Below are 121,896 nucleotides of genomic sequence, written 5' to 3'. Positions count from 1 at the left end.
ATATGAAAGTGGAATTAGTTTGCTATAGGAGCTTACCTTTGCTGAAGAAATTCTTGAGGACCCTATAAAGATCTTTATTGATGATCTCCTAAACAAATTTATAAAATTGCACTGAAAAGCTTCACATGTCCTAGATAGTAGCTTTAATCTCCTCCGTAGTGACTGCTTCAGTCAATTTTGCCGACCGATCTATGATTATTGAGCTTATTGAGCATGGTGGTGGAAATTGATCTGCTAGAAGTGGGCCAATATCACTTTCTTGAGCAAGCAAATTCTCAAAGAAATTGATCATATGCCTATCTATGTCTGCCTCATTAGCTAACAACTTCCCATTCTGATCTTTCAGAGATATGATCCTATCATTTATTCTTTAAACTACAGTGGATAGATGAAAAAACTTAGTATATTAGAATTCCCATCCTTAAGTCAATTCTGTCTAGACTTCTGTCTTCATATTCTTTCTTCGTGCCCCAAAAGCATTTGAAGCCTCTGGGTACTTTCCTACTCTTATCACATCAGTGCCTCATTCAAAGGATCAACATATAGAGTATCATGCAAAGAAGATAGTTGATGTTTGACTGCTACAATGGATTCATTAACATGACCAAATACTTCCTTATTCCATGTACGCAGATCAGCTCTCAATCTCTTTAGTTTAGTAAGAAATCGGTACATAGTCATGCCTCCAACTCTCGCTTGACATGATGCAAAGATCGTGCTCATGAAGTCAGTGCTTTTTCCACACAAAAAAATGTTAATGGCTTTGGTCCGACTGATTCCTCATCAGAAACTGTTACCAATAGTGGATAGTGATCAGAGTTACCTTTGGGAAAAAGCTCTACCTTAGATTTTGAAAATGCTAGAACCAAATAAGTGGTTACCATTACACGATATAATATTCTTCTTATGCACCTCCTACTGATTTGGCTATTCGACCAAGAAAACCATCCCCTGACTACCCCAAGGGTAGATAAAGCACAATCCGTCATGACTTGGGCAAAAACTCCCGAGTATAACAGTAAAGAACTGGTTCCTCCTATTTTTTCTGAGTTATTCGATAAAGTATTCAAGTGCCCCATAATTAACCAAGGTTCGGAAATAGCAGCCCACATAGTCCTCATATGATTCCACAACTGAGCTCTCTAAGATACTGGATTGAAAGTATAAACCCGCGAAACCACTGACACTCGGCCATTGCCAATTCTAGTGGCTTCCACTATTATCATTTGTTCATTTACATCGAGCACATTGATGGAGTATATCAATGGATTCCAAAGTATCAAAATTCTGGATCTATCATTACTCTCATTTGCAACAAAGTTATTATAAAAACCCAAAATTTTTAGCACACCCGATTCAACTCTGAAGGCAATTTGGTCTCTAAAAGAAATTAAATACCAATATTTTGCTGGTTTTTTAAAGTTACAATATCAGAAAATCTACCTAGGCCTCGAAAGCCCCTTACATTCCAAGCTACGACAGACATAATAATATATTAATTTTTTTATTTCTTCTGTGGACATTGGGACGCGATGTATCTTATGAGAACCCCCCTTCTTGCCACAATAACTACTGCAAGTCCCTTAACTTGAGACCGAGTTCGAGGTTTATTTAACCCCTTACCAGGAGTATGATCTTGAACCTGTTTGCACCTTATGAGCTCCATCCACCAAATGCATACTAGGCTTTAATGCTACTGAGACCGTGGACTCTTTACCCTCATTGTTCTGCTCATTGGCTACCACATTAACTGTGATTGTATCGACTGAATCCATGTTATCTCTTGTGTATAGAATTTGGGAAAAACACTTGGGTAAATAAACCATATTACCTACGGCCTCACCTTCCTGCATACAACTGCACTCACCATCAATAGTTTAGAAAAATTCCTACCTTCATCATTACAATCTAATTCAGGGACTTCCAAAATCTCTCACAAACTGTTATCAATTATAATGGCATTGCCATCACAACCATCAGATTCCAATCCCTCTATTTGAACTTTAGGCAACTCATTAACATCTGTGAGAGACTCTTCGACACATATAGTAACCGAAGCCTCACCATTCAGAGCTACGTCACTTTGTAACAAGCTTGAGTGATCCCTTGCAACCCGATCAGGGGCATCCATGACAATGTCATCTTTTTTCTTCGGCTATGACTTGAAAGATATTGGGAGCAGTTACAACTTCCTCCTTTTTGTAAATCATTTGCATTCTACCCTTGACAACTCTCCATCCCTCCTCCCCGGAGGATAACACAATAGTTGAGCCACTATTATTTTTAACCTTTCTTTTAACACCTTTGACCTTTGATGTAACTCTTGTAGCAAGAGATGTACGGCAATGATCCAACATAGAGCCAAAGCTATTACATTTCGAACAAGTGGTTGGTATAAACTCGTAAACAATATTTTGACAATACTCCTTGCCTAAAATATCAAACTACACCTTCGATAAGCATGGTCTATTCACATCCATTACAACACAGATCCTTAGTTCCGCCCTAGATCACAATTTTGTAGGTTTGTCCATAAAGACGGGCTTTACAACACTTGACGCAATATGAAATAAAATCCCTGACTTCCAGAAGATAAGAGGAAGAACTGACAATTTAATCCAAACTGGAACAGTCTATCGAATGCTTATAGACGGTTGGACTGAGGGGTCCCATTCTAGAAGAACCAAGCACTTTTTGTTTAAAAGCCAAGGGTTACTAGTGCTTGCTATTTCCATTTCCTCCTTTGTTTTGAATCGAAAAATCAAGAACCCATCTCCAAGTGAGAAAATTTCTAAGTCATTTTTCAGCCTCCACATCTTCTGTAACATCCCTTTCATATACATCCATTCCTGTCTACTTCCCAAGGAATAGCTCATGAGATAGTTCTCGCACTTTTTACAGCAAGTTAATTAACTCATGTTCAATCTTCACATAATCCCTTTTTCTCCGGAAATAAGATCCATGGGTTTACTCGAGTCCCAGCAGTTCGAGGTCACTAGTGGCCCCTCCTTATTCTTAGATCCAGACATCAAAGGGGGAAACTCCTCCTTATCTCCATTAATATGGGCATGAACATTAAGAAAAATAAAATTGAAAGACTTAGAATCAAACCCCTTACCTTTTGTCTTTGAAGGATGCACTAGATGTTAGAGGATTATCAATAAGACCATCCTCCCTCACATCCTCCCCAACAGAGCCCTTTGAGGAATATCAACAAGACCATGACCTGGCCTCACATCCTCCCCAACATAGCCCTTTGAAGATTCACCTAAGAACATGATGCGTCGAGAGGCCATATTCACAGAAGAACCTTTAGTAAGCTCATGTAAAGGAACATGAGCACCCTTGCATGACCATGAACCTTCTTACAATTGCTTTGCTCTTCTTTTAATATCAAAACTGATTTGCTCTTTTACATTAATTTATAAACCGCACCATTCTTTTAATATCAAAGCTATTTTGCTCCTTTACATTAATTTATAAACTGCACAATTCTCTTAATATCAAAACTGCTTTGCTCTTTTACATTAATTTATACTCCTTTGGACCTTATGGTCTTGAAGTGGCAAAGATTTTCGGGTAATAGAAATAAATTTGTTTACTGGGACTTTGGACCTTCATATTTCGGAATTTAGTTTTGTCAAAATCATCTTGAATTTTTAAGGTCCTAATTTATCTCTCCTTAATTTTTTAATTGGGACCTTCATGTTCTGAAGTCAAATTTTGTTGAAATTAGTGTTGGAATGTGCCACTCGGCTCAAGTCTGACTAACTTAGCTTGAAGTTGGGCTGAGTTTTGGCAAATTAAAGAAATATTAAAAAATAAAAACAATCCCAAAATATATAAAAAATGTTTAAAATAAAATCACAAAAAAAAAACACCTACATGCGGTTAAGAAAGTAGAGAAAAAATAGATTTTGAAAAAATCAATTTTATGACCAAGGGTATTTTAGAAATAATTAAAAAGAAGAGAAAATGTAACAATAAGTATTTTTTTTTTTTGAAAATGTAACAATAAGTATTCATAGCCAAAACAACTTTGCAATATTTGCTAGAAAGATAGAAAACATAAAAAACATATTGTAAATAAATTTCTTATTTTAAATTTTTTTAGAATTTATTGTAAAATAAATTTATTATTGTTTAGATAGAGTTGGACACCCTACTCGGGGATCGTCGGGTAAGTCCAAGTTGGCTGGCTCGACTACTCAAACATTGGTCGAAATGATTCTCCATCTTGAAGGTCAAAAATCATTTTGACAAGCTTTGACTTTGAACCTTGAAATTTTGAAGTTGACACTTTCTCAATATTCTTTGGAAAATTGTTTCATGCGGGCTGAACCGCATTTCTACATATGCGGTCCACAAAGTGTAAAGCATCCATCTTAAAAATGGATGCAAGTAGGTGTTCCATCTAAAATCAGTGGAAACTAACGGTCCAAATATTTTCTTACCATAATTATTATTTTTAGATTTTGAAATTTATTTATTTATTCATATTCATGTTCTCCATGTTAAATATTACATTTCTTTAAAATTTAAGTCTTAAAATCCATCTCAAAAATAAATTTATTAAGAGGCTCGCATTTCCACATATGTGGGCTTGGCCGCATAGAAACCGGGTCCATATTCTTTTAAAGTTACTCTTTCCTTTTGAGTTTTCAAATCCGAAGCCAAGGACTGTTTTATCACTTCAGAGTTCAGACCTTAAACACTCTGAATTATGGGCATTTTGGGAAAATATAAAAAAAATAGGCATAAATAAAAGTTAAAGCTAAAAAACAAAAAATCTAAAATACTTTACTTTCAGCCATGACCATAAGTTTTTCTATTCGTTAAAACCAACCTTCCTAGGAGTGCAGGACGACAAATGTGTGACAGGTTGTATATGAGTGAGATCAAAGGGCCTTCTTTTTGCGTGTAGGTCTACAACTATGTGACAGGTTTTGTACAACCAGATTCCCAAGCTTTACTCTCTCTCCACATGCATTTTGAAGGGATGGCTTGCAAATAGGGGGGACCTTTCTCTATTGAAATGAGTCTTGGAGGACCTCTTTTCTTTATTTTATGTTATATTCTTTTTTTTTTCCTTTTCCATGTCTCTCTAGCAAAGGCACGAAGCAAACCTAGAGAATCTGCTTATTGATTGCCTTGCATCTGTTCAAAGTGTGATGGAAAGCAAAAACCGAAAAGCATGTCCCCCCACTTGTCTCTCTACACAAAGAGAGTGAGAGAGGAGAAGGGCAAGTAGAGAGACTTTTGAATTGATATATGAAATGGAGAACAATAGTAATGCTTAAAAAAAAGGAAAAAGAAAAAAGATAGATAACCATCTTAAATTTAATAAAGATAAGTTTTTCTTAGGACAGGAGCAGCCTTGAATGCTGTCTCCTTCACCTTAGGGCATTTCCCTTATTAAATAGTTGTTTCCAACGGCGAGTCCCAAATTTTTTTTTAAAGGAGATGCAAATTCAATTTTAGTGGGAGACAAGCTTGGACTTTAAATGTCCAAAATATTTAAAAACAAAGTAGATGTCCAAACCTATACCTTATTTAAAAAACAAAGTGGGTCAGTTTAGATATTAGACATTTGTACCAATTCATGAAAGAGCTAGTTAGGAAAGGTTCTTTTGATTTCAAAATTTGTATTCCACCTAAGAATAATCTTATTCATACGATTATTTTTAGAAAAAAATAATAATAATTATGACTTCTTAGTCTCTTAAATGTCACTTAAGTTAAGCCTCCACATCCCGGAATTTTCATGTCCTAAAAATATTCCAACTTATAATAGTGGATTTGGATATCAAATGTTCGAACCTTATTACTCATGTTTTTTAAGGGGACTACGAGTTTAGAATCCAATATCCCAACCAATCTCCTAATTAAAAAAGAGTTGGGGAGGGTTTATAAATTGAGCGACAAAACTTGCCTCGCACTAAAATGTCCCACTATTCGGACATTAAATGTTTGAACCAGTTTTTAGCTTAACAAAAAAAAAACGGCTATAGTTTGGACATCAATGTTCAAACGGGAACAAGTTTGAGAATGAAAGTAACATGAAAATATGTGATTTTAGCATATATAGAAAATATGCGAGACCTTTATTAGCTTTCCAAGTACGAAAAAGTAGAACAAGTTTTCCAAAAATTTCAATATTACCAAGAACAAGACCATTTTGGACGTTTTGAGAAAACCAAGGGAAAAAATGATTGAGTGCTCTTGAAGCAAAGTGTAAACCATCTTCATAAAACTTAAATATTAAAACTCATAACAAAAGGCTATTTACGGAAAACGATCATCGTAAAACTTACCAACGTAATAGATATGATCAAAACTTAGTAGAATATAAAATGCTAAAAAAACACTGAACAAATAGTACGTAAGGCTAAATTTAAAGTATATAATAATCTATACAGTAAACTGGGAACAAAAAAAAGTAAAAAAAAAATTCATACCCATAGGATGAGTATACCTAGCTTTGCTTCATGGGATAAAATGTTGGACGGTCAAGAAATAACTTATTCATAGGATGAGTATAGCTGAGATGAGGATATTGACATGTATGAGTAGCAAGGTAAGAGAAGATATAAATCAAAATAAACATATTCGAGAGAACTTAGATGTGGCTCCAATATATCATAAGATGAGAGAAGATAGACTTAAGTGAGCTGGTCATATATAACGGAGACCCAGTACAATACTTGTTAAGAAGTGCAAGTTGGTTCCAGTAGAAAGCTCAAAAAAGGCAAGAGCTAAAGCCAAAATGACATAGTTGGTAGTAGTGAGATAAAATATAAAGATTTATGGCCTTACAAGGTGGCCCTTAATAGAGCAAAACGACATTCCGGGATTTGTGTATCCAACTTCAAATAATTGAAAAAATAATGTGATGATAATGCTGACCTTGAAAACTTGAAATTATTATTGACTTCAAATTTTAAATATTCAAAGTTGCATACAAGTCTTAATTAGAATGTAGTTTTGGATATTAAAAAATCGAAGTTAGGAGCGACTGGATTTCCAATGTCAGTGGATTTATTTGAATAAGTTAAAAAAGCACAACTAAAGATATTGAATGTGACTTTGGATGTTTGCATAAAAGTCTTAATTAGAATGTAGTTTTGGATATTAAAAAATCGAAGTCAAGAGTGACTGCATTTTCAATATCAGAAGTGGATTTATTTGAATAAGTTAAAAAAGTACAACTAAAGATAATGAAAGTTCAAAATGTGGCTTTGGATATTCAATTTCCGGCATTAAGGGTCAACTTGAAATAAAAATATCAGACAAAAAAACATGCATGTAGTATATAATTTTTTTTAAAAAAAAAATTATCCAACCATGAATACGGGAATAACTTCTGAAAATTCTCTAACGTGTCTCCCTTGGGAGAAATGCTAATTGCAAAATACAAAGTTAATATTTATTAAAGGGTGTGGTATTTATAAGGTTGCAACTTTAAGCAATCCAATTAAGGCGCACATTCAAATTGCATTATAATATGTAATTTTGGTGTAATTTTTTTTAAAAATTATTTTAAAATCTATTTTTATATTTAATTATAAAATTCTAAACTCAAAATAAGTACATCTATAAGCATATGAAAATTTTGAAAATGGGGCTTCCTTCTTTATCTCAGGGATCATAGCATTTAGAAAAAATTAAAAAGAACTCCCAAAACCACACTTTCTATGCAACTTACCCCAACCTAATTTCTCCTCTCATTTTTTTTTTCCCAAAACCAGTGTTCTATACAAATAAGGGAAAAAGTTCATATCTTTCGATGGAAATGCCATTCCCGTACACAAAAATCATTGTGGACAAATTTGACGTTGGCTTTTGGACTCTAATAGCACATTGCCGGAGCGCACCATCACATTGCTGAAGTGCACAAATACAAGACCACCCTATTCAATTGCCGGACCGCACGTTACACTGTACTGGAGCACTACTGTCGAACCGTACTTCACATAGTACCAGAGCTTTACCGTCGGACCGAGTTTTACACAGTGCGGAGCGCTAGGACCGCACTTACATAGTGGCTGAGCCCCTTATTTCGGTCGGATAGTGGAGAGAGACGTGGGTAAAGTAAAAGTAAAAAAAAGTAGTTACATATTTATAGAGAAAAGAGTGTGAGAAAAAATGATGTTGGGGGGTAATTGCATGTGTAATTTTGGGGTATTTTTCTAAGTAATGTCGCATACAATTTATCACACTCTCTCTAAGAAGGCTCCCCCCTCTCTCTTCCTATATTTAGGCGAAGTGTTCTACTGTCCAATGCTCTCACTCCTCTTGCCATATTTAGGCAAAGAGTACGTCTGAGTTAGTGGGCCAGCAAAACCGGGCCGTAGATCGCCGAGAAAGAAGAGACACGCACGGACACTTGTTGCTGCCTGCAGTTACAAACTTACGATGCACGCCGTTCCCTCCTACCTCCCTCCCTCTGAACCCACCCCTCCCTCTGCATAATACAAACAAATTCAATTCCCACCTCTCTCCGTCTCTCTCTACTTTCTCTCTCTAAAAAAACACACTACCCCCTTCCTCTTTCTCTCCCAAAGCACACCTCTCCCTCTTAAGCGTCTCCATCCCTTCTCTCTCTCTTCAGCAAGCTTCTCTTAATCTCTCTCTAACCTTCCCCACCGGAAAAGTCTTTCGTTTTCCGACTCTCCGTTCTCTCTTAAAGAAAACCGCTCTCTTAGCTTCCTGTCCTCTCTCTCTAACTTTCGTCTCTCTCTCTCTCTGCAATTTCTACTGTGTAGGAAACTTACCTCTCTCTTTATCCATCTCTCTCTCTCTCTCTCTCTCTCTCTCTCTCTATCTTTGAAGTGACCCCCTTTCTCATTTATACGATGACCTGACCGAAAAATTGCAGAAATGAACGGCTCCAAAACCGAAATTCTAGGGCATCAGCCCCTTGCTAGCCCCGCCCCCCCTCTGATGCCTAGTGATGAGCCGGGCACCAACCCTGACCCTCCTGCTTCCTCCAAACATGACCATGGCGACAGGGCCTTAGAGAACTCGGATCTGGAAAATAATGGTGAAATTGGCATAGAGAGATTCGATTCTGAGGCAGTTTTAGAGCAGGAAGGTGCAGTTTCTTGCGTGGACCGAGCAGCTGGTTTGCCTGATTCAGTTAAAGTCCAGAAATTTGCGATTTTTCCCCCTAGTGATACTGAGAGCGATTGTGTTTTGGTGGAGGATTTGAGTAACTCTATGGTAGGACGTGAAACGTGTGGAATTGGAGATGAATTGCAAAAGGAAGGAAGCTCTAGTGAGTCTGGGAAAAATGTTTCTGGTTAGTTTTTTATGTTATTGGCGTGCAAGTTTGAATTAGTTATTCAGTTGAATTGGTTGATTATGAGGCATTCTTTGTGGATTTATTCATTGGCTTGCTTGGTTCATTTATTATTTGCTGGATTTGGTAATGAAAATAATCCTGAATGCTAATTTTTGGTTGTCTTCTAGTTTCCTGTAGCCGCATTTATATTTATTCCCTGAGATTTTCCCTTATTTTTTTTTGCTTTCCGCGAATGAGGTTCCATTGTTTATTAAGTGCTTGTGTTTCTATTGTGTATTGGTTCTGGACCCTTTATGCTTTTCCCTACTGTGTACTTCATATTGGTTCTGGACCCTTATGCTTTCACCTACATATAGTCAGTAGCAAAAAAGAAAAAAAAGAGGTAACTTGATGTCCAAAAGATAAAAAAATGATGAGAAAAATAGTTGATGTATCAACACGGGTCTTAATTTGCGAATGCAAAGAGGCAGACTGCTAAAGTATCCTTTGAATGGATCAGTATACAAAAAAGAAAAATGATTACGGTACTGTTTACGAAACCCACAAGTTAGGTGAACTCATTTTTAAAAATCCTCATTATATAATTAATTAAAAAGAAAAATGCTGCCTGTCATACAGGCCCTTTAAATGAATAAGTTACCATTTCACTAAACTTGAAGTGTTGGCCCATTTTTATGGCTTTCACTAAGGGGGCAATGATATATTCTTGCGGGAATTTGATGTACAGATGTATCTTTATGTGACCCTTATCAGTAATGAACTGACAACAGGCTTTAGTAGTTCAGTAAGTTTGGTGCAATTTTATTAATGAATGAACCAGTTGCTTTTGGGACATCAACTTCGATAAGATCCATTGCTAAATCTCACCTTCGTCTTTTCAATCCATACCATTTTTGTCATTTTTTTATTTATTTATCTTTTATGTTTTGGTAATAACATATTTGGTTGGGGCACGTGAAGTTGCATTAAAAATGACCAAGGAACATTAAAACTATGAGTTGAGGCAAAAGACTAAACAGGGGAGGTTATTACTGGTGAAACTTAACTTACGAGAATTTTGACTAGACAAATGAACAATCCATGCCATGGGAGACTGAATAGGAAAAGAAAGGAGTGTGGGAGCATTGGAAGGAGATTGCTGTGGAGGACCTGCAGAGTCCTGAATCCAGAGAGGGTTCCCATCTGAGTTTATCTACTATCTCATTTGAAATGAAAGAAAACCCTGCACTGTGCTTTGGCACACTGACTTTTGTGAAGAAAAATATTTATCCATTGAAGCCGTGTCTTGTTCCTCTGAGAGTTCCAAGGACGAGGTAACAATCAATGTTCCACCTTCTACATTTATTGCATATGTAAGAGAAGCACTGCAGGCCTGCGCACTGCTTTGGCAGTCGACGTGGACAAAGTTTGTTGCACCCCGCTCTGTGTGAAGTAAGCATGTATTCATAGAAGCCATTGGTCATCCACAAAATAAGACGAGACTCAAGGACAGTGTGGCATAAATATTTAACCATTTATAGAGAGGAGATTTGCATGGTCTACATTATAATATGAATATGCTGTCTAGTAGTGGAAGTGACAACTTTGGCTGTAATTTGCGTGAGGTTTTCTGAAGGCTTATTGTCTTGGTTAAGATGCAAAGTCCATCTCTGTAGTTCGAAGTCTCCATGATTTGTCTTGTTTCCCATTGCTTTGTTAGATGAATGACCATCATGTTAAATGGGTGTTCTGACGTCATCTTCTATGGAAATTTGAAAGAAGTTTAGATGAAACAAATAAAGAGAGTTTACATCCCATCTTTCCTACTATGTGTCGGCTCCATAATACTCTTTTGTGGGCTCAATCAAGCTTTTGCCAGCTTAGCAATAGCATTGCAATGTGATCATTTGGGGTATTATAGGAGTTCTCTCGACTCTGCCCCCGTTTTCTATTGTGTGCCTCTATTAATATGACTCTTTTACTCTGTGGATGATATGATTGTTACTGCCAATGGAATTCGTACCTTAGTAAGAAGCTTCTTCATCATCAATTTAGATGGAAGATCTTTGACATCTTAATTATTTTATTGGTCTGGATCTGTCTTGTAGCCATTAAAGGTTGTTTGCAGCATAAAGCCAATGATTTCTTTATGGCCTCAAATGTTCACCATCCTCCACTCAAACAACCTTGACCCAGTGATTTAGTGAGAATATACATATTTATTATCTGGTCCTTATCTTTATCACCAAATGGGTAGTGATCTACAGTGTTTGACCTTTACTTGTCTGAATCTGCCATTTTTAATGATTCATTTTGAAGTTGGAATACCAATCAATATAACTGATAAAATAAACTGAAACTTAAGGTTATTAACATTTATCTGATATATCTTTTCCTTTATATGTTGCTCACAATATCTTTTTTTTAATATTAGAGCTCAAATATAGTTGGTTTTGTTGCTACTAGCAATCAACCATGGCAGTATAATACATAAAAAGTTCCTTTTCCGAATTTGGAATGTCGCAATTAAAGAAATTTTTAGAGAGAGGAATTCCTGGAGAAAATAATTATGCTCCACACTTCTTGTGGTGGTTCTTTCATTGTCTATATACTGGTAATACAATGATGTGATAGACAATTTTCCTCCATTGTTACATGCAATATACGCCTTCCTATTTTGTTACATTCACCTCTCAAAGGAAAGAGCAATACACTTTCCTATTTTCTTTGAATTTTGTTTCTATTACTCCCCCTCAAACTCGGCTGAGGAGGCATTTGACACCTGAGTCTGAAGCAAAGATCTCGAAAAATAAAAGAAAGCCATGTCAATTATGCAGCAGTGGATGCCATAGGTTGGTATTCCGCTTCAACACTTGAATGAGCCACAGTCGATTGTTTCTTAGCACTCCAAGATATGCAGTTGGAATCAAGATAAGTGCAGAAACCAGTGGTTGAATGGCGAGTGTTTAGATACCCAGCCCAGTCTGCATCAGAGAAAACATATACCTCAAGGGAACTATCAAATGAGATTCTTATACCGCATGACGGTATAACTATAAGATAATATTCTTATACCGCATGACTGTGTACCACTGAGATAACGAAGAATCCACTTCACTGTCTGAAAATGTGCAATTCTAGGGGCATGCATAAACTGACACACTGTATTAACACTATGACAAAGGTCAGGCCATGTTGTGTTATGGTAATGTATTGAAGTGCACCAACAATACTCCGATAAAGGGATGGATCAAGGAATGGATCAAAATTCTCATGAATATTATTCTTCATTGCCATTGGTGTTGAAATAGGTTTGGCACCGAGCATCTGAGCGCGATCAAGAAGATCTTGGGCAAATTTGCTTTGCGATAGAAAAAGTCCGCCTGAAAAATAAGATACCCCTATGCTAAGAAAGTAGCGAAGAGGTCCAAGATCTTTCATAGCAAAGTCCCTTCCAAGTTGGGAAATGAACCATTATAAAAGATCTGAATTATCACCAGTAACAATAATACCATCAACATAAAGGAGAAGGATAATAGTGTCTTGAGTAGTGCGATAAACAAATCGATATGAATCGGCTATGCTACAATAAAACCCCAATGATAATAATTAGGCACTAAATCGATCAAACCAGGCTTGTGGTGCTTGCTTGAGACAATATAAAACTCTTTTTAATTTGCAGACATGATTTGGATATTTTTAGCTTACAAATCCTGGAGTTTGTTCCATAAATACAGGTTCCTTAAGAAAGCCATGCAGGGAAACATTTTTCACATCAAGCTGTTTGATAGGCCAGTGGCGCACAATAGCTATGCTGAGCACAATCCGAATACTAGCAGGCTTAATAACAGGACTGAATGTTTCAGAGAAATTAATTCCAACAACCTGATTGTATCCTTTTAGCAACTAGTATGGCCTTAAGACTCTCTAGACTACCATTAGACTTTAATTTAGTCTTATAGACCCAATGACAACCAACAATATTCGTACCTAGAAGAGGTGGAACTAGCTCCCAAGTTGAGTTAACATGTAGGGCTTCAATTTTCTCTTCCATTGCATGATGCCAACCTGGATGACCCAAGGCAGACTTAATGGTTTTAGGTTCAGAACGGATAGCTTCAAAAGTATGAGCACTTGAGATTACTGCCATGGATGGGAGAACCTGAACCCGAGGTCTTTGAGTACCATCTTGAGATCTTGTGACCATGTGATGGTGAGGATGCTTAGAGGCTGGTAAAAAATTAGATTGGTTGGTTTCTTGAATGGCAACATTTTCATCACCATGATTGTGTGTTGCTTCATCCTGGACATCTTGGATTGGTTTTGCAGTGGTGACATCTTCCTCTATAAGAGAAGTTAGAGAGCTATCATCGGTGATAAGCAAAGAAGGACCGGAGGGACCAAATACATCAAGGGCGTCCTGTATGGGTGGTTCATGTGGAGGTGATGAATCAGAAGAGGAAGGACTCAGTATGTCTGGCTGATAACACATTGACCATTCTATATATGTGGACAGCTCCCCCTGAACTTGAGTACTATCAAACAAAGAGTTGGGGTTAGTCTAAGGATATATATTTTCATCAAATACAACATGTCTAGAGATATAGACTTGTTCTGTGGGTGGATGTAGACATATGTAGCTCTTATGCTGGATACTATAGCCGCAGAATACACATGGAAGCGAATGGGTACTAAATTTGTTTGTAGCATAGTCAAGATATTGAAAACACCGACTACTAAATACTCGAAGTGAGGAGTAGTCTAGTAAGCGTCCAAACAATAATGAGTATGGGGAATCCATTTTCAAATTGGAGGGAATTCTATTGATCACAAATACTGCAGTATGAAAGGCTTCAACCCAAACACTTTTAGGAATTCCATGAAACATCATTGTAAGGCCCAATTCTACAATATTTTTATGTTTCCTTTCAGCTATTCCTTTTTGCTCAAGGGTTCCTGGACATGAAAGTTGTCTCATGATTCTATTGTCACTGAGATGAGTAATAAATTCTTTTTTAGCAAATTCACCACCTCCATCACATTGAAAAACTCAAATTCTTTTATCAAACCTCCTTTCAACCATACGATGACATTTCATATATGCAGCGAACAATTCAGATTTTCCGTTTCAAAGGATAAATCTAAGTAAAACAAGTATAATCATCAATAACTATCGCATAAAATCGATAACTCTAATTAGACAAAATTGGAGCAGGGCTCCATAAATTTGAATGAATCTTAAATAGAGGTTCAGTAGAGGTTTCATTAACACCACTGAAAGGAAGCTTACAACATTTTTCCATCTAAAAACTAGCACAAAAAGAATGAGATTTTTTCCATGCATCAATATTAATCAACTGTTTAGATTCTAAGTAACGAATAACTTTATTTTGAGGATGTCCAAGACGTTGATGCCACACTTCTTTCGATGTTCTTTTATTCCTATTAAAAAATAAAGGTTGTTTCACTTCCTAAAGTACATATAGTCTTCCCTTTCTACTTCCGCTGGCCAGAGTTCTTCCTATGCTCATTTCCTTAATCAGAAAACTATTTGATGAGAACTCAAAAATACAAGGAAAATCTGTCGTAAATTGACTAACAAATAAATTTCTTTTTCATTTTAGGCACCAAAAGAACATTAGAAACATTGAATTTTCTAAGCTCAATGGCAATATTTGTATCATTGACATGTGAAATAATTAATTGTTCACCATTCCCAACCATAACTCTATCTGTGCCTCTATAGGGACGAAGATTTTGCAACTTACCTGGATCTCCTGTCATATGAGTCGAGGCACCTGTGTCTGGGAACCATTATGAGTCTGGTAAATCAGCTATAGTCATTGCAGCAAGGGCCTGAGGAATATCTTTTGCTTGGTATGTGTGGTTGAATCGATGCCGGCACTTCAATGCAGTATGTCTAAGTTTCCCTCAAATTTGACAATTTTTTCGAGGTGTTTGAGCTGGCTGTTGTATTTGGAAATCTTGTTGGAAGCCTTGATCCATGTATCGCATAGAAAGTGTACTACCACTTTCTTGATTTTTCTGGGGTACCCTACAACCCACATTACTGATCTGGCTAGTGTGAGCAAATCCACGTCCTCGAGAATTGAAGAAATGTCAACCACCAAAGTTGTTCATCCCTCTACCTCTGTAATTTGGGTTACCTCTTTGGGGTCCAAAAATTTTTTGTTGTCCAATAAAGGCCATATTTTGATTTGGATCTGAGTGTTCTTCACAGACATAGGGTTGATTTCTAATCTCATGGCTTTGAAGAAGAGGTATGATTTCAGAATATGAAGGAATCAGAGGCTTAAACCTAATGGTAGAAAAACTCGTATTTTGAACCAAGTCCATTAAGGAGCCAAAAAACCTTACTTTCATATGGTACAGGTTTTCCAATAGCCGCCAAATCATCACAAATACTTTTGAATTTGTGTATGTATTTTGATAGGGTTGAATTCCCTTTCTTGCAGAGTTGGAGTTGCTGGGTAAGTTGGAACTCCCTAGCTTGAGAAATACCTACATAGGCATTCTTCAGGCATTTCCAATTATTTGTAAAAGTCTTAAGGCCAATAACAAGGCTGAGACATTCTTCTGCCAATGTTTTTGTGATCCAGGCTTTAAGAAGCCGGTCAGACTTTAGCTATGATTTGTAATCTGGGTTTTTGATGTCACTCTTACCATCAGGAGAGCAAATGTTTTGAGTTGGTGTAGGGCAAACACCATTAATGAATCCAAAAAGTTCCTAACTCTCAATGAGAGAGAGCATTTGAGTTTCCCATAATAAATAGTTGTTCTGTGTCAACTTAATAGACACAAAGTTTCCCACATTAAGAGTGGAGGGATATGGATACTTGGATATTGTGGATGAGATATCCATTTGAGCAAAGGTGGAATCCGGAGATATATGGATGGTTTTTTTTTTTTTGAGAGAGAGAGAGTGTGCTTGAACGGAAGAAGATGCGAGGGCTTGATTACTTGTCGAAGAGGACGTGAGGGTTAAATGATTGAAAATAGTGGGAGGTCATGAGATGGAGGACGGCTAGGGGATAATGCTTTGCAAAAGAGAGAAACATAGAAAGACTTTGCAAGAGGTTTGGAGGAGTCCGTATAGCTGTGTGGGGGTTGTTAAGATAGAGTAAAGGAAAAACTTAGGTGATGGGTATTAAGATGGAGTTTTAGGAAGGTTTAAGGAAAGATGGATTTAATAAGGAGAAATTGGGGCGTGAGAGGAAAAGGCTTAGCAAACAACACCAAAAAAGAAAGAAAGAAAGAAAAGGTGATGAGTTTGAATTAAATAAGAGAGTATGGGTTAGATATTAGGGGTTTGGATGGGATGGATGGCATGAGATGGTATGAGTGGAATGGATTAGTAATTGAGAGACTTGAAGACACAAGCTAGGTGAGAGCAGCGACTAACCTTTAGAGATGAAGGCACAATGTGATTGTTTCAATCAATATCCCTTTGAATTTATCCTCAATAGACTGTGCTTTATGGATTGCATCCCAAGCAGCAATGGCTTAAGGGTAGAGGAACGGCCTCAAGGTGGAGGGTTGAGAAGATAGATATTTTCTCTGATGCCATATAGAAATTTTTAGAGAGAGAGAGAAACTATTTGAGAAAATAATTATGCCCCACACTTCTTGTGGTGGTTATTTCATTGTATATATAATGGTAATACAATGATGTAATATACACTTTCTTGTTTTCTTTGAATTTTGTTTCTATTAGCGATGAATGAACGATCTGGTGTTGTCGAGCATTACTTAGTCATATATAAAAGTTTTCAAGAACAAGTTGACTTACATTTTCGCATTACATGGTTTAAGTAAGCATTGTACTTTTCCTGTTTTGAATGTCAGACTGCAGTTTGTTGAGAGCAAAAACTATGCTTGGTGAGTCAACATCTGGTGCACAGGCTGAGTTGCCTGAGGAGCAGACAAGATCTAAGAGTGAGAGACGGAGACATTGTACTGCTTGTGGTGATCAAAACGCTCAAATATTTGATCCAAAGATCCCTGCAAAAAAGCAGGTTTGTAATTCTTCTGTGCTCTTGTATGCTATTTGTTCTGTTATGTAATGCTTTTCCAATTTACATTTCTTGTTACATGCTTTATGTCATTTTCCACCTTTCTCATGAAGCCTTTGTATTTACTGAACTTCTTTTAACATTTGCTTATGCTGAGTTCTGGTTAGGACACCATGATGCTTTCTGGTAGAACGAATTTGAACCACTAAGTGGTGTATGTGTAGGTGGTAAATGTTTTCCTCCAGAAAGTAACAAACTGATGGATGATGCGTTAGTTGACATTCATGTGGGAAATTTTTAATAAATTCTGCAGTTAAGTTTCTAGAACCTAGATATATTTCCTCGTAGCCTAGAATCTCACTTTGATACAACATAGTAAATATTCTGCATATGGAGCCCAATGTGAAGCCAATTGGAGAGAATGATAAGAAATTCAATGTCATAGTTTTCATGTGCTAATTGCATGCACTTGCTGAAATCTATTATAGTATAAAAGCTCACTACTATGTTCAGATCATAGTTGGAAAACCATTTTTTTGGATTAAGGTCATGGTTTTAGGACGTTTGTGTGGGTTTAAACTCTGCCATGTAGGAGACAAGGTCATGTGGTTTTTGTGGATTCTTGTTTTTAGGACTCCACCATGACCTTTCCGTTTGAAACCTTGGGATAAATGTAAACCAAGATCTCAAAGTATAGATCATCCAATGAAAAGCGTAGCATTGGGGATATGGTTTATTGTTGTTCTTTGCAAAAGAGCTGCCTACTTAAGGAAATTCCATGCAGGAACTTGAATGTGTGTACACGTGCGCGCTTGTGTTTTTGTGTAACCTGCTATGCCTTCTACCTCGTCCCTGCTATGCCTTCTACCTCGTCCCCGATGTCAAGTAGTCCTGTCAGCTAGGCTGACTGGTGTCTGTATAGCACGCGCCTACTCGCCTAGCCTCAGCCCTGGTTCAGGTGGGAGGGACCTAGCTTGAGAGATGGAGAAAGAGAACCACGATCGAGCTTTTGTTGAGTCGAGTGAGACGGCACGAGAGTGCCTCGCACATATGTTTGTACGTTAGTGTTAAAAAATTCAGAGGCGGGTTTCTAGGTGGCTAGGGATCCTTTTACATGTAATATTGGAAAAACTTATGATCTAGCAACGGTGGGTGTCCAGACAACAACTTATGATCTAGTATGTAGCTAGAGTTATGATCTAGTGCGTACATGGAGAAAAACAAAGAACCAAAAGTCTCGGGGTGTTAACGGATCAACTTCTGCTATAGTATGTAACACCTACAAAGATACTTTCTTTGAGCCCACTATTAGCTATTGAGTCTGTGCCCTCATTAGCCTCACTAAGGACATGTACATTTTTTGAATGTGAAGGACATGTACATTTTTTGAATGTGAAGGACATGTACATTGTGCATTCCCTTGAATGCATAAATGTTAAGTATCTCAACAAAGATCAAATGGCGAGGGACTGATGCTTCATTTTGAGCCCATCTAATAACATTAGAACATTGATAGGTAGAACCAACTCAGACAGACATATTCCTAGCCATCAATAGTGTTGTAGCCTATGCCATATGAAATCAAAGAAAATCAGGTTTCGTCATGGACTGCGAGACTTGGACCGTGTCTTTGATGTGTTGAACTTGTGAAGGTGGGTTGCTTAGAATCTCCATTTGCAGAAAATCTGGATGATAGATTTTAGTGTCTGTCATGATATATAAGGGAGCCCCTTGTTTTTGCGACATTTGTCCTTCTTAATTCTGATTTTGTCCCCCTAATTTTCAATATATAATTTTTGTTTCCCTTTCTCAAAAGACAACCACCATATAATTCTAGGAGTCACAATAGTGACTCTTCACTAATGACTTATGGGATACACCCTTTTATTCATATCTATTTTGACTCTTCACTAATTAATTATTAGTACATATGGGTACACCCTTTATATATGGTGACTCTTCACTTACATATGGGCTACAACCGTTTATCAGGAGTGACTTTTTATATCTATTGTGACTCTAAGAGGCAAAATGTGAGGGTATACATTTTCAATCGTGCTCCCCCATACTTTATTAATGATTGTTTAGATCGTTATAATTAATTTTTTTTATTATAATTATTATTGGTATTAGTAATTATTATAAAATTAAAAATCATGGGTGAAAAATACTATTAATGACACTAAATATTGTAACAACTGCGCAAATAAGTATAATCCTAATTAAATATTATAATTACGTTATATAACTATGAATTCATAATTATATGATGATGATGATAATGATGATAATAATAATGATAACAATTACACAACAATAATGAATATTATACAAAATTATAATTATAACAGTTATCTCAATAATATTATCTTGATGTTAATTTGTTATATAAAATTTTATTTGTTAAATTGTAAATATCATATAAAGAATTTACTCATTTCGCTAAGTCTAATATATAATCGCATAGTCTAAAGAGAGATATAGTCATATTTTCATTCTTTGCTATCAATTTCATGATATTTGTATAACGTTTTAATGGGACCTGTGAAGCAAGTGCATATTACTTGTAATCAGATATGTCGAATTGGTAGAGGGTTGAGCCATGAGCTGAAGAGTGACATAGAGAAGCAGTTTGATAGTTAAAACCCCACCAAAAAACACAAAAAAAAACGAAAGAAAAAAAGAAAAGGAAAACAAAGTTAAAAAAAACAAAAAGAGGGCAAGAAGAAAAAAACAAGAAAAAGAAACACATATCATCAATATCACTCTTTAATCCTTCCTGATACAGGAGATGGTGGAACCAAAGCTTGTCAAAGTTGATTCTGGGAGCAAAGGTCAATGAATTATAACCTAAAGTCAGTGGATTGGCATTCAGGAATTATAACCTAAAGTCACCACATTCTTGAGAAAACAGGGAAACATGACAAAAAATAAAAAATAAAATAAATAAATTCAAATTATAGATAAATATCTGTTTTAGCTTTATTTTACCTTGTTTATGGCTACAAGTATTGTTGTATAGTGTTTTGTTTACTGTGCAGATGCATAAGTTCTTGAACCACCTGTACAGATCTTAAAAAGGCAAAAGTAAGGCGCTTTAACGACCCTTATGAGACTTCCTACTGTCATAACTATTGCTCATGTAGCCCTCTTCCTTTACATGATGATCACTACCAATTTGCTGTTATTAGTAATCATCTAGCCTTTTGAACTATATCTTGTACTATCTATACCCTTGGATTTTTCTTCATTATCTTCAGTCGTCAACTCCCTTTGCTGAAATGGAAAGTAAACTATTAACAATGAGTAATCATAATCTGTTACCGATCTGTTAGCTAGTAGAAGCAAAACTTAAAAGAAAAAACTCCCATAAATCTCACTTAGTTCCCTTTCTTGTCTTCTTTCGGTGTTTAGCGGAGCGTTGGAGTTGGGGCAGCTGCACGGTTTCCTTCAACATCTTCAATACCTTCCACCATTGGCTTAATGGTAGAATGATAAAAAACAACCATATGTAGTCTTTGAGTTATATTGGAGCCTATTGATTGGCTATTCACTTGTTGCTCAGGTCCATGATATTGAAGCCATTTTGATTCTGTTGTGTCTTTCTCTCAATATACCTCTCTTTGAAATGCATGTGGTTCATTATAAAGGATAGAAGATCTAATTAGTTTGCTTTCTTAACTCAATTTCTATCTTTTTATTAAGGTCCTTATGTGAAATTCTTATATTTCCTGAAAACATAAGGTGAACTTAAAGTTGAAATTCCACATTTAGAAATTTCAGTGCAAAATATGTGAATGCGAAAACCACAGCTAAAGATTTATGTTATTTGTACTACTGAAAAATGAAATGCTAGATTAAATAATTTTCTAATGAACTATTTGTCGGATTCATGACAAATATTCCGTGTTTACTATTCTTAAGCTTATTTCCAGACTCACGAAGTGGCTATATGAATTTTTTTCTGTTTGGAAATTCAAAATAAACCTAGATGGTGGATCTACTCTTTTTTAGTTTGAGTAAGGCCTGTCCTACTTTTTAATGCATTATACACTAAAATTCGACACACAAGGAATGCATAAATAGCACATGGGGCTCTCATGGTCCTTGGTCCATTCTATGTCTTTACAGGCATGCATTATGTGCATAATCAACCGTTTCTTGATATCTATTCAGTTGTTCACATCAGTAACTATACTATCAATGGTAATGTTCTATTCTTAGTTCAGTTGTGATATCATTATTGTAATTGCACTGCAGTTTTAAATAATGTCCAGTTGCATTTACTGGATGGTGCAGATGCATTCTCAGCATTTATAATTGATATGCCCATGACCCTACATATGTTATTCATGCTCTTACTCAAAAAATATTAGTTTCATTTTCTCCATAGGGTCATTCCTATATTGCCTAAGTATGCTTTCCATCAAACTACAAGTGTCAGACTGTACAGTTTTACACCAATGGCACAGTCCTTGATATGGCAAAGGGCACTAATGCCCAGATGTTTCTATTTTTCAAAACCATTCATTGTCATTTCTCTCTATTGATGAGTGGCCTATTGTTAAGACTTGAGCATCGACTTAAATGCCATCATTTGTAACACTCCACGAGGTTAAAAAGTGCTCGGAAATTTGCTTTGTTCGAGCGTGCTACTCTTTGTTTGGAAAAAAAAAAAAGTGCTATCGCCTGCAAATGTTATAATTATGATTTTTTATTTTTTGTTTGTGATTCTTTTGTTTTATTTGCGGCATTGCATGTGTCTTACCATGGGAGAGAAAAGTATAAAAAGTACCCCCCAAAAAAAAGGCACTGTGGTCAGGATAGTCAACATGCACGGAGCTAAGTGCTAAACATTCTTGGGACGTTTATCGGTCAAATAGCTTCCACTTTTTCAGATATGACAGAACATTTTTTGTTTTGGAAAAAAAAAATATGATGCAACATTTAATAAAGTTGGCTTAAAAACAATTATTTTCCTTCATATCAGCAAGGTGTGGCATCTCATTATAAGTAACAACAAAGAAATCTGTAGTTGCTTGTTTGTTGTTCTCATCCGTAGTGCATTACTAGCCGTTTGCTACCTTGCTGTAATAGCTGAAATTAACAGCCTGCAACCTCCCCCCTCCCAAAAAAAAAGAAAAAAAGAAAAAAAGAAAAGAAAAAAAGAAAAGAAAAAATTCCATTTTCCCGAGAAGTTTGATTTGCCTTCGTATTTTGATTTATTTTGATTATATTGCATGTTATTTTTTAAGTTCATGTTTGGTTGTTTTCTTGAGTAAGCAATATGTTAGTTTTCAATTGCATTGGAAAGAATAAGAGTCCTATTAGTTTTTTAGGAAGAAAGTTTTAATCTATGGTTTGATAAAAGATAGATTGTAATTTGCATATGCTTTTCTATGTGTACTTGTGCATGCAACTCAGTGTTCTGAACTTGACATTCACAGCTTAAAATGTTGGCCAGAATGGCAACTGTGAAAAATGACGGCACTGTAGAATTTGAAGTTACCGAAAATCTTCCACATGATGATGTTGATCATGGATCTGAAGCTCATACTGGAGCTGTGGATGAAGAAACTGATGAGTTGATCGACCTGCAAGATATCCAGCCATTGCAGATTGTGATGCTTATTGTTGGTACCCAAGGAGATGTACAACCATTCGTTGCTATTGGTAAACGCTTGCAGGTTATTAGCCTAAGACATTGAATTTCCTCTATGATTTATTTGTTCTTCAACTCAGGAAACATTGCTCTGATATATCGGGTATTTATGGCAACAGTAAATAAGGCTAATAAAAATGGAAAACTTATTGTGTTTGTCAGGATGGCCTTGACCAATGATCCTTTTGTCCTAATTATTTGCATATGGTGACGAGCATTTTCCATCAACTGATTTGAAGTAATATGAATATTGGGCATATGGTGACGAGCATTGTGTATTGTTGTTGCAGTATGTAATTTTTTTGTGCTTATATACTGTAGAATGAACACCACATGATGTTCTCTCATCAGCTCCCTTGTATTTGGGATAGAGAATCAAATAAACAAGAAATCATACGGTAAACTGGAACCATTCTAAATAGCTCTTTATGCTGCTTTGTCTTCATAGTATGTGTTTACATGCAAATATGACGTGGAAATCGACTCGAGGTCTATCCATCTCGATTTGTGTCCAAACTCGTTATTTTAAAATATTAATTGAGAGTGGGTTCCGTCAAATTATGATCTATGAAGAAATCAGTCCTGGAATACCTATTCTTCACAAAGCGTTTGAGAGGGCCAGCTTAGATATGTGTAAAACTGATAGAAACCTTTGGAAATGAGGGGAAAGCAAGAGGAATGATCATTTATAAGGGTTTTAGAAATGGAGGAAGCAAATAACAAATTAAACAAATAAACAACAGAATAAAAGAAATAAAATACCTGGAAGCGGCACCCAGAGTTGAGGCCTGTATTAGACAAAGATGTGAGTCTTTTCCTCATTCACCTTGATATTTGCAGGTCCATAAGTTTTCATGAACTCCAGGGAAGAGTTGTGCCCAGGAATTTACATCTAGGGCTTTGATTGGCTAGAAAAGATGCTTTCTTCTCTAGGGTCTACTGTGTTTTCAAAGGCTAGGGTTTGAAGTCTCCTAGGGTTTGTGATTGACAAGCTAGGGTTTTGGGGAAGGTAGTAGGGTTTTTAGTCTCAAAAGATCCCCCAAAATGAACGGGAAGTGGTCCTTTAATAAGGAAAAGGGAAGTTTATCGAGATACACATTAGAGAGGAACAATTTAACATTATAGCCAAATCTTTTTATTTAATTTCAAACTACCCATCAAAAGACTCATGATCATGAGTTGGAATAGTTGCATTTGGGCAAAATGCTAAATAGTTCATCTTATGAGTATCTGGATAAATTTCTCTAAGGCAAATATAGCTCTATAGCAAAAACAGGAAAGGCACCAATCCGGATTAAAACTGGACCATTTTAACGGCAGTGATGAGGGTCGCGTCGCTGGGCCTAGTGACACGGTCCGTGTCGTTGGGCTGTTTTACACCATTTTCTATAATTTGTTCTGTACTTCTATTTTTGTGGTATTTTCTATTAAATTCTGCTCAGTACATTCTAGGTTCGGTCGATTTGAAATATTTTCTATTTTGGGTGTTGGTCTCCTAAAATAGGTTCTGTCATATATTCGTGGAATATTTTGAAGTCTTGACTATGGTTCAGTGTTGACTACAGTTTATTGCATCCTATGGGCTTGTGTGCTAGTGTGCTTAACGGTTCAAGGACTCTGGAATAAATCTAATTTCGGAAGGAATGTGTGCATTATGATTTCTTTAGTGGCTTATGTTGCATCTCTATTGAGTATTAAATATTTGTGAACAACACTTGTTGCTTCAAGATGAAACCATGAGATGTTATGTCAGAATAGTTTGCAGATTGTGTTAACACATTTACTTTCGCAGGTTTATGGGCATCGTGTTAGACTGGCGACTCATTCAAATTTTGAGGAATTTGTTTTGACTGCTGGCTTGGAGTTCTATCCTTTAGGTGGAGATCCAAAAGTTCTTGCGGGTTGTAAGTGCTTTTGCTGATCCTTTCATTTTAGTGAAAGTAAGGTATGCACATGAAAGTGTCTGATGGCTGAATGATATTGTTTTGTTTTTGTTGAAAATTTTTGGCCTCGTCAGTGTTACTAAAAAACATTTTAATCAAGAACTCAGCAATAAGTTATATCAAACTATTAGTAATATAATCTGAATTTGGAAAGGTGTCATTATTAAATTAAAATGTAAGGAGGTGCAGGCAAGTGTTGTTAAGACCTTTTACGATGGTGAGTCTCTTCAAAATGCTTCTCCATTCCCCAATTATTCAATAGAGCGCCATACTCAACACATCAGGTTTCCTAAAATGGTGTGCTGGCAAACTTAGCCTTAACATTATCAAGCCGTAAAAATGCTCCCTGATTGTAAGAAGGCTCCAAGAATGAATATGGATGGTATAGTTAAAGGCAAAAAAAATTTATAAATTAAAAAATCATAAATTAAGTTGCGCTGATGAATGAAGACTATATGGGTGATGTGCTGCATACAGTATGCAAACTTTGGAGTCTTCAAGGACCAATAGAGGGACCTTCGTTTCTCTTGGCATCCCACGTCCTGCGGTCTACATCCAACGCCTGCATGCTATCTCTAGCCTTTTAATTATCTCCTTTTCCAGAGTCACTACTCCCCTTTGATGCAATATTGTGCTCAACCTTCTCAAGTTGAAAGCTGACAAAGTGCAGGAGGGTAATCCACACTTGTCTGTTTTCATTGCTATTCTTGCCATGGAATATAGGAAAATGATTTCATTGACATTCTTGCCATGGAATATAGGAAAATGACAAACTTATAGGTTACAAATAAGCAGAAAATGGAAAGTGTGAAAATGCTTTCACAGGGCTTGGTGTGTGACAAAGAACCAGCCCTCAGGTACCCTCATGTATGGCAGTGGAATCGTGGATTACAGGACTCTTTAGCTGTAAAATGATCACAAAAAAAGGAAGGCTTTTTTTATTTCAAAATTATGGAGGAAGCTTCGTTCGTTTCTTTGGCTTTGGTGCTCATATTTTCATGCTATTTGATAGGATCATCTTGTTTTACCCCTTTTCTGTGCAGGCAGCTGCTAAATTTGGAGTTATATTTCGAGTAATCTGTGAAATTAATGAAATCAGGAGATATTAATGGTTTCTACAAAAAATTGTTTTCTGGATTGGTCTTTTTTTTTTTTTTAATGTTTTTAATGTTAAAATGAACTTTGCAGTTATTATTCAAATGAAATTATAATAGCTTAACCTTCTCCTTTAGGTTGATTTTTGAGTGCATGTGCGTGCACACGCATGTGTGTGTCCGTGTGCATGCGTGTACGTGTGCATGGGAGAAAGTTTAGGTTAGGTAACCTAAGGAGACCACATAGAGAGAGTTAAAGCTGGTGTAGGTTTTCGAGGTAGGACATGTGGAATTCAACTAGAAGACGATGTTATAGACGGAAAGTTCAGGGTAGGTTCACCTAGGGAGACCACAAAGTGAGGGTTCAAGATAGCCTAGGTTTTCAAGGATTATATATAGGCTAGACTGAGAGATATTGCAAAATTGTTGGCAACATATATTTTTAGTCAATTCTACAATATTCTAATAATCTCTAGAAAATCTCAGACCAAATCTCTAAGAATCATAATCCAATTCAACTCTCTCTCTCTCTCTCTCTCTCAACCTTGGTCTTCCCTTGTTCTCTCTCTCTCTGAAAACTAAAATTGACTAAATATCGAATCTCTATTCCTCTATTCTATCTAGATCATGTAATCTCTCTCCTTCTTTCCCCAATCGTACCACACATCTCTCTCACAACCTCCTAAAGAGGTATTTTATCTGGTCCTATATTCTCTTCATCTCTGAAGGTTACAAATATTTTAAATGCAATCTCTCTAATTTACTAAATATAAAATCTGTCTTCCTCTATTCTATCTAGATCATGTGATCTCTGTTCCTCTTTCCCCAATCTTACCACACCTCTCCCTCACAACCTCCTAAAGAGATATTTTTATCTGGTCCTATATTCTCTTTATCTCTTAAGGTTACAGATACTTTAAATGCAATACTTCAACTGAAGATCTGCATCTCATGGAAAGAGGGAAAAATTGTTTACTGTATCAGCATTACACATTTTACATGTTTAAGTAGTCATTGGTCTAGGACCTGACTCAGCTAATTTCTTTGGGATTCGAACTGGGTGCATCTGGGGGGTGTGTTTTTTTTTTTCATTACCAGGGGCGGGTTATAGTGTCATTAATTACCCCGTCTGCCAACTTATTGAAAAAAGAGAATATTCTCTTGTTCACTATGAGTGAGAAATGGATAATCCAATTAAGTATGCTGCAAAATTGATTACTTGTTATAGTAGCATCACTTTACCTCTCTCATGGCCCCTCTTCCCTATGATGTAGATGTCCCTGTTTTTGACCCATTCTCAATGAAATAATAATTTAAAAAAAGAAAAAAAAAGATAAAAAAAAGATAAAAAAAAGTGATTGTCCTGCTACTTTCATCACAATTTTCCCACAATTACAATTGTGAAAGGCAGGTGAGTGATTTTTTTTTCCTTCCCCTCTCTCCAATATTTGGGTGTGTGTGTGTGTGCACTCGCTCGTGGGCGCGTGTTTAGATCTAGCTGACATGACACGTTCTTTTTTACATGTGCAGACATGGTCAAGAATAAGGGGTTCTTGCCTTCTGGAGCTTCTGAGATACCTATCCAAAGAAAACAAATAAAGGAAATCATAAATTCTTTGTTACCAGCATGCAGAGAGCCGTATGGGAGTTCTGGTGTTCCTTTTAAGGCAGACGCAATAATTTCCAATCCTCCAGCCTATGGTTAGTTTTTTTTTTTAATGATTAGACAATAACTGCCTTCTCTATTTTCTTTCAATGTCTCAAATTTGAAGACTCTAATTTTCTTCAATTTTCATGGACTTTCCCTGTTTTCAAGGGTCTCATAACTTATAACTACCTACTAGATTCAGTTATCAGAGCAAACCATTTTGACTAAAAGTCTCGACCTCCAATATCCAGTTATAAACTGCCAGCCTGATGGTGATAATATTGGCAAATATAGAGGTTGTGCTTATTTTTGATATTTGACCTCAGTCATTGAATGATATTTTTTTACATGAGATGTGTGTCATATAGTTACTTCGCAATATGTTGAGTTTCTCTTCTGGAGTTCTACATTTTGTTCGCCAGCAGATGGGCAGTTAGCAGACTCTCTCTCTCTCTCTCTCTCTCTCTCTCTCTCTCAATGTCAGAGTCTTTTTTGGATTACATTGTGTGTTTTTCTAGTGCTACACTGATACTAAACTGATGCAAATTTCCAAGAATTGTGCAAATTTCACTTTTCAATGAGGTGCTGGGCTTGTGGTTGCATTACTTCTTACAACTTTCAAGTTAGAAATTGTGGAGGAACAGTGAAAGCAGAACATAGTAGGATTCCCCAAATATTCATAAAAGTTGCAATGATTTGGGACAGTTGATCTCCTGATTGCTTTACATCTCTGTGGTTCGGGGTTGGTAATGAAATAGTTAAGGCACTTCATATGGCTCTGATGGTGAAACTAGCTGGACCAGAATGATTGGTATCATTTTCCTTGAATTGAAAAACCTCAAAACATGCAAGGATGCACTGAGTCCTGTGGGGACTTGCCAAGTTCTCTTTCCCTTCTTTTTTTCACAAATGGGGCTCAAGACTAGCCTCTGCTGAGTTGAATCATTTGACACCTACATGTGATCATCGGTAACCTAAAGCATTATGTGAAACCAGTTTGCTTGAAGTTAATTTTTTTTCCAAATGATTTCAAATTGTTTGAAAAAAATCAGATGTCTTTGTACATGTTTTTTTCAAATTGGGAAAAAACCATTGCTGATCTTTACTGAGAACCTGATTAATTTGTTTGAAAACAATTGCTTTTGTTCTTTAAATTGTTTCTTGATCTCAGGAATGATCTTTTTAAATGAGTTTTTAAAAGATAAATATTAGCAAAATTACATTCTATGTGTTTTGGTTACTCTATCATGTGTGTGTTTTGGTTACTCTTCATACTTCTTCTTTATCTTTATGAACTGTGATCAATGGTTTTGTCTTCTTCTAGAGGTTCCTTCTCCAAGCCATTAGAGTCATGCAAGGAGATTTGATTTTCTCTTCAAGCCTGTAAATCATCCTGGGTCGTAGTGAGCTTTGGGAAATCTACTCATTGTAATGTTAAGACGAGTTTACTCTCATGTCCCCTCAAAATGACATTATTATAAAATTCTCCCTAATTCTTTGTTCTGTATGTTCATACCTTTTTTTCACGTTTTACCAAAATGGCCTACTTTGGACCTTTAAGTTCCGAAGTGAGAAGACATTGCCGTGGATCTTGAAGTTTTGAAAGTAAGACTCAAAGTGATGACTTTGGATGTTCAAGATCCAAGGCTAATGTTGACTTCAGACTTTCAAGGTCTGAAGTCAACTTATTGGAATGACTTCGGACCTTGAAGATCCTATCATTTTGGCAGAACTTGACTTTGGATTGTGAAAGTCTGAAGTCGGGAAAGAAAACTCTTGACTTCCGACCATGAAGTTTCAAACCCAGTGAAAAAAGAGTTGACTTTGGAACAAAAATGTTCGAAGTTTTGTTAAAAAATATTCGGGAGTTGGGTATGAAGTCATATCAACATCTGAAGTGGGGTCATTTTGGGAATAAAAATGGCAAAAATGTATGAATGTAAAATTAAAAAAAAAAGATAAAAGAAAAACATGAGCATAAATTTCTCTAAGTGTAACTTGTAGAGAGTGAGAGGTATAATATGTAAAATGTGTGGGATTCCTATAGTAACAGATATTGAGGGGGACATGAGCATGAATTTCTCTGATTGAGAGAGAGAGAGAGAGAGAGAGAGAGAGAGAGAGAGAGAGAGAGAGAGAGAGAGAGAGATGTATCAAAATGATCTTGTAGGTCAATGAAGAAGATTGTAATCTGGATTTTTCTGGGAGAAAGGACTAAATCCAGTGAGAAATGGATCAAATGGTGAAAATAGGCGGAAAAGTGGGAGAAACAGCCAAAATCCAGTGGAAAAATCACCTAAGTTTTTGAAAAATTGGACAATTCCCAGTTCTAGTAAATTAATCGCCTAGTTTGCTACAGAAAAAAGGGTGGACTTCTGGTAGATCTCCTGATTTGGGTTTGAAAATGGATCGTTACCCCCCACATTCAGATCGGACTCAGTCAATTCTGAGTCAGATCACTGGTTCTTTTAAGTCTAAAAACACAGAACTGGCTTTGGAGCTGGGCAGTGCCCGGGTCAGGTGACTTGTGTCTTCTTGAAAAACAAACACATTTTTTAAAAGAACACCGGCTGTATTTTTTGAAGACTTGGGTAAACTCGAGCTAAACTCAAGGTATACAAGGTTAAGACTTGTATTATCCAGAACTGGCAGTGTGCTGGTTCCGAGAAACTTGGGCAAGTCCAATTTAGATATTCTTATAGATTATACAAGTTTGGTATTCTGGATTGCTATATAACATTGAAATGTACCCCAGTTTGGCCTTTTATCTTCTTGAAGAATTTTGTAGATGATATGCTCTTCTTTCTCTTTCATCTGGATGAAGTTCAAAATGGTAATGGCTTCTGTAAGCCTAAATGACATTATTTTTCCCTCTGTTCCTTTTGAGTTTTCTGTTATGCATTCATTTGTGTTGAAGCTTCTGCAAATTTCAGATTAACTTAATTTCTTGCATCTTTATAATCTAATATTGGATGTAATTTGCCAAAACTTAGTTAATGTATGGATAGACAGATTATATATATTGAAGCGAATTATTAGTTCCATATATGTTCCTTGGAATTAATGACACCCTGTGAATATAACATGATTTTCAATTTATTGAATGGGTGTCTTTTCCATGTCTATTGATAAGCAATATGTGGGTTTTGATTCTTTTCCTTTGTGAGTTCATATGTTTAGTGTTATATGCATAGGGCTGGTAGTCAGGTCAGGTGGTTGTTCAACCTGTCCGTGTTCAGGTTGAATTTCTGGACCTGGCAGTTCAGGTACTGGTCCAGAAGTATTGGATCCTACAGCCATGTCCAGGTCTAGACCCTACTTAACCAGGCTGACCCGACTGATATATATGTATAATAAACCCGACAGCCCTGTCCAGGTCTAGCCCCTAATTAACCAGCCGGCACAACTTGGTGTTATATGTATATATATTATGCTTCATATATATAATTTTTATTTGTTTATGTTTTGATCCAGACCTGACTTGATTCGGCCCTGTCCAGGGTCCACCCACCCTTGGTCCTTGTCGTGCATTTATGATCCTATATTGGCACCAGAACATATGTGGAAGTTTCTTGATTCAACTGCTGACCTTTTTTTTTCTTTTTGAATGTTAACGTGGGACCTAGTGGGAATGGAACCTTAAATGTCATGTTGTGGCACCTGCCGCCCTAATAACTCTGCCTAGAACCTGTTTCCAAGTTCTAACATTTCTAATTTTTTGTTCAGGTCATACCCATGTTGCTGAGGCTCTGAAAGTACCACTACACATTTTTTTCACTATGCCATGGACGTAAGTTGAATTACTAGCTTACTGATTTTTTACGCTCCCCAAACTAGTGCTTACAGCTGTTTTCATGTTTTTTTTTTCTTTTTTTTTGACAGATTTTGTTGAGTTCTTATTATGTTGGTACTGAGAACTTTAATTAGTATCTTTTAGATGGTGAGATTATTCTTAATTTTTAAATATTCAAAATGAGGACATGATCTGCATGTTTTGGAACTTTGGATCTGATGTATGTGCTAATCAAAATAAAAAATCGATATTTGATTTGGTGCCTTTTCTGTAACTATAGGCCTACAAGTGAATTTCCTCATCCTCTTTCACGTGTCAAGCAACCTGCTGGATATAGAGTGAGCTAATTTAATGCTTAAAAACTTCCTATTTCTCAGATTTTCTGCTTCTGATTGCTTAAAACTTACTAGTTCTGTTTTGTCACTTCAGATTCTGAATCATTTTCTTCATGTCCTTCATAATGGGTTTCTTTTGCAGCTCTCATATCAAATTGTTGACTCATTAATTTGGTTGGGTATCCGTGATATGATAAATGATTTCCGGAAGAAGAAGCTTAAGTTACGGCCAGTCACATATCTTAGTGGTGCCCAAGGATGTACTTCAGATATACCTACTGGGTATATCTGGAGTCCTCACCTTGTCCCCAAACCAAAAGGTCAGTATTTAGATTCCTCATCATGCACATTTGATATGATCTAATTTTCAGTTTTTAATGGACTTATTTTTTAGTAGTTAACATTTGTTCTGCTTCTATGAAATACCTTGTATTTGTGCTGACAAATTTAGTGGAATCACTTGCAGACTGGGGACCCAAGGTTGATTGCGTTGGATTTTGCTTCCTCGATCTAGCTACAAATTATAAACCTCCAGAGTCACTTGAGAAATTTATTGGGGACCCTGGAGATAAGAAACCCATATATATTGGGTTTGGCAGCCTTGTGAGTTCTTTTTTCCTAAATTTTGCGGTTAGAACTTCAAATAGTTTCCAGAGGAATGCGGTGTAAATCATTGGATATGCATCCTCTGGAAACTATTTGAAGGTTTAAACTTTCATATTCACATGCGCGATTGCTGCTACTTTTGTCTTTCCTTGTCTTATCCTTTTGGTGTATTTTCCTGAAGATATAGGAATTGGTCATTATGTCCTATCCTTTTGGTGTATTTCCCTGAAGATATAGGAATTGGTCATTATGCATCTTTTAAATCATCCAAGTGTCTTCTAAATATGAAGCTGATTGGAGTGCCTGCCAGTTGAAGATGCCACCACCATGAAGATGCCACCTCCACCAACACACACACACTCGCACACACAAAAAAGGGGAAAAAAAAGAAAAGAAAACAAAAATTGTAGTTTTTAAATGCTCCAAATCTCAAAGAAAAAACCCCACTTCTTTCCAAAATCCACGATTCGCCACAGTATTTTCAACTTGATATTCCTGGGCCTTTGACTTTCTTTCTAATTCTTGTGATTATTTTTGATGTGTGACACTGAAAAGCCTGTTCAAGAGCCAGAAAAGATGACACAAATAATTGTGGAGGCACTAGAAATTACTGAGCAAAGAGGCATCATCAATAAGGGATGGGGTGGGCTAGGGAATTGTGAGTTTTTTCTTATTCTTTCAGCACTATCAATTTTTGGGAATTTTGTTTATGTTGTTATTCTGCTGGAAATCAACTATATAATTGAATCTCTTTGACAGCGGCAGAAAAAAAGGAATTTGTATATTTGCTGGATAATTGTCCTCACGACTGGCTATTCTTGCATTGTGCTGCTGTGGTAAGAATGCGACCTTCCTCTTTCAGAAGCATGGTTGCGAAAATTTGGATGCTGGTAACTTAGGTTTACAATTGAAGGATATGTAATTAAATTAGCACATTCTCAAGGCAAAAAGCTCTTGCTATGCATCACTTGAAAGAGAAACCTTCATGTTTATGCCTCCAAATTATGTTTCTGCCATACTTTTTGCTGAATTCACATTATTATTTAACCATGCAATGGTATCAGAGTTCAGTACGACATATTGAATGGTAGAGGCCCTACCCTAATTGTATCAAGAATAACAAGATGAAGGTTAAATAACCAAGATGCGCTTTTTTCAAGCAAGATGCACAGCACAAAAGGAAAGCTCTAAAATTACAAGCAATAGTTTCTTTGGAAGCTCTTACAGGTGCTGTGTATGTGGGTTCCATACAGATGCATCTGGGTGCTGGGTAGACAGGACTTTAGTGCATACTTTTATTCTTTCATTTTTCCTTGTTTTATGTTTGTTCTCCATAAATCTTTTGATGTGTCTCAGTTCATTTATGAGGCAATTTATCAACAAAATTTCAAATAAAATGGTTTTTCCCGTTGTTTATGCTTCTTAGGTGCATCATGGTGGTGCAGGAACAACAGCTGCTGGCCTCAAAGCTGCAGTAAGTCTCTCTCTCTCTCTCTCTCTCCCCCAACTGGGGATCCCTCCTCCCATTTCACTCTCTTGGTGCAAATTCTGGTCGCATATCGTGCTCTAAGCCATAAATAACTCTGGTGCTTTTGGAAATTTCTAGTGCCCAACAACAGTTGTACCCTTCTTTGGGGACCAACCTTTTTGGGGTGAACGTGTCCATGCTAGAGGTGTAGGCCCCCCTCCAATCCCTGTCGATCAATTTTCTTGTCCGAAGTTGGTTGATGCTATACGCTTCATGCTTGATCCCAAGGTAACTACACTTTTTTCTTTTTTTTTTCTGATTAGTAGCATTTTCATAGATTCTTTCATCATTAAGGAATCGAGTGTAGGCCCTTGATTTGGGGCAATACAAAATTCAAGTACAAAATTAAGTGATATCTGCTGAGTTTCAAAATTTGTGTTGTGGAGATGGTTTGGGTTGATCATGGTTGTTGGAAACATGTCTGAAGCACTGTTTAATTTAGTTGCATTCTTCCCAAATTCCTCTCTTAGATTTGGCCTGTTTGGGCCATATACTGCCGTGAAGGGTGCATATGATCTTGACGAAGAATTCGTTTCCCTGGATTCTGATTGTGTGAGATGTGTTGGGTCCCAAATGGTCCGTATATCCCCAGAGAAGCCTTCTGCTGGAGCAGCGGTCCAAGCAGCCGTTCTTCTCCAAATTTCTTGGAAGTTTGCTAGGTTTGGAGGTTCCTGTTTTGTTTATGAGATCATTTTCATGATCGACCCATTCTCCTTTTATTCCATGCTACTGTCCTCATCTGATATGGGGTTTTCAAAGGTTGAAGTGCAGGGTCATCTAAGGCTTCAAGCTGTTGAGGAGGGGAAATGGTCAGTGTTTTGATCATGGTTGTTTCTTATAGGTGATGTTGCAAGCCAGGTTCTTGAGTTCTGTGCAGTTTTTCCTTTTTTTGGTAATTTTATCTTGAATTGCATGATCTTTAATGGCATTTGCTTGGAATGCATTATTGATCTCCCTGGTGGGACCTTCACATGAGAGCCCCATAACTTGCAATATTTGTTCAATGTTGCTGTCCACCCTTGAGATTCTTTCAATTTCTTCAGGACAACAAATAGGTAGAATTTGATATTAAATATGTTGATTCTGAGTCTGAAAAATCTTTTTTTTGGGCTTCTTGTCTGGATTTTTTTGGTCATTGGGGACTTCCCAGGAGCAAGATAAATAATTTTTTTTGGGGGTGTTCTATTTTTTTTTTTAATTTTTTTTTGGGGGTGCTATATCCGGGTTTGAGGGGCCTGGGTTACTAGGGGATGACCAATAGCGCTATCGAGGGAGTTTGGTCAGGTGGGTGTGGGAAGTAGGGCTTGATGACACCTTTGGGACCCACAAGGATGGACTTGGGTTAGGGGCTCGGGGCTTTAAGTTGGGTTTTTTGTGCATAGTCTTGATGGGTTTGGGTTTGTTAAGGTTTGGAGTGGTTGGGATATGCCTATGGTACTTGTTGCCTTAGTGGGGCTATCATCCAGACAGTAATGGGTGAAAGAAGGGCAATGCAGTACAATGGCCGTCGAAGAGTGGGTGTTGGAGTTTTTGGGGGTGGTTTAGGATATGGCAAGAAAGGTGGTTTTCAATCTTCAAAAAAGCGCGGGCGGGCGCCTAGGCATTTTGGGGGCTTGGCCGCCTAGGGAAACCCCCCACCCTTCCCCAAACAAAATGAACAAAGGGAGTTTTCAGGGCAGAGTTTTAGGCCTTAGGGAGTTTTTAGGACAATTTTGGAGCCCCAAACCCCTCGTGAAAAAGAGCAACATAATATTATAGTTGTAGAACAGATTTACATATACAAAGACTCAAAGAGATTGTAAGACATCAAAATGCTTAGGCAACAAGACAATGCTTAGGCAACAAGACGAAAAGCCAAAAACCAAAAAACCAAATACATGTGACATGTCACCACCCCAATTATCTAATGTCAACCAAACAACTCTATGGCATCACCACACGGGGTGTTCAAGTGGATCCAAAGGAGCATCTGATGATGATGATGATGCCACACCTTCATTATTAGAGACATCGCCCTCCTCAACGTATTGCGTGTCATCCCTCGTCTCTTCTGAATCTGCTTCTTCGTCTCTTCTGAATCTGCTTCTTCCTCTTCATCCTCCTCTCTTGATCTCATCACCCTATTCTTATCAAGGGGATTTGGACAAGATCCATACTTCCAACCTTGATCATTTGACCTACATGATCCACTAGAAGTCATTGTCACAGAGACACAATAATTGATTGGAGTATCAATGTGAATCAAAATCACTTGATCAACAAACCTGTAAGATACACAAGATTAAAGGATTAACTATAAAGAAAAAACTCTTAAAAAAGAAAAAAAAAAGAAAAAATCATATAATGTTATAATCATATAAAATAATATGAAAGAAAATAAAATAAAATAATATGAAACAAAAATCACATAATATGAGACAATACGTATATGATATCAATCTAAAAAAAAAAATCATATATAACTTCACATAAGAATTAAGATATAAGTATATAATGTAATTATTAATTTATCAAAAAAGTAAAACAAAAATAATAGAATATCAATTCTCTCAAAAAAAAAAAAAAAAAAAGAATATCAAAACATGACACATTGTACAAAATTGACCTTGGCCGAGGGCATTTTCTGCCCTCGGCAAGTTGCCTCGAGGCGGTGCCTAGGCAGCTGCCTTGACTATACCACTAAGGCGGGCAATACGCCGCCTCGGAGGGTGCTAAGATGCAAGCTGCCTAGGTGCCCCACCTAGATTTTGCCTAGGCGTTTTGACCACTCCGATTAGGCGGCCGGGTGGACGATTTTTCGGATATTAGTGGTTTTTTAAGAGTGTTAGGGTTTACCATTTGAGGCAGTGAGTACTTTGTGGAGGAGGATATAGGTGGTTGACATGGGCTGATGATCACCATGCATAGTTGACCAGGGGGTGCATTTGGTTGAACCTCGTTAGCTTTAAAAGAACAAAACTTTGAATAAGAAATGTAGTTTAATGAACTCAAATTTTGAGTTTTGAGTTTCATCATCATTAGCTACAAGTCCATCACTATGACCACCATTAAATTAACCTAAATCTGATGATGATGCTAACCATCATCATCAGAGTAGGGCTGGCAATGAACCCAGACCTGACCTGGGACCCGCCGGTTATACCCAACACGGGCCTGGGTATGGGTCCAAAAATTGTACCCGCAGGTAGGTTCCGGGTCCTTCTTAATGGACCTGAACATTTTCGGGTATGGGTCTGGGTACTAGTGGACCCGCCCCATACCCGACCCGGGACCCAAAGTTTCTCTCTTCTTTAGAAACTTACCCCTCATTCTATAACAAACCCCATCACAATATCTTTCTAAATCCTTGGATGTGGGACTAAAAGTTCTTTTCAAGCCACAAAGCAACCACGATTTTCTTTCTCTCTTTAACCCCACTCATGTATGACCCAAAAAAAAAAAAATCGTGGGGTGGTTTTCAAAAAATGGAATCTTTGGGGAAGGGGTAGGCAGGCTTGACAAAAAAAGAGAGCTCTAGCTATTGGATCCACGTGTACGGGCATAGGGCATTGCCTATGCAAAAGACCAAAAGTGGACCTTTTCCATCCAACAAGTATAAAAAGCGAGAGGCTGTCTATAACGTAGTCCCACCTCGATGCGAATACAAGGAAATGAGTAAGTTGAGATCTATAAAAGCAAAGGCAATGGGTGCTTGAGGCAATGGCACAACCTATTTTTAAATTGTTTTACTGGCTAGTGTCGGGTACGGGTCCGGGTCTTGGGTCCAAAATTACCCGTCGGGTACGGGTACGGGTACGGGTATGTTTAATTTAAACCCATCGGGTACAGGTACTGGTCCGGGTCCGGGTACGGGTACGGGTAAATATATAATATTCGGGTCCAGGTTCAACTAAATCCGACCCATACCCGACCTGTTGCCACCACCACATCAGAGTCATCCCATTCATATTCTTCTTCTTCCCTTGTCTCGTCTAAGTCTACCTTCTCCGCCTCCTCTCTCACTCTCTTCAGCCTCTTTTCCTTCCCCTTCCTTTTGACTATGATCCAGTAGTCTGCACAGAGCTCGATGCAGTTTCTTCCACCTCATGAACTTGGCTCCATTTCAAGTTCTCTCCTGTGAATATTTGTTCATCCCCAGTATCATACTCACTCATTTTGTCTGTATCTTCCAAATAATGGGGTCAATTTCATTACATTCGATGACGTCCCCTTCGTTTATGATTATACTGAACAGGAACAAGGTCTGCTCATGCTTATTTCTATTCTTATATGTATGTGTTGGATAATGCATGAAAGCAATATTATTTATTTACGACTGGAAAATATATGATGCAAGTTAGGGGTAGTAGGAGACAAGGGCAAATAGTAAATTGACAAATGAGTCAGTTAAGAAACTACCATCTCCAATTGTTGAAGTTGGGCTTGTAACTCGACGAGGTACGAGTCAAGTTCAAAATCCATTAAGATCTACAAGTAATTGGCACTTTTTCAATGATTGGCCCACATCAAGTTAGAACTTAGAAGTTAAAAGAGTACTAGTTATTTAATAACAAATATACATCAATAATTAAATTTCAAACTTATATCTTATATAGATACATTTTCATCCTTTGCCTTATTGCTCTCTGTCCCAAGGATCCCCATTGAGTATCGATACTTCTCGAGGTCTCATGACGCTTGCTCTTGGACATCCACATCAGAACTGATATTCCCATTGTACTGGTACTTGCTTTTACGAAACAACCTGTAAACTTAATCCTTGTCAGTATAGTAACAAACAGGGTTAAGATAATACCCGTCCAGGTAAAGGGACCTCTCCAGCTGTGGATTCCATTTATCTTTTACAATATTCAAAATAGCGGTATATCAACTTTATTCTTTCCTCAACTTCCTCTTCATCTCTTCTTTTTACAACATCCACTGCCTCGTACATATGTCCTATTGCTGGTTCCTTCTCATTATCTAAAAGGTGCAATACTTTCAACAAGTGGCTTAAAAAGATAGCGGCAGTAGCGAACCCCCCAAAAATCGGGATTTTAGTATAATGTCACACATCTTTTTCTCATTTGTATCCTTGGACCATTTGCTTTGGTTCCAATCTATTTTTGGTCCAAAATAGATTTTAGAGACAAATGTGGAGTAGGAAACCTTTCTACCCTTGACCTTACCAACTCTCTATTTTGTGTGTACATGGCTAAGACATTGGTGCCGCTGTATTTGAAAACCGTCACTTTTCTTTCTTTTTTCAGTATTCCCTCCACACTCATCTCTTGAAGTCTCAGGTCAACGTATGGCCTCTTCACAGCAACATTCTAGCAGCCGCCATATTGGCCTTAGCCATGTTAGTAAATACTTGGGCCCCTTATGCCTCCCTCACCTTCTCAACACACTGATCTATTATACCAAAAATGAAGTTCACAGCATGATTCTTATGTATGTCAATGGACCTCAAAGATATTGTCCCTATAAGATAATTCACCACTTAAGTCCATAATTTTCTAGTCGTCTTATCAGTATGTATCTGTCATTATGGTGACCTCACTCTTGCCCCTTGTATCGAAATGGGTCTTAAGATACTCATTTGTGAGCCCCACCTCTCTCAGTAAGGGCCCCTTGAGCTCATAAGCTGTAGAGACTTTATACCCAGGCCTAAACTGCTCAACTGCTTCCAACATAACATGGAAGCTCTTCAAGTTAGTGGTATTGAATAACAGACTCATTTGGTAATATCATCTAAGACACCCTATCCCTGTCATCCTGCTTATAACGGGTCTCAATGGTAGTATGCATCTTTTCTCAAGTTAGCGGGTCTCAATGGTGGTTTGCATCTTTTCTTGAACTGTAACCTTAGGATTGAAGGGGGGGCAGGGGGAATAAGAATCCATAGGCCCTTTTCTTTCGAGGCCTCTTATTCCCAAACAGCCTTTGCCTAGAACTACAGCCCCCTTGCTTATCATATATACATCATCTTCTTCACCTCCAATGGTATATATAAATCTTGCGATAACTTCATGTTCTTTCCTTGCCTTTTTTCTTCTTTTGGCCCCTCTGTAAATGATCCAACATCTCTCTCCTAACATCCCCGAGCACTTAGAGTGCATAGGGCTATATCCCCTTTAATGCTGGCCGCATATTTCTTCAATCGATTAATGTCAGCATCCTCATTTTGAGAATACTTAATGCGCCCCTTATTCTTGTTATTAGGAATGGGACGAAATCCATTTTTCCAACCTGGATCAACTTGAACTAGAAGAAGACATTGTCACCTACTGATTCAATTGTCATCGAAACCTGACAATTGCACAGAACCTCTAAAACCTATCTTGAATGCATAAACCGTAAGTCTAGGATGCAACAAATTAAACTCAAGTATCGAATAGAATTACCCATGCTGGACTTGACCCTTTCAGCTCCTTTTATGGGAGAAAATGACTACTTTTGCACTTGGCAGAGGGCCATTATCCACCCTCGGCCAAGAGCTCCATCGGCCCTAGTAGACATCCGAATAGGACCCCGCATAGTTCCTTGCCCGCTTTGGTGGCCAGTTGGGTTCGTTCACTGCTCAGGAGTGTCGAAGGCGGTGGATGGATTCTAGTTTTTGTTTTGTGAAGTACCTCCCATTGGAAATTTCCACAAGCATTTCCTGTCTTTGATGATTTAGTAGTTTCATTAATGTAGTGGGATGTCATGGGGGCCTTTTGTTTGTAACTACCTCAAGGGACCAAGGTTTTACATGCAGCAGGGCTGTTGAAAGAATGAATTCCTGAATGGAGGGTTTGTCATGCTTTTTCTTGGGATGCTAGGGAAATAAAATTTCATCATCCTGAATAAACTTACAAGAGGCTGGCAGGATGGTGTTCCATGTCTTTGTGACTCATACTTTCATCTCTCAAAGATCATGTCATGGGGGTCTAAAACTTCCAACCAACGCAAGATCTGGGAGCTCCTATTCTGTCTAGGACGAGGGAATCTTAGTGATAATGGAAGTTAAGCCATGTGAAAGAGATTACTTTTGTGAGAGGCTAAGCTGTGTTTTCTTTTTTGGGTTGGTGAGCTGGGTGTGTAGATCTGGACTTAGGGGTTAGTTGGTAATAGGTTGAGTTGTATGCAGCGTGGCAGTGTATGCTTGTGAGGTTTGTTTGTTTCGAAAGGGATTTGGGCTCTAGTGTTGTTTGTGGGACATAATGAGGTTCAGGAAAGTGTCGTTAGAAGTTATTGGTATATGCAGGACCTTACTGGTTTGGCCCAAGCTTTTATTCAGCCATGTAGCTGGTTTGGTGAAGTTGAGAGTACCGATGGAATGGTGTGAGCTGGTTTTTGTATTCAATTGATATGTATGGTTCTCGACGTGACTTTGGGTAGTCTTCCACAATGTTTGGTGGTATATACTCCTTCGCGGAATGTTGATTCTGTTCATTCTGGCAGCTTTAAGGTGATATTGGTTGTCATGGTGGCCAGGTGGGTTCATGGCTTTTACATGCTTTGGCCATGGTTGATCCTTCAGAAATATCAGCCTTGGTGTCCTTGGATAAATCTACCTCTCGAGACGAAGAACCTGGATGTTTTAGGCTCTTGGATTAGAGAAACCATGGTGGTTTATTTTTAGTTTAATCTGGTGTGCGATGGGTGAGGCCCACCCATCCTCCAAATTTCAGCTCAAAACAGGTTTGAAAAAAAATAAAACTAAAAATTCAAAGACCAAAATATACTCCCAAATGTCTGATTAAAATCAGATGGTTGATGGCCTTTAGGCCCATGAGCAATATCAGTGTGGTATTATATATGGGAAATATACAAAGAGACGATTTACTTTTGGTACAAGAATTGCATTCACTCTTGTTTGTCAAATTTCAAATTGAGTGGTTCTAGTATATATATATATATGGGTGTGGTTTCTATAAGGTTGCAACCTTAAACATTCCAAATTTCTTAGGATTATCTCAAAATCTATTTCCATATCTACTTATAAAATTTTAAACTCCAAAAATGGTTAAAATCAAGTAGATCTATAAACATGAAAATCTTGAAAATGGATGGTCTAGATAATGTATTGCAAGATGTACTATTTCTGGGATTGAAAAAAAAAAAAAAAAAAAAAAAAAAAAAATATATATATATATATATATATATATGTATATATATATATATATAGTGTTTGAAAACTCGACAAGTCCTATTCGTCCGGTTCGACTCGAGAATCATCTGCTACCGAGCCGGTTCCACGAAAAAACCGAGAATCGCCCGTGTCCAGAGAGAACCGGACGAGTGGTCGCCTCAAAGGAGTGACACGTGGGCGTTTCACGGGAGCAACACGTGGCAACTTACCTCACGTCTGGCCCCTCACTTTCCTACGCGCGCAATGCGCAATGGAGTGTCTATTACACATGACTTTATAGAGAACCAAGCAACACTCATCCTTCAATGTGGGATAATTCCCACAAAAAATCATTAAAGCAAGATGATTGAATATATATTATTATAGGAGCTAACAGACTTGAGTTCCAACCCCTTAGCGCACGACAAAATTTTTTTTGAGTTCAAACCCCTTAGCGCACAACAGAAAAATACAAAAAAATTTTTGTTGTCAAAAAAATAAACCGCACAGCAGAAAAATATAAAAAAAATTTTGTTGTCAAAAAAATAAACAAAGGCAAAAAATACTGTTGTAAAAAAATAGAAAAAGAATAAAATAAAAGGCTTTTCAAGATAAAGATAAAAAAGATAATACAACATTTTTTTATTTTTCTTATAAAAAAATACAATTTGTTGTCAAAAAAATAAACAAAGGTAGAAAATACTGTTGTAAAAAAATATAAAATAAAAGGCTTTTCAAGATAAAGATAAAAAACATAATACAACATTTTTTTATTTTTCTTGTAAAAAAAAGATAAAAAACATAATACAACTTTTTTTTATTTTTCTTGTAAAAAAAATACAAGGTAATATAACAAGTATTTCTTGCAAAAAAATAAAACAAAAGGCATAAAAAAATAAAATGTACTTTGGCAGCATCATTTTTTTATTTTTCTTGTAAAAAAAAATAAAAAGTAATACAACAAGCAAAAAAAAATGTAGTATAACATCTTCTTCTTTTGTAAAAAAAAAAAACAAAGATGATCAACAAGTATCATATTTTTCTATAAAAAAAAAAAAAGATAACACGATAAGTATTTCTTGTTAAAAAAATAAAAGTTATTGCTTCAAACAACTTAGGAATAAATGATCTAATTATATTTTTTATTTTTATAGAATGATGGTCTTTGACATAAATTTAGTAATATTTTTTTAAAGATAGGATTCATACAATGAGGCCATTTGAAATCCCTCTCTTTCTACTAACAATCTCGTTCACTAATTTATTCTAGAAACCTAAAAAATTAAAGAAAATTGGTACGCATTCTACTAATTTTTACCTTGATTACCAAATCTTTTATTTTATTTATTAATTTTTGTATTATAAATCGTGTAGTGTATTATTTTTCTTACAGTTGTCAATAATACATTGTAAATTAGATGATATTATAAAATATTTTGGATTTGTTATTATTTATATAATAAAATAATTATAATATATTGTTGGTATATAATATTATAGTTAGTTAGGTTGTAATAATATGGATTTTTTTAGCGGATTAGGGTTTCCGCCAATTCGAGATTTTAGTGGCCAATTTTTCATTGATTTAGTCAATTTTTTATTGTAGTCTATATATGATTATATACTTAATCCACGATATTTCTATGATTTTTTTTGTGTGATGTAAATTTAATGGTCAACATAAGTTCATACAGGGAAAGAACGTCTCAATATTCATAAATTGATGAAAACAATGAAAGTTAATAATGTAGTACCCCCATTTCTTATTGGATTCCTAAAAAACAACATTTATAATGAATTTTAATAATTTTTTTGAATTTTTTCAAGGTTTAATCCGAGCGATTCGGATCGATTCCTGATCCGGATTGTCGATTCATCGATCCGAATCAGTTTCTGGGATGGCCGATCTGGGTCACCGATCTGTTTTTTAAACCAATATATATATATATATATATATATATATATATATATATATATATATATATATATATATATATATATATATATATATATATATATATATATATATATATATAGGAAAAAGCTTCGGTGCGTCATGGGCTCACATAAAAAAATGAGTCTAATGGTCCAGATTGAATCTGGGTTGATCTAACGATCACTGATGTCCGATAGTGTTTGAATTTTAATTTTTTTTCTACAAATCGAAATCACTTGAAATTTAAGACGTATGTTGATAAAAAATAGGTGAATATTCGAAAAATATTAAAAAAATATTTTACATGAAACAAAATGACCAAAATACCCCGTAAATTTTCGGGGGTATTTTGGTCATTTTTAATTTTACGGATTATTTTTTTTATATTTTTATTAGGTGCGACTTGATGAGAATAACAATCACCTAAAATTTCAAGTGATTTGGATTTATAGAAAAAAAAAACTAAAATTCAAACACTCTCGGTCGTCAGATCGGCCCAGATTCAATCTGGGCCATTGGGCTTATACTATTCTGTGAGCTTGTGGGCTCACCCTAGCATCTTCCATATATATATATAGGTAAAATATGGGATTAGCCCACTAGTTCATATGAACATATGAGCCCAACGTCCCAGATTGATTCTGGGCTGATCTAACGATCACGGGTGTCCGGTAGTGTTTGAATTTTAGATATTTTCTACAAATCCAAATTACTCGAAATTTTTAAGCGTGTGTTCATGAAAAATAGGTGAATCCTTGAAGAATATCAAAAAACTATTTTACATGAAATAAATTGACCAAAATACCTTCGAAAAGTTTCGGTGGTATTTTGGTCATTTTATTTTTTTCGAATAATTTTTTTTATATTTTTATTAGATGTGCTTTGATGAGAAGAGCACACACTTAAAATTTCAAGTGATTTGGATCTATAAAAATAAAATAAAATTCAAGTACTACTGAACATCCGTGATCGTCAGATCGGTCCAGATTCAATCTGAGCCGTTGGGCTCATATGTTCATATGAACTAGTGGGCTAATCCCATCTTTTCCATATATATATATATATATATATATATATATATATATATAGAGAGAGAGAGAGAGAGAGAGAGAGATTGTGTTTATGTAACAATATTAACCTATGATTGGGTAGGTGAAGGAAAGGGCAGAGGAATTGGCAAGGGTAATGGCATCAGAGGATGGAGTTGCAGGTGCAGTGAAGGCTTTTCACAAGCACCTCCCTAGAAACATGCCGCAGCCTCAGCCTCAGCCTCAGCCTCCAACTGCACCCCCTGGGTTTTTCGATCGTTGCCTTGGTAATGTAAGGAAGTGTTTTGGTTGTTCCTGATCTCTCTCTCTCTTTCTGTTGTATTTTGGGTTCTTGATTTGCTTCCAAGAGATCCCATGCCGGAGAAAGACTGATATTTTATGCAATTGACTGATTTTTTGAATGATGCCCGTTTGTGATCAAAGTGATGTAAGCGGGTGATCAGCATTTCTGAAGTGTGAAGGCTTGTCATTTCTCTTATTTTTACTTAATCAATGGCGTCATAAGTTTTCTTCTTGTCCCATCGATTTATCCAAGTTCGTTTAATTCATTTTGTGTCACCTGTCTATTATGCAATGGATTATATCTTAGTACGCTCGTTTTCAACTTGTTGGTAGATCCATTAATTTTTGAAAAAACAATACAAGTGACACATTCATTCTTAAGAATCTCAACATGAATGAGTCTTTCAATTTGTTGGTATGTTCGTTGTGAAATCGATTCCATTTCAAGTGGTAGTGACAATTGTTCTGACAGTTATGTTTATAGTGAGGGGGGTAAGTAATAGTGATATTATCATTCATCAAAACCTGATCTCAAATATTTAGGGTTGGCTATACAAATAATTTTGGAAATTATTATCTTCTAGGTGTCTGTTTGCTTAGACATTTTAGGTCACACATGAGGCAAAATTTGTGACCTGGAGTCTGGGCAAATGCCCAGAGAGAGAGTCGAGGCTGTCCTCTACACGCCACTCAATGGCACATGTAGAGTCTGGTTTTACCGTCTTTAGATCACTTTTAGATCACCTCCTTTGTACCTTGACTTTAACCTCCTCAAAGATTGCTTACGCCAAAATGGGCTTATCCTTTCCTTTGGGATTGCGATGTTGTTGGTTTCTTAGGCTTCTAAGTTTTCTCTTGTGCATGAAATGCCCTTGTATCAGGTCATTAGAGGTTAACGCCTTGGGCCTTTTTGAGGCCATGTTGCGGAGGTTTTGCTCTCTTTAGGTTTTCCTTTTTTTAGGAGGTGTTTCACGAATGATTACTCTTATTTATCACTTTGCCTTATTAGGTCTTGATTTCCCCCTTTTTTGGTTTCTCTTCCCACCCTCGTCTACCTTGCCTTCTCGGACTTATTGTGAAGGGATGAAGTTTATGTGTGGTGGTGAGTAGTCGGGGATAGGGAATAGGAGTTAGAGGAAACTTAAACCCTTGCTGCTGTAAGTGGTTAATTGGGATCTAAGCTTCTTGTTAGTGTATGGCATTCAAGGTTTAGAGTTAAGCCATAGTTGGTGGGTTTTTGGTTGGTCTTTAGTGGAAGTAGCGATTCTTTCTCTACTCCTTCGTCTTTGTAAGTGTACTTCAGAGGTTTTGCCTCCTTATTAATGAAATTTTACTGTTAGAAAAAGAATAAAAGAACAGCTCCTTTGTGCTGCTTCATCATCAGCGAAAGTTTTGTGGCGTCTGCACATTTCTGCTACAACCCGACACCTTTTTTCTGCTATATCGTGGAGCCAGGAAAGAGAGGGTATTCACAAAACTCGAGGATGAAAATCTCAAACTACTTATCTCCATGAAAGAACAAATAGTACTGTAGGCTATCTTTTTTAATGTTAATAACAAGAGTAAGCATACGGGAATATGGATCTGTCAATAGAGCAAGCTGCTCATTCTCACATTGGCTTTGCTTTTTGTATAGAACGAACGATAAAAGTAATAGATCCCCAACATTTACTGTACTCCTTTAAAAACCATTTTTAGGTCTAAAGAACAAAAGGATACATAACATTTTTTTTTTTAAAAAAAAAGAATAAAAAAAGAAACAAGGGTGTTGGTATTTCGTCCGCATATGCTCTGAACACCTTTTTAATGGTTCAAATTGAACCATCCTCATCCAAGGGCAAAAAATGATTTTTTTTTATTTTTATTTTTTATTTTAAATTTTTAGTTTTTTTTTTTTTTTATATTGGTTTGAAATTTAGGATTTTGCCTTATTTTTATTTTATAATTAAATTAAAATAATATTTTTTTTATTTAACATAATTCTTAATCACTTTTATATTTAGTCCTATTTATAAAAATAAACCTACACCTTGAAATTCAAATCAATATTTGATTAAGAAATAGAAAATCAAATATATCAAGTTTATCTAATCATGTGAAATCTTAAACCAGTGTACGGGAATACTTTTTCATAAAGATATTCTTCTTTTATTATTATTTTTTTTCTTTTTTTGTGGTAAATGGAAATGGGCAAAAATAAGCACTTACGTAAAGAGAAAACGAGGGCTTTGTATAAGGTTTGCGCCTTAAAGGATCAACTGGAGGGTTTAGATTTCTTTCGGTGAGTTTTTGAGGTGCGACTTTTATAGTATAAAGTAAGGTCATCAAGGAAAAAGAGGAAAATTTAAAAAAAAAAACTAGACACCTAATACAAACTCTTTTCAAGAAAAAAAGAAAAAGGAAAAGGAAAAGAGTATGTAAACCTTGCCCGTCGCTCATTCCTTTCTGTTAAAGGTTATGCCCGAGGGATGCCGCTCGGTCTTCTAGAGTTATGTGATGAGTTTCTTTAAAAATAAAAGAAACATATAGAATTATACTATTTTATTTTTAATACAAGGATGTCAAAATCATTATTGACCACTAGATTTGAAAATGGGTGGCTGAGGATGTGTTTAAAAATAAAAGGAAACTTATAGAATCGTATTATTTTACTTTTAAAACAAAGAGGTCACAATCATTATTGACCATTACATTTGAAAATAAGTGGTTGAGGATGTGTCATTGTGTGGGTTTATTTTTAAAACAAGGAGGTCACAATCATTATTGGCTATTAGATTTTGAAAATAGGTGGTTGAGGATATGTCATTGTGTGGGCACAAAGTCTAAAATACAATTTCTTTAATGTTGTGATACACATCAAATCGATGGATTTGAAAATCTATTTTTATCCTTATTGAATTTAAAATAATAAAATAGTACATATCAATTAGATTTATAATTACTTGAAAATCTTAAAAATAGACAGTCGATATAACTTGTTACTAGATGTATTATTTTTAGGTTCTGAAATTCTTTTTTTCTTCATGTCTATACATCTCTAGGTCAAGATGATTAATTGGGCCATCCTCTTACTCAGACCCAAATAATTGGCATAAGACTCTAATGATGATCATGATACATAGTTTGTTTATAAAATGCATCAACGGTTAATGTTGGAATAATTTATGATGGATGCATTTACTAAAATGTCATTACTTTTTGGTAAAAAAATTATTTTCTTATAATGAAATCATTGCTCATAATTTTCAAGTTAACAAAGTACTGAATGCTTGAAAGTGCGTTTTAATTTGATTATTTAGAGGCTCGCCCTTATATGAACTTTTTTCTTCTAATATCAACCTTTTAATCTCCCAGGTTTATGAATTATAGATCATCATATACTTACAAACGCATAAAATAAGATCATCTACCTTTGGTACAAAAAGACCACAATGACCCTTAGCCGTTGTATCTGAAATTCAATTGAACTTTTTGTATCAAATGTGAATGGTCTTGTGGCATACAATCCCTATATAAAATGTTAATCATAGAAAATAGTATGAATTTTTTTTTACTCAAAAAAATAGTATGATTTTATACGTTGCAAAATGGAATGATTTTCCAGTACTACGAGATATTAACTTGCTTCAAGATTCATTTAGTATATAAATGATTTTAAGCTCTTCTGATTTTTGTAGCAATGATATTTTCATATTTAAAAGTACTAACTTTATGTAAATAGATTATTTTGGAAAATAACATTTAGATTATCTATTGGAACTAATTTTATGGGACTTTGTAAAATTGCTTACTAAACTTTTTTTTTTTTTTATTTCAACAGGGAGTGGAGAAACAAATGAACAACACTCAACTAGGTATTCGGCTAGGTAGCGATGAGCAAATCTCAATTTTTAGTTAAAAATTGTAATTCCTATTTTATCGACAATATAGTGTATTTTATAGAAATTGAGATAAGTTTGGTTGTAAAGTAAATAAATTACATCGTCGATAAAATAGGAATTGGAATTTTTTTGTTAGTTAAGAAATTAGATAAGTTTGTTTGTGATAGAAATATAGCTCAAAAGAACATTAGTCAAACTTTTAGATTTATTGGTTTGCATATTTACAGTTACATAATATATAGAAAGTTTGGCTTATTTCAGATTTATTGGTTTGAATATTTAGATTTATTGATTTGCAGATTTATAATTACATAATAGCTAGAAATTTTTGTTTATTTCAGATTTATTGGTTTGCAGATTAATGGTTACATAATAGATAGAAATTTTGGCTTATTTCATTAAAAAATGCAATTTAGTTCCGAGATAAAATCACTTATAATAGTAATTTTGGCTTATTTCATAAAAAAATGCAATTTAGTTCCGAGATAAAATCACTTGCCAGGTGAAATATGAAATCATAAAGTTTTTTTGTAATAGGAAACAGCTGAGAAAGTATTTTTATTTCGTTTAAAAAATTTTCTAATGAAAAGTTTTGATGATATGTAACATAATAGATAGAGAGTTTTGCTTATTTCAAAAAAAAAAATGCAATGTAAGGTAAAATTACTGATAATATAAAATCACAAGTTTTTTGTAATGGGAAATAGCTGAGAAATTTTTAATTTCTCATATCAATTATTTTTTTTCATTTAAAATTTTTCTGATGAGATAAAATGAAAAGTTTTGCTGATATGTAACATAATAGATACAAAGTTTTGCTAATTTCAGAAAAATTCAAGGTAAAAATCCTGGTAGAGCTTACCTTTTTTATAAAAACTTGTCATTTTTTTTTTTACCATAGAAGCTTTATAAAAAATAGCGACACGTATTTTGGTGTTAAAAAACACTTCGCACTAAATATACAGATTATATGTTTTTCTTCATTTTTTTTTTTTTTTAAATGCACTAGACTTCTGTGAGTTACTCGGACTCGCTTGAGTAAATCGCCTTGGCCAGGGCCGAGTACCTTGGTGGAGTCAGTTTTTTAAACACTCATATAAAATAACAAGTTTTTTTATGATTGGAAATAGCTGGGAAATTTTCAATTTCTCATATCAATTATTGTTATTTCGTTTAAATTTTTTTCAATGAAATAAAATGAAAGGTTTTGCTGATATGTAAAATTTCTCGCTTTGGTTGAGTTGAGAAAGCTAGAAATCAGGACCAAACTTTGCAAATTTATCTGGTAAAACTTTTAGAATTAGCAGTTTATAGATTTTAACTTTTGGCTTATTTAAAAAAAATGCAATTTGGTTGTAATATGAAATCACACGTTTTAGATTTCCATTCAAATTGATAAATATTCATTGATTCATGGAAAAGAAACAAAAATTAGAGAGAGATTAGATTAGTTTCTTCACATTCTTTTAAAAGAAAATTGATCTCTCTCCACTTTCATTTAGTGGAAGCTCGTGAATATTGAGTTCTCCGACTAGGTTTTATTTTTATTTTTTTATTTTTTTATTTTTTTGACCTTTTTCATCAGTTTGATACACCTTCCCTAAATAGAAATTCTTAGCTCGATTCAAGTTAAGACAAGAATTTTCAAGTTATTCTTCAATAAATCTTAATAAAATTAAGTTCTAGTAAATCTTCCCATCCAAATATGAATTTCCAAAAAACAGCTCAATAACTTTATCTCACAAAATATATACCTAACAAGGGAAATGAAAATAGAAAATAAGTAACAAAATTAAAAATTTGGTAGTACGTAAGAATCAGAGAGATATCTAAATAAATACTTGAAGGTAAATTTAAGAGAAATTATCACAAATATACTTTAATTTAAGCTTAATTGAAAAAAAACCCCAAACTTTTTTTATCTTGTCAGTACCTTTTTTTCTCATTTTTTTTTTTACAAAAATATCCTTCACGGTGGTCGTATCACCATAATACTTAAAGAATTTCATACGGTACTAAAGTACGGTAATACTGAGGGCATTTTATACGGTACTTAAAGTACTGTAAACTTAACTAACCCTTATACGGCATTTTAAGTACCCTAAATACTAACCCAAGTTATACGACACTTAAAATGCGGTAAACCATTTTCTCATTATGTTTATCCTTTTCATCTCTAATTTTTTTTATTTATCTATTCTTTCTCTATTTAATTCTTTTTAATAATTATCTTTTCTTTATCTTATTTCTCTCTACAATCTCATCATTATTTCCTTAGATAGAGTAATTAAACGCTGATTTCGGCTATGCAAAATAGAGAACATGATCTATCCAAGGAAATGATGATGAGATTGTAGAGAGAGAAAGAATTGATAAAAAAATTAGGGAGAGAAAAAGAGATAAATATTAAAAAGAATTAGAGAGAGAAAATGAGATAAATATTAAAAAGAATTAGAGAGAAAAAAATAGATAAGTATTAAAAAGAATTAGAGAGAAAAATTAGAGATGAAAGAAATAAATATAAACATGATGAGGACATAATTTACAACATTTTAAGTGCAGTATAAGATGGGTTAATTTTTATGGTACTGCCGTTTAATGGGTTTTAGTTTTTTTGGTACTTGAAGTATCGCAATTGACTTCAGAGTGTTATGGTACTTAAAGTAGCATAATATTATTTGAAGTTACTATAGTATTTTAAATACCATATAAAATGAAATGTATTATGGTAGTAAGACTACCGTAAATGTCATTTTGGTTCAAAAAAGCAAAAAATGAGGAAAAAGGGTGTAGATGAGATAAACAAAAGTTTGGGTTTTTTTTTCAATTAATCTTAAATTAAAGTATATTTGCGATAATTTCCCTAAATTTAACTATTATTTCTTGAGATAAGATATATATGTGTAAGATTTGTACAAGGTGCCCACCTCATATTTTTTATTTTATTTTTATGTTAATTTTGCAAATTTTTTAGTCTAATTTTATTCCATATCGATGTTGCAAACATGAGACTACATTTTATTCTCTTTTTATTTTATTTTTGTGATTCATAGTGGAGTTTGATACTCTAGATATCTGAACAATGGGCAGCCCCCTATCGAAATTTTTGTAGCATATGCACCGATTTGATATTGTCAGCATTCAAGAGTATTTAATATTAACAAACATACAAATATCATCTAGCCCTTATTTCTTTTTTGGGAAATTATTATCAATATACCTTAATTTTAATGAAATTGAAAAAAAAACCCTAAATATCCCAAAACCTCACGCACACCTTTTTTCCCAATTTTGGCAATTTTTTGGACAAAAATGCCATTTACGGTAATCTTGCTATAGTAAAGGCATTGATATAATTACGATACTTCGAATACCATAATACCTTGAAAATATAAGTATCATAATACCGTAATACTTTAATAGGTATCGTTTTATGTGGTAGTTTAATAACTTAAATGTAAGTACTATAATACCGTAATACTTTAATATATATCATTTTATGCGGTATTTTAATAACTTCAATTAGCATTAAAGTACCGTAAAAACTAAATCCCATTTTACTGTTGTAAAAACTAACCCGTGAAATGCCGTAAAATTTTTTCTCTTTATTATATTTATCTCTGTCATCTCTATTGTTTTTTATGTTTATCTCTTATTTCTCTCTCTTATTCTATTTAATATTTATCTCTTCTTTCTTTGTAATTTTTTTTTATCTCTTTTTTTTCTCTCTAAATCTTATCTTTCCCTGGGATATTTGGTCGTGTCCAAATTGGCTCGTAGAGTAAGATTGTAGAGAGAGAAAGAAGTGATAAAAAAGAATGAGAGAGAAAGAATAGATAAATATGAAAAAGAATTAGAAAGAGATAGAATTGATAAGAATTAGAGATGAAATAGATAAAGTATAAACACAATGAGAAAAGCCTTTACGGCATTTTAAATAGCATAAACCATTTTTATATTTATCTATTCCATCCCTAATTTTTTTTATGTTGATCTATTATTTCTATCTCTATTCTCTAATTTCTTTTAGGTCGATCTATTCTTTCTATCTCTATGTTATAGAGCATTTAAAAGGCTGTAAACCCTTTTTTTATAGTGATAAAAAAATAGATAAACCTAAAAGAAATTAGAGGTGAAATAGATAAATAGAAAAGTGTAGCGATAAAAAGAATAGATCAACATAAAAGAAATTAGAGATGAAATAGATAAATAGAAAAAATGTTTACTTCATTTAAAATGCCGTCCTTTTCTCATTCTGTTTATATTATCTATTTCATCTCTAATTCTTTTTATGTTTATCAATTCTTTTTCTTTTTAATTCTTTTTCATATTTATCTTTTCTTTCTCTCATATTATTTCTTGTCTCTTATTTCTTTCTACAATCTTTGAACACGACCAAGTATCCTGTTAGGAGAGAAAAGATTTAGAGAGAAAGAAGATATAAAGAAAAATTAGGGAGAAATAAGAAATAAATATTAAAAAAATGAGAGAGAAATAAGAGATAAACATAAAAAAATAGAGATGAAAAAGATAAATATAACAAAGAGAAAAAAGTTGCCTTATAACGTGGGTTAGTTTTTAGGGTAGTAAAATGAGTTTTGGTTTTTATTGTACTTAAAAGTATCGTAATTGGCTTCCATAATTGGCTTTCATAGTTGGCTTCCATAGTTTTACTGTACTTAAAGTGCTATAATGCTAATTGAAGTTATTGGTATTACGGTACTATAAGTAGCGTAATATATTTTCAAGGTATTTCTTCAAAGTTTCGTAATTCTATCAATGCCTTTACAATACAAAGACTACGGTAAAAGGTATTTTCGTCAAAAAATCGCAAAAATTGAAAAAAAAAAAAAGGCGTGGGTGTCATTTTGAAAAATTTGAGGTTTTTTTCCAATTTGGTTAAAATTAAGATATATTAGTGATAATTTCTACGATGAGGGTTATATAGTGCCATGTTGTTGATCCCTCCTTAATGGATTGAATTATGTGTCCAATGACAAAGATAACGGACTAGCTAATTTTTTTTAACATATTTTAAACATGGTTCAGTGTTGGAAACACTATACCTGTCTATACAAAATGAAAAATGCAAAGTATAGGCAGTCTGATGATTCCAATACTCGACGGCTCAAAATTCGATCGGTCTGATATCTAAGTTATTGAACCTCCCAAAAAATCAGAATAATAATAAAATAAAAATTACAATACGTTGTTAGTAACATCGGACTGATGGCAAAGCTAAAAAAAAAGTGAGAAAAAGATGGACCTTGGTATAAAATAAGCGGAAAAGTTTTCCTTTTCATGCATGGATTTTCCTTTTTTTTCTATTTTTTTATTTGATAATATAACTCCCAATCTCTATCACCGTCCATTATGTGTTGATGAGCTATGATGTCATCTGTTTGGAGAATGCAACATTTCTACTGTTATTACTAATTGTATAGGATTTTGGATAAAAACAAAAAGCTTTGTTAAACTTTGATCCTCGAGCCCGGGTTAATAGCCATCCTTAGACACCTGTAGTGGATGTGATGATGTGTTTTTTAATTTCATTTAGCATTTGCGTCATTTTTAGAATAATGGAGTATTTGTGAGCCTCATCTGATTTTAAAACCTTATAATGGCATATTGGCATTAATGGAAGGGAAATACATTTTTATTAAACGTTGACTTGTTCTCTTATAAAGTTTCATTTCACTTAACTACGTATTATTGGATAAATACGCTCTTATAAAGTTTGATTTCACTTAACTACGAATTATTGGATAAATACGGATAAATACAGTTGTCTCACAGTTGACCTATTATTATGGGATAAACACAACGTAAATACACTCTTAATATCCTTAGTGAAGCTTGTGTTTTTGCTGCTACCTGACCTTCTTCTGACCCTTCTAACCCTTCTTCTACTGCTGATGATGGACCTTGCTACCCGACCTTCTTCTAACCCTTCTTCTACAGGCGATTACTTGACAGAGTCCTATATTTGAACCTTGCTACCTGACCTTCTTCTGACCCTTCTTCTACCTGACCTTCTTCTGACCCAGGCGATTAGTTGACAGAGTTCTATATTTGACATGCCTACCTGACCTTCTTCTGACCCTCTTCTACAGGCGATTAGTTGACAGAGTTCTTCTATATTTGACATGCGGTTAGTCAGCAGAGACTTCTCTATTTGAGATTCTATAGGCGATTAGTTGACAGAGTTCTATATTTGACATGCGGTTTGTTGGCAGACTTCTCTATTTGCATATACTTCTCTATTGAGATTCTGTAGGCGATTAGTTGACAGAGTTCTATATTTGATAACTTCTCTATTTGCAGAGACTTCTCTATTTGAGATTCTATAGGCGATTAGTTGACAGAGTTCTATATTTGACATGCGGTTAGTTGGCAGACTTCTTATTTTCCGTACCAAATATATCTTAGGCTATATTTTAGATTTTCCAGACGCTGTAACACTCTCAATTAATGAGAAACCCGTTACCATCCTGTGTTCGCTACCTCAAATCATCTTTGGGAAACTACTTTTACTCTCCAGTACTAACACACTTCACCTGCACCTTACTGACGACTTTTACTCTCTAGTACCAGCACACTTCACCTTACGCCTACTACCTCGGATTCTGATTGGGCTTGTTGTTCATTAACCCGGCGATCTGTTACATGTTACTTCACAATGTTGGTTTTCTCCTTTATTAAGAATAAAGGAAGCACCCTACCGTTTCTCGATCGTTTCTCGATTCGATCATAAGCATAAGTGGAAGTCGAATATGACGCTCTTGAAAGACCTGGATATTCCTCATCCCGATTATACTGTGACAATCAAGCTGCACTCCACATTACCATGAACACACCAAGTACATCGGTTATCATCTTGGAATTCAATCAGTCATTTCATATATTTCTAACATCATATATTTCTTCTTCTCATGATCAGAAAACCAATATTTTCACCAAACTACTTGGTCGAGACCAATTCTATCATTTATCATCCAATTTGGGTTATCATCCAAATTGGGTATTGCGATCTCCATACTCCAACTTGAAGGAGAGTATTCTGGGATAAATACAGCCGTACTTGAAGGAGAGTATTATGAGATAAATATAGCCGTTTCACGGTTGATCTATTGTTTATCCCAACGGCTGATCTATTACCGTTTCACGTTGACTTATTATTATTATTATGGAATAAACACAGGTGTTGACTTATTATTATTATTATGGAATAAACACAGGCGTTTCACTGTCTACTTATTCATTATTTAGTACTCTCCTCCCTGATTTAAGGGATTTACTTTGCAAACTATATATATTATTCTTCCATTGAATGAAAAAATACACAATGGACCATAGATTTTTCCAGTACGTTCGCAAAAATTTCTCAAAATGACAAATAATGAAGGTCTATTCCTCAAAATGACGAATAGTGAAGGTCTTGGTTTGAGAACCCAAAACAAGCATGGCACCTTCGAATACTCTTGCTTGTTCCGCGTTATGATTCCAACAAATGTTTTTTACACTAAAAATCTCTTGTCCAAGGTTCCTAATATGACACATTCATGGTATCTATGTCATTTCGTCTAGGACAAGGCAGCATGAGCCAAATGATTAATGCGCCCCCTTGGTTTCAGTTTTAGGAATCTAGAATATATTTTTTTCATTGCATATGCTTGTCCCAAGTTGCTAGCTCTAAAGAGTAATTTCATGCAAGGAGCAATCCGTTATCGTGCTCAAACTAAGGGGTTCGAGAAATTGATGCTTATACCCCTAAATAATTTAGGGTTTAGGAAAGGGAACCTCGATTGAATTAGAAATTGGGCTTGGCCATGATTGATGCTCAGATTAAACATGGCCACAGTCGACAACCACAAAAGAGTATTATATTTTATATTTATATGTTATTTTAAAATTATGTTTATATGAAATTTAGTTTATAAATGTATTTTTGCATCATAAACCAAATCTTTTTCCAATTATTTGGAGTAGGCTACATGAATTTTGATCCTCCATTATGCTTTGTCCATGACCATACCTTCAGTGAGCCATAAGTTTCCATAGCTTTTTTAATTACGTCCAACAATGTCTTTTTGGGTTTATCTTTTGTTTTTTTTGAACCTTCCACTTGAACTAACTCGCACCTCCTGACAAGTGTGTGTTGGACTGGGTCTGCCCATGGCTAGCCCACCTAAGTCCAATTTATGTCATCTTATCACCTATTAGTACGACACCTAAAACTAATAAAAATATGTTGAACAAAAAAAATTGATCAAAATTCCTTTTAAATGTTTAGGGGTATTTTAGTCAACTATTTTGTTCAAAGCATTTTTTATTTTTATTTTATATGCCATATAAAAATCTATTTACACCATAAAGTTAGATAAATATGGTGCAGTTTCCTTGCATAATGTTCCACCCTCTATTCTCACCATAAACGTATCAAAAAATAATAAAAAAATAATAATATCTATGAATATGGAGAAAAATAATTAAGAAAATAATTGCCAAAACATTCCACTCTTATTTTAGAGCTTCAAAACATGTTACTATTATTGAATATGCAAATTTTTTTCACTGATAATGTGCATATGCACATGAAATTACATAATCCCCCAGAAAGGCACCCTCTTTGGCCTTCTCTTGGTACTAAGCTCTCCCATGCAGTCCCTGACTTCCCTTTAAGAATGATATGCTTCTTAGTATTATCTAGCTTAAAAGTATAATTGCTCATTGTCTAATGAAGCATTGATTACTCATTTTAAGGTCTAAAGGCCAAAACATGAAAGATCATTTTGAACCTCCAAGCCCAAGTGTAAGGAAGCCGCACATTGTGGTGAAAAGCAGCCATTTTCTTTCTTTCCAGTGGTCCATTAAATCAGTTTGGTTCTACATAATATATGCATATAACCACCATCTCTCTTACATGTCTCACTCTGTGGCATCATGGCTGTCCAAGATGAGTTTTTTTGGTGCATTGTTAGAAAAATCGGGCGATCTAATCGCTAATCACCCAGTTAGATCGGAACCGGCTAGTGGCTGGTTTCGGTTTTGGGCGATTTTGGTGATCGACTGGTATTTAAAAAAAAAATTCAAAAAAATGTATATAAATTCTAAAAAATAGAGAATTTGGTTTGTAATGTATTTTTTAATATTCTTTATATCATGGTAAAGTTTAAAATTGTTTTTGTCATTAATCCTCATTTTAATTCAAAAATCAATTCGTTAAAATTTATTTTTTCACTAAGTTTCAACTTTATTTGAATGTGTTTTGTTTTAATCATTTTTTATATGCTTTTCATATTTTAGTAGATTATTTTTTTGTATCTTTTTTATTTTTTCAACACTTTTTTGACCGCTCGAGACTTGTCTGGTTAGAATGGTTGAATCGGCCGGTTTACCGGTTAGGCTGGTTAAACCGCTTTCGAGCCTATGTCTGATTAACGTTCCAGTTCGATTTCGTGAACATTGGGTTAGTGTGAAGAAAGATGAATTTCACAGCCATTTTGGATCAAATGTCATTGTCCCATAGGGAACTTTTGTTTTTGTTTTTTATTTTTACCCTTGTGCTAGCATCTCATAGCATACATTTGGGGCTATTAATCATTAAAACTCAAGCTTAGCGTAAGGAATCATACATCACTTTGGTGTGATTGTTTTATTTTAACTTCGACTGGCCTCACATGTGGTATTTTTAAGTAGAGTTGATCCCTCAATGTATGCATACACACATATGGTTGGCTTATTGTGTAATGGCCATGACAAGAGGCATCTAAATATGCAGATGCACTTTTTAGAGTTCTTGGACCATAAGTTGTTGGCACGTGTGCGACCATCGTCGAGTCTCTTAAGTGTAGAGAGATTTTTAAAGAAAAATATATTTATACAAATTTAGTTTGTCGACCACAACTCCAAGGTTTTATGAAAGGCCACCTTCTCAGAGATTTCAAGAGCATCCAAATATTAGTAAACTCTCTGTAAAACATAGTTACTTGAGTCATGAAAACATCATTAAAGGTTGCTTGAAAAGTTCTAGCACGGCCTAGTTCTACGTGATACACAGTCCTGCGACATGCCTAGTTCTCTGTGATACATAGTCCCGCGACATTTCTTAATAGTTTTTCGAGTTTTATTCCTACCCAATCTCTTGCCACTGCATTGCTAAAAATGTGCGGAATACACATTATTTACGATTATATTATTCGGAGCAAAATACATCATGATCACCATCATAGTTTTTTTTCAATTAATTAAGGTCGGCTACAAGAATTTTGGTTCTGTCATTCTGATCTATTAAAAGTTATATCCTCAGTGAGGCCATAAATCCCCATATTTTGAAGCAAAATACATAATGTACCAATTTTATTATTATTTATAATGTTAGCAAAATATATAGTGTACTAAGTGTTAAATTCTGCATGGATTGAGACTCGAGCAATTATCTGAACCGTTGGTACCTATATCCAATATCATTGATTGTACATATACATATGGTTAATGTTTGTTCATGTGAATATGCTGCCGACCTAGTTACAAACACAAACACACCATGTGTTAGCCACTTTCCCAAATCTTACATGAGGTGCTTCTTCACATTAATATGACTTCATTGCAAGAATAGAGCTCACCCTAGGCTTATAAAAGAAGTCATTGGATGTCCCACCCTGTCTTATAGCTTTTTGAGTTGTCAATCCACCACATGGGTTTTATATAGATTACACCAAAGTAAGTAATTTTGGAGTGCCACTGGCCTCAATGATGGAGCTTCATTATATTTGCCCCACTTTTGACTTCATCCTTTGGCCTGAATGTTTTTTCTAAGCATTCATTTCATCCAACGCTGCTTTTCTCTTCAACTTATCTTTAGGCATGTGACTGGTTGGTTTGATTCACACTATCTTCCCAAAAATTCCATTGTGCCCTCTTTTCAGTATTTCATGTTAGGGTTTGTCCCCTAAAGGTTATAAGGTCCTCTCTGGCTTAATATTTATATAGAAAGGGAACTCAATAATTCCACAAATTCAGTGCATATCTCCCCTCTGCCATTGGTTGGCATGAATGATGAAAGGGTGACGATTGTATAAGGTGTCAACTTTATACTATTGAAGTAAGGTACACCTCAAGGCCGTACTGAAAATGCAGTTTCAACACTGTAAACTCTTGTCGTGATATGGAAATTTATTGCTGCCCCCAATTATGAAATTTATAGTTCGATATAGTGTGTTAGAAGATGAAATTTTTTAAGACTAAAAATCTTTTTTTTTTTTCATATTTATGAATCTCAAGATTGAGATGATCGATTTGAGGGTTTTACAGCACACAAAAATTTCTCTATTGGAATTTTTTTGGTGTACCTTACTTGTATAGTATAAAGTTGACACCTTATATAAACTTTTTTATAAAAACCTCATTTATTTAACCTGAGGAGTTGCTACATTTAACAAATCTCTCTCTCTATGACCAGCCAAGACAAGGAGTGTTACAACATACAAAGCACCATCAACAATGTTTGTTGGCTGGCCCAAAATGGCCACATGTGATCTTGGTTTCAATTGGCCCTCATTCTTTTTTCTGTGCTTTAAAATATTTAGATAAGCATATACTATTTAGTGGCACGTGCAATGCCTAGAAACATAAGACCAGGTGATTCCTTCATGCTTTTGTCACTTTTTGTTGTACAAAAGCAAACATAAAGCAATATTTTAGAATTGAGAGGTGTTTGTCTATTACCAATATAATATGAGTGAGGTTTCTATAAGGTGGCAACCTTAAACAATCGAATTAAGGTGCACCCCCAAATTATATTATAACATGTACTTTTGTCGTAAAAGATTCTTAGGATTATCTAAAAATTTATTTTCATATTCAATTATAAACTTTTAAACTCAAAAAATAGTTAAAATCAAGTAGATCTATAAACATATGAAATTCTTTAAAATTGACAATCTAGATAATGTATTGCAAGATGCTTGCATTATTTTTGGGACTTAAAACTTTTTTTATATATATTTATACATCTCGATGTCGAGATGATCAATTAGAGGGTCTCTCAACATTAAAAGAACTTTTTTCGATGGATTTTTGAGGTGCATCTGTAATCCTATATTTTAAGGTTACAACCTTATATAAACTTTTCCCATATAATATATACCCACCACTCATCCAACTAATTATCTATTAATAAGGCAAGCTATAGGATCTATGCTTAGATTTGCCTTTAGGAATCCTAGGACGCCTTATTCCCATAGTGGGGCCATCATGTCTAACTTATTGTTTGAAGCACGTGTACTATGATCCTTCAGGAGCATAGTTTACTTATTCTATTCCTTTTGTTAGAGGACCTAACGTGGGAGGTTTTTTTTATTTTTTCATCCAAAATTTTTGGGACCATATAAGAATTACTGGTCGACTATTCTCAAAGAAATTTTTTAGCATTTTGAGATCTCACCATTCTCTGTTTCAATTTTTAAGACATTATATGTTTTCAAGTGTGAAGATGGTACAATTGGGAAATGTTTTTATTGAGGTTAATCTATGGGTTGAAGAGGTTACAACCCCTAAATTTGAAGTCCTAAAATTGATTCTTAGTAGGGCTTTATCCGAGGAAGTAAATGAACATTCTACTCCAGGAGGTGTAGAATATCGTTTGGCATGATAGATATCTTATCTTATTTTGCGTTGAAAATATTTTGGTCCCAACATTTTGATAGTACTTTATTAAATTTCAAAACCTAGGTCCAATCTGAGAATACAAGATAACATGACACATGTTTTGTTCCACCAGAGGTTTTAAGGAAAGAACTTATATAAGGTTTCAACCTTATACTGCTGAAGTAAGGTGCATCTCAAAAATCCTACGGCGTAGAGTGTTCTAGCTTAGGAGAACCCTCCAACTCATCATCTCGACCTTGAGATAAATGGACATGAAGAAAAAAAAGAATTTCAAGTCCAAAAAATAGTACTTCCTGGACTGTCTACTTTCAAGATTTTCAAGTGTTTCTTGATCTGTATCATTTTTCAAATTTTAAATTTTATAACTGAGGATAAAACGGGATTTTGATCCCACAATACGACTTTTGACACCGAAACGACATCTCTAAGTAAAATTTATAGGCGCGCAGTACTGGTACAGTATAAAGAGGCAACTTTATACAAACCTCACCCTATTTTTAATATCTGCACGACCATTGATGCTTTAATAATGTTTACTTAAACAAAATGTTCAACATTCCTTTTTATTAGTTAACTTTCCAGCCTAAAGACTTAAGAAAAAGAGCTATTATTGACAAGACATTAAAATTTGAATATTTCACCAGATCCGCTGATGCAATTGGCCACCGGTTGTGACGCCCAGATCGACAATCTCCATTGGTGGGAGTTCGGAAAAAAAATGGAAAAATAAAAATAGGTGGGAATCGACTTATTTCAACGTCTACAAACCAATGTTATTATGATAGGACTGGTTACTAAACAGTTGAGGGATTTGGGCAAGTAAACGTGGTTGAACGGCAGGCTCGAATCGATTGGATATGATTTTCGAAATTCAAAAAAAAAATATGAATAATAGTTTTAGAAAAGAAAATTTGAGGATTCTTGATCTGGATTGGAAATTGTTTGGGATCGAAGCTTTTTTATAATGGTATCGGTCCCAACCCTATTCCCATTAAAATTCCCTTTTCATTTTTATTTTATATTTTTTAAAGCTTTTTTAGTTTTGGGCCTCCTTTAATCCCCATCCTATAAACCCTATTTTAATTTTATATTTAATATTTATCTGGATCAACAATTTGGACGATCACCAATCCAGTGAACCAACACAGATCTCCAGGGTGAACAATCCACTGTACTTGTTCGAGTTTCAGAATACTAATTTGATTGGTTTGACCGGTCAAAATCAGTCAATCCAATTGGCTAAAACCAATCGAAGTTTTGATTGATGTTCTACCAAACCCAATTAAAGCAAAGGCACTAATCATCGATCCAACCAATGGTGTTGTTCGGTCCCGATAAATATACCATATACCTTGATACCCCACCCAACCATCCAGAGTTACACTTGGAGATAACGGTTTCACCCGCCCCATTTGACCCGGAGATTCAAAACCGTTGATTCGATAATGATGTTAGCGTGAAATATTTCGCTCAGGCTTATGCATGCTCTAGGATTCTTGTGGTTTGTTGGACAGGAGGGACGTAGGGTATATCTAACGGGTGTGATTTGCATAAGATTGGAACTTTAAACCATCAAGTCAAGGGCACCTCCAAATTTTGTCATGAGATGCAATCTTAATATTGAAAATTCTCAAGATGGCTCGATAATCTGTATTCATCTCTAATTATAAAATTTTAAATTCTAAAAATAGATCAAATAAAGTAGATCCATAAATGGATGAAATATTGAAAATAGATAGTCTAGAAAATGTATTGCAAGATGTATTATTTTTAAAATTTAAAATCTTTTTTTTTTTTTATATCCTCGATATCGAGATAATCAATTAGGTAGTTTTTCAACATCAAAATAGCCCTTTTTTTTTTTTTTTTTTTTTTTTTTTTTTTTTTTTTTTTTTTTTTTATGGATTTTTGAGGTGCTCCTTATAAATTGTCAATCTTATATAAACTTTCTTCATATCTAAATTTGGTGGCTCAACTTTTAATGATTTGAGTTTGCGAGACCGGCTGGTCTAACCGGCGACTCGTTAGGGAACATAAGAAACTCTTAGTGGCCACTTGCCCCCAAATACTTTGAGGGTTTCCTTGAAGTTTGAAATTTGGGCTTTAATGTCCCCCCATATCCTTCTTCATTTTCTATTATTAGGCTTTGTGAGGGGGACGGCTTTAGCTTTTGTTTCTTTTTATTTCTTTAGGAAGTATTCTAGGGCTTCTTTCTATAGGAAATATTTCTTTGCTTATTTCAATGTTCGAAAAGTCGTCTCGGGCTGATTGTTTGGCCGATGCCTAAGCCAAATACTCGCCCGAGTCCAAGTAACTTGGCCTGCGTAGGGCTGAGTATTGTAGCAGCTGAAAATTATTAAACAATTACAAAATAAAAAAAATCTCAAAAACTAGGAAAATATTTTGAAGCAAAAAAACATTTGTGGTTAAAAACGTGGTGAAAAAATAGATTTTAGAAAAATGAATCCGTGACTGGGGACATTTGTAAAATTTTCCAAAAAAGATGGAAAAAATGTAAAAATAAGTATTATGGACAAAATATTTTTCCAATCTTTATGAAAAAGATAGAAAACATAAATAAATATGTGAAAACTATATTTTTATAAGTTTTTTTAAGAATCCTTAGTTGGACTTCCAACTCGAACAGGGCTCAAGAAGGGCCCGAGCCTGAGTAACTCGGCCGAGTCGAAACTACTCAGACGACTTTGGAACATAGTTTATCTTGAGGCTTCTTTTAATTGGTGTAGGGGCTTTTGAGTTATTACATTGGGTTCCTTTTTTTTGGAACAGGTTATTTATTACATTGGATTCGTTTCTAGGATTCAAAGGTTTAGGTCTTTCTAAGCCTTGCCTGCCTTATGTCGCTTCTATGATAGGGGTGGCAACCGATTAGGTTGGGTCTGGTCCGGGTTGACCCTCCACTTAGACCCAGACCTGAACTGGACCTAGGTTGGGTCCAGGCAATTTGGATCCGAACACGACTTGGACCCAGGTCTAGGAATTTATAAAAAATAAAAATTTATTTTATATATTATTTAGTATATCATTTTATATTTACATAGTTTATGACGGGTAGGGGGTTGGGTCGATCCTGACCCAATCAACCTAAAAGGGTCCATGCCAGCCCGAATCCCAACCCGGGTTGGTCCAAGTCATTTGGACCTGGTTCAGGACCCGCCCGGTCGCAACCGATTGCTACCTCTAGTTCTATTTACTAGAAAAAAGAATACCTCATATGGCTTCTATCCTTCTAGCCTACTTGCATTACCCATCTCATTTTTCTAAAAATAATAAATGGTTTTAGTGGTTTCTAAGGAATCTACAACTGCCTCTTTAGCTTATCTCATGGCATTCTAAACTTCTTTTGAAGGTGTTGGACATTTCAAGGGTTTTTTTAGTGTTTTAAAAATGTGTATATTTAGGGGCTTTTACTTGGGAGTTTGGAATTGTGATAGTAATGCATACGAATGCAGTGGTTTGGAGTCGTGATAGTAATGCATGCAGTGGAATGCATGGAGCGATTTACTACTTTTTTACTATGTATTAAAGTAATTAAGAGCAGAGGAAGACCCATGACTCTCAGGTAATGGAACAATTAAGGTAGAGAGAGATGCATGATAGAACATTGTTAGAAAGTGTGACTCGGACCGAGTAATCGGTCCTAGCCCGAGCTGATTACTCGGGCAGAGTTCGAGTAACTCGGCCCTAGTCTTAGTAAATCAGCCCGAGTAGTGTTGAGTATTGCAGCAACAAAACAACAGTTAAAAAAAATAAAAAATTTCAAAAAAATAAGAAATGCATATTTAAAGTAAGATTAAGCATAACATATTAAAATGAGGTTAAACAAGTAATAAAAAAAATAGTTTTTAAAAAATAACTTGACTAGGGGTATTTTTGAAATAATTAAAAATATAAAAATAAGTATTTATGATGAAAACACTTTCATGTCAGAAAAAAATATCACAGAAAATATATAAAAAATCTCCTTTTTATTTTTCATAATTTTTATAACATCCAACAGCTATTGAAGACAGCCCGAGCCCGAGCCCGAGCCCGAGCCCGAGCCCGAGCCCGAGGCTGAATAAGCCACTCCGATTTGCGGACACTGGATGGGCAAGAAAGTGAAAAGACCACCAAGTGAGAAAGAGGCAGGGAGGGGAGTGAGAAGACCAACAGGGCAGATAAGACAAGATAAAAAGGCCCATAACTCAAGAAAAGAGCCCACCTTACAGAGATAGAGAGAGAGAGAGAGAGAAGAGATAACACATGGTGCATGCGTTGATAGATATAGAGAGAGAGAGAGAGAGAGAGAGAGGCCCATAACTCATGCCTGCATGCATGGGCACGCAGAGCTCCAAGTGGGCCTTCCCTGCTGCCCATAAACATTCAAGCTGATGCATTGTCTTGCCTGTCACCCCATCACTCAGTAACCCCCAAAACGTCTCTCTCTCTCTCTCTCTCTCTACTTTCTCTCTCTATCTTCTCTCTCTGCTTTTTCTCTCTCTTGAAAGTTGAAACCACACCATTAAATTGTCAGGAACCCACCCAGTCAAAACCCCAAAACTATACTTTTGACTCTTTGCATGCCAACTGTTTCATAAAATAACCCCACATTCGATGCTCCTTCCCTCCTCCAATCTATGTTTAACTCCCCTCTTCTCTCTGTTCATATTCATTCCTGTCTGCTTTTTCTAAAGCAAGAGCAACACCTTCTAAAAAATATGGGCTTTTCATCTGTTTCTCTCTCTACTTCCAGTATGTTGCCCCACCCATGAGAGAGAAAGGAAAAAAACCATAAAATCTCACACCCCAACTTCATAAAATGGCCGAGGACGAGAAACCTAATGGCCCCATTGAAGTTGCAGAGAGCTCGAGGTCCTCTAATGGCGAAAACAGGGTGTTCCCCTGCCTCTTTTGCACAAGAAAGTTTTTCAGTTCTCAAGCTCTAGGTGGCCATCAAAATGCTCACAAGAAGGAGAGAACGGCCGCTAGAAAAGCTCAGAGAGCGAACGATTACAGGCTTTGTGCGTTGGGTTCTTCTCAGCCGTTAGCCATGGCTCCGAACTTGGGTTTTTATGGACCTCCACTATACATAAGTGCTCACTCTGCTAGCCATGTTGGATCACAAAACGCGCAGTTTTGTGGTCATGGGTTCGGCTCTAATGGAGCCCCAAGGTTCAATCCGAGGTTCTCTGGTCCATGCAGGGTACCATTGTTTGGATCAGAGGAAGAGGAGAATGGGTTTGTGAATTTTCAGAGGGGTTTCAGGATGAGAGAGAGAGTGTTTTTCGATGAACCTGAGGGGTCTTTGCCGAAGGAAAACCACAGGCTGGAGAATGAGGCTTCCGGTTCCGATACGGATCAGAAGCTGGATCTCTCTCTGCATTTGTAGTCATGGAAAGGATCAAAACACCGGGTCTTGGAGTCTCACAAAGTAAACTTCTCTCTCTAAAGCTCTTCCTCTCTCTCTCTACACCCATGTGTAATAAAGGAAAGGAAAGTTCGTCCATGGTTTGCCTGTAAGATGGTTTTTGAGTGGATTTTCCCCTTTACTCTCCAGTCTTTTGTGGTTTCTTTGAGTTGTGGTTGTTTTAGTGATTTCAGTTTCAGATTTTAGGGTATGAAGAAACCATGTTCTGAATTTTGAATTGCAGTGAAAGACTGATATGAAAACAATTGCAGTGAAAAATGTGAACTCTACCTGCAAGAATGGAGTATATTTTGGAAAAGTATAGTCCATTGATTTGAAAACCGATAAAACTAACTAGAAAATTGATGTGTTCGTGGACTCACCCATCTTTATGAGATAGCTAATGATTTTGATTATAATACTTTTCCTTTAAATTTTTCGTGTTTTTTTGTTTGAGTGAATTTACGGACACAAAAAAATACTATGTGATGAGTCAATTTTGGGTTAAAGTTACAGGAAGGACAATCAACTTGAGGTTTTGTGTTTTTTCTAAAATTGCCCCTTGGTTCACCTCTTTCTCTTTCTTGTCTTTTCTTTTTTTTTCTCTCTTTTTTTTCATTATTATTATTAAATTTTTTTCTCTAAAATTGCTACTGGTGCTCGTCAAGGAGGTTGACATCCTCGCACCGCAATAACTCATTTATTTGCTAAGAAATAAGGCGGTACGAAGATGCCAACCTTAGACTGCCTTCTACATTGGGCCGGGGCCTCACATTAGGCACCGGCCTAGTAATGAAAAAACTAAAAGAAAAAATTAAAAAATGCAAGATGGCAAAAAATACAAAACGTAGGTTGTCCAATTTTCCTTTCACTCAAAATTGGCGCATTTCTTTTTCTTTTTTTTTTGGTAAATTACTCTTTTTTAAAAAAATTATTTGAATTTAGTAGAGAGAGGGACAAAGTGTGAGGGTTACTTGCGAGAATGAAGTATTTATTGGAAAATATAGTCCAGTTATTTCAAAACCAAGGAAACTAATGAGAAATCTACTTTGTTCGTAATCTTTGTGACCTTTATAAATTGGGTGCAGTTTGCATACGGATCCATCCATAGGTGTAGAGGTAAAGTGGACTTTTAAATTTTATCGTAGTATATAATTTTAATGTAAAATGTTCTTATGATTATTTCAAAATCTATTTTTATATCTAATTATAAAATTTTAAATTTCACAAATGGTTAAAATCAAGTATCTATAAACATATGAAAATCTTGAAAATGGACAGTATAGATAATATGTTGTAAAATGCACTATTTTTTAGACTTAAAATCTTTTTATTTTTCGTGGACATACATCTTGAGATGATTAATCAAAGGGTTTTTTAACATTAAAACTATCTTTTTCGATAGATTTTTTAGGTGCATCTGTATCTGTAGTTCTACATTATAAGGTAGCATACTTATATAAACTTTTTCCTAATAAATTCTACAGGGTTTTTGCAATTAATTGAGTTTGAGAGAGAGAGAGCGACGCTTTTAAGTCTCTTCATACGCGTTTCTTTCTATAGGTTGATTATTTGTGGAAGTATAATTCCTTCTTTCCTAAGTTTCTTCAAAGTTATTTGAGCTTTCTTGTTAGAGTTAGCTCTCATCATATTCATGCCTCCTTACAAAACATCTTGAGGGTTGTAATGCCTGTCAAAAAAATCATTGAGAGAGTCAAAATATCTTAATTAATATTTTTTAGAGATTGAATACAATGAGATTATTTACCTTTGGTATAAAGTGACAATTGCTTACAACTATTCGATATTAAAATCTAATAGCTCGGGTGTGCATGAACATCAAGAAAATCTGATAGCTTGGACATGTTATGAAGTTCGAGAAATTGTTTTATGAACTTTGAATTTGGTCAATGAAATGAATGCAACTACCCAATTTCACATCTAATAATCAAGATTAATTGTGACCACCTTGTATAAGGGTAAACGGTCTCATTATATAATTTTTACAATTTTTATTTTTATTTCACTGGGGTACTTGCAAAAAAATATATTTTAAAAATCTTTTGAATTGCCTCTCTTTAGAGTTGAGAACTAAATAAGTAGGGGTATTTCAATAATTTGACTCACCAAAGAAGGCGCAAGTGATATGAGAATTTTAAAAATAAACCCTCTAGTGTAAATTGGGATGTTATGAGCTCTTTAATGGCTTTGTTAGGAATTTTGACCTTTAAATGATGTTTTCAAGAGAAGCAAGAATGAAGAGAGATAGAGTAGGGGTGGAAATGGGTCGGGTATGAGTCGGGTCCAGTTGGATCTGGATCCAGTCTGGTTCAGGTTTTGGACCCGGACCCGACCCATTGGGTCCAAAAATTGGACCCATACCCATACCCATGGGGTCTACTTGGGTCTTAGGTTCATTGTAACCCTCACTGTGGGCTTCTTTTCTTTTTTTATTTTTCTCCCTTTTTTTTACTATCATATACCCGTTAGATTTCAAGCCATGTGATTTGTCGTTTAATAGCTAAAGATGACTACTAATTCTAATTATATACGATCTTTAATACACCCAAATGACTAGGGCTTAATGTAAAGTATTTTGTCTCTAATTATTTATGGGTACGGGTCGGATCCAGCTAGACCCAGACCTAAACCCATATAGTGTTTGAGTCAAAGTTTTGGACCCAGACCCGATCCGACCCTCCGGGTCCAAATGCTAGACCCATACCTAACTTATGTCACGGGTGGGTCCCAGTTCCGGTCAGGGTCTATTGCCACCTGAGTGAGAGAGAGAGAGAGAGAGAGAGAGAGAGAGAGAGAGAGAGAGAGGGGGAGTGAAGCCGATCTACAAGAGGAATATGGTAAGCCAAAAGGATATTATGCTCTCGCAGCTTCTTACCAAAAAATTATGCTCTAGTATGCTATTCATTTATACCCTTGGGTAAAATCCCATCTAGGGTTAATTTTAGGACCTCATATTTTTGGTATGTAACCTCTACAACCATAAATTGACCTTTGTATAAAATCTCCTAATTGCCCTCTTTATGTACTTGAAAAAAAAATGATATCTCAAGATTGAATAGAGACCATCTAATTTCTAAATGAGACCAAAGGGTTAGAAAACTCAAAATTCATTTTTCTTTAAAGAATAATCATCTAATGGTTGTTAGGTTGTACCCAAATTTTATATTGTAAAAACCCCCCCGAGTAGGTCTTCAGACGAAGGGAATAGATAAACAGAATGCTCTTGTGGGACTGTAGTATCCGTACCCATTTTTCTTCATATCATTAGAGAAAGCGAGAGGCGCTCTAACTAAAAAAGGCCACATTTCACTTTCGATTAAACAATTAAAGCACCTACAAAACCTTTAAATGAGACTAATATACGAGACCATTTACCTTTTATACAAGCTGGTCACAATTTCTTACAATCATCTAATCTGAAATTTGATAACTTGGATATATCACAGAATTCGAAATTTTTTTTTTTTTGAAGTTTGAGCTTGGTCAATGGAATAATTGCAGCCACCCAAAATTTCATATCCAATGGTCAAGATTAATGTGACCACCTTCTACCAATGGTAAATGGTCTCATTCTATACATTCCCAATGTAAATATATAAGGATTATATATTATGAGACCATTTACAAGGAGGACACTCTTACTTATAACCATCTGATATAAAATCTAATAGCTTAGGTGCGTCGTAAAGTTCAATAATTTTTTTTAAACAAACTTTGAGCTTGGTTAATAGAATAAATGTAGCCACCCAATTTAACATCTAATTGTCAAGATTAATTGTGACCACCTAGTACCAAAGATAAATGGTCTCATTGCATACTTTGAGAATTGCCTGGGACCTTGGCGGTAGTATTGTCGAGCCCTATGGGGAGTTCTCGGACTCTATTCTTACCAAAAGGTAAGGGCCCAAATCTCCACTGATATACCACTATTTTTTGAGAATGGCCTGGGGCCTAGGCGGTAATATTGCCAAGCTTCATGGTGAGGTCTCTGATTTCATTCTCACCAAAGAGTAAGGGGTCAAATCCCCACTGACTTACCAATTTTTGGAATGCTTTGGATAGAGCACTATCCTTCACAAGTTGTTGAGAATGGGTTGGGGATTTGACGGTAGTACCAACGAGCTCTATGATGAAGTCTTTTGATTTCATTCTAACCAAAGAGTAAGGGCCCAAATCGCCACTTATATTTTATTTATTTATTATTATTAAGAAAAAGCTTATGTAAGGTTACAACTATATACTATAGAAAAAAGTTCACCTAAAAAATCCAGTAGAAAAGAGTCTTTCGAAAATCAAAACCTTTTAATTGATCATCTTGACTTTAAGATACATGGATATAAAAAAATATAAAATTTCAAGTAAAAAAATAATGCATCTTATAAGATTTAAAAGTTTTTATAGATCTGCCTGACCTTCACTGTTTTTGGAATTTGAGTTTTCATAATTAGGATTGAACATATATTTTCGAGCTATAATAAGATTTCTGACATATGAACTACATCTTTTGGTAAATTTAGAGGCGTGCATCACTTGTATAGTATATCGTGCACCTCGAAAACGGGCTCCGGTCGTGGTGGTAGGACCCCATACCTTAGTCATCACGTTGTGGTTTCTACTCCAGTTGACACCACCCCACTAACACCTTCAAAAAACTACCCACTAACACCTTAAAAAACTTACGCCTAAACTATTTAAAAAAAAGAAAAAAATTATATTAGGTTGCAACCTTACCTCTATAGCTATAGATGCACCTAAAAAATCCATCCGAAAAGATAGTTTTAATGTTGAAAAACCCTTTGATTGATCATCTCGACATTGAGATGTATGACCATAAAAAATAAAAAGATTGAAAGTCTAAAAAATAGTGCATTTTATAACATATTATCTACACCGTCCATTTTCATGATTTTCATATGTTTATAGGTCTACTTGATTTTAACTATTTTTTAAATTTAAAATGTTATAATTAGATATACAAATAGATTTTGAGATAATCCCAAGAACATTTTACATCAAAATTATATAATATGATAAAATTTGAAGGTGCACCTTACCTCTACAGCTACAGATGCATCCGTATGCCAAATGTACCCTTAAAAAAATGGGGAGGGGTCTGTCCTCCCCACTGAATTATTCGAAAAAAAAAAAAAAAAAAAATGCGCACCTTCTACAAATCGTACTATAATACTATTTACCCTTTATATAGGCAGGTCATTGTCTTTTAAATCGTAAGGTTGAGAGAATTGCAATTGACCAGGTCCAAAGTTCAGAAAAATAGAATAAAATATTCAAACTTTATAATATACCCTAATCTATTCAATCTGATATTTGATGGTGAAGATTAGTTGTGACCTTCTAATTCTAAAGAGATAGTCTTATAGTATAAATCCCAATAAATACTAACCTCTCATCATGTCCGTCCTTAGCCAACAGAGGAATATCAAAACTCTCCCTCTCCCTCGCTCTCTTTATAAGGAAAAACTATCTATTTTATAAGAGGGAAAAAGTTTATACAGAGCAACAATTAAATTAGAACCCATCTCAAAAATTTCAGTAGAAAAGAGAAGATTGGATCACATCATGCATTGTGATCGTCATCACTTCAATAAATTGAGCAGCATATGCTGCAAGTGCAAGGATATTCAAACCCCCATGTGGCCACCACTTGAGCTCATGCTATCATCATCATCTTTACATGAAGAATAATAATAAGGGATATTTGTCAAAATACATTTATGAACTATTTGGAAACTTTTTTTTCAATTTTTTTGGATGGCTTTACTATTATTAGATGAACAATGTTAAAAAAGAAAAAATGATTTTGACTTTATAAAAGCTAAGATCTTGAAATTTACAAAATGAATGGTCTAGATTTGTTTTTGGAGGGGACTCATTTTGACCATATTTAAAGTTCAAATTGAACTTTTTTTTTAAAGGGGGGATTGATTATTGAGATGAAAAGAGTGTGTATGCAAAATTTGAGGACATACAAATACCACAAATATAGTTTTCTAGAACTGTCGTTGCATTATACTATGATACAACTGTTGCATTGGATCATTGTTCAATTGTAATTGATTGGTGATAGATTGAACTGATGGAAGACATCATTGAATTTGCTAGATCCTTTGCTACCTTCTCCTTGGCAACAAAATTGAGCACGTATATTATGCTCCCATGGGAGCATTCTATATACCTGCTCCCTCAATTAGAATACCAATTTTGAAAAGATGTTTTTGATCACAAATTTTTGGACCTGCTTAAAAATCATCAGACTATTTTTCTCTAAAGAAAAATCCAAATTTTGAGTTTTTTAACCGTTATATTTTTCCCTCTTAAAAGTAGATGGTCTTTGTTCAATTTTGAGACATTATTTTTCAAATACATGCAATTTGGAAACTTCTTTGTTGAGGTTAGTTTATAGTGGGGTCCTAATTATTTATAGATTGAGTTTTATGGGAGGGAGTTTAGATAGTACTCTCCCGCGGGAGAATACAATATTTTGGCGAGAAATTTCCTTGATATCGAAGTGATCACAATGTAAAGGAATCAAACTCATATAGTGGATAAAGTACCAAACTAAATTAAGTTTTCAAATAAAAAGATAAAAACACCCTCACAATGAGAACTTCAAATGAATACTAGTTTGCCTCTGAAAAGACATTGTACAACTGTTCTTGAAGGACCAAAATGTAAAAATCAGTCTCCAGAAAATCACAAGGAAAATAACAATTAGGTACCCCTCGACAATGTATCCGTATGAATCTCATATTTCTCATAAAAAAAAAGGAATATGACATGATATATGTGAGACATTCTTACATTGAAAGCTGAGAAGTGCTCACAGGCATCCACAATTCTTGTGATCAACATGTAATTGGTATCAATGATTAGGAGCTCCCCTTGGCCAAGGGACCCGGCCCATGTGGCCAAGGCGACTTACTCGGCTCGGTCCGAGTGGACTCGGCAGAGTCCTATATGGGGCCAAAAGCCCTAGATAAGTTAAAAAAGGAAAAAATTGAAAAATAAAATGAAGCTAATAAAAGTTAAATAAAACAAAAAAACATCCTTGAAAACTCCTAAGCTTAACAAAGTATAGAAATAAATGCTTTAAAACTATTGATTTCTAACTGGAGTTACTTTTTAAAAAAGAAAATCCAAAAAAAGAAGATATAAAAATTGGGATTGTGCCAAAAAAATCATCAATCTTTCCCAAAAACATCCAAATTATACATAAATTATAAAACGACACCATATTTTTTATAATTTTTTGGAAATGTTTTATTTCTTTTATGTAACGGAGTTAACGTCTATTCAGGCTTCGTAAAACGTTGTAGCAAAGTTTTACGCTGGCTGCCTACCCAACACGACCATCTTCCTTTACTTGGGCTTGGGATCGAAATTGACCACCATGGGCTAGCCAAGGTGGAGTTAAGATTGATGGCCAAAAATACCTGCAAGTGTCGGCGAAGATATCGAAAATACTCTCTTTTAGGTATTTATTGGCCATCAAACTTAGCTAAACGAGGAAGTATATAAGATTGATGGCCAAGAAATACCTAAATGAGATTATTTTCGATATCTTTGTTAAATAATTCACTAAAATGAAGAAATTGAGGGAGGTGTTGCATATGGAATTAAAGCTGGGTGAACCAAGTGGAGATGTGTAACTGGAGTTTTATATAACCGCCACATATACCAATAAAGCTGAAGGACAATCGTAAGATCTGCTTTGCCTAATTGGAAAGAATGTTGGACAGTTAAAAAATAACATACATATAAGACAAAATGTTAAGAAGTGTGATTTGGTTTAATATGGAAGGCTCTAAAAAGGCAAGGGGAATGCCCAAAATGGTATATATGATAGTAAGAAAAGATATGGGACTTATAGTCTCAGTAAGAGTATGGCTCTTGATAGAGAAGAGTGGCAGAGTATGATTCGTGTAACTGACCCTAAAGAATTGGGATAAAGCATTGATGATAATGCTAATGATGTACCAATTGTTACATCTACGTTTTGGAAAACCATTGAGTAACCAGTAGTTTTGGACAAGGTGATTATCCCGCCCGTAGTGAGTACAGCTTCTTCCTTACTGTTGTTGCTGTGTTGAAGAAGGTTGAGGGGTAGGACTGCTCTTGTGAGTAGCAGCCATGACAGATCTCTCAACCGATGTTTTTTGTTGAACATACAGATTGCGCTGCCTTTCCTCCTGCAACAATAGATTGTAAGCTTTGTTTGCTGGCTGTAAAGGATTCATGAGAAGGATTTGGCTACGAATCGAGCTGTATGAGTCGTTAAGACCCATAAAAAATTGCATCAACAGTTATTGGTACTCAAAAGAAGTGGTAGATTTGGAGGCACCACAGGAACATGGTGGAATAACCGAGATAGAAGAAAACTCATCCCATTAGGATTTGAGCTTACTAGAGTATGTGAGAATTGAAGAATTGTCTTATTGCAGTGTGGCAATGCAACGACTCAATTCAAAAATTCTCGGTGCTTGGCTCCGGGAGAATCGTTCTCGCAGTTCAACCCAAACATCATGTGCTGCAACACCATTGTTGATGCTGTTAGAAATGCCTCCAGAGACAATATTAAGTAACCAAGACGTGACCGTATCATTGACCCTATCCCATTGGTTGAACATAGAAAAATCCACAGTAGATCGAGGGATAGAACCATCTATAAAACCCAATTTGTTTTTGGCATTCAAAGCCATACGCATAGCATGTAACCGGTTGTAATAGTTGTCGCCAGTAAGAACTTTAGAGACAGAAATAGTCCCAAGATTATCTGAATGGTGAATGTAATAAGGGAAAGATGAATAAGAACATTAGCCCTGTCTCAAAAGAACCCAATGGGAGAGTGGGTTCTGTCATGGCAGTTGAAGATGAAGGAGAGTAGAGAGATTCAGTTTTTTTAGAGACAGAAAAAAGAAATTTGGTTTTAGAGAGAAAGAGAATGGATTTTTTTTTAGAATAAAATATTGGAATTTTTAGTGAGAGAATAGGTTTTAGACAAAAAGAATTTGGGTTTTTGGGGAGAGATAATGGTTTTTTTAGAGAGCGAAAGGGGTATCAAGTTTAGAGAGAGAAATGTTGGCTCTGATGCCGTGATAAGAAATATTTGTTTTGAGAAGAAGGAATGTATTTTCTACGTATCAATTGAAAGAAAATACATAAATTTATGCAGAGAAGTAACATGATTTTCTCCATGAATTTGAGAGATAAATCTATAGAGATAAAATACACTACTTTCTACATAAATTTGGGAGGCAAATCTGGAGAGAAAAAATTGACTTTTGACTGAGTGTTAACTCAATCTTGCTCATATTACCAAAAAAAAAAAAAAAGGGCCTTACTCTGGTACTCGGGCGTGGCCCAAGAACACTTATCACTATGCGGACTCTATGTATTGAACTTTATAGATAATCAGTTTGTTTTGTTAACGCTACAAACTACTCTTCTACCTAACTTTGTTGATCAGTCTCTCTGTATCTATATAGCACAAAAATGTTTTTGGACCAGAGCTAACCTCTCCCGGGGCCGGCGTAGGCATTACCACCACCCGGTTACGGCCCTTTCTAGATTCATCATTCATTCCCGGGTTACGGCCTTTTTATTGAAGCTTCAAATCTCCTAGATTCATCATTCATTAAATAAATGAATGGACGGATGTTGTAGATATCATTTCAAGTTATAGTGAATGTGAACCATTTTTAGACCTCTATGTTTTTGGGAAATTCATGCTAACATCCTCTGTTTCTTTTTGGAATTAGAACTCTATCCCGCATAAGCTATAACATTCATCTCCCTATTAAATTTTTTTTTTCAATTCCCTAAATGCTATCGATTCAAGCTTTCAATACCCAAACCAAAATTACTTACTGATATAAATGCCGAAAGCGGTTCGGATTTCAAAATCTGAACTGCCTTAGTTTTGTTTAGGATGTTAAAAGTCTGAACCGATGGAATTTTGAAAAAAACATAACAAAAAATTGAAATCAAAGATCAGTGTTTCCGAACTCGCCCTATGGCCGAGCCTGAGTAGCCTAAGTTGTGCGTACAGCTTGGGGCTCATAAAAAAAATTCAAAAAAATTTGAAATTGTAGAAATGTTGTATAATTTTTTTATATATGATTTTGACGTTTTTAACAAAGATTGGTGAGTGGGTTGTGTCATAATCCTTATTTTTATATTTTCCATTTTTTAAAATTTTTTTTCAAAAGATCCCGAACTATAAATCAATTTTTTCTTAAATCTTTTTTTCTTTATTTTTTAAAATTTTTATTTTATTTTACTTTCTTTACTTTTTTATATTTTTAGATTTTTAATTTTTTATATATATTTTTAGGGCCTTTTGACCCGGTGTAGGACTCAGGCGGCCGAGCCCTTTGTCGAGCTGAGTTTCGGAACCCTGATAGAGATCTAAGCTTGGATTACAACATAAGGAGGAGAGATTTTTAATTCTAATAAATTGGGGATATGGGTATATATTTTCCCTTCCTAAAAAGTTCTACATTTTGTGGAAGCAGGGAGACCATTTGGGCGTGATTGGTTGGCTGCAATCTTTCCAATTTCGTAAAAGATCTGAGTTTGACACACTAACTTTTTTTTTCTTTTTTTTTTTTTTTCCTGAGGATATCTTTCAATAAAGTTTGTATTTTTTTTATTAAAACGTAAAAGTTGGAGCTCTAAAGATAAGTTACGAACTTAGTCTTTCATAAAGTGATTCATCTTTACATGTGAATGCCATTCATAAGCATAGTAGTACTCCATGGAGGTTACATATGGCTGCAACTTATTGTCGAAGCAAACTCTCCACTCATCTATGGTCAATTTCCTATATTTTTAGTGAGGCCAGCATGACAGCTGATGTCCTTATTAAGAAAGCTTCTTTTAGTTTTGGATATACTGTTTCGCTCTCTTCACCGTCAGATTTTATTTTCCTACTTTTACTTCATGATCTAACGCAATTGCCCTATTATAGCATTGCAAAATAATGAGCTGCTACTTCCTTATTTTATATTAATGAAAAAAAAAGGTAAGGGCCCTCTCCCCCACTGACTTACCAAAAAAGAAAAAAAACATAATATATTATATAATAGTTTATTTATCTATTAAATAATATATTTGATATATAAAGTATATTTCAATAATATATAAATTAACAAATAAATAATAATTTATATAAATACAATAATATTTTATATTATACTATATTATTTAATATTAGAAAATATATGCATGATATAAATATATAATATTACTATAACATAATATTATATAGTATAATATCATTAATATTATATTATATTATATATTATATATTTATAATTATATTTATATTTATTTATGAATGTAATTTTTACTATATAGCATATTGATTATATATAATATATAATATATATTATATTAAATGTATATTATATATAATATTTATAAAATATATTATATAATATAATATAATATAATAATATTATATTATATATTATATATTATATATTTATATTTATATTTATATTGTTCATATATATTTGTTATCAAACACATTATTCATAACTTTCTTAACATTTCAGCAGGTCATCAAACACAATACTTAGAACTTATTTAGACCTCTTTTTTTTGGGTAACTCAGGGGGAGAAGGCCCCCTACCAGAATTTTTATTAATAGGAAAAAGAAGACACATTAATTTACAGCCCTATAATAGGGCAGTTGCGCAAAGCCATGTAATAATAAAAGAGAAAGAAACTTTGACGGTTACCAACGCTACATAGTTGCATCTGCATTGGTCAATGATCTTTTAGCAAGAGCATCTGTCACAATGTTCGCCTCACGAAAGACATGAGTAATAAACCATATATGGGGCGAGAACCTTGAACAACAGTCGTCAACTAACGTCTGTAATATCCATGGGGCACTGCAACGATCCTGAATAACATCTACTAGCATAGATGAATCGCTTTCTATTTATATCGGGAAGCAGTCCATCTGAATAACAAACATAATACTATCCTTAAGAGCCTGGAATTCTGCATAATTATTAGATGCAACTCTAAAGTATTTAGCAAACGCTGCCACAAAGCCACCATTGCTATCTCTTATGACTCCACCGCATCCTACCAAACCAGAATTGTGCAAGGACGCACCATCAATGTTCAACTTATAATACTGAGCCTCAAGAAATGACGATGCAACTGAGATTGAAGATTTTGGCTGCCGATGGCAATAATTAATCTGTAAAGTTTCAATAACCGCCTTTTCTGACAAATGGAATGCCCATTTTTTAACTTCTGCTAGAGCCTTGATATGTGAAGTAGTACAAATTATAACCTGCTCCCTCCTTAGGGCGATAGATCTAAAGATTTGTTTGTTCCACTCCTCCCATAGATACAAGATTGTTGTGAAAAAGATAGTCATCTAGATGTCGAGTAAACCATGTGATTTGAATTTGAAGGCTAGTCACCGACAAAGAATATCCAGGGTCATAGTACAAGGCACAAATCTCTTGCCACGCCGCCAATCTAAAGATCACCAAACAGTCAGCGAAAAAAAACAGTGAAACAAGTACTTATTTAAGCAATCCAGAACAAAATATTCCAGTTCCAAAAAAAGTTGAAAAGTTTTTCTTTCTAAAAGATATCTTTCGACCAAACAAATGGACCCTTAGGGAACTCTTTTTGTGACCCTTGCATAATATAAAAACAATTTTCAGGAAAAGGACCAATAGGTGTATCCTTCGTATGCCCTCACCACATACTCTCTTTTTTTTGGGTAAATCAATAGGGGAGACGGCCTCCTACTTGTATTTCATTAATAAAAAATAAAGTAGAAATAGTTAATTATTTTACAACCCTATAATAGGGCAGCTGCGTTAGATCGTGAAGTTAAAAGTAGAGAAATAAAATCTGGTGGTCGAAATCGCTAAATAGTAGCTCCAGGGCTAAAAGAAGTTGGCCTCACGAAATATGGAAAATTGACCATGTATAAGTGGAAAGCTTACTCGAACAATTAGTTGCAATCTATGTAACCTTCATAGGGTACGACAACGATCATGAATGACATTATTAGAGGTTGTGCCGAATAGGGCACTTTATCTTGTAGAGGAAAGCAATTCTTCTGAATAACCAAATGAAGTCTTTCTTCAAGAGCAAGAGACTCTACATAATTATTAGAGGTTGTGCCGAATGGCTTAGCAAAGGCAGCCGCCACACAAAAAAAAAACAAAACAGAAGAAGAAGATATAACCCTTTAGACATTATAAAACCTATGTGGAAGGAGTAAGTTCCTCACCACAAACTTCCAGTTATTAGAAATAAGAATCAATCCAAATCAGGCTAAAATTTTACCAGATTTGCCAAGCCTAGTTTAAATTCATCGAGCCCTATTCTCCAGGCCCTTTTTTCTAATCCTCAGATAATGCATGACGAGTAGGTGACCTAGCCCGTGTGGTACAGGCAGCATGGTGTATGTAGTGTAGGTGCAGGCAGGCTGGTACGAGTGATGCAGGCGGCCTGGTGCATGGGTGTAGGACGAATGGTGTGGTGTGGTGCCTATGGCGCAGGCCAAGTAGTGTGTGGGTGAGTCAAGGGCATGAATGAGGAAACGCCTTACAACTGGCACATATGTTACTTTTGTGGGATTAGTTGTCATTCATAGGATTTTATTTCTTTACATCGACAACTATATATGTCAGAGGTATGTACTTGTCTCCTTTGATCATGCGAGAGGTCAAGATATGCGGCATTAGGTGCATGGTGCACGCATAGACGGTTGATGATTAAAGACCCTTGGTATGAGACCTTGGGTCAAATGATATGGGTTGATGGCTAAGACATGTTCAGATGGCTCGACCTGATGAGGCATGAGCATGGACTATGCGTAAGAGGTGAGCCATACACCTTGTGGGGAAGTTATAGTTCGATGCGGTTATGATAGGTTCAAATGTATGTAACTATCCACATATTGGCTTATGTAATAGTCATGAGCCATGCGTGACTGGTAGAGCATATTTGACCCATTAGAACTTAATCGTTAGTGCCTGGCTAGTCCAGAGGTTGGGTTGTTATGCTCATGCCTAGCTAGTAACCAGGTAGCGGACCTAGATGTGTGGTGGCCATGTAGCCTCTATGCTGGTCATAATTGGTGGCGTGACTAACACGTTCATAGAATTTCAAATCCTAACTTGGGGTTATAAGAACCCTAGATGACTTGGCAAAAAAAGCTGCAACCGACTCTGAGGTCACAGTTTGGCAATCCCGGCCTATGTTAAAAAATAAAATAAAATAAAAAAACGGCAATTTAAAATATAGAATATAATACATAAAAAGTTTTCAATTTTGTTTATTTGGTCTAACATGTTCAAATCACATTGTCTAACTAGCTATAAATGGTTTAAACATTAATTTCAATTTTTTTTTTTACTAAACTCAGCTTTTTCTTTGGATCCAAGCAACCAAAGCATTTTCTCGCAATCTGATCAGTTAGACCAACCAATATAATCCGATGATGATGATACACAGTACCAAAATAGTCATGTCTTTGTTTATGCTATTTTCACCATGCTAACATATCTTTTTTTCTTAGGCCTGCAGAACATGCTTGGATCTGCAAGTTGCACCCATTTTCATTAAATAAAAAACCTCATCTGAATATATGTTGACATTGATCAGATTTTGGACCACAATAATGCCACGCACCGAGAAGCACGACGGGCCCCTTTATCCGGATAAAGGGGCCCAATCGTGCTTTTTAACACTTTTCTTTTTCGTTTTCCATTATTTCCGTGAAATCATTTTATCTTTGCTTTTCAGGTAAACCACAGGCAACAGTTGTGCATAAAACTTGATAATTGAATATGGAAAAAGTTTATATAAGTGCGAGGCTCTAAACAATCAAATTAGAGCACATCTCAAAAATTTCACATGAAGAGAATGCTTTGATGCCCAAATATCCTAAAATTGATCATATTGACCTCAAGGTACATAGACATGAGAAAAAAATGGATTTCAAGTTTTTAATATAGTGCATCTTGTAATACAATTTTGGACCGTCAGTTTGTAAGATTTTCTAGTTTTCATAGATCTACTCGATATATACTAGTTTTGAAGCTTTACATTTTATAATTAAAGATAAAAATATATTTTAAACCTATCACAAAAATTTCTAGTATTGAAACCACATTTCTTAATACCATATGAAGGTGTGTTTTACTTTAATTGTTTAGAGGCTCGGCTTTATACAAACCACACAGGGCATCAAATGTTACCATCTATCGTAGTCAGTGCCCTTAGAGGCCCAAAGCCATTTAAAATGTATGATATAAAAGCTTAAGATAAGGGCGGCAATTGCCTTATTTCCTTAAACATCAACAAGAAAGCTATGTTATGAGGAAAACATGCGATACGTCATACGGCATTGAGGTTATCCTTCATTCCCCACACCGTAATGGGGAGCTATAACCTAAATGAAGTGGACACCCTAGACTGAAGTGACCCTAAAGTACAAAAGTGTAGGATATACCTCCAAGAACATTTGTTTCATGCGGGCTGGACACATTTCTACAAATAGGTGGTCCATCTAAAAACAATTGTAACTAATAGTCCAAATGTTTTTTTAATATTTTTATTATATTTAATTTTCAAAGTTTATTTATTTTTCATATTCATGATCTCCATGTTAGAGATTATCTATACTCTACAAATTAGAATCAAATTATATTTAAAATATATATTTATTGCCAAGCCTACATTTCTACAATATGCGGGCTGGCCGCATGCTAACCGCATCCTATCTCGAATGTGATAATCTTGGTTGGTTCATGTATAATCATAACATTAGGATTGTCTACAAAGAGACCATTTATATTTTATATATGGTGGTCACAATCAATTTTATCCTTTAAATTTCAAAATGGGTGCTTGTAAGAGTATCATTGAATAGACACAAAGTTCTAAACAAGAAATTTATCAGACTTTGTGACTCACATCAATCCATCCAATATGACATCTAATGAGTACGAATGATTGTGACCTCGTGTATAAAAAATAAATAGTTTCTTTGTAGACAATCCCAAAGAAATAAATCCTCAAACCCCTACCATGAAGAGTCAATGCCAAACAGTTCATTGAAAACTAGACTAGAAGGTGAAGCTCAAAGAAAAATGTGATTTATTACACCCAAAACCTTTGGAGATCAATTAGCTTAAATCCTAGAAACATTTTTGGTAATTGGAATCGAAAGATTCTCAGGAACCTGGAAACTCTAGTTCTTCATAAGCTGGAGCTATTGATATCCGAAAATTCTAGAATATAAGTTAGTAATGACTCGACGAAACAAATAAATAACCCCTCACGTACGAAATTATAGAGGATCTCCTTTAAGATCAAACAATTCAATCGAATTGAGTAACTCGATCATCAGATTATAAGTTCATTCCATACTGGACTAGGCAAGAAGGAATAGGATTATGTACATTCTCGTTATGAGAAAGGTCGAATATATGTAAATAGATACTATGGATCTCTAAGTCGTTACATTCCATTTAGGTTAAGAATAGACGTAACCAGACTTGCTTATTACATATCTATCATTTCGGGTACTATATTCACTTTGTTTGGGCTTCTATTGAATAACTTATTTAAAAGTACTCAAACACAAAGATTAATCAAAAGCTTCACAGAGATTACACTTCACAACTTCAAAGAGAGAGAGAGAGAGCCATTAGAGAGATAAGACTTAAAAAGAAATAAATGACACTGTTAGAAAGAGAAAGGAGTTCGAGAGATTATATTTAGAGAGATCAATTAGAGAGAGAAGGAAGAGAGAGAAAATCGCATAGTTAGGGAGAATGAAGTTCGAGATAGAAAAGGAACGATTTAATAGAGGACTTAGAGAGATAAAAAGGACACCGTCAAAGAGAAAAAAGGAGTTAGAGAGACAAGGCACACTATTAGGGATATGTTAGAAAGAGAAAAAGCATGATTGAGGAGAGAAATGAGTAAGAGAGAGAAAGAGAGAATATATGGTTAGCGAAACAGGATTTAGAGAGAGGAAGGACATGTTGGAGAGAATTAGAAAAACAGATGGAGTGGTTAGAGATACAGGAGTCTGAGAGAGAAACGTGTTAGAGAGATAAAATGGATATTTAGGGCATATTTGATAACTGGAAGCTAGAATTTCGAATGAAGTTATGAAAGGAAGTTTTGAATGTATATGTTTTGATAACTTACTGGGATGTTAAAAAAGTTCTAAGTATTTGTGTTCGACAATCAGCTGAAATATAAAGTCATGTTTATTTAAATATTATTGAAATATATAATAAATATTATTTTTATATTAGACATAAAATAATATATAAAAGATATTGTATTATAAATGTCTATTATATACATAAAATATATTATATTTTATACATATTAAATTAATAAATATATATATATGGTAATAATTTAAATATAAATATATGATATAAAACATACTATAATATATAATATAGTGTATTTTATATTTATTTTATTATATAATATATATATTAATAACTTAAATATAAATATATAATATATATTATAATATATATATATATATATAACATTATAATGTACTTTACATTTATTTTATTATATAATAATAAAATAAATATAAAGTACATAAAGGATAAAGTTTATATAGAGCCGAGGCTCTAAACAATCAAATTGGAACCTTCCAGAAAAATTTCACTGGAAGAAGTTGTTTTGATACCCAATATCTTCAAATTGATCATCTTGACACAAAGATGTATGGACCTGAGAAAAAAATGGATTTCAAATTTTGGAAATAGGGTATTTTGTAACACATTTTTGGATAGTCAATTTTCAAGATTTTCAAGTTTTTATAGATCTATCGATCTACACTATGTTTTAAGCTTTAAACTTTATAAATAAAAATAAAAATATATTTTAAGGCTATCACCAAGATTTCCAATATTGAAACCATATTTCTCGATACTATTTGAAGGTAGGCTATAATTTGATTGTTTAGAGCCTAAGCTCTGTACAAACCGCACCCTTATATAAATATATATATACTATATAATCGAAATATATTAATAATTTAAGTATAAATTTGTAATATATATATATATATATATATATATATATATATATATATATATATTATTGTATTTTATATTTATTTTATTTATATTTATTTGTATTATATATATAATATATAATATAATAAATTATTTTATTAATATTTATTAGTGTTAATACAATATCATACAAATACAAATATAAATTAATGATATAAATATAAATATAAAGAGGGAGGCATAATAGAGTTTGAGAAACCAAGTTTCTATTTTAAATTCCATCATTTTATATGGAATTTTTTTTCTTTAGCATAAAGAAATAAGTTCTAGGTGGAATTTTTTTACTGTATAAGTTCTATGCATCAAACACGAAATTTGTACGGTTATGAGGAAGTTCCTTCTTCCTCCCCTAACTTCTTGTTATCAAACACGCCCCCCTAACTTCTTGTTATCAAACACGCCCTTGGAGAAAAAAGGCATGGTTTGTAAGGATTCGGAGAGATGATTAAAGAGAGAAATGATGAAGCGAAAAAAGACGGGAGGCAAGCTTCATGGAAAACGGGGAAGCAAATCCATGTAGGGGGATAGAAGCTGCGTGTTCTCATTTTTTGAGAACTCGAAACTTCCTAAAGCCATTTATTTAGACAACTTCTAGAAGTGTAATAAATTGGACTTACAACTTATGGAGCTAGAAGTTCTAGTTGTCAAATGTACGTTAAAATGACCAAAGTAAACTGTGATCGAAAAGAGCAGGGATTTGGGCTCTTGGCATCAGGCCGGTGTAATGGCCCCAACCAATGATATGAATTAAGGTGTGATTCGATTCCCAAAAACAAGGGATGGTAACGGGGTTAGGTCGGGTCTAATTTACCCCAAAACGGACCTGACCCGAGATCTAAGTTAGACCTAGACCCGGGTTGGGTTCAAGTTAATTAGACCCAAACTAGAACTCGAGCCATCGGTTCTGGTTGGGTCCTGGTCAATAAATAAAAAATAGAAAAACCTAATTCATATATTTTATAGTTAATATTATTTTTATATATTTTACACTAAAATATACATGGATGGTTTCAGATTGACCTCAAACCACACCTGACCCAATTTGATAGGATGCAAGTTGGAGCTGGACCGAGCCCCTTGGTCCGGGTCAAGGCCAAGTGGACCCAGATTTGACGTGTCGACCTAGACCCGACTTGCGAAATCCATTGTCTGGGTCCAGACTAGTAGCTGGTTGGGTCAAGCAACCTATATTCCAACCCAACCTGCCTCCCTCCCTCCGTCGATTACTCGAATCTCTCTTTTTTAAAAAAAGAGAAAATTTCCCCTCGACCCTAGGTAGTACTCGAATCAAAATCTCTTGCCCCGATTCGACTCCGATGATTCCAAGTCAGATCGCAGTAGCTTACCAATCCAGAAATAGAAAATGGCAAAACTAAGAAAAAGACCTCTACATAAATCCTAGCTTATCCATCCAAAATAAAAATGCCAAGGTGAGAAAAGGACCTTAAACCGCTATAGACCCATGTGGAGGACCACCTGGGTCATAACCATGGTCCATGCCCTAAAATAAGAAGAGCAACCCTCGAATTGGACTCCAAAAGTAAAGCAACCAAACAAACTAGTACCTTATCTTCAATCCAGTGTTTTAAAAAACGCCGAGTCGAACTGGACTCGCCCGGTTCGACTCGGAAATCGTGAAAAAGGGACCGGATCGCCTAAAAAATCGGAAATCGTCCGGTTCTAGAGAGAACCGGACGATTCTGTACAGTGAATCACCGATTCACTGTACGGAAATCGGAGAGTCCGAACAATGAATCGGCGAGTCCCCTACGGAGCTTTTTTTTTTTTTTTTTTTTTTTTTTTTGTTGTAATCGATGATAGATTTTTTTGTAATACTTGATCGATTTTTTTGTAATCCATGATCGAATTGTTTTTGTTTTTTGTAATCCATGATCGAATTTTTTGGTTTTTTGTAACCCATAATAGAATTTTTTGTAATCCATGATTGAAATGTTTGTTTTCTTTCTTGTAATCCATGATCGATTTTTTTGTTTTTTGTTTTTTTTTTGGTAACCCATGATAGAATTTTTTGTAATCCATGAACGAATGTTTTGTAATACATGATCGAAATGTTTGTTTTTTTTTTGTAATCCATGATCGAAATGTTTGTTTTTTTTTTTGTAATCCATGATTGAATTTTTTGTTTTTTGCTTTTTTTGTAACCCATGATAGAGTTTTTTGTAATCCATGATTGAATTTTTTGTAATCCATGATCGAACTGTTTTTTTCTTTTTTTGTAATCCACGATTGAATTTTTTGTTTTTTTTTGTTTGTTTTTTTTTGTAATCCATGATCAAATTTTATGTAATCCATGATCGAATTTTATGTAATCCATGATTGAATTTTTTGAAAATTTGTGATTTTTTTTTTTTAATCCATGATCGAATTTTTTTTTGTAATCCATGATAGAATTTTTTGAAAATTTGCGATTTTTTTTTTAATCCATGATCTATTTTTTTGAAAATTTGTTTTTTTTTTTTTTTTAATCCATATTATTCAAAGAGAAAATGAGAGAGATGATGATTCTGAGGCCACCTTATCCCAGCCATATTATTTACATATCGAGTCCCAACAGCAACAGTGTAGGGATGAGCACGAAATACTGTAAATTAAATGCTGAATGGCGGTTCAGGCAGGGAAAGAACATATCAATATTCGCATATTCATTCAAAAACATGAAAATTCTTAATAGAGTACCCTCATTTTTTATTGAATTCCTAAAAAACAATACTTAAAATGAATTTTAATAATTTTTTCGAATTATTTTAAGCTTTATTCTGACCGATTCACTCGATTCCTGATTCGAATCGCCGATTCGTCGATCCGAATCGGTTTTTTGGAAACCCGATCAGGGTCACCGATCCGTTTTTTAAACCATTGCTTCAATCTATTAAAGAACGACAACAAAAACAAAATATAGTGGTTTGTAGGTTGGTCGGTCGGTGCACCTACTAGGGGAACCCTACATTCGGAACACCAAAAATGAAAAATGACAAGGAATAAAGTTTTGAGATTGATTGTGAAATTTCTTCGGTAAGATGACTTGGACTGCATAAAGCGATCTGACATGTCCACTTTGTTATACGTTCAGTCGGTGGTCATACATGTCTTGCCACGTGTAAAAGTGTCCCATAAACAGAAGGTAGGTCGGTCTTTAAGAGCGAGACGTGTAAAAGTGACCCATAAACAAAAGGAGGTAAGTCTTTAAGAGCCTCTTAGCTTATAATCTTCTTCGGATCAGTGAAGGAAAAACCGAACAATTTTTAATCGGGCAATTTTTAGACAGTCAAAAAATTATTGAAAAAAATATAAAATATAAAAAAATAATAAAATATATTTAAAGCATTGTTAAATAAAACACATCCAAATAAAAATAAAATTAATGAAAAAATAGATTTTAAAGAATCGATTTGTGCTTAAAAATATTTTTGAAATTTTTCAAAAAATTATAAAACTAATTATTATTGACCAAAACAATTTCCAATATTTTCCAAAATGATGAAAAGCATTCGAAAAATGAAAATTGTTTCATGCGGGCTGGACCATATTTCTACATCTGCGGTCCATAATAAAAAAATTTAAATCTCAAAATCCATCTCAAAAATAAATTTATTAAGAGGCCCGCATTTCTATAATACGGGCTTGGTCGCATAGAAACCGGGTCTTTCATAAAATGCATTACAAATAAAATTCCCGAATTTTTGGGATTTTATACATATTTTTTTATTCTTTTTAAAATAGCTAGCAGGTTCCAATCCAACTGGGCGGTTTCGATTTGAACCACAGGATTTTTCCTACACTACACCGCTTGGAGTTGGGACAACTTGTAAACGCATCACAGGAAATATAAAAAAGAAATTCTACCTTCTACACGTTACTTCGTGATGCATGTAGTTTGCAAAAACACTGAATTACTTATCATCAAGGTTTAAAAAATGTCTATTTGGATTGGAATTAGCCTGTTCAGATAAAAAATCGTCGGCACCAAACTAACTCCAAAAAAAATTTCATGAATTGGCTAGTTCTTAGTTAGGGTCGGTTCTCTGACATAACCAAGCCCACTTTTTTTTCTATTATTTTTCAATTTTTTATTTTATAACACGTTCAGTAAATTGGATCGCATATCCACCAAACTGGATCAAGAATCTGAATGGGCGATCCAGGTCACCGATCCATCTTTTTAAACCTTGCTTATGACATGTCATGGTTGAGATGAGTCCTTTCTTAACAATGAACGGTTGAGATACCGTTCCGCTGCTTGGACTCTTCAATTGTTCTTTTACAACAATGGACAGGGGATATGTACTACGAAACCGTTAGATACCGTTCCGCTGCTTGGACTCTTCAATTGTTCTTTTAGAACAATGGACAGGTGATATGCACTATGAAACCGTTTCCTCTTTTTTTCTTTTTTTCTTTTTTGGGGTAAAATGTTGTTCGGCAGTTTATTGTTTGTAAATTACAATGCATTGTCATATTGTTTTAAAAATCAGCCTGGTGTCCAACTGGTCACCCACTATTTATGAGATGAACGGGCCGAATTAACGACTCGGCCACATTAAAAATAAATAAATAAATAAATAAAATAAAAATAAAAGCTTTAAAAATTTAAACGAGGTTGGAGAAATTCAAATCATTCTAAAAGCATTGGTTTTATAATCGATAACTTATTCTTAATGTTATTTCCTAGCCCTTATGTCCGAATCTCTATTTAGGTAAGGAATCGGGCCCTGTGGTCGTCGGTCCTTGTTCGACTCCGGTGGTCCTAACTCCAACTAGTGATTTTTGGAGCCATGCTATATACAATTTTTTAAATTTAAATATTAACATAATATAGAAAAGGGATTGTTTACAAAGAAACCATTTATCTGTTGAACACAGAGGTCACAATCATTCTATACCCTTAAAATTCAAATTGGGTGGTTGCAAGAGTGTCATTGAATGGGCACAAAGTTCTCAAAAAACAATTTCGTGGACTTCGTGACTCACCCAAAACCATTTAATTTGACATCTAATGATTGTGACTTTCGTGTACAAAAGGTAAAAGACACAGTTTCTATGCAGCCAGCCCGCGTATTGTAGAAATACTGACTTGGCAATAAATATATTTTTTAAAATATAATTTAATCCTAATTTTCAGAGAATATATAATTTTAACATGGAGAAGATGAATATGAAAGAAAAAATTGAAAATTAAAAGTAATAATTATATTAAAAAAACATTCAAACGTAAGTTACACTTGTTTTTAAATGGACCACCTATTTGTATCCATCTTTACGACATATGTTTTATACCTCTGAACCGCATATTGTAAAAATACCGCCCAGCTTGCATGAAACACTCTGTGCAAACTAACAATTGTGATTGAAATCCTATGCGAATGAATGTTAGACAAATTCAGCGAAATGAGTGAATTATTTAGGCGATATTTAGAGCTGAGGTTATAAACACTATTTTTAAACATTTAAATTTTATAAGTAAATACGAAAACATATTTTAAGGCTACCACAAATATTTTCAGTATTAAAACCATATTTCTCAATCCTATTTGAAGGTGCCCTTCACTTGATTGTTTAGAGCCTAAGCTCTGTACAAACTGCACCCGAATAAGAATGCTTAGATTCTAAGATGAAATGAATTGTACGATATACAGTAGTATCAGGGGAGAATATGTTATCAAGCTTTGAAGGGAAAGCAAAAAGAAATCCGAGAGAGAAAACCCTGAGGCCACACAAAGCGCAAAGGCAGGGTCCCCATCTCGGATCGGACGGTCAGCGTAGCCCCTCAATGGGAAGGGGCGAAGCCGATTTGTTCACGCGTAGCGCGCTGTGATGCATGTGCTGTTGCTGACGCCGTACCGTATTCCCCGTCACCACCTCTACTACATTGACTAATTCCATCTGGAGATGCCATTCTAAATAAACAAGAGAGAGGAAAGAAGGAAAGCGAAAAATTTGCCTAATTTTCACGGCTCTCACTTTTACTTTCATTTTTTTGTTTAGTTGAGATATGAAGAAATGGTTAGGCCGCATGAAATTCCTCGAATTTAACAAAGACCAATTGAAGCTCAATGAGTTTTTTATATTTTTCATGCTATTTTTTGAAGCAAGTTGGTTCCAATAGTTGGTTTGGTAGGTTTCTTATTTTGTGAGCTTTTTAAACATTTAATTATACTTTCTCGTTAAAAAAAATGATTATAGATATTTGGAGGACGAAACTATTGATTGTTTTATGGGAAAAGTTCATACTGAGCCAAGGCTCTAAACGATTAAATTAGAGCCTACATCAAAAATTTCACTAGAAGTGGTCGTTTTGATGCTCAAATATCCTCAAATTGATCATCTCGACATCAAGATGCAAGAACATGAGAAACAAATGAATTTCAAGTTTTGGAAATAGTGTATTTTATAACGTAATTTTGGACCGTCAATTTTCAAGTTTTCATAGATATGCCAATCTACACTATTTTTGAAACCTTAAACTTTATAAATAAAGATGAAAATATATTTTAAGGCTATCGTAAAAATTTCCTGTATTGAAATCACATTTCTCGATACTATTTGAAGGTAGGCTCTAATTTGATTGTTTAGAACCTATGCTCTATACAAACGGCGCCCTTGTTTTATTGTTGAACGGTAAAACTACTATTATAAACATTATTTTTAAAAATTTTGTGGGCTTTTTAAACATTCGGTGAGTACTTTTTGGTTAAAAAATTGATTCTAGATACCTCAAATACTTTTTGGTTAAAATATTGATTCTATACCTCAAATACTTTTTGGTTAAAATACTGATTCTAGACACTTCGAGGGCTAAACTATGGGTGCGGTTTCTATAAGGTTGCAACATTAAACAATCCAATTAAGGCGCACCACAAATTTTTATCATAACATGTTATTTTAGTGTAAAAAGTTCTTATGATTATCTGAAAATGTATTTTCATATTTAATTACAAAATTTTAAACTCCAAAAATAACTAAAATCAAGTAGATTTATAAACATATAAAAATCCTAAAAATGGACGGTCTAGATAATTTGTTGTAAGAAGCACTACTTTTGATAATCAATTAGAGGACTGAAAACATGAAAACAACCTTTTTCGATGTATTTTTTAGGTGCATTTTGTAATTCTACATTTTAAATGTTGCAACCCTGTATAAACTTTTTCCCTAAACTAATTGATTGTTTTATGGAAAATTGTATCATGTGGGTTGAACAACATTTATACACATGTGGTCCAAAAGTGTAAAACAACAAGTAGGTGGTTCATCTAAAGACAATGAAAAATAATGGTTTAAATATTTTCTTAATAGAAATATCATTTCTAGTTTTTAAAATTTATTTATTTTTCATATTCGTGATCTTCATGTTAGAGATTACATATCTTTAAAAATTAAGTCAAAAAATCCATCTCAAAAATAGATTTTTAAGAGGTGCCGCATTTCTACATGTGCAGGATTGGCCTGCATGTTAACTATGTCTTTGTTTAATTGTTGAATGGTAAAACTATAATTATAAATAGATTAATTATCCTATGATAACCTCACACATCCATGTGTGTAGGATCGCCATCAAGTTTGACACAGATTTTTAAAAAAAAGTTATCACATGAATGTGGGACTTGATTTTTTTAGAGATTTGTGCCAAATGTAATTGTGATTTTTAAAAATATTATCCAAAAAAGTAAAAAAGTCTCACAAAGTCATTTCTCTTATAAATAGATAAATATTATTTGTAAGAATAGAGAGGGAAAGCGTCTCATATTTGAAATAGTTTAAAAGTTAGTTTTTTCAAAACATTAATTGAAGTGATAGTTGGGAATGAAAACCAGATATCACTTTAAAAAGCTCTCCAGGGTTGCTTCCTAGGAAAATGAATGTACTTGCGGCTCAAGTAGACCACTTACAATCAAAAGTTATAATTTTAGGAAATTTTGATCCCAAAATAAAATTAAGAAGGTTTACTGCTGAAAGGTATCACCATTCAACGGAATGAGGGAGATTCCCAAGGTAGAGTCAAAGAAATCGGAAATGAAATAAATAAATAAAAACTTAACGAGAAGTTTTATATTTATGGAAAGAGAGTCGACGGACGTGTGCCGACACTCGTCATTTGTCGTACGCTGCCAGGTGGAACGCTCAATATTTTCGAGTATTATAGTCCTGCAGGAGCATGTACCGTTTACTTACTTCCTCGAGTAGAAGTCTGTCGAAAAATAGTCACCTCAAAACGCTCCGAAAATAGTTCTAGTAAATTTCGCACTTTGGGTTTTAGAGTCAATATGTCTATTATTTCGGTGATTAGTAAGGTTGGCAATGGAACCAACTGGATTTAGGATTAGGTGGGTATACTCGACCTTGGGTATGGATTCAAAAGTGAATGATAGTAAAAAAGAAGCCAAAAAAAAAAAAAAAAACTCATAATTATAAGGTGATAATGGATCAGACTAAACCCAAACTCGATTGATAGACATGGGATCCGATGGGTTTGGATACATATTCAAATTTTGGATCTGGATACTGTTTCGATCGAGGTCCGAGTCCAATCGGACCCTGCACCGCCTATTGCCACATGGGCCGTTAGAGGTAGCTTAGTGTTGTTTTAGGGGGAAATTTGATTATCATTTTTCTGAAAGGTAAAATTTGAATTAAGTTAGTTTTTAAAAACAGAAAATATCTACGGCCGCCAGGTGTACGGTTACCAACCAACGTGATTTTAAGGCACGTGGTCATTCCCAGTACACGTATCGAAAGAACAGGCTTCTTTCTTACATTAAAAACAACCAAAGACAAAAGAGGCCCAAAATAGGAGAGATAAAAAGAGACAAAAGAGGCCCAAAATAGGAGAGAGAAGGATAAAGAGTATACAGTATAGACAAAAGGAGCACAAATTAACGGAGAAAATAAGTACGGAGATATGTACAAAAAATATGAGGGAGAGAGGGAGAGAGAAAAGCCCCAAATTATGAAGGAGGCAGAGGGAAAAGGGCTTAAAATAAGGGATAGGAAAAAGACAGTCTAGGATCGCAACGGGCCGGGCCAGTCTAAACCCCTGACCTGGACCGCTCCTCATCTGTATAAGGCCGATTTGGGCTCCACCCCGGGTTAAAATAAATTAAAAATTAATAAAAGGAAAAAAAAGAGGGCTTGGTCTAAACCAGAATAACACTGACCTTGGGCTATAGTTTGACCTATTTTTTGTACAACTGGATGGGCCGGGTTGGTCCCGCCCAAGGATGAGCAGGCCAGGCCGGGCACGCGAGCGAGAGGTATGTGAAATGGCGGAAGGGAATGGAAGGCATGTCAGGGAGATTCACATGCATGAGGCCGTCGCCATTTGTTTGCCCTCCAATGGCAACCTCTCGCACCACGCATTGCCCATGTGAACCTTCCCTCAATCTTAACGCCGCCCCACCCTCACCACCCCTCTATATATACAACCCTCTTCCGTATCCATCTTCAAACAAACAACCTCTCTCTCTCTCTCTCTCTCTCTCTATCTCTCTCTCTCTACAAACACTTGTTTCTCTCTCTATACGCCTTAACCTCTCTCTCTTTCTAACCCATTCTCCCGAGAAATCACCACCTACTACTTAACTCATTCTCACGAGAAACCACCGCTCTCTCTCTCTCTCTCTACTTTGCCATCCTAACTTCATCTCCTCAAGGCTCAAGTGACCATCTCTCGTACAAACTCCCAATTTCTCTCCTCTAAAATGGCTCAATCTCAAAACATATTCTCGCCCCCTCTCACCGGAATCCGCAACTCCGGCAAGAGCTCTTGCGTCCGCTCCGCCCGTCTCAGCCTCATTGCACCTCCCCCCATTCTCCCCAAAGAAGTTGAGACGCCCGCAGCCCCTCTCCCCAAGCCCTGCCCCACCCCTTCGCCTCCACCCCAACCCCTCACACCGATAACGCCTCACTTGTGCGAGCTCAACCCCCTCCAGAGGCTGGCGGCGAGCATCATTGACACTGTTGAGGCCACCATAGTTGAGGGCCTTGAGCGCCGCCACCCCCTTCCGCCCTCAGCCAACCCCTCAATTCAACTCTCTGGAAATTTTGCTCCTGTCGTTGAATCCCCCGCCTGCCACAAACTTGTTGTCGAAGGCGAAATCCCTAGCTCTCTTGACGGCGTCTACGTCCGAAATGGTGCGAACCCGATGTTCGAGCCCTCTGGAGGCCACCACCTCTTCGACGGGGACGGCATGCTCCATGCCGTTAAGCTCTGTCCTGAGTCCAACACTGCGAGCTACGCATGCCGGTACACACGGACGCACCGCCTCTCCCTGGAGGCGGAGTATGGGCGCGCTCTATTCCCGAAGGCTATTGGGGAGCTTCATGGCCACTCGGGGATTGCTCGACTCCTACTGTTCCAGGCTAGAGCCGCATTCGGGTTGCTCGATGGTGGTTGCGGCGTCGGGGTCGCAAACGCGGGACTCGTCTACTTCAACGGGCGGTTTCTCGCCATGTCGGAGGACGATCTGCCATACCATGTCCGCCTGACCGACTCCGGGGATCTCGAGACCGTGGGTCGGTACGATTTCGGGGGCCAGCTCAAGTCGAGCATGATTGCTCACCCGAAGCTCGACCCCGATACTGGAGAGCTCTTCGCATTGAGCTACGATGTTGTGCGCAAGCCCTACCTCCGATACTTCGTGTTCGAATCCAACAGCCGAAAGCGCCTCGACATCCCGATCACACTCGGCGAACCGACCATGATGCACGATTTCGCCATCACAAGGACCAAGGTCGTGATCCCTGACCAGCAAGTCGTGTTCAAGCTCGGCGAGATGGTGCACGGTGGCTCGCCCGTGGTTCATGACCCGAACAAGATGTCTCGGTTCGGGGTGCTCTCGAGATACGCCACCGACGAGTCTGGAATTCAGTGGGTCGACGTCCCCGACTGCTTCTGCTTCCACTTATGGAATGCGTGGGACGCTGCCGGGGATGACGAAATCGTCGTGATCGGCTCCTGCATGTCGCCTCCTGATGCCATCTTCTCCGACCAAACCAATCACAAATTGAAGAGTGCATTGACGGAAATTCGATTAAACCTGCGAACCGGCCAGTCAAGTACTCGCGAGCTTGCTTGCGGGCTCGACCTGGAGGCAGGGCAAGTGAACAGGAACCTACTGGGCCGGGCCACGCGATACGCGTACCTGGCAATCGTCGAGCCATGGCCCAAATGCAGGGGCTTTGCCAAAGTGGATCTCGAGACTGGTACAGCACATGAGTTCACATATGGAGAAGGGAGGTTCGGGGGCGAGCCATGCTTTGTTCCGGCGGAGCGTAAGGGTGGTCGAGAAGACGCAGGCCATGTCGTGACGTTCGTCTGCAATGAGAACACCGGGCAGTCGGAGTTGCTGATTGTCGACGCATCGAGTTTGCGAATCACCGCCACGGTGAGGCTGCCGAGCAGGGTGCCGTATGGTTTTCATGGCACCTTCGTGAGCGCAGAGGGCCTTATGGGGCAATGGCGGTAGCTCGTGGCTTCTTCGTTGCCGGAGTAGAGAGAGGAACTGTAAATAACACTTGAAGAGTATTATCATTTTCCGTAACAAGAGAGAAAAAACTGGCATAGATTTTCAAGGAAAGCCCGTCTTATCAGCTGACCTGAATGTAGGTGGCTGGAAATCACAAATTTCATCGATATTTTGGGTTTTCCGTGATCTGACACCACCATTTTGGCCGGATATTTGGATTCTCGGGGCTGGAAATCACAATTCTGGCCCAACTGACTCCAACTATAGGAGATTGCGAATTCGAGCCGGAATTTTGAATAACGGCGCCCGAAAAAATTCTAACGAGTCAAAATCACCCACTGGGCCCATATGGAGGGGGCGAGGGACACGTGGCTGATGGCAGTTCCATTATCCGACAGGGATTTATTCGAGCTAAAATTTAAATGGGAACTTTCGGACACGTGGCGGGTAGTGGGTGGTTAAGATCAACGTGGAGTGTGGGGACCAGGAGGTGACCGCAGGGGACGTAAGGGACGGCGTCAGTGGAATATTATAATGGTGGTGCAGAGGAAACGTGTTGTGCCGGCGCCCGGAGATCCAGGGGGACGTGATATGCGACGTCAGCAAAATAGAGTCTTGTGGTTTTTGCTGAGAAAGAGAGAGAACGGAAAGTAGAGAAAATATGGTTGGAAGCGGGCCGGAGCTGGGCCAGTCCTGCTCGGGCCTTTGTCTAGTACTTGTCTCTGGGTTTTGGATTGATCCGGCCTTGGCTTTTGTCTAGTACTTGTCTCTACAGTTCAAATAAGATGAGGCAACGTCGGTTTGAATTAAATCCGCTCTAATCGTGATTTTATCTTTAAGCATTTTGTAATTTAGGCTCGACTGTTTTTTTTTTTCTAATTATTTATTTATTTTTATTTTATATCTTCAAAGATGGCCCCTGCGGATTGAGATGGATACAATGCCTCTAAGTGAGGTTCAGCAGCATTGCAGCCTAAAGTGGAAGGGAGTTTGTCAGCACTTGAAAATCTACGACGTCTAAATGAATGTTGTTTAATCTCTTTTTGCAAGGAGGTGATCCCAGTTTTGTATATTTCCCTTTGTAGTAAATAACTATAGGATAAAGCATACCGACCGAAACCATTTGATATTTTGTACATTTCCTCATATAGTGATGTAAAGTTTTTTTAAGCTTATCAAAACACACAAATTCATACAATATAGAGAGTACTTGTATAATAGGAAGCTTAGATCCATAACCCCACCCTTCCCTCTCTCTAATAATAGCAAGCTGACTTAAATGGCTTAGGACCACTAGATGCGAATCTCACCTAATTCCCTTCACCCTTATTCAGAAACAATAACATTTCAATGCACATTAATCAGCAGTTACAACATTAATCAGCAATTACAACATATGTGAGTCAAAGGACCCTTACATGAATGAAAAAATAAAAGGAAAAATCATCTAAAACAAATCAAATGTTTAAAAATGTAAATGGGATTATTATAGGATCAGGGTGTCTAAATGTCTAAAAATATTGAGCATTTTAAGGGTTTATGCCGCAAATGATGTAGCGTAACAAAGCTAGTATTCCAAAACTCAAACAGGTAGGGTGGATTTAACCAAACTCAGACAGGTAGGGTTTATTAGAATTTTTTTTATTTGAGAAACAGTAACATTTCATTGCACATTAATAAGCAGTTACAACATTAATCAGCAGTTACACAGATGTGAGTCAAAGGACTCTTACATGATTGAAAAACAAAAAGAAAAACCATCTAAAACAATTCAAACAATAATAAGAGTATCAACGGAAACTCCCAACTTTGCCAATCTATCAGCCCTCATATTGCATTCCCTAATTAATTCAGCGTTCCTTATATATATGGTTAAATTCACTACCATACTACTACATTCCTCAATTGCTTCTCTAATTAATTCGTGTTAAGACCAAGGATAATCCATTTCCTTCTTTAACCATTTTATAACGTTCACTAAATCTCCCTCCACTGTTAATGGTTTTTTAAACCTCTTGCCAAATTAACTCCTTGCAAGGCAGACTTTAACTCTGCCTCATTTGCCATAATCCTTGTTGTTGGTCCATAGTATTTGAGCATTGCCCAAACAGTCTCTTACAATATCACCTACCCCAGCAAGTCAGAGTTCCCTATTGAACTGCCATCAAAATTTAGTTTAATCCATCCATTCTTTAGACACTGCGAAATACCCACCCTAATTTCCTTCCCGCTTTTCTCCTTAAATAAAACATGGAGAATATCCATCATATCCAGTCAAGACACCCCCCCACTATTCATCTTCGATAGCTAACCAAGCTGTGATTCTAATTTTTTCAATTAATTCAACCCCTGTTTTAGCACTATCTTGAAAACAATGCCTATTTCTTTCTTTTCAAAATCTCCCATAGAACAACTGCTCCAACAACTTTCAAAATGAGTTTTCCTTTTATACCAATCCCTTCTATTCCCAACCCACACAATAACTTCTCAACTTGCAATGGAATATCCTCTTGTTTTCCCAGCCATGTAAGACACCACTGCCAAACAAAGCGAGCATAACCACAGTTAACAAACAAATGATCAACAGTTTCCTTTGCATATTTACAAAGGATACATATATTGGGTAATATTTTCCCACGCTTCCTCAACAAATCCACATTGAGCAGTCTCTTTAGTTTCATCAACCATAGAAATGCTCAAACTTTTAAAGGAATAGGCCATTTCTAGATTTTCGCTAAATCAACATCTTTCCATTGAATACGATCCTCAATTAACAATTTACGATTTAACAGAGAAAGCCTCATTTTTACTTATTTCCCACACACACTTGTCCTTCTCCTCAGGACAGTAGAAGTATTGTTGCAACAATCAATCAATCTCTCTCTCTCTCTCTCTCTCTCTCTCAATAGAAAAAATAGCATTGGTTCAAATGTAAAGGAAGTTCTTAAGCTTCTTTGAAGAAGTTAGCTTTTTAAATTGGTCTTGTATGACTTATAAACGTAGTTACCTCTCGAATTAATTGGAAAGTGTATAAACAGACTATTTACATATGATATAAAGAGGTTGCAATCACTCTTGTCCGTTAGATCTCAAATTGAGAGGATGTAAGAGTGTCATTGTCTAGACTCAAAGATCAGAAGAAGAAAAATTCCAAATCATCCAACTCGATATCTAATGACTAAAAGGACATGTAACCTTCTTGTAACAATAATAAATAGTCCCACAGTATATAATCCCAATTTAATAGACAAAGATTTACGGGTTAAAGTTACCCATCACAAATGCCACATTCTTAGTGTCTATAGGCCACTATTCTATTATTTTTATTAATATCCTACATGGATTGGGTTTTGCAACGAGTTACAACTTTTCTGCCACTATTGGGATTTTGTGTGTATTAATTATAGTTAGATACAAAACATATTAATTTATAAGGAAAATAACTCTATATCCCTTAATTTTAGGTTTTATTCTTGATAAACCCAAAGTTTCAAAAGATATCTTCTAACCTTCTTGCCACTCTAAATCTATTTTTTAACCTAAACAAACATGAGATTGACATGCTTTTTTTAAACCCAATTATTTCTCTTTCTTCACTTATATACCTCAAACTTCTCTCTTTCTCTCTATTCTTGTGTATTTCACTCTCTCTCTTCCTTTGTTTATCCAAACACCTCTCTCTCTCCCGATAACCTCTTACCTCTATGAAGCCGTTCTCTCTCTCTAGAAGTTTGGGAGGATGACTTTAGAAAAGGCATAACTTTTTAAATTTGTTTGGCCTAAAAAACAAGTTTAAATTAGAGGATTAGAAGATATAAAATCTATAATTTTTATGCCCGAAGATATCTTTTAAAACCTTGGATCTATTGTGAAATGAAACTTAAAAATAAGGGGTATGGAGATGTTTTTTCAAATTTATATTTAGATACAAAACACTATACGAAATGCCTCACTATGAGCTTCTCTCTATCCTTCTATTTACGCAATGACCTCACGACATTTATTCAGTTAATTGAGGATTTGTATTTTCTTTCATAAATGACTCTCTCCTGTCATATGGCCAAGATTAAAGTGTGGAGAAAAACATTCAAATATTTTTTAGTAACTTATTTTTTAACTTCTTTTGAAATCAATTTGTTAAGGGGTTTCGGATGTTTGAACCAGGAATATCCGTATGATCACTTTCCTAATCTCACTCACAAAACGAACTGTGTATATAGGTATTTCTCATATGGCTTCAAGGCAAATCACCTTTAATGTGCATAAAAAAGTTAGCCAAAGAGGCGGTTTCTAAAGGTGAAGTAATGGTATGGCATACTCGCCACCCGATTTTTTCTTAGTGCCTTTTATTTTATATGATGTTGCTGATGTTCCCTTCTCGAGGGTTGTAATAGAATTATCCTAGTAATTTTTTCTTATTTCTTTCAATAAAAAAAGGTAAGGACCCTACATCCCTATCCACCAAAAAAAAAGTCGGTCACAATGGTTAGGATTTAAGTGATCTCCCTGTTCCGAATGTAGCAAGACCTTTTAGACCCCTCAATTTTATATTGCTGGGGATGACCTAAATATATCCCAAAAAGTAAATTATCGAGGAGAAATTAAGAGATCACAGTTGATCTCTTTATGAGAGGAATATGATGTTAGGATAGGGATATCGCGGGTTCATATTGATATACATCATTATGGATGTATTGGTATATATCTCTTGATAAGATTATTTATTTAAATTATAAAAAGAGACCAAGTCAAAATTACTTGATTATAAAGTTAGTTTGGTGATAAAGCATCATACTATTTACCTATATCTCTAATAACCATATCATATTTACTCCAAAAATCATATCATATTTATCTCCTGTAATTGTATGATTGTCTTTTATATATGAAAGTACTTATTGATGTAAACATTCATCCAAAACAGTAAAGATTTAGCCGATTGGAGCTTTAGATCCGTGAACATAAAGCTTCGGCCTGAACCATGTAAATGTTGTATTTTTCCTTCTTCTATCTCCATTCTCCATTCAATGTCTGTGCATATATGTTCCCACGAATTCCAGCATGGTATCATAGCATGGTTTCTCTTTTTATCGTGGTCCATATGGATTCGCCCCCGTAAATGTTGTAGAACGAGTTGAAGATGTTCCTTTATTGCATCGATCATCTCTCTCGTTCTTGGCTTTACTTCGTGAGCTCCATTGATCCTAACTATGCTGATTTGTGAAGAAACCCTCTTTCCCATATTCATATTACAATATTCCCCTAAAAGCAGATATGGGTTTTGCTTCTCGGAATACAGAGGGCAAACAGGGCGGCCAACCTTCTCGACCGCAGTGAGAACTGATAACTTCCCTTGGTTTTTAGTTCAAAGTAACGAGAAACTATCCCCCCATTCTCTTTCAATATGTAATTGTTCCTCATTGACGTCAATAAAACCCTACCATTCCTTTCTCTCTCTTCAATCTCCTTTTCATCCCTCTTCCTCATAGCGGCCTTCACCTATTTGCCCAAGCTTCTCCAATCAGCTGCATATCCCCACTTCTCAGGTTCACCAATCGTTGCAGGCCAGGCAGGAAAACCCTTGACCTTTGCAAGAACGAGATCTCAAGGCTTCCATTGATGCTTAGCTGCCTTAAGAGACTTGCCCGCCCCTTTCCTCCCACCAGGAGCCATTATAAAACCCTAGTGAGAGAAACATACACAAAACTAGGTCAAAAGGCTTTTTGCAACCCTAGTTAGAGAAAATCAGCTTGCCGGAAACTGTCCATGGTGCCCTTACCCAGTAAGAATCTAGCCGAACATCAAGAGATCAGATACTCTTTCCGGCCATAATTGCCGGCAAACAGCTATTTTGTTTTTTCAGAAAACGCCTCTGAAGCCTGAAGAGGGTATTGATGCACATAGAGGGTCTTCTAATTAAGAACATTTTGTTGGTGGGTTTGATTTCAAATCAAGGTTTTCGGATTTTCATACATGAATTGAGATCATTTTCGAAGATGGCGTCAAAGAAAAAAAAAAACCCCCCGTAATGGAGTAAAAAAAAAAAGAAGATCGAGTTGGGATCATCGAAAGATCGAAAGTTTTTGAGATATTATTTTGATGTTGTGAAAATAGATTTAGATATTATTTTGATGTTGTGAAGATAGGTTTTTGCCTCCGATGATTTTGGGTTTTGTTATGGACTTTTGGGCAAAATTTGAAAGTGGGTTTTGTTTTTGGGCAGAATTTGAAAGTGGGTCTTGAATGTCGATCAATTTTGCAATGGACTCGAGAGAAGTTAGTGGCTCTATTTGAAATAATATTGGATATGGTTTTGGTAGAGAGATTGATTCAGTGCACCATGATCTTGGGGTTTTTCTCTCTAATAGAAAGAGGGGGAGGAGAGAGAAAGAGAGATTAGAGAGAGAAAAAGAAAAGAGAGAAAAAGAAGAGAGAGAAAGAAAAGAGAAGTAAAGAGTAAGAGAGAAAATAAATTAGAGAGCCTACAAGTTTGTAGGATTCTTCATATTGTTGCCTGTTGCGTGATTACCTCCTATTGGGATCTCAGTAGAGAGAGAGAGAGTTGCAACGCCCCAAAGATCGTCATATAGAGAGAGTTCCAAGTGCATCATGTTCGATGATCGAATCTTTTGATCCTGGTTAATGATCAAGTTTTTCGTTACTTGATGATGTTTGATGATGGAGTTTTTAGTTACTCCATCCTATGTGACGATCAAGTTTCTCGATCCTGGTTGATGATCAAGTCTGTTACTTGATCTTGTTTGATGATGGAGTTTTTCGTTACTCCATCCTATATGATGATCGAGTTTACTCGATCATGTCTGTTTCAAATGCCTACTTCAGATGCCTATGTTTAATGATTGAGTTTTCCGTTATTCAATCATGTTGGATAACAGAGTTTTCTGTTACTCCATCATGTGAGATGATCAAATTTATTTCAGTTATTCGATCATGTCTGATGATCGACTTTTTCGTTACTCGATCCCGTTTGTTCCTAAGGCTTGGATATTCTTGAAGTTTGTTCCTAAGGCTTGGATGTTTTTGAAGCCGTCTATTCTTGTGAAGCTACTCGTGAGGCAGTTTGTTCCTAAGATCTGTCGCTTCTTGTGCTTGTTGTTCAAACAATTTGAAGATCACTATTCATTTTTGGCACCTTAGTATTGTTCGCAGTTACTTTGTGTCAAAGCATCTTGAGTTTGAGGGGGAGTGTTAGAATATGGATATCTCGGGTTCATATTGATATACATCATTATAGATATATGGGTATATATCTCTCGATAAGATTAGGTATCTAGAAGATAAGAAGAGATACTTGGTCATCAAGTTAGTTTGGTGATAAGGCCTCATACTATTTATCTCTATATCCAAAAATCATACCATATTTAACTCATGTAATTGTATGATTGTTCTTTATATATAGAGATACTTATTGATGTAAATATTCATCCAAAATAATGAAGATGTAGCCAGTTGAGGCTTTAGATCCGTAGACGTAAGGCTTCGGCCTAAACCACATAAATGTTGTATTCTCTCTTCTTCTATCTCCATTCTCCATTCAATGTCTATGCATGTATACTCCACGAATTCTAACATATGAGTCTCACCCTTGTTGTAGCCAATTGAGGCTTTAGATCCGTAGACGTAAGGCTTCGGCTTAAACCACATACATGTTGTATTCTCTCTTCTTCTATCTCCATTCTCCATTCAATATCTGTGCATGTATACTGCACGAATTCTAACATATGAGTCTCACCCTTGTTGCCGTCAAAGATATGAGCTTGAGTGTGGGACTCTACCCTTCACTTCTCGCTATCCAAGACGCTTTGTGGAGTGCGCTTTCGTCCTAAGAATTGTAGTTATTTGGGCTACAAAGGAGATTGCGTTGTTATCATTCGGATTGGGGTAGGCTAAGGTTTGGTTTCTCTCTTTATGGTTCAAGAATTAGACCTCAAGCTTTCTCTCTCCCTCACCTTGGCCTGACCCGATGAAATATATGGGACTTGGACCCAAATCAAGACCCGGCCCAAAAAAAATAAAATAAATAAATATAAATATATTTAAAGGGTAAGTTAAATGTATACATGTATTATTTAAATATTATAACTAAAAATATATAGTTATATTTATTTAAATATTATTAAAATATTAAATATTATTTATATAATAACACGATTCGAGTCGGTTGCAAATGGATCCAGACCCGATCCACTGGCCCATTGGGTCGAATTTTGGGACCCATATCCGGACGCGAGCCAAGTCCGGGTCCATTTCCACCCCTACCCTTGCCAATCTCTGTAAGCTAACCGAGACTCTCTAACTTCTCCCCTTAGAACAATTAAAGCTTGGGTATTTATAAATCTTATATCGAATATGGGTGGGGGTATCAAAACGTTAGCTCATACATGGGTGGAAAACCAATTTTTGTTTTGTTTTTATTCAAACAATGTGTTAGTTGTAGGTCTTTTGGGAGAAATATCCCAATGATTTGCTCTTGCAATTTTTGCTACTTTATATGCATTAATTAATATTAATTTAGAATGTAATTTGGCAAGATTTTGATGGATTTATGGTCATTTTCTCTCCACAAATGTTGTTAGGCCCAGATTGCTACAGTGTAGTCCACTTTCATACCCCATATCTAACATGACTAGCTTGACATGATATTTGATGATCTGAAACCGAAATATACCCAAACAAACTCATTCTTTTTTATTCATAACTTTCAAACTTTTTATCGAAATGAGATGAATCTTGAGGTATTTAATGGAATTTATTAGGAATTGATAAATAATAGAGCTAACTTCTTCTTCTTTTTTTGTCCCTTAAGCTTGGCTTATACATAGAGCTAATATTTTTATTTTGTAAAAATCATGAAATTCACTAAGTCAAATGTGGTGAATGTGGTGTCTACATCTGCCTCTCTTCAACATTGATAATGCTTATCTGAAGCAGGATAAGTATTTAAAGAAGATACGCCTATAGAAAATAAATGAAAACAAAAAGGAAAATGAATGTTGAAAATGAACTACTCAAAAAACAACACGATTGGTTGGTCCCTATCATCTATGATAAAAAAACACTATCTTATTTTTAGGGCACCTAGGAACAATAAACAAGAACAATTAACATTTTTGCATGATCACTGATCCAGTTCTTCTCGTATATGCTGGCATGTGCTCTGGTTTCATGGAATTCTCGCAACTAAATTGGAGTCGCAATTGAGTTGGAATTGGAAATGAAAGTAGAACGGGAGCGACACTTGAAACCAGATCTCGAAATGGAAAATGACTTATTAAGTTACTTCGATTGCCCTTACTCATAGGGTTTCTCCAAGGTTCATTTTATTGGAATTGCTCTAAACAGAAGGTTTATGAATGAATGAAAATAAGGGAGAATTTCATGAAATAGAGTAGGAGAATAAACATTGTCATATTTTTTACAATATTTTAAAAAAAATTTGGAAACACATAGAAAGCAGTTGAGAAATTACATTTTCAATAATGAGATGTTAAATTTAACTCTTGAATTTGAACTCATACTTAAAATTGATCCTGAAATTGAACTAGATATTTAATTTCTAGTTTGATTTGAACTTGAGCTTAAATTTGAAAAAATTGAGCTTAAACTTGAAACCAATTTTGTCTTAACTTTGAAGTTGAGCTTGAATTCAGATCTAAAATTGATCACGAACTGGAAACTGGGATTTATTTTGAACTTGGAGGTAATCTTGAATTGAAACTTACTTGGAAATGAAATAGCATTTTGAAATTTAAATTGAACTTGAACTTAAAATTAATCCTATGTGAAATTAAAGACATGCTTGAAATTGTAATCTGAAATCCAAATTGAAATTGAAGTTGCAAAGTTTAAAAACGCATAACTATGGAATGCCGATCTAGTTTCTCGATAGATAATAGGCTCAGGAGCTTAGCTTTATGTTCGGCTCTTTGCTGTTGAGGCCAGAATAAAGAAGCAATTCTATCTTCACGTACTTGTGGAAGAGATCCTCGAAACATGAAAATATTCAAAACCTTTTGAAAACTCTTGAAGCCATGAGTAATGACAAATCTTCTAAATTTCTCGATTTAAGGATAGTCCTTACCATTGTTCGTAAAATCACCCGATCTAACGGCTAACGGCCTCATTAGATTGGAAACGGCAGGTGGCCGGTTTCAGTTTTAGGCGGTTAGGGTGATCAACTGGTATATATATATATATATATATATATATATATATATATATAAATATTCTCAAAAATAAAGAATTTGATTTATAATGTATTTTTAAATATTATTTACATTATGGTAAAGATTAAAAATTGTTTTGGCTATTAATACTCACATTTATATTTTTCCCATCTTTTTTTAGAAAATTTTAAAAATAGCCCTTGAAAAACATAAAATGGGTTAAAATCCATTTTTTTCATTAATTTTCAACTTCATTTGAATGTGTTTTGTTTTAATCATTCTTTATATGCTTTTCATATTTTAGTATTTTTTTATTTTTTTTATTTTTTTTCAACACTTTTTTTGACCGCCCGGGACTTGTCTGTTAGAGTGGTTGAATCGGCCAGTTTACCAGTTAGGCCGGTTAAACCGCTTCCAAACCCATGTCCGGTTAACCGTTCTGGTTCGATTTTGCGAACACTGGCCCTTACAATTTATCCACCTATGATGCCTTTGGTGGTGATATCAATTTATTTATCTAATGAAGGTCTAACCTACCCAAACTTAATTGTGGAGCTAATGTTCAACATTTTTTTACTTTTTTATTTCCTAAAATCTTACCAATAGACCCCCCCTTTGATTTTCATTATTTCTTTTTTATAAGAAACCTGTAGAATTTGCAATAAAAGAAATAGAGAAGAAAGAGATAGAAGAAGAATCAACCAGACATATACGTGGTCATCAATGATGCCTACATCCACAGAGGGTAAACCAGTATCTCATTTATTGAGATATAGAGTTACAAATCTTGCCTTTTAAGAAATAAATCCCATTACAATTGTAATTTCACAAAATAGGAAACTCAATATAGAATACTTAATATACACAAGATTGGAAGCTCAATATCTGCTTCCTATAATTGTCAACAAAACCTTTACAGATTAGAAATTCTTGAAGTACATGGCATTGGTGGGTTCATTTAACTCTTATGCCCTATTGGTTTATAATCTCATACATAATTCATGGATGTACCTCTCCAACTACAGAGGGACCTTCCCAAACTGATCTATATTTCCTAAGGGGGTGAGAATTGGTAACTAACAACGAGGTCTTCTTAAGAACTATGTTCTCATATTTAGATTGTTCGGAGTTGTTGTCAACTTTCTTTTGATATGCTCATCAACTTCGTTGCGACAGACTCTCATGATATTAACTACTCGAAGTCGCCGTTCATCAAGTGTACCGAGTGGAGCTAATTGAGCCCTAGTACTTCACTTCTCTTTTTTGAAAAAGTAAATTCCGCAATCCAAATTAGAATCGCCTGATCCAAATCGAAAATCATCCTAAACGATTGGGCAACCCAAGTTCCCGCAATATATCGGGAACCAGCCATAATTCACTTCTTACTTGATTCATTATGAGCATGTGTTCAAAGAGAATGTATTTCAACCTCAACTAGCATTACTACGTCTATGCCATACACTGGTGCCACCTGCAATTCTTATGAGAAGTTTGATAATCCTATAATGCATCAGGAAAATCCTTTCATCCCATTGTCCCCTTATTTTATAATTCTCTCATTATCTTTTTTCATGCTTTAGGCACTATTTGTTTTAATTTATTTGAAATGTTGTGTTTTCGGTTTGTAATTCACCAAGTATATAATCAAAGCAAACAAATTTGTAATTTCTTACTTATATAAGAAAGGAGGAACGATCGGCACAACTAAAATGCAAAAAGCCATTAGATCCATCAACTTGTGCTGATGAGAGTGAAATTATTGGTTGTGGGTGAAACTAGGGCTACAAAATTCAGTTTATTGGATATAAATTCATGATAGATATCCCTGCTTTCAGGGCAATATTGCGTGCCATCTCATGACATTATTTGGGTCTACTACTAATAACCGATGTGTGTTAAAGTTTTCTAAGAAAATTTGTCCATGTCATACCTAAAATTAGAGGATGAAACATCTATCTTTCCTATTCAATGCACAAGAGCAACAAGATCTCTAAGTATCATATTACATTTATTTTAGATAGAGAAAGTTATAGAAGAAGAGATAGTGCATAAGTGATAGTTTGGAAGTGAAAATCGAATTCCACTTATAAAGAGAGTGAAAGTTCTTTTTCAAGACCTGGGTCGTAATTGTTCGAATCCTTGTGACAATTCATTTTGGGCTATTTGAAGCATCACTCATTTTCACTATTTAACAACCATCAACTATTAATCAGCTATATATATATATATATATATATATATATATATATATATATATATATATATATATATATATATATATATATATATATATATGGCTCCATTTATTCCATTGACCAAGCTCATACTTCAAAAGAAATTTTTTCGATCTTTGTAACACACCCAAGCAATTAGATTTCACATTGAAAGAATGTAAGTAACTATGACCTTTATGTATAAAAGGTAAATGGTCATATTGTATAAAAAACATTAAAATTCAAATACGAAATGAGGTCATGACCGTCAAATCAGGCCAGATTCAATCTGGCCCATTGGGCTCATATGAACTCATATGTTCATATAAACTAGTGGACTAATCTTAGAATTTTTCATATATATAAAAAGCTTGGGTGAGCCTACTAGCTCATGGAATAGTGTAAGCTCAACAGCCCAGATTGAATTTGGGCCGATCTAAGAAACATAGATATTTGGTAGTATTTGAATTTTAATATTTTTTCTAAAAATTCAAATCACTTGAAAATTTAGGCGTGTATTCTTCTCATCAAGCTGCACCTAATAAAAATATATAAAAAAAAATTCCAGAAATAACATTGACAAAAATACCCCTGAAACTTTTCAAGGGTATTTTAGTCAATTTATTTTATGTAAAATATTTATTTTATATTTTTTAAAGATTCACCTATTTTTTATGTATACACACTCCAAATTTCAAGTGATTTAAATTTGTATAAAAAAAATTAAAATTCAAACACTACTAGATATCCATGATCGTCAAATCTGCCCAAATTCAATCTGGACTGTTGAGTTTATTTTTTCCTGTGAGCTAGTGGGCTCACCCTAGCATCTTCCATATATATATATATATATATATATATATATATATATATATATATATATATAACACTACACAACACCTATAAATGAAAATAAACAGTGATTTCACCTACCCCCATCACCGTCTGAAGTTCATCGCGCTGTAACGATTGTCCGGTAGTATTTCATTTTTCTTTTTTTTTTTTACGAATCATATTGACTTGAAATTTGAAGCTTATATTCATCAAAAATAGGGGAATCTTTGAAAAATATATAAATAAATATTTTTACACAAAAAAATTGACCAAAATACCCCTGAAACTTTTCGGGGGTATTTTGATCAATTTTTTTTACAGATAATTTTTTTTAATATTTTTATTAGATGCACCTCAGTAAGATTTACATACCTTCTAAATTTCAAGTCATTCCGATTTATAAAAAAATAAAAAATAAAATACTACCGAATAATCGTGACCGTGCGATGAAACTTGGACGATGATGAAGATAAGCGAAATCACTATTCACATCCACCCATAGACGTTAGGAATACTTTTTTCTTCTATATATACACCCCTAATGCCTTGGTTAGAAAAGGGAGATGCGCCTTTGGCCTAAGCAAAATGGATAAAAATAGATGGTGTAAGTTGGAAACTTCAAAGAGAGAAAACCTTATACGTTTTCATTGAAATAGTAAGCCCCTGGGAGAGTCGCCTAACATGTGAAAAAGGATATCTATGGATATGGCAAAGCAAACCCATTTTTTTTCTCTCTTACATGAAACACCCATGTCATATCTCTCTCTACGGAAATGGCAGAGCAAACCCATCTCTCTCCTTACAGGAAACAGCCACATTTCTGTCTAAGATAAAGCCATCTTTCTCTCTCTCTCTCTCTCTACGAAACAGCCATCTCTCTCTACACTATTTTGCCGAAGCCTTCTCTCTCTCCTCATAGCATAGCCCTCGTTCTCTCTCCATTTCTCGTCACACCACAACCTCTCTCTCTTTATGATACAGCTATCTCTCTCTCTTTCTACAGAACAGCCATCTCTCTCTCTCCACCATTTTTCTAGTTTTCGAAAAATTGGCCTAGAAAAATATACTCACCCAAATCCTCATGGGACCTTAAGCATCCTTGAAGCGTGTTTATCATTGTGTACAGTAAAAAGGAGCATTGTTTTGAATGATACAATACAATAAATGATACAATACGGAAGGGAATATTATTAAACTTCTGTTGGCGTTCAATTGGAGGAAGTTCAGTTAATTTTTAATCAGTGGAAAAGCCCATTTGCAGGTTTCAGCTTCTAGTGATCGAAAATAGTCCCTTGAAGATCATAATAACATTGATTTAATTGAGGAACGTGCATCATCCTGCTTACAGAAAAGCTTATCAATCTCGTAAACAAAAAAAGTTCCCATTTCGGGTTTCTACCTTCAAATTACAGTTTTTTGTACTGTAGAGAGAGATGGCTATATCATAGAGAGAAAGAGATGCCTGTTTGGGTAATTCAGTGGTAAAGACACGTCCCTACCTGTTTTTTTAATAGATCAAGAGTGTCAGCGGTAGAAATGGCTACCACGATGTGGTAACTAAGGAAGGGATGCTACCACCCCGACTTGGCCCTTTTTCTTAAAAAAGAGACAGACGAGTTTGTTCCGAGATTTCCATAGAGATTCTAACATATGAGATTCTTTGTATATATTTTTGTGATTTTATATACAAATTTTAATAACATTAACAACATCAACAACAATAACATATTAATTGTTCAATAGTCTACCTCTTATAAGTATTTTGATCAATTTCTTTAATAAATAAATAAATAATAATAAACCATTAATAATAATAATAATAATAATAATAATCTTGATTAATATTTTGTAGGTTCATATTGATGTAATTATAAAATAGGTCATAATATTAAAAAAATATATTCTTTTCTCTTTAAGTCTAGATTTGTAGGGTGGGGTCCTTCGAAGGTAAGATTGGTTTTCGGCAATGGAAGAAAAAGGGGAGGGAGCTGACTAATGGATCGGGTTTGATATTTTGTAAAATACAATGATTAAATTTGTAAAAAAAAAAAAAAACAAAGAAAAACATAATTGGGAGGCTAACCATCCCAAAGTTTTAAATTTTAGGAGATGCAAGGGATTTCGGTAGTCTAACAGGGATGAAAATTACGGAGAAGGGGCTATAAGTCATTTTTCTTAATAATAATCATTATTTGATAATTATAAAAATATAATATTCAATTAGAATAAAGATATTAAATATAGTTTGATTAGTCATAATAAAACAATTATATTGTACTATGAGAATTTTAACTACATAATATTGATCCTTTTTTTGGCTAGTTCATGTTAGTCTATTTTAATAAGATAAAAACAAGTACATGATACTAATTTTTTTTTTTAAAGTAATAAATATTCCTATAGCTGAATTAATAATCATAACAATATCCTCTCTATATTACTTAACTTGATATATTGAAAATTTGTATTATTCACTCATTTCATTGTTTGTCTAAGATCATATAGTATTTCAATTACTGCTAGTTGCAAAGAGTATTTCATCTCTCTTTCTCGCTGTGTGAAATTCTTATTTTTATTTAATTAAAAATTATTATTTTTTATTTCAATTTATATTTTCTTTTTAGTTTGTAAATTTATTTTGCTTACAAAATTATCATTAATGAAAATATTACATGCGGAACATTTGAATAACACCTACAACTACTAGTAGGATTTGAGCGCTGCCCCTTGAGAAAAGTAGGATTCCCTAAAGAAAATATCATCAAAGGCCTTCAATTAACCAACAAAATCATTACCAACTTGAGGACTCTCACTTCTTACATTTTAAGTTTCATTCCATAAAGTTTATTACAATTTATATTTCATCAATAAAAGCACCCCAAAGTTATTCTAAATTTTCCAAATTATCTTCAAAGTTGAAATTCCTAAACACTAAAAGGTAATTTAGTAATTTCACACATGCTCCAACCAAATCTAAAGGCATTTTAGCCATTAACCCAAGCTTTAAACAAATCGGGAAATTGCCTCTTGTTGTTCACAGTTAATAAATGAGACTAACATATAACCAGAATACCAAAGTAAACAATATAAAACCAAAGCTATTCTTATAATCTAATAGTTCCACGTTCGAAACCTTGAATAATCAGAAGTAATTTTGTAAATTTCTCATGTCACTAAAGTAAGCCAATAACCAAAATACTCTGGAATGGTTAAGAAATCACAATCAAAACAAGGTAATTTGAAAATTTTCAAAAAAAAAAAAAAACTACTATTTTTATGAGTGTCTTTATGACAAGAAACTTAAAAGGGTAAATGGGTTCTCTTGACCCTTTAATTTTGCGAGACAATTTAAGCCCTTTATTGCCAAAGTCTATCACAAACCAAAGGAATACATGCACAAATGCACAGAATCACAGTGCCTCTTGACTGGTTATGACTTTCAAACAGAACTAAAATCATGTGAGAACCCAAAACATACTATTTTCCCAACAGTACAAGAACCCAAATCATACAAAAGGAAACCAATCATTCACCAGATTTGAACAAAGAACAAATACAAAGAAGAAAACCGTCCCGAATGAATGTGGAAAACAGGAATTTCAAAGGCCTCTGGGATGAAAATGCCAAATGATCACATTGCCCGCAACCATCATCAAAACAACAAACTCGAACTTCAAATGCCTCATTGAATGAGAATGCCAGATGCCACGACTGCGTGTGGCTTGATGCCGATCCTTGAGTTACCTATAGGAATCAATACGCTTGGGTTTGCTTTGAACAGCTGCCTCAATCTTCTCCAGCACATCAGGCGTCAACAACGGGATGACATCAATAGCTTTCATGTTCTCTTGAATCTGCACAAAGGGGAAGTTCTTGCAATAAGAATATACCTCAATCCAGACTCGTTATTTGAACAAGAAAACCAAAGAATAGCACCATCTCAACCAACGATATGATATATTTCGTGGAAAATCAGCTATAAGGATTTTCCCAGATCACAAAAAAAAACAAGGAAACTTTGGTATAAGAATTTGACTAAATTTATTTAGTTTTTAAAGCCTGTCATCTCGATGGGGATGACACAGATGTTTATCAAATGGATTGGATGAAACTATTGTAGAATGCATTTCATCTAATTTGTATGTCAATGATGAGCTGCATAACCAAACGCAAACTCAATGGCAGATCAGTTGGCAAATATAGGCGAATAATTAAAGATGGGCAGGGTCTATCTGCCTCAGTTTATGTAAACCTCAGGGATTCAATGCTTTCCTTACAAATGAGGACGGAAAAAAATCGTCACTCTTCAATCAGCCACATATAAAATCAGCGACATATAAGATGGGATTTTCTCAATGTAACAGTTGCCTTCATGTTTATTATATTTGACTAGTGTTGGACAGAAAAGATTTTCTTGGTATGGGATATATGGGAATACCAAGGTAACATATTCTTAGTAAGAACAACTAGGACTGCAACCTTGGAATGTCCACTCTCATATAACATCTTTACATTTCCATTTTTTGTTGCCAACAAATGACATTTCAAGTCCAACAACTCATCAAAAACAAAGAAAAACTGAAGTTTAGCTTACCTGGCTCTCCTTTGTAGCACCCGTAAGGACAGAAGAGACATTGGGATTCGACGCACACCAAGCAATTGCAAGTTGAGATAGTGGCACACCTAATTCACTTGCAATGGGTTTTAACCCATTAACCTTTCTCAACACGTCATCAACCAATGATCTGCTAGCAAGATTCTACAAAGCCAATCCCAATAGTCAAAGATGCTATAGGCCTCACTATTTAAGTAAAATTATATCCATAAGAAAATAAGTGAAGTAGACTTTACAAAACTGAATCGAATGGAAGGTGTCAAACTCAAAAGCATACACAGAAACTTGTTGCCATCTATTTTGACTTGGCATCATCAAAAACAAACTCTCATCCATACAGAAGTGTCAAAGATAACAATTAATTGGTGAGCATATAAAATAAATGTCAGCCATGAAAATTAAGAAATTTGTATATGATAAGTATGGTCCAAATTCAAGTTACCCACAGAAAATCTTCCCACAATTTTCCTTCCCCCATTTTGTGAAACTAGTCCCAAAAGGATACATACTTTGCACAAATGGGACATTTTATTTTTGTCCATTTGTTGGTTTGCTCAAGTCTATTGAATGTCGGGAGGGCAAGCTTCTCTCTAATTAAATTAAAATCAATACAAGCTAATTTTCCAGAAAATGCATCTTTTTTTTGTTTGGAGAAGAGCTAACTATAATTGTATTAATGATGTCAAAATGTATATTTACCAAAAGAAAAAGATATCAACATGTATAGAAATACATCTATTTACATCAAGAGAATAACTATTGATAGTCATGTAAATATCCGCACAAACATTTCCTGCCATGAGGCATGTGGCCAACCTGCATTCAGTGATTAACTCACACATTTAATATATGCCTATATTGAAGACATTTTTTTATATGCAAGAGATTGATTGTACGATTTCTAAGCCAACACCCATAGATTCCCAGGTATGCATCACTGAATAGCTCATGGAGCATTTTTTAATAGGAATCAAACTTCAAATGCATGTCCTATGACACTATGACCAATGCACCAATCAATTTTAGGTTCCAGTGACTAAGTGCATAAATAGCTATCAAACTAAAACTCAAATGCGTTAAGCCAATGTTTGAATAAGAAAACTCATGTAGTGAAAAAGATAAACGAGTGACATCAGAGGCAAATACGCCAGAACTAAAAGCAATCAGTTATAGTTTAGGAAAATGTCTCGCAAATCCTCGTTCAGAACATAACCAGAAAACAATATGCTGTATGCCATTGTCAGAACATGGAAATACAAGAATGAAGTAACATCAAAAGATCATTTGAGAAACTAGCATTCCACAACTTTGCCATCATAACTAGAACAATTTAGAACAGAAATTTAAGGGCATCTATCACAAAAACAAAGATGGAGAGATTAACTGTATGAGCATCAATCCTGACCTTGTAATTTTCTAAAGCAAAACGACTGTCTGGAGGAATTTCTCCTTTGCTGTATTTTCCAGTGAGCACTCCTGATGCTAGAGGACTCCATGTTGTGAGACCCATTCCATGGTTGCTGTAAAGTGGTAAATACTCAACTTCCACCTGAAACAATAGATGGAAAAAGAAACACAAATTAGAAAAACTACGGGTTCTGATTTAAAAGAAATTCATATATTTTCAATGTGAAACAATTTTTACTGATACTACTTTGTTCTAGAGCTAGGTTTACAGACAGCAACTGTAGCCAATGAAAGTTGATAATTTAGGTTCTATCCAAAAGTTCCATGAAAGCTCCAATTACTTTCATTACAAGATAACCTGCCAAGTAGATTTGATTTTGTAAATAAAAAGAAAGAGAATGAAATCCGAGCAATTGGTGCGTCCCATTTCATCCTAGAAACAATAATAGGATGTTTCACATAAAGAAATACAATTCCATTTGGAAATGGAATTTTTTCTCACCTAGAAATCAACAAACACAAGTCACTCCGAGAAATTTTTTACAGATTTATCTCAAGGGAAAAACTACTCGATTGGTGGCATAATACTCGAATGCAAATCAGAAACCAAACAAAAGGCCATTCAATTATTTTCTTCAAGACCCAGTTCAAGAACCAAATCAAGTTGTAACAAAGAAATCAGAACACAATCTAAGTGCCCTAAGGAAATAACTGAACAAATAGAAAGAAATAAAAAAGAAGCAGGAAAACAACAAAGAAAACAAGCTAGCAATTGCAAAATCCAAAGGCCCATCCCAAGACCAAAGTAAAAATGAGCAGGTGAGCTGCAAAGTTTGGAACAGATAAAGACGTTGGCTTGTATTAGGTGCAAACTTTGAATTGGATTCAGGAAGAAAGGAATAGATAAATTGCAGCAAAATTTTTATTATGTTGGTTTGTACGAGGTACACTTCGAGCCCTGACTTACACCATGCCACTGAATGGAAGTCCACAAGACCAAGTACAGTGGAACACATTTGATGTATCACCAAAAGGCCATTACCAGAACCACATCAAACATGCACCAAAGAGCCAAAAAAATTGAAACCAATCAAATCGGATAGTAAAATATAAGAAAAGATAACCAGGAATATTTTCCAGATGACTAAATCCAATGCCATATCAAATTCCTAAAACATAAAGCCTAACTGTACAAAAAAGTGGGTTTACATTTTTTTTTTTTTGGGTTAATTTTTTAGGGGTTGCAATATATGGTTAATCTCCAACACTTGATTTCTATTTTTTTTAATTTTCTTTTTTTACTATGCACTGGTTACTATTCATGGGTGTCGTTCATGGGTTACTCACGGGAGTATTTCCGAAATGTTGGTATTGTTTTGGGGTGTTCTAGAATCTTAAATTATTCACTTGGATCTTAAGTTAATTTTAGGCTTCATATGCGTATAAATGGTTGGACATCATTACATCATGTTATGGGATGCTTATGTTATTGGAATGAATTTTACTTTATGAAAGAAGAAAGTTCTTCTCTTGGGTTGATTTACAACCCTGCTTTTCCTCCATTATTGTTGATTTTGCTTGTTTGAGGTTCAAAAAAAAGGTGGATCTTTTGCTTTTTTTTTATAATGTTAACCTTAAATTAAGTACAAGGATGAGTACAAGAGACCTAGGAGATCCACAAGGGCAGATGCTCTAGGGAAGCAAGTAAAAAACCAAAAAAGAAATCCAAAAGCCTCTTTTTTTAAGGTTACAATATTCAAGAAAATGGAGAACTTGACAGAGAAATTTACAAAGTGGTGCACAAGTGAAGCCAACAACAAGGTTTGCCTTAAACAAAAAAGAATCTACAAGGATAGATCCAAATCGTGAGGGTTTTATGTTGATTAGCACGAATCAATGTCCGAGTTTAAGTGGGAATGGACTGATGATGTATCAAGTTACGTAGATGGGTTTGACCAGTGATGGCATCGATGGAAGCATAATCTTGAAGGAGAATAACAAGGATCCAATCTTCAATTGGATTCAATATTCTTTTAATACGTAGATGGTCCAATCTTTGATAGTGTTGTTGTCGTTGATAGCGAACCTATTTTTTATAAAGAAACAGGTGATCCTAGGGCTTCATGAAACCCCAACTTGCAATGCCACATATTTCTGCAATGCCCAGAAATATTTCAAAACTGATTATCGAGATCACTGCAAAAAAAATTTGTTAGAGTCCTTGGTCCCCACCTAATGTAGTTGGGTACACGACTAGAAATTAAAATTTTTTGTTCTAAAGCAAATTCTGAAACTTCTCGCTTAAAGATTAGTCCGAAGCTCTGAAGGAGCAAAATCTTATAATATTCCAAAATTTTGAAAGTTTCACAGAAGGAGGTCATTCAAGCCGTACAAATTTTATTCCAAGAACATAGGTATAAGAATGAAAAGTCAATGACCATATCTCGCTTGTAAAGAAGATATCTTGTTGCCTAGTGTTCCCAAAATAGATAAGAGCCCAATTTACAACCAGAAATTCGAGAAGATTGGTCGATGATCGAGACTCTAGAAGAATAGAAAAGGCCTATGAAGAAAATATCTTCATAATGGAAGTGTTTATTTTATTTTTCCTCACTTTATGTAAAGAAAAATCAGGCTTTTTTTTTTCTGTTTAGCCCATGGTTTTAACCCATGGTTAGTAATTTGCTTTTAGCTCATGGTTTTGGCCCGTGTTTTTGTAAATCACTTAAAGCAATGCATAAGTGGTATTGGGCACTTTTTGATGTAGATAAATATGCTATTCCTCATTTGGAAAAGCAAGTGGGTATTCCATACTCAAAGCTACATTCATACCTGACACTTCTTAAGTGAAGTTGCCTAACCTCGTCTCAGTGCATCAATGTGGGTGACGATCATCTATTTGATTTTGAATATAACATACGAAAGTGTTTTATCTACTTTCCGAAAGCTGATAGCATAGGAAGGATGAATAAACCTTAAAAGGTCATCTTGATAGCCGTGAACACTTTCTCAAAGTCCTCGCCTATTTCGTCATATATAAGTCAGCTATCCCCCCAGCATAACTCCTTTCCAAGTGACTCTACATCCTCTCAACTCCTACTCTTTTATCTCTCCCTTTGACATCTTGTGGTTCTCCCTTCTTCTGTTATATCAAAAATCACAAAAGGAAGTCCCTCTCCCTCTTTTCTTCCTCTTTTGGTTCTCTACTTCTATTCAGTGTTCTCTCTCCTCCTTTAGAAAAGGAAAGAGAATATAAACAAGAAAGGGTGCGGTTTCTATAAGGTTGCAACCTCAAACATTCCAATTAAGGCGCTCCAAATTTTATCATGACATGTAATTTTGGTGTAAAAAAATTCTTAGGATTATCTGAAAATCAATTCTCTTCTCTAATTATAAAATTTTAAATCCCAAAAATGGTTAAAATCAAGTAGATCCATAAACATATGAAATTCTTGAAAATGAACGGTCTAGATAATGTATTGCCAGATGCACTATTTCTGGGACTCAAAATCTTGTTTGTTTTTCATATTCATACATGTCGATGTCAAGATGATCAATTAGAAAGTTTTTTGAACATTAAAACAGCCTTTTCCAATGGATTTTTGAGGTGTGTCTTTAATTCTACATTTTAAGGTTGCAATCTTATATAAAGTTTTTCCAAAAAGAAATCATATTCAATATTTCATGCCAACCCCAGATTTAACCTTCTAATAATATCTCCAAGTTTAAGCTTCCAAATTTGATCATGTCAGTTCAAATCTATTTCATGTAATCTATATATCCTATCAATAAGTTAATAAATTAGATCTTTCTCTATAACCCAAGTCCTCAATCTATATTGCCCATGCCTCATTGGAGAGAGACAAAAGGGGGGAAGGGAGAGAGATCAAACAGCAGATGCCAGGGAAAACTCAAGAGAGAGATAGAGGGACCAATTCAAATAGCCAAAAGACAGACAAGAAAGAAAAACAGCTGCAAACAACAGAAAAACAGAGCTATAGATAAGAGAGAGAAAAAAGAAACTACCTTGTGCCGTGAAAACAGGTTATACTCAGGCTGCTCAACCACTGGCCCAATAAGATCAAGCCTCTCCGCAACTCCCCATGCCTCTGTAATTTGTTGAGCACTCCATTCACTCGTTCCCCAATAGAAAGCCCACCCATTATCAATCACATAATTCATAGCCCTAACTGTCTCTTCAATAGGGGTTTGGATATCAGGTCTATGGCAAAGCAAAACATCAACATACTCCATATCCAGCCTCTTCAACGAAGCTTTAGTTCCCTCAATTACGTGTTTTCGAGATAAACCCTTATCATTCGGTCCATTACCTCCCCAAAAAATCTTCGTGGCAACCACGATATCAGAGCGTTTCCATCCAAGTTCTCGAATGGCTTGACCCATGATCTCCTCCGCTCTTCCATTCGCATACACCTCCGCATTGTCGAAGAAATTCACGCCATGGTCTCTGCAACATTGAAGGATCGATTTCGCTTCCTTTACATCAAGCTGGTTCCCGAAGCTAACCCATGCACCATATGACAGCTGGCTCACCTTGAGACCAGATCTCCCCAGGTTCTTGTACTGCATTTTCGAATTCAAGGCCTTCACCTGGTGCCTTGATAGAGATTGAACTTCTAGCTTGAGTTGCAGAGTTCTAGGGTTTCGTTGATACACAAAGAAGCTTTGAATCCCCTTCTGTGGACACAGAGAGCTAGGATTTATACAGATCTTGAATGAGAAAGTAAGGATATTTCACAGGAACTTCTCAATGGGACTAAACCCTAAATTTCAGATTTTAGAGAGAGAAAATGGGAATTTTCTAGAGAGAGAGGAGAGGGGAAGGTACTATATTCTCTGGAAGAGTAAATACAGAGAGGAAGGTCTGCATGAACTGACCACGTGCACCGTATGCTTTTTTCCCCGGTTTTGTCCGACCTTTTCAAAATTCTTTGGGAAAAGTTTATATAGAGCCGAGGCTCTTAACAATCAAATTAGAACCCACCTCAAAACTTTCCCTAAAACAAGTTGTTTTGATGCTATCTCGATATCGAGATAGATGGACATGATAAAAAAAAATAGATTTCAAGTTCTGAAAATAGTGCATCTTGTAACACATTTTTAGACCGTCAACTTTTTAATTTTTTTTCAAGTTTTCATAGATCTGCTTCATCTACACTATTTTTTAAGCTTTGAATTTCATAATTAGATATGAAAATAGATTTCAAGGCTATCACAAAGATTTACAGTATTTAAACAATATTTCTTGATACTATTTGAAGTTGTGTTATACTTTGATTGTTTAGGCCTTGGCTTTAAATAAATAAACTTTTTTTCATGCGGGCTAGATGGCAGTCCAAAAGGTGTAAAGCATCCATCTTAAAGATGGATGCATCTAAAAACAATGGAAACTACTGGTCCAAATGTTTTCTTACTAGAATTAATATCTCTAATTTTTTAAATTTACTTATTTTTCCGTATTCATGCTCTTCATGTTAGAGATTACATGTCCTCAAAAATTAAGTCTTAAAATCTATCTAAAAATTATATTTATTAAGAGGCCTGCATTTCTACATATGCGGGCTTAGCCACATAGAAACCGGGTCCCTAAATAAATAGTTTTATATTGAATGAATTATTTTGCAGGACATAGAAAGTAAGATCTTGTTATTAGGGCAAAGTATATAAGAATATGAATTATTGTGCGCCTAGGCTCATTGGGGCATGTGATTCCATCTTAATTACCGTCATTTATGTT

At 35.2% G+C, this 121,896-nt stretch overlaps 4 protein-coding genes and 1 long non-coding RNA gene across 14 annotated transcripts; 4 read left to right on the top strand and 1 right to left on the bottom strand.

Annotated features, from left to right (window-relative positions):
* The first annotated feature begins 8,468 nt into the window (after positions 1-8,468).
* SGT (UDP-Glycosyltransferase superfamily protein) lies at positions 8,469-45,524 on the top strand. 10 transcript variants are annotated; one of them, XR_002282600.2, is made up of 16 exons: positions 8,899-9,301; positions 17,150-17,319; positions 20,731-20,802; positions 22,764-23,003; positions 24,771-24,882; positions 27,546-27,716; positions 31,390-31,453; positions 31,737-31,794; positions 31,934-32,111; positions 32,258-32,394; positions 32,953-33,055; positions 33,157-33,233; positions 33,824-33,871; positions 34,004-34,153; positions 34,396-34,584; positions 34,685-34,770. XR_002282600.2 is itself a non-coding variant. In XM_088872941.1 (15 exons), exons 4-15 carry the CDS (start codon positions 22,966-22,968, stop codon positions 45,301-45,303), a joined length of 1,317 nt encoding a protein of 438 aa, XP_088729067.1. In that variant the 5' UTR covers positions 8,899-9,301; positions 17,150-17,319; positions 20,731-20,802; positions 22,764-22,965; the 3' UTR covers positions 45,304-45,524. The 10 variants fall into 10 exon arrangements, 8 of the variants coding, with proteins under 8 accessions (XP_088729065.1, XP_088729067.1, XP_020529140.2 ...); XR_016060020.1 differs by lacking the exon at positions 20,731-20,802 and having other exon boundaries at positions 8,469-9,301; XM_088872941.1 differs by lacking the exons at positions 34,396-34,584; positions 34,685-34,770 and adding an exon at positions 45,109-45,524 and having other exon boundaries at positions 22,764-22,989.
* Positions 45,525-49,040: 3,516 nt separating this feature from the next.
* On the top strand, positions 49,041-56,419 carry LOC148781228 (uncharacterized). The gene is made up of 2 exons (XR_016060018.1): positions 49,041-49,141; positions 55,130-56,419. It is a non-coding gene; the product is annotated as an uncharacterized LOC148781228 (long non-coding RNA).
* A 10,240-nt stretch (positions 56,420-66,659) lies between these two features.
* LOC18444164 (zinc finger protein 4) lies at positions 66,660-67,229 on the top strand. Its single transcript, XM_006854342.3, has one exon. It carries the CDS (start codon positions 66,660-66,662, stop codon positions 67,227-67,229), a length of 570 nt encoding a protein of 189 aa, XP_006854404.1.
* Positions 67,230-94,866: 27,637 nt separating this feature from the next.
* On the top strand, positions 94,867-97,721 carry LOC18444165 (9-cis-epoxycarotenoid dioxygenase NCED4, chloroplastic). The gene has a single exon (XM_006854343.2). It carries the CDS (start codon positions 95,116-95,118, stop codon positions 96,880-96,882), a length of 1,767 nt encoding a protein of 588 aa, XP_006854405.1. The 5' UTR covers positions 94,867-95,115; the 3' UTR covers positions 96,883-97,721.
* A 15,729-nt stretch (positions 97,722-113,450) lies between these two features.
* Positions 113,451-120,826, bottom strand: KAB1 (potassium channel beta subunit 1). Its single transcript, XM_006854344.4, has 4 exons — positions 120,165-120,826; positions 116,137-116,280; positions 114,711-114,875; positions 113,451-113,970 (listed from the first exon to the last, which is right to left on the bottom strand). Exons 1-4 carry the CDS (start codon positions 120,726-120,728, stop codon positions 113,857-113,859), a joined length of 987 nt encoding a protein of 328 aa, XP_006854406.1. The 5' UTR covers positions 120,729-120,826; the 3' UTR covers positions 113,451-113,856.
* Between the last annotated feature and the right edge of the window lie 1,070 nt (positions 120,827-121,896).

Source organism: Amborella trichopoda, chromosome 7 (genome assembly GCF_054954075.1).
Source record: "Amborella trichopoda isolate Santa Cruz 75 chromosome 7, AtrichopodaSantaCruz75HAP2 v2.0, whole genome shotgun sequence".
NCBI lineage: Eukaryota > Viridiplantae > Streptophyta > Magnoliopsida > Amborellales > Amborellaceae > Amborella > Amborella trichopoda.
Note: the sequence above shows the minus strand (reverse complement) of the source record. Positions and strands in the feature narration are given on the sequence as shown.

Excerpts from the sequence above, each read along its gene's own strand:
- SGT (XM_020673481.2), top strand. The coding sequence starts at position 8,944 with ATGCCTAGTGATGAGCCGGGCACCAACCCTGACCCTCCTGCTTCCTCC. Across the intron at positions 20,803-22,763 it reads CTTCCACCATTGGCTTAATG|CTTAAAATGTTGGCCAGAAT; the intron begins GTAGAATGATAA and ends TGACATTCACAG. Across the intron at positions 31,454-31,736 it reads TTTTTCACTATGCCATGGAC|GCCTACAAGTGAATTTCCTC; the intron begins GTAAGTTGAATT and ends CTGTAACTATAG.
- LOC18444164 (XM_006854342.3), top strand. The coding sequence starts at position 66,660 with ATGGCCGAGGACGAGAAACCTAATGGCCCCATTGAAGTTGCAGAGAGC.
- LOC18444165 (XM_006854343.2), top strand. The coding sequence starts at position 95,116 with ATGGCTCAATCTCAAAACATATTCTCGCCCCCTCTCACCGGAATCCGC.
- KAB1 (XM_006854344.4), bottom strand. The coding sequence starts at position 120,728 with ATGCAGTACAAGAACCTGGGGAGATCTGGTCTCAAGGTGAGCCAGCTG. Across the intron at positions 116,281-120,164 it reads ACCTGTTTTCACGGCACAAG|GTGGAAGTTGAGTATTTACC; the intron begins GTAGTTTCTTTT and ends CTATTGTTTCAG. Across the intron at positions 113,971-114,710 it reads GTGCTACAAAGGAGAGCCAG|ATTCAAGAGAACATGAAAGC; the intron begins GTAAGCTAAACT and ends CCCTTTGTGCAG.